Source organism: Tinamus guttatus, unplaced genomic scaffold (assembly GCF_059628265.1).
Source record: "Tinamus guttatus ecotype Peru unplaced genomic scaffold, ASM5962826v1 Tinamus_guttatus_pri_ptg000489l, whole genome shotgun sequence".
NCBI lineage: Eukaryota > Metazoa > Chordata > Aves > Tinamiformes > Tinamidae > Tinamus > Tinamus guttatus.
Window position 1 is genome coordinate 4169343 of NW_028289023.1, and position 143650 is coordinate 4312992.

The following is a 143650-nucleotide window of genomic DNA, read 5'->3' on the forward strand; positions in this document are numbered from 1 at the left end:
TTTCATCTTGGGGTTTCTGGATGCTATGCCTTATAGACCTATCACAGTCCAAGCAAAGGTGTTTCCAGTGGCAATGACAGCTGAACAGAAATGCTAAATGTTTGTGAAAGGTATTTCCAGCTCACAGTGCATCAGTTTGTGCAGATTACAAGTGTTGGCACTTTGGGATTAAGCAATAGCTGCCAGATGGACTGCACTGCAATTAGGAATTTGGGTAAGGACAAGTTGCCAGCTACACTCGTAATCATGCAGCAGTATGGGCACCCTCCGCACAATCCTCCGTGGTGAGGCGAGGAGAGCCACGTCTAGTCCAACTTCTGTCATGGGCAGAGGTCCCACTGCCTCTTGAGTGCCTGAACATTGACACCAGCAGCTCTTGCATCCACTTTATCCTAACGCTTTGGTTTCTCCCATAGAGCAGGCAGGGCAGATTATGCATGTGCAGAACCGCGTGGGGTATCTCACTTTGGGAGACAAAGCTGCTTCGCTGCCCTCCACCTCCTTCTCCTCCTCCTCCTTCTTCTCCTCCTGCTCGCCCCCAGGAAGCTGAATCAGAAGCTGAGCGCGAGCAGAGGCTCTGGCTCGGGCTCCGCCGTGGGGAAGCTCCGTGGGAGTGCTTGAAAAGGCACCCGCGGCTCTGTGCCGATCCCCGCGGTGATGACGCCCCTCACGGTGACTCACAGCCACGGGCTGAGCCTGTGGGCAGAGCTGGCCCTGCTCCGAGCGCAGGGAGGGGAGGGAAAACAGGAAGGGATGCGGGGATGTGGCGGGCACTGCTGTGCCAGGGCAGCAGCAGGGGGGCACCCAGGGGAAGGAGCCCTCACAGCTCCCTGCCAAGGCTGCTGCGACCCCGAGGACTGGAGGAAGCAACTGGGGGAAAAAGAAATACGGGGCTTGGAGGGCTCGTTGACACCACAGAAACAGCGACATCTGCAGAGTTTGGTACCACCTGACTCTTTGAACAGGCCGCATTTACATTTTATTTATACATTTAACAGAAAACAGGTAATTTAACTGTCAGATATGTCGTAAAACAATGGTAATATAGCATAGATCATACGTTATGTAACACTTATGGTCAGAAAAACTCCATGTACATAAGCCTGCCAAATACCATGCATGGAAAGTAAGTGTGAGACATTGCTCCCCAGCTGCTGGTCCTGGGGAACTCCCAAAATTCTAGCAGCAAGTGATTTTTCTATGGGTTCCTTCACCTTCTTCCCTTCCTGTAAACAACTTGCTCTCAGTGTAAACCCCGAGGACGCGCTATGGTGCTCACAGATGCCCAAGGCTGTGCCAAGTCCATGCCAAGCTCCAGTGCTGCAGTGGGGCTCCTGGGGCTGCCTCTGTGCTGCTGCCTGCAGAGGGGCAGAGGGACATGGGCTACCCCGGGAAGGGCTGTCCTGGCTGCCAGGTGCCGCTTCCTTGGACCACGGTGCTGCCCAGGACAGGCACAATGTGGTACTCGCCATGTACTTGCTGCTACTACTCTTTTTTCCTAGTGCTTGACTACGGATCTCTCCATCCTGATGAGCAAACCTCCACACTGTGCCTGCGCAGCAACCCTCATGGGGTAGAGTAAGGTCTGTACTATTCTTCTGCAGCTTCCCTTGGCCAACTTTCAGTCTGCATTTGTTTTTTTACTGGCGAAGCACAGAACTATCTCAGAGTTGCTTCTGGGATGGCTGTAGGAGTAAGGAAGGGAAGAGAGGGGCTTTGTGTGTTATCTGCATTTTTAAAGTATTTAATCAACCCCAAGAACTGGAAATACACCTTGTAAACAGCAGGTTTTCCAGAAATTCCCATTGCGAGGGACTTTTGCAACATGCCGCAATTCCGTTCGCTAAAGGGGCAATTAATACTTTGATCCTTGAACTTTCAGATCATTTTCTATTATCTCAGCTTTTACGCCTCAGTGCAAAGCCTGTCACTGTCACAATAATTCCAGTTAAAGTGACGTGGCCACAAGCCAGTGCAAGCAGGTAACTGCGGGCGAGGGGAGGCCGTCTCGCCTGCTGACCCGCTGCTGAGCAAACGCCTCTCGTCGCCTCACCTGGAGCAGCAGCCGGGTCCCGCTGCCAATCTGCTCTCCTGCCCTGCTGCAACACTGCACATCCAGCGTGATCCGAAAAGATCAGACGTGTCTGCTCTCCCGTGCCAGGATTGTTACAGAAACTGTTAATGGAACACAGCAAGGCCTGTATCCAGAGCGGCGTATTTAAAAGTAATGTCTTTTCAGGCAATAGAGCTAGTTCAAGACACACACACATATATATCTTTTTCATTTGTCTTTTCACACGAGGGCCATGATTTCACAAGTGCTGTTAACTATCTTCCGGGGCAGTCCTAATTCATGCTGATTAGTGGGACTAGTTTCTGTCACTGATGTCGGCATGATGGTGACCAACCAGATCAAGGACCAGATCTAGCTTAAAATGAAGCTTGCAAGGAGAAAATATGGATGGTCTTAAGGTTCAGTTTAATGGATCAATTCTTCAGTCCTGCTCCCTGTGTTGTCAGGGCAAACCAAAGAATTTGAGAGGGGAGCGAAGAGCAAAATATGCGCCAAACTACAGCCTAAAATATAAAGGGATGGAGATGTTCAGTTGCAGTGACTTTCCTTTAGACGATATAAAAATCCTCCCCCAGGCTTGAAATATTTTTAAGCCCTCCTTAAATTGTCTCTTTTCTTCTCCAGAACAACCCCCCAAGATAGACATGACAACAGTGTCCCAGAGCAGAAAGCAAGCCTGGCGCCCGCAGGGCTGCTGTGTGAGGGGCCAGCGCTCCTCGTGCGCACGCCCGGCCCGGCTGCCCCTGCCGCCGTAGCTGGCAGGAGCCTCGGCAGTGGGAAGGTCTAATTTCATTTTCTGGATGTCTTGCTCAGGCAGTTGCACTGCCCACGGAGGCTGAAGTGGAGCTCGGGGTTGCTGCAAAATGATGAGGATTTTGAAGCAGTAAAGCTGGGGGAGGCCCAGCAGCAGCCTGCCCTGCACACAGATCCTTGAACTTAACAGTCCTGTTTGCCTCTCTATTCCTGTACGACAAGGAAATCCTGATGGGAGGAATTCTGACTCATTGGATAGGAGGAAAAAGTTTCAGTGCTGCCAACCAGCTCCTCGCTTTATATTCATTCCCCTTCTGTGCCATTCATTTTTAATTGAAGGAGAGTCAATGACAGTGGTTTTAGGCCCCTCCAGGTATATTTTCATGTCTGGTTTCTGCCTTTGGCTGTTTGATTGGAAAACAGAAGGAAGCGCTAGGCTGGCACTTCCACAGAGTCATGGCCAAATGGTCCCAGAGATGGACTTGGCCACCAAACACTGACACCAGCACTGGGAACTCAGGCAGAATTCTGCAGTTCCAAATGTAGCAGTAGTTTTTCTAGGGTCCTCATCACTCTCAGAGTGTACAAAAAAAAAGCATTCAGATAAATGTAGAGGAAAGTGAGAGGTGTAGCGCAAGGTTGTTATTTTGGGGTATGAATTTACATTTTCATTAAAAAGCAAATCTGGGAGTTTGGGGTGATGCTGATCTGATGAATTTTCTGGTTTTGCTGCTCTTTCCTTCACAGAATAAACTGCAGCAATGAGTTGCTGTTTTAAAGACATGAACATTTTTGATCCGAGGTACTACAGCCTACCAGAGATTTAGACTTTTTTTCATGTTGGTTGTGCTGTGTTTTGAACAGGAAGCTTTGGCTTCACACCAGTTCTATCCAGGGCCTTAGCATGCTGCCTAGCACCTCTGCCAAGACATACTTTGAATGGAGGGGTTCCTCCACCCATCTCTATGGCTTTTATCAAGACTTTATTATTGCTCACCTTTCTATGAACTTTGAGAAGGCATGGGGAATATCTGAAGTTGTTTAAAATGATGTGAAGAGTCACTGGGAGGCCAGCAAGCACCAGCAGCATCATGGCAGAGGAGTTCTCGGACAGCGCTGGAAACAGCAGCACCTTGCGGAGCACAGCAGGATTCTGAAGCAGGCAAAGCAGCAGCCAGAGAGGGGAAGCCACCCAACATCCCCGCTTCCCTTTCCCAGGTCTCGGCACAGGCACCTCAAACGTCCAGGCTGACCTGGGGCGAGCAGGGACCATGCGCCCCGCACCCCGTGGCCTGCTCGGAGGGACACTAGCACTGAGATGTCCCCTGGTGCTGGCCCACTCGCTGGGCTTCCTCTTTAAAAGAGGCCTCCCGCAGCCTGGGCCAGCACAGGCCTCCTTTGAGTCGCTACGGGTGCGCTGCAGTGGGCACCACTGCGGGCAAAGCGGCTGGGCGAGGGCAATGAGAGGCGCCGGCTCCGGGGACACTTCGGAGCTGCCGTCCCTGCGCTGCCCGTGTGCCCTGGGAGCGCCGGGCACGCGTGTGCTCGGAGGAGAGCGCGGCCTCCTCCGGGTGAGATGGGAAAACAGGGGCCTCCTCTGTGCACTGCGCGATGCACAAAACCTGCAGGTGTCCTGACAGGAAAACAAGCCGATGGCCAGTTCACTGTCCCCTCATTCAAGAGACAGCTCTGAATGTCCATGCCCACCCGCAACCCGTGTCGGTAGTAGCGGCGGTGACGCTCCTCCCTGCAGCAGCTGCCCCCGGTGCCCCCTCCGCCTACGAGTCCCGATGTTGACCAGCGCCAGCTACTTGGAGCTGGTGTACTTGGTGACGGCCTTGGTGCCCTCGGACACGGCGTGCTTGGCCAGCTCGCCGGGCAGCAGCAGCCGCACCGCGGTCTGGATCTCCCGCGAGGTGATGGTGGAGCGCTTGTTGTAGTGCGCCAGGCGCGACGCCTCGCCCGCGATGCGCTCGAAGATGTCGTTCACGAAGGAGTTCATGATGCCCATGGCCTTGGAGGAGATGCCGGTGTCCGGGTGGACCTGCTTCAGCACCTTGTACACGTAGATCGAGTAGCTCTCCTTCCTGCTCTTGTGGCGCTTCTTATCCCCCTTCTTCTGGGTCTTTGTCACCGCTTTCTTGGAGCCCTTCTTGGGGGCAGAGGTGGATTTGGCTGGCTCTGGCATCTTGGAAGCTTTCTCTGGTGCTTAAAGCTGCATGGAAAGAAGAGCAAAAGATCAGATGGCCTTGTAAGTATTGCTGAACCCAAGCCTGCTTAGCATCTACTTGGTAAACATGGGCATGGGATGAGCATGTTTCTGACAATATGACAGGAACTAGTCCTTGACAATTGTTACAATATGGATTAAATCATTTTGGAGTGCTCTGGAGACAGTTATGAAAGATCACTGCAGCCACCCTTATATTAGATTGTCTAAAATTATTTTATAAGTTATTACAAACTCTAATAAACTTTATTTGTTGCATGTGGGCTGAGGTTTATCTTGTGCGTGTTTGCATTTCTGCGGCTATTGTCTTACAACATATGTTATAGCAGAACAGAAAACAAATTAAACTTCAAGCTGGCGAACAGAAGTAATGGAAACTCCCAATACTCCAGTTAGCTAGCAGAAATACCAAAGCGTAGAAAAGCTGAAAGGAGGTGGCAAGAAGCGCCTGGCGCAGAACCAGGAAGACAGACAGGAAGAAAGAAAAAAAAAAAAGGTGCTTTGGGGCTTCAAGTTGATTGAGGGAAACTAGAGGGACTGAAACTGTCTCTGCCATTTGTTTCTTTCTGCTTTCAGGAAAGCAGGTCTCCTTTGGCCAGTTTACATCAAAAATGCCTCAATTTGTCCCTGATTTTTTTCTTCATTAGGCTGTAACTTGCAGAGCCCTGACCTCTCCCTGACTGCTGTAATCCAGAAGAGCAGTATTAAAAGACAATATATAAATGGTCATAAAACGGAATGTCTGCTCTACACTACGGATTTACATGAGCTTTACAACATGGGTCCAAGGCATAACTATGCTGTCACCTGGGCTTTTGATATGAAGGGTTTGGTGTTTTGGAGGACACTTTCAGTGTGCCACGGAAAGGGAAATCTCCAGCCTTTTGCTTGCAATCAGCTTCCAGCCTCCTCTCAGGACATCACCTTTGAAGAAGGCCTATGAATGGCACTCGGTTGGCTACAAGACACAGGAGAAGAAAAGGGCAGCTTGATGGTACATGTGAAAACGGACAGAGTAAACAGGAGAGAGGAATCTGTAACGTAGCATAGGGGCCATACGCACAGACCCCACCGGGCACCTGTCCCAGCCTGCTGTGCCAACTGCTGGCTGCTCAGCTCTGCTCTCTCCTTTGGGGAGGAACAAGATGGTTGTCTTAATTCTGGCCTGGTTTCAATCATTATTGCCCACGCTGGAATCAGTGAGACCAGCAGTATCTGGAAATAAAATGTAATCTCACGCAAACTTAAGTATATAAAAAGGTCCCCTTGCTCCCTGAAGGAGCAGACGTCTTAAAGGCCAAGGCTGGATTTATGTGCTCATGTCTCCATTGACATCAGCCTCCTGGGTCCAAATAGCGTGAGGAGCCTTGCTGGCTACAAATCTTCTGCATGTGAGATGCTGGCCAGGGCAAGCAGCAGGGCACGGAGCAGTGCAACGGCCCTGGGGATCTGGATGGGTGCAACAACCCTGGGGATATGGCAATGGTCTGGAGCCCTTCTGTGTCGTGTGTAAAAACTGCCCTGTCTGCTCTTCGCTCCTGTGAAAATCCTCCAAAATGCCTGCTTGTCTAAAAGCTAAAATGTGGCACTGACCTGCTCAATATTCAGGTTTTGCTCAAGCAAAGCACTTTCTTCCTTACTGTTAATGGTAGCTTTGCCTGTTGAGATATGAGGCATATTTGAGTTTCCTTTGCTTCATCATGCAGAAAATGAGTATTTTGTCAATCTAAAATGGGACATTTTGCACCTAGGCAGAAAAGGACAGGATATAGGAAAACTTCCTGCAACAGGTCACAAGGATACCACAAACTCCTCACTGTATTGGAATGTCAAAATGCTTCTGACAAAACCTGCGATACTAAAACTAGCAAACAAACATTCCAAAGAGGGTAAACACATATAAACCATCCTCAATCCATGGAACATTCACCATCTTAACTTAATGCATGAAGGATGGGAAAGAAAACAGTCTGAAAGCTGTTGTTGCTTTCTTTTAATTGGTTTTTCTTTATGAACTTTATTGCTATTATTTCTAGGAATAATTTTTTCAGGAAGTCTGTATTTTATACAGGTATTGTCTGTATCTGTTTTATCTCTATGTGGTTATGCAAGCTGGTGACCATAAGTGAATACATTTTACTGAGTCTCAAGTTCAAAGCAAAGCAATTTGATAGACAGATAAAGGAGATGGGCACACTGGGAGAGCAGCTTTCCTTCAGGGAGCTCACAATGAGGCAAAGAAACCAGATGGAAAAATATGGACATGCTCAAGTCTCCCACAGTGGATTTTTAGAGGAAAAAATGGATTCTAAAGCTTAAAACAGCAAAGCTTCTTTTGGAAAATAGGAATATAGTAATAAATAATGTTAAAGAAATCACAAAGATGTGCCCAAGGAAGGAGCCTCAGGAGCTCCACAGTCCAGAGGTCCACTCCACTCTGCATTTTTGAGGACATAGACATGCCCTGGTAGACTAATTTCTTCCCTCTTCTTGAAGATCTCCAAAGATATGGTTTTCACAAGCTCCTAAAATCTGGAACTGAACCAAACTATTCCTTCACCTCTGCCACCTCACCTCCTTTCTTATTTATTTTCTGGCACTCTTCACAGTGGAGGGATTTGGCATGTTAAATTCTGAGCTGACCTGAAAGCGCTGAATATACTTTGAAACGCTGCAACCTGCCTACCCAAACAGTTCATTTTCTTCTCTCTGGGAAAACAACGTGGGTAAAAAAGAAATCCCTTACTGGTTTCATTTGCAATCTTGAAAATATCCTTTTCAATGGAAAGGCATTTTTCCAAGACAAGAAATAGCTGTGCATGTCTTTTCCTCTTGAGATAAGATTCTTGACAGAAAAATACTGCAACTGCAAAATGTAAATGACAGTTTCTTAGGCGCTTTAAAATATGCATCAACTGTTAATCCCCATGTACTGTGGCTTTCCAAATGAAAACAGCACATAAGAGGCACCAGAGCGGTTTCATCTGCCTTCAGAAAAGGTTAGAGGACACTTCTGTCCATTCAAGTCGCGAATGCCCTTGGGCAGCACAGTGCGGGCCTCACTCTTTTCCCACCTAAGGCTGCGGTGAGGGAAATGGTAACACTGCAGCCCAAGGGTTGCTACGAAGGCCTGAGTGTCATGGCCTTCCCTCCACCTATTTCTCCAGACCTTTCTGTTTGAAGGGCCTGAGAATGCCTTCCTCGGGAGCAGGCTGTTTTCCTTGCCGCTCGTTTGGGCAGCCCCTGGTACGAAGGGCCCTCGCTGAGGTTGCTACGTGCTAAATAAACCATGTCGGCTGCGGCCTGCAGGGGCTCCACGGCTCCTCCTGCGCCGGGAGGCATCTACAGGCAGGCCCTGCTCTGGTTTAAAAACAAGATGAGCAGGATCATTCCCAAACTGTACATCGGGTGACTTTACTGAAGGAAAACTAGGTTACCTTAAAAATAAAATTTTTGATGAAAACACTCCCTCCCTCCCTTCTTTCCTTCCCCTTCCTTCCTTCCTTCCCCTTCCTTCCTTCTCCTTCCTTTTCCTTCCTTCCTTCCTCTTCCTTCCTTCCTTCTTTCTGCTTCCTTCTTCTTCCTTCTCCTTCCTTCCTCTTCCTTCCTTCCTTTTCCTTCCTTCCTTCCTAAATTAAAACCTTCAAAAGTTTCACATTTTTTTTAACATTTTTTTTTTAACAATTAATTATCAGTTACCAACTTCTATGTTAGAAAGTGTTGCCATGATCACTGACTTTGTTACTGTGAGGGCAGATGAACCCTGGACATGGTTGTCCAGAGAGGTTGTGGATGCTCCATCCTTAGAGGAACTCAAACACACCTGGACACAGCCCTGAGCAACCTGCTGCAGCTGCCCCTGCTTGAGCCTCAGCTCTGCTGATTCTGTGACTCCTGGAAGCTGGAGCAGGGTCACTTACGCCTTGAAATGCTTTATCATAGAATCATAGAATGCTTAGGGTTGGAAGGGACCTCTAGAGATCATCTAGTCCAACCCCCCTGCATACGCAGGGACACCTAAAGCACGTGGCGCAGGACTGCATCCAAGCGGGTTTTGAAGATCTCCAGAGAAGGAGACTCCACAACCTCTCTGGGCAGCCTGTTCCAGTGCTCTGTCACCCTCACTGTTAAGAAATTTTTCCTTAAGTTCCTATGGAATTTTTATGATTTTTCTTTTTATGATTTTTTTTATGATGATTTTTCTCCCAAAGGGACCTTTTCCACGGCATCCTCAGCCAGAGACTCTCCCAAAGATCCTTACTGAGGAGACCGCACTGCACTAGGGAAGATGTGGGTCAGCCAGACATCCAGGTCCCTGGGGAGCAGGGACAGCCCACGCAAGAAGAGGCGGTTTGAAGCATCAAGGTGATATTTGGAAGGCTTCAGGGTTTTGAGGAAAATGTTTGGCCATGATCTGCTTTACAACTACTTTTTATGCTGCGAGTCAATCCAATTATCCATGTTGGCATTTTTTTTCCTCATGAGCATCCTCAGAAAAACCTCAACCAAAGGAACAACAATACTTTTCTTGCCAGCTCTAAGCCCTAACCAGCAGCCTGTCTGCTGCTATCTTCCCATCTAAGAGAGCTAGAGTGAGTGTCAGATATATCTTGCTTGGTGTTGACTCCCTTTTCTTCAGCATCATTAAAAGCAAAATGAACTGAAAACATATTTATAGATACAAATCACTGCAGGCTCTCAGATCTGAAATGGGAGAGCACTCCTGCTGAGAAAGCTCATGTGAGGGCTGCTTCTATCTCTGCTTTCTCTGGGCCTTATATATTGACAGGCAGACAGAGAAGCTTCTTCAGCATTTTTTCCCCATTATTGGCCTTGCTGCTAAGTCTATATGACCAGTGCCAAGTTGGTGGCAATGGTGCGTACAGAGGACAACGGCAGGACTACAATGTGTCCTTTCGGACTGCTTGTCAGGCAGGGATTGGAATGACATTCTTTTTTTTTTCTTTCTTTTTTTTTTTTTTCTATTAAAAGCTGCCCTTGCAGTGCTGAGCTCTGTGGTCGCCCCTCTAGGCCTCATTATTTGTCCTTAAATAAGAATGTCCTATTAGTTCTGTCTGATTACTGTCCCTTTCTTTAATTTTTCTTGCTGTATGAAATAATGAAAAACTGGATTTAATTCTGCATGTCAAGAAAATTAAATTTGCTGCTATTCTTTGTTATACTATTTCTCAAACACAAAGGGCAACAAACGACAGAATGTTTCCATGGAGAAGAAAGGCCTTTCTAATGGGTTCTTTCATCTGCTCAAAATTCAGAGACAGAAGATCTACTAAATACAGTTTACAAATAGCCAGATGCCAGCAAGCGATGCTTGTTGGAAGAGCCTATTTCTGCAAATCCTCTCCTTTATACAATGTGTGGCAACCTACCTTAAAGTTATTAACTGAGAATTCTTTCAGCCAACCCATATCATTAAATAATTCTAACTGAGAACACAAGCAGGTATTTTATGGTTAAGCTGAGCCTACGTAGTAAAACAGCTGAAATGTGATGATTCACAGTGAGACACTGGTGATGCTTCCTCATGTGAAAAACCTGACACTCATATTTTGGGCTGGAAGGAGTTTTTTCCAGGGTTTGTTGTGTAGCATGTGCTGATGAGGTAATATTTGTTTTATTCCGAAGTAACGAGAAGCATCTACTGGACTGAGGTAAACGAACCTGAAACGTCTGCTTTCTTCCAGTGACGGCAGGTACATGGATCAATCTCAGAATTCCAGGTTTCTTTCCAGCTAATCAAACTTTAATAATAACCCTGCCAGCCTCAATCCCATGTATTCTGCTCTTTTTACATGACTGATCTTGTAAAGTTGTCATTTAGTTTGTAACTTTGGATGCATCCATGCAATTCTTATCGTGAAGAGATTTATGACTATGGACTGGACCACAGGAAGGTAGAAATGAAGGTGCCTCCTTTCCTTTAAATAATAAAGAAATGCTACAGCCTTGGTTCCTGCATGTATGTTACATTGCATTTGATGTACAGTTTCAGAAGAGGAGGCAGAGCAGAGCACTGTCACAGACTGGTGTCCTAACTCCCGGACTGCTCCTTAGTATCACTGCTTGAATTAACACATGACCTGGGAGCTCAGCACTTACAGCAATCTCTTCTTTGCTTTTTCTTTTGGGGTATTTGCATTTATGATTTTAGAAACACATTTGTCAAACACCAGCCCCAGCTGCAATTCCTTGCGCTACTTCTGCTAAAGCTGCAAACACTTGTCAGGACTATGGGGCTCTCAATCAGAAATGCTTACACACAAAGCAAGAAGCAGCACTGTAGATCAGTAGCTGTCTGCAGGCAATATACACTGATTTTTTAAAGAAAATAAAATCTTATTCATCACCCAAGCCAAAGCAGCAGAGAGGCACGGTACTGCAAGGAGGAATGATTGCCAGGAGACTAAATACTGCTGTGCCTATTCTGAATAGCCAATGAGGGGGTTTAACCTGGGCCTGTAACCACAATTATGATCTTCAGAGATCAACACCCTTTAAGTTTTTAAGGAGTACATCCAGTACTGTCATCTGCTAAAGTTACACCCCAGTCTGCTTTCCCACAAAGACTGCTAGGCTTTAAGGGAAATGTATATTACCATGACTATACCCTGAAAACCCTCTGTACTAATCAGTCCTATTGCAGGCATTGGAAATGAATTTATATTTATGCGAATACAGATAGGCTAAATGTGTAACTCAGCCTCAACAGCAAACACAACCAGGCTCTTCGTGGGGTTTCACCAGCAAGTCAAACCCTAACACAACACAAACTTCAATGCAAACTTTAGCCTTTCACAGCTATCAGGATTTGCTGCTTCTGCCACAAATTCTTTCCTTAAACAACAGGCTTCTTTCCCGTTACATCCCACTTGGAGCTGTCTGGAGCCCCCAGACAACCTGTCAGCAGTAACTTTCGCTCTCGTCCTTGGAGTAATTCAGTAAAGTTGCCCTAGACACACAGCAAGGTCAGAGCCTACCAGCCACTTAGAGGGGGGTGATCTCAAACGGGGCTAGCGCAGTCCTGCTCGCAGGACGTGGCATCGCACCAACCCGGCTACGTGGCAGCAATTTGTCATTTTCAAAAGTACAGATGACTGGAAACGGGTGCCAGAACAAAAATCAGAGGCGACCACCTTCTGGAATACTAACTACATCGTATGTATTAAAAAGGTGCATTACTTATTTCATGGTACCCAATGCAACTGAAAGAGTGCAGCTTCAAAAGAAAAATGCTCTGTGCCTTGACAAATATGCAAATCGCTTCATCTTCGACCTCATCTTTACAGTTTCTCTGGGATAACAGCAGAGCATATACTCACTGAGTCTGCTATATCTAAACACTCCTTTTTAGAGTGGAGCCATGGTTTCTAAATTAAGAAATAATAAAAAGCTTGAAGAACTGCTATGACATTTAAACGAGTTATTGTTACGAGTTTTAAGGAGAAATGGAGAATTACTCAAATCTTACAGATTATTTTCATTGATGCTGAAAAGAACATCCAATTAAAAAAGTGCTATTTCAGCCGTGGCCAAAAATATGAAGAGCTACAGATCAACACCTGCAGGTCAGAAGGGGAGCATGGGTGTAAGGGAGATGATAGGCCCCAAGAAACGAGATTTGCTTCTGAGTTGAGAAAGGATTTACGTGAGAACCAACACAGATATGAGGCACCTTGTCCTCCTATAGGATGCCATTCCCATGTTTTGATGGGTGTCTGTGACCTTCTAGACTACTACAGACCTGGACAGACTGGACAACTGGGTGGTGAGAAACCTCATGCAATTCAACAAGGCCAAGTGCAAGGTTCTGCACCTGGGGAGGAATAACCCCAGACACCAGTACAGGCTGGGGACCGACCTTGTGGAGAGCAGCTCTGCAGAGAAAGACCTGGCTGTCATGGTGGATGATAAGTTGACCATGAGGCAGCAGTGTGCCCTTGTGGCCAAGAAGGCCAATGGGATCCTGGGGTGCATTAAGAAGAGCGTCTCCAGCAGGTCGAGGGAGGTGATCCTGCCCCTCTACTCAGCCCTGGTGAGGCCGCATCTGGAGTACTGTGTCCAGTTCTGGGCTCCACAGTACAAGAGGGATGTGGAGCTGCTGGAGAGAGTCCAGCGCAGGGCTAGGAGGGTGATCAGGGGCCTGGAACATCTGCCCTATGAGGAGAGGCTGAGGGAGCTGGGCCTGTTCAGCCTGGAGAAGAGAAGGCTGAGAGGGGATCTGATCAGTGTCTAGAAGTACCTCAAGGGAGGGAGTGCAGAGGATGGTGCTGGTCTCTTTTCACTGGTGGCCACTGATAGGACTAGAGGTAATGGCCACAAACTGAAGTACCAAAAGTTCCACATGAACTTAAGGAAAAATTTCTTAACAGTGAGGGTGACAGAGCACTGGAACAGGCTGCCCAGAGAGGTTGTGGAGTCTCCTTCTCTGGAGATCTTCAAAACCCGCTTGGATGCAGTCCTGTGCCATGTGCTCTAGGTGACCCTGCGTGTGCAGGGGGGTTGGACTAGATGACCTCTAGAGGTCCCTTCCAACCCTAAGCATTCTACAATTCTATGATTCTATTCTACACGTCATTTGTGTAGCAAAACGGGGCCTAGATCAATGATCATACCCCAAAACTGGGGGTAGGTCACTGGGGTGGCTGGGTATATCATGTAATGGATGCAAAACATGAAGTTGGGAGTATGCTGCCAGGCTAGACTGAAGATCATACCAAAGTCATTAATCTTTTCAGAGCTGCTGTAATGGGCACATCCCAACACAAGTACTGCCACAGGTTGAAAAGCATGGCTTTCCAACAGCCTTCATGCCATGTGTGCAGGTCTAACACGAGCATCCTCAGCAGGACGAGCAGTGGGTGTCACAAACTCCCCCTCTATGCTCAGGACTAGGGAAGAAGAGCCAAGGAAGGGCGCCACCTGTGCGCTTCTAATCCATCGCAACTGACATCCCCTCGAAACGAGAGTCTCCAAATTTGGATAGAGCCTTCCAGTAGCATTACTCAGGTCTCCTCCCCTCTCAGAAATCACTAAAAATATATATTTTATTCTTTTTGAAAAAAAAAGCTTCGGAAAACATGCAATTAATGAAAAAGTCAGAAGTATCTGAAAGCTGATTTCTCACTGTTGCATGGGTGCTTGGGAATGTAAAATATAGATGCCGGTTTCATGGGTTGATTCCGTAAACCAGACAGGTATATCCAAAAGTATTGCAGGCCATGCCACAAGCTAAAAAGAAGTGAACAGCAGTGTCCAATTTCATTGCCACAGGATACTGAAAATATTAGACCGTGTATATCAATAATAAATTTGGCATATTCGTACCAATTTTACTGTAAGCATCCTGAAGTAATGAAGATGCCTGACTATTATTGCAGTCTGTGTGGAAATAAAGAAGCCCTTTCCCACACATCCACACCATCCGATAACAGAATCAGGAATACAACCCAGGACTACCGACCACTGGATCACGTTACCATAGCGGGAGAGTCACCGGAGCGCCAGAGGTCAGCTCGGAGGCACAGCGATCTGATAGGGAAAGGCAGGGAATATTGTAGGGAAGGAGCTGAGGAAAGCAAAGCTTGCACAGCCAACAGAACAGCTAAAAGGGGAGTTAGCTACTCCCTACAAATAGCTCTGGGGTGAACACTAGGGAGACAAGGGTTGCTTAAGGTAAAAGTAAATGCTGGCACAAGAGCTCACAATAATTTAAAATTGGTAAAATGTTTATGGTAAACTTACGCTAGAACTGAGAAGTAGGAACCTCACTTATGTCCTTCACGCATTGCTGGGAAGGGGGAAGAGGGCAGGAGGGGAAAGATGAAGAAATTCAGATCTTCCATAGCGTAAAGATAACATCTGACAACCTTTTGAAAACATTTCCACTCGTGCAATAGCAAGTAACTGGTCTACATGCACCAGACAATCCCTTTCTGTTGCATTTTGCTATGCTACCAAAGAACCCCTGCCAAAATGCACAGAGGTCCTACACTTTGCATTTCTCTCTTCTTTATTCTTTCTATTGCTGTTGTTCATTCCTCCTTCTTCTCATGCCCAGTGCAAGTGCCAGGAAGTTCTAAGCCCCAGGAGCTTTGCTGCTACTGGGGCTCATTGAACATGTGATACTTGTGCAGAGAGGAATAAATGACTGATTGAACAGCCACAGGGCTGAAAAGCTTGCAGTTCCCACAAACTCTGAAAAAAAACGCCTGGGTTTCAGTCCAGTTTAGCCCATGCCCAAATTCCAAGCCATACAAACTGTTTGTGAACGCTCTTTTAATTTAGCTCTAATTATCATTTGTATTGTGATAGCACAGCAGTTAGTGTCATTATCAAGAGCAGCTAGTGTGCTGGTTGCTATACTGATACGGGCTAAAAATGGCAATCTCCCTTCCAAAGAAATCACAGCGTAATTAGGGATACATCAATATTTACACCAGGCAAGGGTGCAAAGAGCTCTCTGCTGAAGACTTGCTTGCAACCAGTCCTTAAGTGGACAAAGTGATAGCCCAAAGACACTAGTCCTTGCTAGGAAGTAGCAATTAGACAACTAAATATAGGCTCAGATTTTGAAATATGAAAGGGTTTTCAGAGCAGTAGGTTTAAAACATTGGTTGAGTGCCAGATTATTGGTACCACAGTGTTATCTCGACCCTCAGTGGCTCCATCCTCCTACACTCACTTTCCTCTTGAGGCTGCAACATCTTTAGTTTTCGCACTGTTATGGTTCCCCAGACTGTTCCTTCCTCACACGTTTCTCCCCTTTTCCTCTCTGTTAGTGCCTCCGATTCAAGACATCCATTTGCTGGTGGTCTTTACTAGTGACTCCTAACTCTCTCTTCTTTAGATTTCTGCCCCAATTATCAGCCAAGCACAGGGGACAGCAAGTGATCAGAGCTGGACTGAAGATCCACAATGCATGAGAAGAGTGACTATGGGAATAAAACCTGGCATAGGAGAGAAAGAGATGTGACAGGAAGGCAGAGACTGCTGCAGCATCTGCTTCCGCATCTTCAATGCCTTTTAAGGCTTATATACATAAAGAAATAACCAATATTTGGGTGTGCTCAGCTGACTCATTCCAGACTGGGTGCTCCTGTGCTTCCAAAGCCATGGAGCTTGCAGCTGCATGTCTTGATGCTCCATCATTTTTCAAGTCCCTCAGAGAGACGGTGCATCTCTGCCAACACTGTAGCAATTTTCTTTCTCTTCTTCATCCATATTTGTACACTGTTAACTTTAGTTCTTTTGCTTTTCCTCCTTCTTCCCCATTCCTGGAGTCTGACTAACCTTGTAACGGAGAAATAAGGAGACTCTTACTGAACGTATTCGTTGTCTTCACACTACATTAAAGATCCTGCTTTAGGCACAGAATTCCAGAGCGGTCTCAGCTGTTCTTCCCCTCTGCCCTCTCTATGCCTCATTTCAGCAATTTCCTTTGTAAAAATGTCACCCTCTTTGCTTTCCAAGCTTTCTCTCACTTTCTAGGGTAATATGAATCCTCCATTTCGTGTCTCTAAACAATTTGCTGAAGATGCATTTTCAGTTCTTCCTGCTCTTTCTTTCATTGCCTCCTGCAGACTCTATTTATTGTGTTGTCATCTTTGTATTTTGCTCTCACTCCTACCTTCACGGGCTTCTTCCTGCAGGATTTTTTGCTTGATAAATGTCAATCAACTACATAAAGTCTCCTTCCTCGTGAGATCCAGAGTTTACAAACAGAGATTTTATGTGCCTAAAGCTTGTTCATTTTTTTTTCCATTTCCATTTGTTGGCCTAATGTAAGTATTATCTCTCCTGACAAAACTCTTCCCTCCTAAATCCTTGACCATCCTGGCTACAGCCCCTCCTTCCTTTCCCAGTGCACACTTCTTGCACGGATTTCCTTGGGGAAGGTTCAGCTGATTCATCTTTTCTGTCCGAGAGGTAGGTCTCATGTCAGCAATGAGTCCTCTACAAAGAACACTCTCTCTTCCCTGATCCTGGAGTAAGCCAAGGGTAACTGCCATTTTTTAAGCAGAACAAAACCATAAATTTTTAATGCAATGGATCACCTGTGTGTTTTCATTGAATTCAGAAAAACAAAACAAAAACAACAAAAAAACCCCACCTTATTCTACAAGGATTTTAAAGGATGGTTTGAAAGATAAATAATCACCCTGACAATCCATATCTTCAAGAGGGTCTGTGAAATGATATGACAAGAGTGGTGATTAACTCTCACCACAAAGGAAAAAGTTGAGTTGCTGTAGGTGGCCTGTAACCCCCCCACTCTCTTTATGAGTCAGGTAAGAAAGTGGAGGTGGACTCTGTGGGATGGACCTGTTTTCATTCCTTTCACAAGGAAAAAGATGGTTTCATTATTAAAACTATTTTTTTTACATCAGGTCTTACTTAAACAGCAAAATCTAAAATTCGTCTTTGATCCACAAAGATACCCTTTGTAGTTATTCAGTCATGGAGAAACTTTAGTCCATTTCAAGGAGAAATGTTATTAAACAACTCTGTCACCCCCAAGGTTAAAATAGCATTTGGGGGGTAATACCTTATTACCTTAATACATTCTTCTGTCTCCCACCCAATGCATATGATTCTACAGTCACATATCTGTCTCCACAAAAAGGGGCAGCTGACTAGCCAGGATCCCAGTCTTGTCCCACACAGAGCCCTTTTCAGAGCCAGAGCTCGGCTGTCTGGGAAGGAGAAAAGCATTTCTTTCACAACAGCTGCACAAAAGTGGCTTAACAAACATATAAAACAAGACCACTGAGGAAAAGAAAAGCACTTTCTCTGCTCTTTCCTTGGATCAGTCCAGGACACAAAGGACAATTAAAAAGGAAAGAAAAAGGAAAAAAAAAAAAAAAAAAAAAAGGCCGTCTCTTATCTAAAATTATAGACATTCCATTGCCAAAAATAAAAAAAAATAGAAATGTGAAGAAAACACCATTATCTCCACAAATTCATGCATTTAGGGGTTTTGCAATCATTTCCAGGAATGAATTTTCAATGGGAATATAATAACCACTACAGAGTGGTTATCATACTGCAGTGTAGCCTGAACAGGCTGCTTCCTTGAGTCTACTTTTCAATTTAGGGCCGTTTTCCATATAGCAGCTATGTGTGGTGGAGGAAGGGCAGACAGCAGCATATTTTAGGTGCTGAGAAAGATGCAATAGGATCAGACTACCAGCATGAGTCATTTCATTGTTACAGCTAGAGAACAGAAGATCTGGAATAGAAAATATATGTATTTGTATGTGCACAGGCATGTACATGTAAAGGCAGGCCTTTATGTATACATAAAGGTACATATATATATATATATATGTTATATAAGGGTAAGGAGAATATATATATATGTTATATAAGGGTAAGGAGAAAAGATGGATCAGGGCTAAGACCTGGATCAGGACAAAGACCAGAAGAGTAAAGGAACAGTGTGGGAAAAAAAAAGCCAAGAAGGTGAAGTGAGGCAGTGATTGAAAAGAGAATTCAGGAAGAAGCAAGCAAGACAGGATATAAAAGAAAAAGCTGGAAGTGAAAGAAAACAGATGGAAAAAAAATAAAAGAGAGGACATATAAAGAGGACAAATGAGAGAAGAGGCATGAGTAGACAGAAAGTGGCAAGAAGGGGGAAGGTAAAGCAAATGAGCACAATGTTTCACAAGGCAGAAATGCTGAGTTGTAAATAAGACACAGAAGAGAGAGATGTGGAGGGCCATGAGAAGACCCAGTTTGCAGAGCAAGGAAGACAGTGAAAAAAGGTGCTGGCAGAAAAGCCACCTGCCAGAAGAGGACTCTGAGAGTGGCAGGTGAAGGTGCTGCTGCCGCAGGATGGGGAAGCAGGAGGGTCCTGAGGGTGGGAATAAAGGATAAGGCCAAGGAGAAGATAAGGGATTCCACTCTGCTGGCTTCAGAACGTTTCCATGCTGCCTCTTCTTGTCTAAAATAAAAACCAAGGTGCTCATGGAAATCACTTATATATTTGAGACTTTAAGAAACTAATTACTTCCAATATAATTATTCTTCCTCCTCCTTCTTTCCCAATGCTGGATTAAATTAATTACCGCACACTCCACAGCTATTCCCCCCTGTGGGGGAGTAAAACCCCAGACACCATCAAGCAAAGGCAGACCTTGCTCTCTGGCCCTCTGTGCACATAGAGAGAGGTTGTTACAGAAATACGTCAGCAGACGGATCTGGATTCCCTGCAGCTCCCAAATTACCAGGATTGTGTTTGGCATCACTAGTGGGATGAGGACAGACACAGGAAGCAATCAGGGGTGCATGCTTAAGGAAAAGGCGTCTCTTCTGTTTTTATAATTATCAAATCTTACCAGTATGGGAGAGGAAAATGCTGCTGGATAAATAACCTGTCCCTCCTTTGCACACCAAGCAGGGGAACAAAGCGTGTGCGCTCCTACGAGGAGGCTCTTGCCGTGACTAGCATGTGCTCAGCGCAACAAAAAATGATGAGGAAAGGACATGCTGTAACAAAAATAACATGGAGGCTCTAAGGCAAAACCCCAGGAATATCGAACCGGGTCCCAGGGAGGCTCCAGCCTGACGGAGCGTCATTCGCGGGAGCGCAAGGCAGATGCGGGTGGAACGGGCGCGTTTCGGCAAACGCGCCGAGCGGGGGCTCTCGCCCGCCTCTCGCCTCCCCGGCGCGACTCGGCCCCGCACGGCCCCGCTCCCACCTCATTGGGGAACCTCCATCTCACCCCAGGGAGACGCTGCGGCCGGAGGGGAAACGCGGGGCTCCCCGTCACCAGAAGCCGCGGGGCCGCCCGCGCCTCCCGCCCGCTCCCGCGCGCCGCGGGCGGCCTCTTGCCTGGAGGGTCCTGGCCCGGCGCCGGCCACGCCGCAGCCCCGCGCGCGGCGACACCCGCCTCCCCGGCGGCCGCAGCGGCCGCGCCGGGCCCGGGCCCGCCCCCGCCGCTGCGGGCGGCCCCGCGGGGCGGAGCCGGCGGCTGCGCAGGGCGCGGCGCGGCCTGGCGGGGAGGCGGCGGCGGAGGCGGCGCGCGCGGCTCCTGCTGCCGCCCTCGCCGGCAGCCCCGCGCCTCGCTGGGCGCTGAGCGCTGAGCGCAGCGGCGGCGGCTCCGGCTCCCGCTCCCGGCTCGCTGGCGGCAGCAGCGGCGGCGGCAGCAGCGGCGGCAGCAGCAGAAGCAGCGTGGATGAGAGTTTGCTCCGATTTCCGCGCAGGGTGAGTGCGGCCCCCGGGCCGGCGCCCCCCGCTCTTTGTGTGCGCGCGGCCTCGGGCCGCCCGGGCGGGATGCGGGGGCTGCGGGGCGCGCAGGGACCTCGCCGCCTCAGGCCGCGCTCCCCGCCGTGCTGCCGCCTCCCGGGCGCCCTGGAGCCGCTTCCCTCCCTCCTGCCACCCCTGTGCCGCCCCTTCGCGTGCGGCGTCCTGCTCTGCGGCCCGGGGGGAGCCGCGTAGGCGGGGGCTGCCCCGCGCTCGGCGGGGCGTCCTGGGGAGCCCTTGGGCGCTGGCGAAGCGGGCGGCGTCGGGCGCGTCTCGGTGCGGAGCCGCGAGGCGCGGGGCCGCGGGGCGGGAGGGGAGCCGGGGCTCCCGGGGCGGGAGGGGAGCCGGGGCTCCCGGGGCGGCCGCTGTGCCGCGCCGCCCGCCGCTCCCTGGGCGAGGGGCCTGCGGCCTGTGCCCGCGCTGCGGCCTCCTGCGTGTCGCTGGGGCGGAGCGCAGGTGCCGCAGGTGGAAGTAGCGGCTTTTTGCCCCGTGTTCACGCCGTGTTTCCTCACTGCGACTGCCAAGTTTGAAACTGAGTGGATGTGAGCTCATGTGGGTGCGGAGCGGGGGACGGATCTGCTCTGGGGTTTCGCGTTTCCAGTCGTGGTTTGGATGTGGGCGGAGAGGGGAAGCACTGAGCGCGGTGGGGATCCCGGCTGGCTGCGCGCCGTGCTCCCTGCGCGCTCTGCCCTGGGTTTAACGCGAGCTGCACAGTGGCTTCGTTGCCCAGAACGAGAGGGGTGCCTGATCCTAAACCCGCCGTGTGCCCCGTCTGCAGCTGATCCCGGCATTCACGGCAGGAGAGCTTTCTAAAACCCTGCTCTGCATTCCTGCAGTGCTGGCGTCGCCACCTCGCATTTTACTAGCTTCACAGTTAGTAGTTTGAATTTATTTGGTGATGCAGTTGTGGTATCAAGTTGCGCAGGAATCTCCAGCAGCCTGACTTGCGTCTTCCCCATGTTTCATATAGTGGGTTCGTATGTGTCAGCAGGTCACTCCATGCTAGTAAAAGCAGCTTTGGGCTGAGGTGCCGACTATGCCGAAGAGCAGCCATTGCCCCTTTGCAGCCCCACGAGAAACCGCGGGCAGAGAGCTGCTCTCGGTGGCACGCTGTTTTTTGTGCCTTTTGTTTTTGTGTGCGTGTTCAAGTGCACAAGTGCTGGGAACTCCTGCCGGCTGCGCGTACCGGAGCAGGGAGTGCGTGTCGAAAGGCACGGGAGAGACGCTGGCGTTTGCAGCGCTCCGCGCGGTACAGATTTGGCCCTGGGTGTGGGCAGAGTGCAGGTTTAACCTATATCCTAGCCCACGTCAGCTGGCCTGGGTGGAAAGCATCGCTGTGCTCTGCTGACGTAAGGGCCTGTGGGGGAGGGAGGAATTAAGGGCAGCAGCTGGGAAAAGCCGCTCCCGGCTCTTCTGTGGTTTAGGAGAGAGCACCGGGAAACCCCCCTTCACCTTGTGGAGGAGAAAGCAGGGGCTGGCGCTTGGCCCGGCGGCTAAAACGGGCTCCCCGTGGCCTGGGGCGGCCAAGCCGAGGCCTCGCGTCTCTGGCCCGACCCCGGTGCCGCCTCCCAGCGCGAGACGGTCAGAGCTCGGAGGAGCCGACTCGTGTTCGGATGAGAATGAGCGGCCGTGGCCGTATCGGGTGTCCGAGAGGCTCCCTGTTATTTGCGAATAGCAGAGCTGGGGGAGGAAGAAGAGCTGTGGAGTTTTGTTTTGGTAAGGGAGGTTGTGCGGTGCCTGAAAAGTGATCAGTGGTGCTGCTCAGGAGCAGGTACAGCTCTGGAGTGGGAGGCGTTGTCTGGGGACAAAACATATGTTGCATCCTCTGTATCATTCTGACAGTTATTCACTCTTTAATGGCTTCAAGCCTAAGGAGAAATGTTAACTGTTTAGCCTCTGAAGTGATTACAATGTGTTGGAAAACAAACACACCGGTTCTCATCACTTTGCTGAAAAGTCATTGTTTGGGTTTGACTTTGGTCAAGGTACATCGTTCAGTTGGTTCCAAAAACAGTTTTATGTCTGTGTGTGTGTGTATATATAATATATATATATATATAAAATACATATATTTATTCCACAAAATCACAGACCACATTTCTTGTTGGTTGTGTTTCGTACAGGTTGAGGATATTGGTGCTACATAGGTAAGCTTGAGTCGAGCGCTGTGCCAGTCCTGGGCTTCCCGTTACTGGAGAGATGTCAGCAAAGGACCACAGAGGTGGCAGAGGGACTGGAGCCTCCCCCGTGTGAGGAGAGTCTGAGGGAGCTGGCACTGCACAGCAGGGGAAGGGGGGGAGGCTGTGGGGATCACACCAGCGTGCAGAAATATCTGGTGGGAGGCTGTAAGGAAGGTGGATCCAGCAGCGTCCAGGGACAGGAGAAGGGGCAATGGGCACAAACTGGAGCACAGAAAATTCCCCCTGGGCATCAGAAAACATTTCTTCCATTTCTTCAACATGAGGTGGTTGAGCACTGAAACAGGCTGCCCAGAGAGGCTGTGGGGTCTCCCTCTTTGGAGATGGTCAGAATTCAACTGGGCAAGGCCCCGAACAGCTCTAGCCAACTTGTCTTGAGCAGATGATCTCCAAAGGTCCCAGCCAAGCTCAACTGTTCTGTGATTTTGGGCGCTGTGAACCTTGCTGATCTGTTTCTGTTAAAGCTCTGCCACTGAATGAGCCATTCAGTGGCTCATCCAGGTCTTTCTCTCTCCTTGCTCCATTATTTATTAAGCTCAGTAGCCTTCCTGGCAGTGACGCTTCCCAACACTCTCCTTGTAACCTGAAGACTCCAGTACTGCGGGCAAAAAATCTGCCAGCCTAAATTTAGTCTCTGTTGTCCAAACCTGACTATGCCAGGCCCAAACAGAAGTACACAATTTTCTAGCCTTACTCTGTGACACTATTTCATTTTCTTTCCCACATAGGCTTTTCTCAGTTAAATAATGTATACGTGACAGGGTACGTGCTGCAGAAATGATGATGATTTTCTCTGATGTGTTACTCATTACACAGCCTGAACTAAGTCTAGAATTTGGTTGGAGGTAAAGCTTTTGACAGCATCACTTAATTGGGGTCTTTCAAAAGAAATTCGCTGCCTGCCCCCCACTCCAGCATTGCAGGATGACACGTTAGTCTGTGAAATAAACTGTGCACAAAAACATGGCTCTTAGAAGTAGCTTTTGGATCATCACATTGCATTCCTGCTGCCAGGAGTTATGAGTTCGGATATTTCTCTGAACAAATGCAAATTTGTCTTTTAATCTGACATTGTCGTTGATTTGAGAAGACAAAAAGAAAGTTAGGCCATAACCGAGGTGGTCAAATTTATTAAAACGGTTGTACTTCAGCATAGTGAGCCCACCTCTAAATGTAATGAGTTACTGCTGCTTTGTATTATGGCATGGCAAGAAATGTTTGAAGCACTTCATAAATATTGACGATCCCTTTGTCTTCACAGAAAGTAGAGTGTTCTTTTTTTTTTTTTTTAAATTCATATTAATACTGCAGTTTCTTTTCTGCAGGAAACCTTCCTGCCTTGATTAAACTGATAGACTAATTATCAGATGCAAGCTGAAAATATCATCCTGGGGGTTGGTAGCTGTCTCGTTTCAGTTCTGCTGTGCTCCTTAGCACCCATCCTTTCCAGCACTGCGCATCTTGGCCATAGTAGATCTTGTTCTCTGCTACTGAGACCAGCTCTTCACAGGTCCTTAAATGATTTGCTGCTTAGAATAACGGGCATAAAAATAGGGTGGGTAAAAATGCCTCGCTTGGATTTGAAAAATCCTTTGTATTTGCGTCTTTGGTTACAATATAGCCTTTCACACCTGCCTATGTTATTGTGGAAAAAAACAGCTGAGCGTGTTGGATATGGTGTCTTCTAAGCATGCGTGCTCAATACTTGAAATTGTCTTTCTTGCTTTTGGTTTAAATGCTGTCTCTGCATCTTAATGGAAACTGAAAATCAATTTAGATGGAGCCTCTCACAAATCCTGTGTTGAAACAGGCAGACTTTCTCTTTGGTCCTGTTTAAGAACACAGGACCTATTCTAGATATATTTATCAACAAGAATACATAAAGTTTAGTGTAGAACTTATTGTAGTTATCTAATAAGCAACTGATGCAAAATAGCCCTTTTTGTGTCAACCCCCCCCACACACTTTTAAAGTAAACTTTGAATCTTCATATTCTGTTTTCTGAATGCAGCTCTTGTATGTCTCTCCTGCTGCACTAAGTCACTCACGATGCAGCTTTGTTGAGCGCTCTTGCTCTTCCACAGGACCTAATATTCCTAATTGAAGATACCCCAAGCATCTCAGCCCTCTCGTCAGTGAAGATTTTGACAAATGTTTTGGCCTATGACTAAGGAATCTGTGACTAACTTTGCTGGATGCACATGCCTAATAAGTGCAATCATTCGATGTTGAGAAACGTGTTTCCTGGTGTGTGTGTTTGTATGTGTATTATATATATATTTATAAGCCGGTAGCTGTCCAGCAACCATCCCGCTCTGCTCTGTGCTCCGTCAGGACCGACCTGTCTGGTCGGTGGCTACTTAGGAGGCTACTGAGTTTCTCTTGCGCTGCACCTGAAGGTGAGCATGTGTCTCCTGGAGGCAAAGGACAAGTGAAGTTCCAGTGTTTCTTTATTCTGCCACTTTTCTATGTTTACGTGGATAATTCAAAGCCAGTGTTGAATATCGAACTTGTAAATGGGGATTATGTTCCTAAGTGAGGACTTCAAGCACAAGTAAACCTCCCTGAACAGTGTTAAATCTCCATTGGCATTTCTGTAGCAGGAGGGAGAGGGGAAAGCAAGGAGAAAGGCCGAAGGGATATCACCTTATCCTTGGGATTCTCATGTGACTTCTGTGGAAGGGGGCACTTAGTCATCAACCAGGGATTATCCTGCCCTGTATTTCTAGGTGTAGGTAGTTGGTTAAGATGGCTTTTTTAGGGGCTGTAGAGCAAATGGCAGAATTACATTGAAAAAACAATTATCAGTTGCTTGCCCTCTGCACATCCAAGCAGTTATAGATGCATTGTAAAATTCTTCAATACTCCCTGAAAATAACTGCATAATGTGAGAGGTCTATACTTATCTTAATTAAAGAGAACAAAGCCCCGCGCTCCGTGGTGGCCTGAAGTGTGCAATTAGTGACTGAGTGCAATTAGTTTCCAACCACTAAAACCATCTTATCGCAGCTCTCGACAGGGCTGCAGTAGCTGGTATTAGAATCCTGCATTGCTAAAGCTTGGCATTTTTGCTGTGTTGCACAAGCCAGTCGTTCCTTCGCTGCTCGTTTCAGATGTAAAGTTACTTAGAGAGCACTTTAAATTCAGTGATTGGAAAGGAACTGGTTCTGGGAGGCTGAAAATGAGCACTTGAATTCTCAGTGGAGGAGACACAAGTGTCTTTATATGCTCAAAGCAGCTTATTTTGTAACTTAAAGCTCCTCATTAGCTTGGAAAAGGAAACTTTTCAAAATTTAAGTTAGAAATACAGCTGTAAAAGAACTTAAAAGGCAGCATGAACAAGAATTTTAGCTCTAGAACCGTCTCCAGGAAAAAAGAAGTCCTGCTGCCTTGTACCAAGGATTCTTATGGCCTGAAGTTCCATATCTCTTGCACATTCAAGAAGTGTTTTTTGTGCTGTTCTTTCCTGTTCCCGGGTGGGCGTGTAGTGACTGTGTTTTAAAATGACTTGCTGCACTCCTCAAGGTTAAGAGCAGTTTGTAATTCCTGGGAAGATGGAACTGTGCCGCACAAAGGCATGCAGGTTTATATCTGTCCGCAGTATTTGGGCAGTATCACAGCCATGGGGATGGGGAAGCGTGGAGCCTGTAGAGAAGGAGCCCTTAAAATGCAGTCTGAAGGCCACGCGCAGTCCGTGATCCTGCTCTATGGGCAGCTCCATGTGTCTTTTCTTGCATTTGCCTTGGTAGAGCCAGCTGATCTCTGCAGCTCCAGGGACCTCCTAATTATGCTAGGACTGATGTGGATGTCTGAGCCTCGCAATTTATTGGCACCTCCAGAGCTTGTGCTTCAAATATGGGCTGTTTCCCCAGCTGTTCCTGTAGGCAAAGGACCCCAAAACATGCAGTTCCTGCAGGATGAAGGTGATCTGCAGGACCCGAGAGTGGCAGCGCATCCAAAACAGCCTCGCATGGCAAACATGAAGGTGACTTTGGACTGTGTTATCAGATGATGTCTAAAATCAGCTCCTTAGTGGGCCGAGTCTTGCTTCGGCTTGCGAAGATAATGCAAGGAAGGGGTGAAAATAAGTGGAGTCTGTGCAGCTACTTCATGTAGTCCGACTTTTCACAGCATTAAACTGCTCCTGGGCTTTACTGCTGTTTGGTTAACTGTACCTTTATAATTCTTAGCCCTCTGTAGTGTCTTTTATCCAATATCTTCAAACCACTCTTAGAAGTGACTCTACAAAGCAGCCCAGAAGCTGTTGAAGGATGTCTGGGCCTTTTGCACAGGTGCAAAACGTGGCACGGCCTCAGCAGCTCTGTGCAGAGGCCGGGATCGTGCGATGAAGAGCGTCCTTCCCAACGAGGAGCAGAGTGACCTGCCGAGCAGAGCAAGTCGGGCTGTGAAAGGAACTGCCGGCTGCTCCGCGGAGCTGTTCTTGGAAGCGTGGCTTGCACTGTAACAGCTTCCTAGGAGGGCAGTGATTAAACTACGAATATTTCCTAGTTAGAAATATCAAAAGATTTATATTCAGAACATTTAGCTACTTATACAGAGGTCTGTGCCTGTTTTGTAATTTTTTTGACGTTCCCTCCCACCTCAGAGATGCTGCTTATGGCGCTGATAAATCAATGCATTTCAACAGCTCATATTTTCCTCCAGTTATGGGAAGTATCCTGAGTGAGATTGTTATGTTTTCCCCAGAAAGCGCTGTATTTTCTAGCGGTCGCTTCATTTAATATTGGATCACTTATTCCTCTACGCGCAGTGAGGTACCAATGCCATTTCCTGGAATATTTTACTGGATAATAAGGAATTTGCATTGCCTAGCGGTTCGAAGCCGAGCGGCGAAGCTGTCTGGCACTTGGCAGCCCTCTTGTAAAGTGGTGCTGAGGCAGCGCGTATTTTCTGAATGAGAAACAGTGACCTGTGTTTTTAGTTCAGTTTTCTTGGTGAAGTGCAAGCCTAAATGTATGCAAATGTATGCTCTGGATTTCACTTAGCTGAATCCTCTATCCAGGGTAGAGTAGATGGAGTATATTCATAAACCATTTTCTGTTCTGTTGTTCATGCATTGTGATTGCATAAATGTATTTTTTCAGGATAGATAAGCCTTAAGTATTAAACTATTGTATGTCACTCATTGCCATAGAAAGTATGTAGTGTTAAATTTATTGTCTTTGTTAAATCAGGGAAAAGCTTTTCACACAGTTTATATCTGAAACAAATTATGCCAGTTGGGCTTACCCTCAGGGCGGTTTTTATCTCAAATGGCCATAATGCCTGAGAAGGAGTGTGAAAGTAAAGCAGACTGTACTTTTTGCACAAAAATTTCCTGTGTGTGCTTAGGTGTTGGACAGTGGCATTGGGTGAAATTTTGAAGCCCATCATAGACTGTTTAATGTCTGTTTACTTCGAAGGCAGCAATTGCTTTTTCCCTTCTCCCTCTTCAAAAGCTTCTACTGAACCCTCTTCAAAAGCTTTTACTGAACAGTGTTGCTAATTATGTGGGCTGGTGTTTCTTAGCTCTTTTTTTATTCAGTGATTTATTGATATATATCAATGTCAGAGTTGGTAGGAAGCTAATACTGAATTCTTGGAAATTCTTGTCATAAGAAAAACAGGTAAAAACTGATGTACTGAAAACACTAGGAGGGACTGGACCCTTACGCTGACTGCCTGACCACATCCTGCTGCTTATCTTGAAGCAGAAATCGTGTTTAGGAAGCAAACACGTTGCTTGTGTTTTTGAATGATGGAGGAAATGCCACACACCAACTCCTGAAGCAGAGTGTTTGCAAGAACACAGATTTTATTTATTTATTTTTTTAATTCTTAAAGCTTGATAGTGTGATCTGATCGAAGGAAGTGGCATGTCTACAGAAATTTTCCTTGTGAGTCCATGACCTTCGAAATGGGCATAGCTATAACGATTTTACTGCGGCTCCTGAAGTGTGTGTGTTTTTAAGGAATGCAACTTCCAGCCTCTTCCCTTTGCCCACCCATCCTCCCCTCCCAGCCTTGGCTGGTCAGGAAAATAAATGGTGCCTATGTGGCTTGTCTTCCTAAGCTGGTTTGCCCTTTGGACCCGTGTCATTACCAGCCGAAGTGTCAGCATAACATAAATACACCCTCCGCTCAAGTAGTGTAATTTTGGCCCGCATCCCAGTCTTAGAGGCAGACATATAAAAGCCATCCTTTGGCTGGCTTTTAAGTCGGTCAGTTTGATAGAAATTATAACTGAATTAATCTAATTCCTTCCACTTTCGTTTCTTGACTTCATTAGAAAACTATCAGTCCTGCTTTCTTTACGTTAATTTGATCATCTTCTGCTCTGAAGTGGTCTCAGTGATGTACCAGGTTACTATTTAATTTCATTGGATTTATATAATTTTAGCAACTTCCCAGTCTTCACAGTGTATTTGTGATCTTTTGAGAAAATATTATTTTTTTAAATAAAAAGCAGACCTTGAGACAAGCCGGGGCGATCAGAGTGTACGTACAGGCTTGCTCGATACACTGAACTGCTGCCCTATCAAATACAAACGCCATTAGATTCATAGGTAACTTAATGTTCAGGATATCCTGGCAAAGCTTTTTTCTGTCCCTGTGATGCTGCAGCTTTTGGTGCTTCCACAGGATATTTCCCTCTTCGTGCAGGAGTGGAGCTGAATATGCTGCTGTGGCCTGGTTTACTTAAAGAATTATTCTGTAGTATCTTACTTTAGCTGTTTCAATCAGATTCAAAAGTGTTAATTGTATGTTTTTTTTTTAACATTCTTCTATTAGAAACATCTGCAGTTATCAGCCATTAGAATACATCAGGCTCAATTAAAATCCTAATTTTATACAAATCCAGCCAAATTAGTAAGAACTGGAGTATTTTATAGTAATAGTTTCAGCTGGCTAATTTACTTGTTAGGAGGGTTGGAAGCTCTCTTGGAGACTTAAGTAACACATTCTTGCTGTGTGGGTTTTTTTTTTTTTCAAATTCTGTAGGTTTTTGTTCAGTGTTCCTCAACTATATGCATGCTTGAAGGAAGCCTCAAAATAAAGGCATCCATTCATGCTTGTTTCTTATATGGTCACATAAAATGCATTGGTCACGAGTACTGTGAAATCCTGGGGGAAAAAACGCTGAAGGCTGCCATGCTTGTGGCAGTGGAATCTAACGCAGTTTTAGTTGTTTTGGTGGAGAAGTTGTATATGCAGTTGCTTGTAATAAGAACCTGGTGGTTGAGTGTGTGATTTGGGTGAGGTTTTAGGGCTGTTGTTTCCTAGAGTTGGTGGAAACCAACCCGGATCTGACTGAGTCGCAAAAGTGTAGAAAATAATCGGCAGTTGCATGAATCCTGTTTCGAAGTCGTCTCAGGATTCTAGCACTGCTTCAGGCCTGACTGTAGAACTATTGTTAATAATTTGGGCCTGCGTGTAGTTGCTGGCGGGTGAGAGGGAACCGGGGGAGTGTGGGTGTGTGGCAGCCTTTTCCTGAGATGGACGGCTGTCTGTCTTCTGTCCTCCCCTCGGAGCACTAGAGGTGTCCTGAAAATCGGTTCTTTTTAGTAGCAGCTGGTACCGTGCCCAATGGCTATTGGGAGAGGGTGTTGAGAGATGCTGCCAAAGCAAAACTGCATGCAACTCTTGTGAAAATCGAGCTTAGCAGCAAACATTTCCACTTACTTTTGCTGTGCAGAGTTTTTTAAAATTAACATATGTTATGAAAGGTTTATAGTTATGACAGAAGATCCAGTCACTTCCCTAAATTAAAGAGTTAACTTGCTAAGCAGCTCTTCGTGGCCTCTCTGGCTTCCCATTGGGCTGGATTCTCTATGACCTGGTGTGGCTTAGAGCAGCTTGCAACATCCTAACCTTAAACATCTTTTTTTTTTTAAAAAAAATGTAGGATAACTCTTTAAGTGTGGGTACCGAGCAACTGATTCAGGGTCTGTTTAAAATTTGGGGGAACAGAGGATTTTCTCACACAGCTTTAACTTGCAGAGCAGGGTCTTTTTAACCTGAATCTTCTGTTCAGCTATTTTAAGAGAAGTCAGTTAAATAGCCAAATTATTTAAACAACTAACTGCAGTCCAGAAATAAAAAAACTGTCTTTTGGGTGCTGTGATTCAGTTCCGTTAATAGCAAATGTGCCAGCAGCACAAACAGACTTATGTAAGAAAAAAATGTACTCTGGAGAAATGGAGAAGGAACCCGTGATACCTAGAGGACAAGTGGGAGGATTCTCTGTGTAATACAATTTCCTCTCTTATTTCCAAACTATTACATGGAGTAAATAGTCATTTAATATTCAGATAAGTTGTATGAGTGAGGAAGGAGGAGAGTCTTTTTCCATAAAGTTTAAATTCTGTCCAAAAGAACTGCTACTCAGATTTCCATCTATTTTTGGTGAACGCGACCTTGAATTCTTTGCTCTGTGACAAGATTTCCAGGGAGAACTTACATGATGCTCTTAAGAGCTATTGTGTAGTAAAGACTATACCAGAGATTAAACTGATGCCTGAAGCCAGACTCACTGTATGCAACTTAGTGTTTCTCTGATATCCCTTCATTCTAAGCTACCTGGATAAATCAGGAAATAGGAAAGAGGGAGGAGGAAGAGGATGAACCGCAGCCCTAGTGCAGGAATGTGTAGGGTTTGGATGCGAGCTCAAGGCCTGAGGATAGGGGGAATTTTCTTTGTTATAGTGGCAGCTGTATTTTACACGGGCTAAGCAAATTTTATATACCAGAACTGTTTTTTCTTTTTTATTTTATTTTAAATTAATGATGAGAAAAATAAAATTTCTGATTTGTTGCAAATATTTCTATCAATCTGTCAGCTATGGCAAAGCTACAGGTTTTTGTTAGCAAACTCAGCTCCTTGCCTCAGCTCTGTCCATAGTTGAATTTTGTAGGCACCACGTTAGTCTTTTATATGTATTGCTTTTATTTTTGCAACAGTGCTAATTTCAGATGCTTAACAGATTCTCAAAACAGCAATCGAATGGCAAAAGTTTGCAAAAACAAGCTAATGCTGTATGTCAAACCACCACAACCTTCACATTTTCCTGTGAAAACTGACATTTAGATGGTTTCATGGTGATTTTTGTTACTCATATGTCAGGCTGTTGTTTCCACTGTCTTCAAAAACTGGGGAAAGCCCCTAATCCCTGAATCCTGGGGGGATATGAGTGGGACCTGTGGCTGCTTGGTGAGCAAGGAGGAAGGGGCAGCTGGTTTTTCCCTTGCAAGAATCAGCGTTTTGGGTCTCCAGGCGGGTGCTCCAGGCGGGCGCTACCTGCTGCTTCCATGGGACCCCTTATTCCTGATCCTTCCCCACATCCCTCCCTCGCTAAGCCTGGATCCCTTCCACAGGGTCTGCTTCCCAATATAGCTGTATTCTTCATTCGAAGATGATTAAGATGGTTCAAATTACAAAACATACAGTTGAGACTCAGCAGATAGAACTGCATCGGGCCTCAGTAATTTGCCCTTTTCTTACCTGGGAGGGATAGAATTATCTTTTTTTTTTTTTTTTCCTTCCAGAGCTAGCAAGACTTATGTTTTTCTTGTTTGTTTTTTAAACAAATTAATGATCACCTTTCATTAAAACTTATTTCTCTGTTAGACGTCCATGTGTCTGCGGATGTGCCTGTGGAGGTCTGTGACTGATCTTAAGTGCTTATTTAAAGCTGATTGCAAGTGTTTGACTTTACTCTGAGCCTTGTGCCTATGCGGGCTCCTCATGCTGCCATTTCCACAGCAGAAAAGGAGATGCATGCAGTGATAGCCTCATCTTTTCCTGTGTTTTTTTTTTTTTTTTTTCTTCTCAATTAGCTGACTAAACCACCTGGAAAGGGAAAGCAGCAGAAAAGACTTTGCCCTCGTGTAGGCCGTGACGGGCCTGTCCCTCTCCTTGTGAGGTGGCGCTGGAGCTCAGTGCCTGGCCTGGCCTTGGAGCGCTTGGCAGCTTCACATACACCTGGTTCCGAGGGAGGCTTTGAAGCTGTTTAACTCGCTTTCACCATGGGCAGCCACTGTAAATGCTGTTTTCTCCCTCTGCTTTTGCCCAGAAACACCCTTTCTGTCAGAGCGGCGCTAATAACTCCGCACCCGTGAGCTGACTAGCTGTCTGCTCGGATTAAAGTGACCTTCCCACCCCCAAAAAGAGAGAAGAAACAGGCTGCATCAGCAGTGAGCGATTAGCCTGCATGGCTGGTCAGTGGCAAAGGGAATGGCAGAAGGGAGCAGGGCTGCTCCCGTTGGTATCCGCCTGGGATGGTGCTCGCTTTCCCGTGGTGGTTCGGTGTGAGGAGCCGGTGGGAGCGCGGCGCTGAGGAGAGGCAGGGCCGCGTGGGGTGCGGAGGGACGCCAGGCACGCTCGGAGCTGCTGGGAATTCCCGTTTTTAACGATCGAAGCCATAGCATAAGCCATGTGGAGGCTGCCACAGTGAGCTAGGAAGCAGCAGCTGCCCGGGCAGTTTTAACTCGCTCTTAGGTGAGCGTTTTGTGACACCTTGAATTCCTTCAGTCCCCAGTGCCCACTGTCACGGGAAGTAGTGGCTAAGCAGCGACCGGATACCGACTGGCTGCTCTCTTGTGGTTGAGATGTGCGGGCTCTGCGGTATGCATGTGTTGCTCGAGCCTTCCTCTGTGGGCAAAGTCATTCTGGTTTTTCTTTCTTTCTTTCTATGATACTCTTTAAATAACATTGCAAATATTTCACTTTTTTTTTCATACAGCTTTTTTGGAAGCTGTATCTTGCTATTTGGAAAGCTGAAATTCCCTTTTTAACTGCTTGCCAGAAGGATTAATCCAGTCACGTTTGCTAATTTCAGGCTTCCTGAGGAGGAAGGGAAGGGCAGTGTGTGGGGTGGGAATGTGCTTGTGGAAAGGGTGTGTTTTGGAGGTGTGTTTTTCCAGGTGTGATAGCATGGGAGAGATTATATGCAAAGTGCAGCTCCTACAGCTGTTCCCTGAAACTGCCGGCGCTCTCATCCTCTCTGCTGAGCCCCTGGTGTGTGGCCTGTGTAGGTCTGTGTGTAGTGTGGGGTGTTTTCCTGTGTGTCCCTCCTCCCCAGCACTCCCATTTCTCCTCAAAATTTCAGGCCGTGCAATGACTGTGCATTTAGAGAACCTCTGCAGTAAAATATCTGCTTAATATCACTGAAGGGGGATAGATTGAATCCTAAGGCAGTGTTCAGCCACCTTAAAATGAAGCCATATTCATCGATTGTCACCTTGCCTCCACCTTAGCCTGCAACAGCAAAGGTGAGGAGTGTGAAGATGAGCTGCTTCGGCTGGGCAACCCCGCTTCACCCCTGTGCGGCTTCCTCTTGTAGGCTGAGTGACACATCAGTCTTTGGGGGAAGAAAATAGATCTTAGTGTAATGCATATTCATGGCGCTGTATTATGGTTGCTGTGGCAACCTTATTTCTGGCAGTCAAGATTAAGATCACCAGAACTTGGAAATTCTGCGGCCACAGTGGATATTATGCATCTTTCCACATTTTTACCCTTTAAGTGAGTTTTCACCTTTCTCTCAGATGCAAATTGTTTCAGATTCAATTCTTGATTGCTAGCTGCCACTAATGAGACTTACAATGCTTTTGAGCACAACTTTCTTCTTGTTTCCAATTTGTGTTGACCGAGAGTGTCCTGGAAGGGGATTCTGGAAGTGGATTGCTTTATTGCTTTCTTCCTGCAAGCAGCCCGTAATACAGACATGTATTCTGGATTGATTTGTTTTGTTATCCTTTCTTTTAATTCAAGGAGAAAAGAAATGTGAATTAGTAAGCACCAAGTTTCTCTATAGCTTTATTTAACTTGAATTTATAACTTAATCTCTCAAGCAAAAGAACCTAAAAACCCCAACAAAATCTATCCCTTTAGAAATCTGGATTTGTAAAGGATGTCTCACCCCAGCAGAGTTGACAGTGTTTGGTAGCTGTCACTCAGAAGCAGAAAAATAGTTTGTTCTGTATGTTCATTACATCATATTATGACCCTAAGGCCAAAGTTAACGTAATTTGAGTAGGGCTTGAGTAAACGGTGACACTTTGGCAGTGACTAATTTCAGGATGGGTCTGTGACAGCCTGAGCGCAGGGAGAGCTCGGCTCTGAAGGTCAAGTCCTGCGTGTCTATTAGTGGCAGAAACAGAGGGCAGTTGTGCAACGCTTGCAACTTCTGGGGAAATGTGCGTGAGCTGCCCTAGGCCTGTCCAGTCCAACTGGCTGCAAGATATCAACTTAATTTGCACAAAAGCCACTTCCTGTTGTTTGAGGAGAGAAGGTGCAAACGAGATTTGTGTGTGGTGTATATGTTTTTATTTATTTATTTTTATATCTGTAACCCTTCAAGAAAATGGGAGCACTGAGTGCCTGGCAGAAAAAAAGTGAGCAGACCAGGAGCTGTGAGGAGCAGTCAATTGATCTTTATCTGGTTAAAGGTTTTACAATATTAATAAGTACAAAATGTTCCGACAGTGACTCCAGATGATTCTGTCTATAAAAAGAGAAAGTGGGGAAAAAATTAGAGTAGCAGGAGGAAACCTTTTGTGCATATCACTTGTATAGAGCTGGCCTTGAATCTCTCGTAGGCTTAGATGTACTCATCAGAGGACCCAGTTTTATTTAGACATATCCCTCCCTCGCCAGAAAAAAAAAAAAAAACACCATCAAACTTTATTTTCAGAACATAAATATCAGCCAATATGTTGATGAACTGAATATCTTGTATTCTGCCTGTCACATCAGTCCTTTCAAAGTAATAGGCAGGAGCATTTCACTGAAGGAGTAATAAATACTTAATGTAACCCCCATGCTTTCCATGGCCTTGTCACTTTGTGTGTCACTCCCTCGTGACAAGAGACTGAAGTGCTGCTGGTGTTGACAGCGGCTGGATATGTTCATATGGCCACAATCTTGCTATTTTTGAATATCAGAACTCTTACTGTAGAGTTCTGCAGAAAGATGTTTTAAGATTAAGAGGAAAATGTGAAGGAAAATGGGACGTAAAGATGAGAAGTAAGGGTGCGCTAGATTTTCGTCATCTCTAAAGTCATCTTCACCTTCCTAAAATACTGCTAGTAAAAGAAACTTGTGTGCTTTGAAGGCAGTTTTGTGCAGGCCTTGTGTGGAATTTTTGACCTATGATGAAATTAATCCCTGATGTGTAGTGGAGGGAATAAATCCGATGGGCTAGGCGGTCTCCACAGTGACAGCCCCGTAGTGGATCCTCTCCCAGGCTGTGTCTGGCAGGTGGCTCTTGTCATTCCCAACAGCTGGCTGTCCCCTTGCAAGAAGTTTCCCTGTAAACACAACCAGGAAAAGCTGTTTGAAATCTGCTTACGATATATTTTTTTTTTAAGCAGAAGTTAGGGAAATTCCGAATTTCTGTCATTGTGAGACGTTTGGAATTTGTGCACGCAGTTGTCTTCAGGTTTGAGTCTTGCTATGCGACCTTAAACTGTGTTTCTGATGGTTACTTTGGAGTTGAGGGTTTTTATGAGGTCCAAAAAAAGTCATCTCTTCTCTGGCCCTTTGTAAGAGCATAGAACTTCTCTGTAAAAGGCATAAAACTTCAGCCTCAAAGATTTTTTCTTTAACAACTAAATACTAAGGGCAATTAGAATGAAGGTCTTTAGAGATGACTGTACCTTTGACAGGGAGCTGTTGAACCTTGCTGATCTGGTCTCAGCTACTGCCTTGGTAGCAATACAAACCGCCTCTTAAAACCTGGGTGCCTGAATAGTCTTGTCCGTAAGCATGTTAATATAAGATCATCCCTATTATATGATAGGATCTTCTAGCGTTAGGAGATAAGGCTGAGGTGTATTTGGGTTGACTTAGATGAGGCTTGTAGAGTTGGTTGCTGTCCCAGCGTTGTGTTCTACCTCACTTGGTATTAGTGAAGATGGCAAAAAACATCTCCAGATTCTTTCATTAATAGCACAGTGTTTGTATGGATAATACAATTGTTCACAGTAATTAATTACAAGTATGATACCACCTTGAATTATTGGAATGCGTCTGACCAAGTCAGGAAGGGAGAGGGTATGTTTGGAACATACAGCTAAAACAGTTATATTTATGATCAGTTTTAGAGAGGGAGAAGCAGGTCTGAGTTTCACTTCGAGTTTGACATACACAAAAGTGGCCACATGTCACTTCTGCTTTTGCTGGTAGTTACTAGGAGCAGCACGAAAGCAGTAGCTGAGGTGGGGGAATGGGGATGGCTTTGCTGGGAGAGGGGCGGGATGAAGTAGCTGTGAGTAAGGGATTTGTTTTTTAGTTACTGTATCTTTCAATAAATCTTTATTTTTTATTCATTTATTTTTTTAACTTGTTTGCTTTCTCAAGCTTATTAATTTTGACTGAAATGGTTTGGAATACAAAATGTCTTGAAGTTTTATTCACAGCAATGGTGAAACTGTTGCAAGAGCTTCTATATTTGTTGCCTTAACTAAACAGTAGTTGGGCGGCGGAATGAGACGCTAACGTGAAAACAGCCAATTTTAGAAAACTCATTCAACTTGAGGCCAAATGAGCTCCTATAGGAGCTTGTTGGCAAGCGTGTTTTTTTGCTTAGATAATATATCTCATGTAATTGTAAGTAATCTTGCAGAACTGGAAGCCTGGTACATGCAGTTTTTAGACAAAATGTGTTTAGAGGTTTTAAATTGCAAATAAGCAAATACTGCTCATCGCAGTACTGTACTGCTACTGAGGAACGTGGTTCCTTGCTGCCTCTTTCAGTGTTCAGCCCAATCAGTGATGTTTTAAAAGAAGAATGATGGCTAGGATTATAATGATGGCTACGATGGTATTTCTTTTGCTAGCCTCTACCTGACAGCATTACTCTTAATATTTTAAAGCCAGGCTTGCAACTCAGGACTACATCTGTTGGCCAGATTATTCCGTGATTAGGTCTAAAATACGTGAACTGTCCCGGGGAAGGCTAGAGCCAGGACATCCTGTCCCCCTAGGCTGTCCCAACACTAGTTCATCCTTATTATTTTTCATATAACTGTATCATTAAGCCATGCTACAAATGCTAAAGCACAAAAGCCAAGTGGGCCTTGTTCATAACTGCTTTGTTGTAGATCTGAGTGGCCTGGTATGTAAAAGTGGTTGAACACAGATAGAGATCCGTGATACTGGAGGCAGCACAAGATAACTGTGCCAGTGCTTATCAGAAGCTTAAACTTCCCTGATAGCATTTGTTCTGTAGCTGCTATTAATAGCAGGGCCTGGAGATATTCCTGGATGTGATAGCTGACAAGTTTCTTCATCCAATAGTCAATGAATGAGCAAGAAGTGTTTCCATTTTAAACCCAGCTTTGACAAGTAATAGAACTTTGACAAGAAGCAGTTCATAGAAAATAACCTTGATGTGAGTTATCACAAGTGACTCTCTAAGTGAAAGGATAAATGCAGGACTACAGCTTTAAGGATCCCTGATAAACAAGAGAGAGCTCTTTCCCACCTCTACCCTCCTCTTTTGTTTTCTATATATATTCTTTTCTTTTTGCTTTCTGCACTGTAGGGTGTTCATATTAGTTTCAGTCTTCCATGTTTAAGCGAAGGGTGCTAATAAATCTTGGCCGAGGTGCAAACTAAGGCAGAATTTCAAGGAACTTGGTGTGAATAGTCACTGCAGAAGCATTAGGGAGAACCGACAAGGAAAGAAGAAAAATTCTCCTGGGGTGAGGTTTATGCTGGGAAGTGAGAATTGCCTGAAGTGCTGTTCCCTTCAGTCTTGCAAAGGCTATTGGAGCCAAAGGCAAAAATCTTCTTCCTTGCTTTTATGTGCCTGGCGTGACTTGTGTCTAGATCTGTTTTGGCTTTTTTCCTTTTTCTTTTTCCACCTCACGTCAGTTCCTGGGATGGTGTGTAATGAAACAAAACATCGCTTTTAACCAAGAGGAGGGAGCATGTGGACCATGAGGAAAAGAGGATGGGAACAAGTATCTCAAAATACAATTTTACGGCAGCAAAAGTCCATTTGGGCAAGTGGACTCTCGAAATGGTTATGTCTGTATGTGGCTTGAATAACTTTTCCTTTAAAATTATTGATATGTGAGACTTAGAATTTAATGTCCCAGTTCTTTGAAATCTAAATTATCAAGCAGTACCATGTGACCTAAAGATAGCAAATGTTGTATACCCGTATTTAAGAAAGAAGTAATAGTCATCTGAGCCTCTGAAAGCCTTGATTCTCAGTACTGTCGTAAGACTTCAGTGTTTTCCTTTTTGAGTTCTGTTCTAAATGTGGTCTGGACTTATCAAAGGTGATGCCCTGCTGATTTAACGTGATAGCTTTAATAGCTGATCCATGGAGCATATTAAATGCCTTATAGAAGATACAGATTAGTGGAGAAATTCCAGGGCCTGTAGAAGCTCAGTAAAGGTGTGGGTACAACAGACACTTTTGAAGGTCCCCTTTGCACTGTAAAGGATACAGAGCAATGTGGTGACAAGCTGCCCCTATATACAGTGAACTTGCTTCTCTGTATATTCAAGATTGTTAGCAGTGATATTTTTAAGGATTTTTGACTGTACATTTGAATATAAGTTATGGTGAATGTCAGCAGCTTTTTAAATTTTTGATGGATTCTTCTGTTTAAATCTGTGTGATGGCTTTCTTCAGTAATTCTTGCTGCTTTCAATGTGTGAAGTCTTAAGGAGCATGGTGGTAATACAGCCTCGTGGTTCTTTTGCTCTGATTTTTTTAATGGATTTGATGATCAGTTGTGATATTAATGGATTTTCATATCCAACTAGAAGTATCAGCAAGCTGAAGAGTGTGGATTTATGAGCAGGACTTTTTTGTGTTTGTTTCAAGTGACCTGTTACACACTGACTTTTTATTCTTTCTGAAGGGCATGGGCTTGTTAGCTTGTGCTTGTTCTGACTTAAAAATCACCATGAGATGTGAGAGAGAAGCAATACTTATTATGGGGAGTGGGGGAGTGGCACAAAGGGTCTTGAAAAAAGGTTAAAAGCAGATTTGAGATTAGGATGTGTGTGGTTTGGGTTATTGCAAGCTTTTTAAAGTATGTTAATGTCTTGCTTCTTGCAGAGACTCCAACCGTCATGTTAAGGTAAAGCAGAAAAGCTCAGTGCTGAACATGCTAAAGAGGCTGGACAAAATAAGGTTCAGAGGTCACAAGAGAGATGAGTTCCTTGATTTAGCAGAGTCTCCAAATGCTTCAGACACTGAATGTGGAGATGAAATCCCAGTGAAAATACCTCGAACATTACCCCGAGAGAATGAAGAGCTAAGAGACCCTGTAAGTACTTGGTTTGCTTTGACTTTTGTTGCATTATATTACATAGGGGGGAAAAGTAGCAAAAATTATAAGTCTTTGAGGGTCCTTACATTTGGATTTGGCACAGGTTTATGGATTAGTGCTAAAGTTAGTAAATAGGCTTCCATTTTGTGGAAAGATCAAAATTATCCCTTAATGTTACGATTCCCTGTGCCTGCTATTGCTTTTAGACATTGTAGGTTGATGGGTCAGTTGACCCGAGTTTGGGATTCTGATTCCTATCTGCTTTTATTTGTTTTGTTCAGCTACTGACAAGCACTCGCTCGTTAGCTCGTTAGCTGAATGAGGGGCTTCTGGATGCTTTTTAGTTGGAGGAACTCAGAAGTGCTCAGATGCCACAGGCCAGAACTGTAGCAGATAGCAGCATTTGGGGAGCAGGATTTGTTCATACCATCATTAGAGCCTCGAGGGTCACACTGCCTTGTTCTTTACTGCACCATGTGCCCAGGAGTGCTCCTCTGTTACAGAGCTGCTCTGAGCCCATGCAGCGGCTGAACAAGACTCTGCAGTTACTAAAACTGTAGTTTTAGTAAAACCAGCAGCTATTAGTGCTTGTTAGCAGAAGCACCTGAGTGGAACTGCCCCTTTTTAAAGGGGAGTCTTCCAGGAAATGGTAAATATTGGTATGGTTCTGCTTTACTGTTCAGGAATGTCTGTGGATCTTTAAATGTTGGCTATTGGGTACTCACTAGTTACAACAGGACAGTTTAACTGTGTTTAGAAAGTGGCCTGGAAACCAGAATTTGCTCTTTAGACTTTCAACTTAGATTTTCAATCACTCTTTAGAACCACACCGTACTGTTTTTGACCCCAGATATGGTCATGCGGTTATCTGAAGATAGTGTTTCTAGCAGGGCAGGACTTGCCCATTCCTTGGTGGTGTTAGTGTAAAAGATTAACTGTGCAACTCTTAGGCATCTTCTCTGGGAATTCTGGCAACTTGTATCCCTTTTTCATAGCTCTAAGGCTTTTTTTTGTTGTTTTTTTACCTCAAGCTGACTTGTATGGCATCACATATGATCTAACTTAAATGCACCTTTTTGCCAGATTTTTTTTGATCATAATAAGCCAGTGGTAATGAGAGATTTTTTTTTTTCTGTTGCAAAAGGTCTCTTTTTTGAGTGTATCTGAAATCTCCTGTTAGCCAAAGCTCTGTTGTATCCCTTTCCTTTGATCTTATAATTCCACCGAAGATATGTATCCCTAGATTTATGGAGATGGATCTCTCCAGTATCTAGCCTGTGGTTCATCCATTGCCTTGCAGTATTCTCTGAGGTTTGTCTAGATAAATAGTGGCTTCTGTTCATTAAACTTGTGGCATTATATTAATGTGAGGAGAGTGAGGAATGCCCTGCATATCTAGTCGGAACAGCGTGGGTGGCCGAGCTAGAGGCTATAGAGAGATTAAAAAGCCTAGATGTTGTTTTCTACAGGAGGGTAGTAGTTATGAGATAGCGTAGCTGAACATATTGCCTGGTAAACTTAAGGTTTTTGGCTCATTATAAAGCTGCATATTCCTGTGCGGTTGTGCTGTGCTCACTTCCCTTAAGCCGCTGGGTCTGTGTGGTCAGAAAGCAATAGGAAGAGAAGCACTGTTTCTGGCTGTTGCATAATGTAAAGTAGGCTGTCCTGATGGAACTCTTTGGAATCTAATTTAGTTTATATTTCTCCGAAATCTGAGAGAAGGAAAAAAAGAGTAATGACATTGAACTTGTTATTTTGCCCTGCTTGTGCTATTGGGGAATTCCAAAGCCAGTGGGTTGTTGGAACAGGGTGAAATAGCCGCTGTGTTACAGATGTTAGAACACACTTGTTTGAGGAAGGAGGCCTGAAGTATGAAATTCGGGGCTTAGCACTTAGCTCTGCCAGACATCTGGCCCCCTAAGCTCTGCTGCCCATCCGCAGAATGAAGGGAAAAGAAACAAATCCCCTACTTTGCAAGGGTGCCAGGAGTAAGAAAGTAATGCTCGTGTATTTGAGTAAAGACAGTATTTGTGCATACAGATGTACTTATATCTGTATTTGAGTAAATATTGATATAGTGGCAGAGTTCCTATGAATAGAGAGGTTCAGAATAATGTGTTCAGAATAATATGTGTTGAGATCACATTTTTGAGCTATGCCTGAATTGGTTTTAACTTGGTGACTAAAACTCAAATCTAAATTGTTTATATGGAGTGGCTTTCTTTTATAGGATCTCTAAACCACATAAATGGTTGCATAGTCAAGGATCAGGAGGAAAATTTAGTCTTGTTGGTTTCTTTCCATTTAATCCCTTTTGGGAATTGTTTAAAGCCTGCAAAATGAATGCATGGTCCAGTCTTGTGCATTCATCCCAGTTAGATTGCACATCTTTCACCAACAGGTGAAAATGTGTGTACCAGGTTCCTGACCTGCATCTTTACTCATAGATCTCTTTGATGCTATCAGCCATTCTCTTGTCTACATATAAATAAATAAATAAATACTTAATTTCTAGTCTGGTGTATTACCCATTGACCCCTTAAATCTTGCCCTGTTAAAACTGCACAGAATAGTCATATGAATGAAAAACACATAGGGAGACACTTGGTATTCCTCAAGGCACACAGTGTTCGTTGATTAAAAATCCTTTGCTGCTTGGCATTGGGTATATTGGTTCTTGGGTAGATTCTGGATAGGTAACACTTTCTTAGATTTCTGTAGGTACTTGTCTACAGTACCTATATCATTGCCTGAAGAAATTGGTTAGCAAATGACAGCTTCTCTAAGCATCTCTTTCAATTCCTGAATGGCTTCACAAATTTATTTATTTTTTCCCCTTCCTTCCCAGTTTGTCATACGTTTTTAATGTATGGACATTCAGCACTGCATGCACTACTGATATTTCTGTATTATTTTGGCAAACCAACATAATAGAGTAGCGGGGGAGAGGGGTAGCCACTTCATTTCCAACCTCTGGAAAGCGGGTGCCGCTGTCCGTCGCGTTGCGACATTGGCAGTGGGTGTTCGTGGAGATCAGGTCCCCGCTGTTCAGTGTTCCTGATTTCCTTTGCAGTTGGTGCAGTGCAGATTGCGTCCTGTTAAATCACAGTTCTCCTGTGTGGCTATATTTTAAAATGCTTTAAAACGTTGCTTCTGCAGCTTGGTTTGCGAAGATGCCACGTGTTGGAGGAGGAGGTTTCCCTGAAAATCAGTCTTGCTGGTGCTGGCTTGCCTTGCCTCCTCATAAATTGTCTTGTCATTTTGTTTTATGAAGTTATTTGTGCCTAGTTTGCGAAATGATTTGTTTTTAGAACAGTGAGAAACTGTTCAGTACTGTGTACGAGCAGCGTGAATGAAGTCTGTACAAAGAAGGCTCAAAGTCCCTTTGGGGAAAGGGAAAAAGAACAAATCTGTGTTTAAACCCGTGAAGATCCTGTATTAAGTTGTCAATGCAAACGGCAAACTGAAGCTCTCTTGTACCTGGCATGTTGTACTGCAAGCAGCCTGATCTATTTATGTAAGTTCCCTGCCCGTATGCTAGGATTAAATCGGAGTTACTGTGATACCTAAATTAATTGATGTTCCCGCACAGCCTGGCTCTTCCCGAAACTTGTCATTTTAAGCCTTTAACAGTACTGTATCAGTGACCTCATTTACAGTCATTTGAAGGTATAAAGCATTATACTAAGATTGCAGTTAAGCTATTTAAGTATCTAAACATGCCTAGCACTTAATTTTATGTACGTTTTTTGATGTGGACCTAATTTCTTAGGATGTAGATTTCTGAAGAAGATAATCTAAAAGGTAGGATGTGCTATCGGCATTCCCAGTGTGTGCTGGAGGGGAGGGCCCTGTCTGAAGGAGACTCTCATTTAGTTTGCCAAAGCACTGGGCTAGGCAAATAGCAACTAAAATAACCATTATTACTTTTTTTTTATTAGAGCCCTACTGGTAAAAAAATATTTGCTGCATTTGAGAACTGATGCTCTTTAATAGGTTAATTACCAAACTGAAAATGAAATCTTTACTAGGACCATACAGTGACAGCGTGTTCGATATTCAGTGTTCAAAGAACAAAATTCCAGCCCTTACAGGATCCTGCAGGAAGTGAGGGGAAAGCCTGTTCGCTTGAGAGAAGCTCATGCGAAAAGCCCCAGCTGTAGAAGGGTTTAGAAACACATTTGCATGTGGATATGTGGTTTTTTTTTCCCCAGCTCTGGAGCTGGATATGACTTGAAGCAGGAACTCTGAACTTCGATACTGGTTTACAGCAATCTGTCATCATCAAAAATCCTTCTTTCACCCCTCTGTGTCTGCCTCTTCATGTGCAACTCTCATTGGCATTTTGCTACCTTCCTGGGCCTCGCCAAGTCCTGTGCGTGTTCTTCGCTAAGTAATAGTGATTGTCAACATTTTAAGAGGGCTCCTGAGTCAAATATTATCAAAGCTGCAGAAGGGAGTAAAGAAGCAGGATTCGATAGAAGCCTTTAAGGCTTTTCCTGTGAGTCACACAGAAGCCAGAAACCATAGTACAGGTTAGTTAATCTAATGTGAGTGCCAGCAATATCCTTCCAGAACAGCAGAGGCAACTCGCTTAATGCTGGAGTTTTCTGCAAAACATTTTTTTTCGTAGCATGCAAGTTGAGCCACTTAGGACTTTACTTCGAAAGTGCTTTTTTTTCATTCAGAAGCAGAAAGTTGACCTTCAGCAAAGCGGTTGCTTTATTCCTTATCTTTCTAACCATTTTACTATTAAACAATCTTGCATTATTTTAACCCTAGTTATAAATGGAAAGTATTCTAAGAAGCAGCCTAATGTTTAACTTAGTGGATTTTTTTTTCTTTTGCCTAACATAGAAGGTCACTGTAACCTCTCTAGCTTAGTGCAGTTATGGACACAGGCTGTTTGTAGCTGCACACAGCTAATGTCAGACTGCTTGAGTGTAATGCTCTAGCAGGTATGCACATTTGGAAACTTTCAAAATGAGTCACATTGGTATGTCTTCAGTTTTATGTATCTCTTTGCCTTTTTCACTTCATAAAATGAGCAATTCTGGTATCCTGGGCTTTACTCCACTGATGGTTTAATGTCAAGGAAGAAGCGAAAGCCAAGTTGATTTGTCTCGATGCATTTCTGAAATGTAACCTCTCTTACAGTCAAATACCTTGAAGTAACTTCAATGAGAATGAAAACTTAAATGTTCTTATATGTTTACTGGCCCTTCCTTCATGTCCTCCCTCTTGGGCGTCCCTGTCCTCACTACTGTGCACAGCACCATGTGGAAAGGAGCATTGGCTCTGGGAAGCCAATGGACACTGGAGTATCTGGGCAGATGGCCTCTAGCCTGGCAGCAGGGCAGGACACAGCATAAGCCCAGACTTGTGGGCTTAGCTATTTATCATGTGAATCTCACTCAGATGATGGCCCGTTGTGCTTCACGTCTGCTTTTATAGCCCTTGGCCCGTGGGCAGCGTGTGCTGCCGCGGGGCGTCTGCAGCACCGGCCTCTCACGGCTTCTCCGAGCATCTGCCAAGCAACAACAGCAAATCTTGCAGCGGGGTAAAACATGATCCAGCTTTATAGACAAGAACCAAGTCTGAGGTTAACTGCCATCCCCTGCTCATCTGAAAACACACAGGCAGATCCTGCAAGGACTGGCGGGGCCCCTCTCCCCACTGCACTAAGCAAGCCCGGGCGGGGAGAGGTGCCAGGTAAGTGTCAGGCTGTAAGTCAGGACATAAGGATTATTGGGGGCTGATTTGCCTGGAGGGGCAATCTTGAAAGCTTAAACTGAGCAGCTATTCAGCTTTAATAAGAAAACAGATGTTTAATAGATACTTCCACGTGGCTTTGTTTTTAAAAGTGTGGAGTTTTTTCCATCAGTGGATGTGCTTTGCTGTCAGTGAGTTTTCTGTGCATCCTTCCTAGAATGTCAAAATGCCTTTTAATTAACTCTCATGTAAATTAGTGCAGTTTATGTGTGTATGTAATTTAAACTGTCATGTTTAAATATATGTAAGGTGCCTTCTGAAAGCAATGCAGGTCCTGTTTGCTTTCAGAGATCAAGCAAGGGGAGGGGAGGAAGCAGCAGGAGCGAGGGCAAAAAACCCTTTTTGCCATGAGATTGTTTCCTCAAAGTAAGGTTTTGTAAGCTAGCACTTATGTTTTGAGTAAAAGCTCCAGGATTTCTCATTGTCCGGCTGTTCTTTCCTACCTGGTTGGGACCACATGCAGCACCTAAATGGCCACTTCCCAAGAGCTGCCCTTGTCATGTTTTGCCCAGCCGTGCCGGTCGTCATTTCTTGGGATTTGCCATGTTTCCAGTGCCGAGCTCGTTCGGGGGTGCTCTTGGTGGCAATAATAAGTCAGTCAAGACCTGCACGTTCCCGTCTCCCCCCTGCAACCTTGGCCTTCCAGGATGATTTTTGGGGCACCAACTTGAGCAGTGACTGGTGTGTGAGCTGGCTTGCTTCCTCTAAGCCTGCAATCTTCCGAGTTACACACTCTATAAACTGGTATTAAAACACACAGTATGTGTTTCTTCATAAGTCAGTGAAATACGGAAATGACTTTCTTTGACTAGATTCATTCTGTGTGAAATGTTGCATTGCCTGTTGAAGGGGGGACAAAAGGGTCTGTAGATATTTGCCTTTAAATCAGCAGGCGAAAGGGAAAATGATGATGCAGTGGGATGGTAAGCAGATTTTTTTTTTTTTTAAACTCTGAGGTCTCCTCAAGTGCATTTGTAAACCTGTAGGGCGGCTCCCGTGGATTTGATTAGCTCTCGTTGCTTCATTTTGGTACTTGAATGCTGAATGAGAGGCATGGTGAGTTGCCAGTGCTTGCACATTTTTCAAATGGCTCCGTGTTTGCAGCCACAGAGGTAAATCAATGTACTTAAATGATAAAACTCAAAAATAAAAAATGCCTCTGAGCTGTCAGTGTGTTCTGACTTTTTTGTAGGCTGGTCCAGGGACCATCATCATGGCTTCAGGAGTCCAGGATTTTAACAGAACGGAGTCTGACAGACTGAATGAGATCAAAGGGCACCTGGAAATAGCCTTGTTGGAGAAACACTTTTTACGTAAGTATAAAATAGTGCTCTGTGGACCGGAATGGCTTGAGCCATTGAAATAAGGCTGAGAGTCTGTTCTCTAAACCTGCATAGTTGACGCTTGAATTCTGAGGTGTTCGATGCATCCATAAAACACACGGGCTGCCTTTTCTCTAGAAGTAGCATTTCCAAGGAAACTGGGTGATTTAGTCGTATATATTTCTGCACTGCAGTTCCTCGGTATGCACTTCACTACATGACAGAAGCTGCTTATTTGAAATCTTAATGTTGACATCTCTGTGTTATCATGGAATTAATTTAATTCTTCATGGTGTCTGAAGTGGGTGTGTTTGGTAGTAATTGAAAGAAGTAAGGAACTACTAAGGGGGCAACCAGTTCATTTCCTTGGCAGCTCTTCTAACAAGTAGTGCATCTTAAAATATCTTTCTAACAGAATGGAAAATGCAGAGAATCAAAGAGTATTTGTAGATACCGAGAGTTACTTGATTATTATGTAGGTGTGTGTGTGTTCATGTGTATGAAAGTATTGCTCATAGCTGGAGGCATTCATAAGGTTTTTGAAATTGTATTTTGGCAGATCTGAGGTACTGACTTGCAAAACAGGATAGTTGAAATCACACCCAGTGAAAATGGAGGACAAACATTCCTTTACTTCCTTTAAAGAAGAAAATCTCTGTAATAAATAAACTACAGTTCTTGCTCAATTACTTCCCTAAATGGTCATTGTAAGGGTTTGTTTTTGGATTTAAGAATATGAAGATTGTTTTTCTGGGATCAAAACTTGTCAAGTGTTTTCTTAGGGTAGTATAATATAGTTATTGACTAGAATCTGTAATCTAATACTAATAATGTAAGACTTGTGTTATCTTCAGCATATTCTCAAGTATTTGGAATTAATTTTCTGTGACACATCTATCCCTTTGCAATATTTCTTTGATGTTTTTTTCTCTCTGTGTGAGGAAGGTGCTCAGCTAGATTTGATAGTGAATGTATCTGCTGATCCCTGGAAGAAGCGTCATGACTGGAGTATAGAGTAAAAGCAGATGCTCTGTTTGACTTGCCTCGTTGCTTTAAGTGATTTACTTGACTTCTTTATTTAACTGTGCAGTGCAAACTTACCATATACTCCTTACATCCCTGAGGATGCTATTGTTAATATTTTTATTTTTTAAGACTAGATGGGACTTCTGGGATCTCCTAATGTAATCTGATGTGGAGCAGAAATAGTAGTACATCCCAGAATTGATTTCTAGCTTGAACTTTTTTTTACGTATGTGGTTCTCAAACATTTCTCTTGCTGTTGAATTCAGTTCTCAAACATTTCTATTGCTGTCGAATTTGCTTCCAGTCCTTTGTATGGGGTTAAAATGACTACTTGTGGCATACTTTTTTTTTTTTTGTGAATGATTTCCTTCTTTAGTTTCATGCTGTAGTTTGAAAACCATCTAATCAATCATTTTGCCACCTTTAGCTAAATCTTTTTCTTTTCCATTGGCCTTTATTACAAACTGTAAGATAAGTGGTAATGAAAGGTCCTTGTTCCATGTTCCACATATTTGCTTTTTAACTTAGCAGTTTTCTAATTATCCTGATCCTCTAACTTTCTGCCTTTTCTATACCTCTTATTTATAGGTACATTTTATAATATAGCTAGTAGGTTGAAGGAGCAGAGAATTTTCTCCAAGCTACATAGTATGTATAGCAAACATACACTGCAATGCAACCACGTAATTGGTGTCCGTTTACAGCTGTGTCTGGCTAAGGGAATGGCAAACTGTTAGTCTTCTCTAAACTCCGTTCAGTTTTGGGGCTCGGTGGTTTGGCTCCATAGTGTTTTCAGTAAAACACATCCACTGTTGAAGCAAAGAGGAGGTCTAGGGCGAATAGTCACTGGAGACAAGCAGGTTGTCTAAGACGCCAGGTGAATTTCATCTACAGTGAAGAGCTGGTCTAAAAACCTGGATTGGAACAGCTCGATAGATATGTGAAGGTTAATAGCTTTATTTTTTTTATTTAAAAAAAAACATAGCCTATGCATAGTCCATTTTTCTTGTTCTCCTGGGTTGTGTGTCACTGGTTGGAGTTGCACGAGCAAGTGCGGAGCTGTTATCCTGTACACCAGGCTGTGTGACAGCTACCTTCCAGTGCTGGCATTCAGATATCTGTTTGTATCTAAACAGCCCGCAAACTTGCTACTCTTGCATTTAAAAGACAAAACAATAGGTGGTGCCTTTCTGTTTTCTGCCTCCTTGCCTGAAATGTTCTTCTTGTGTTACAGTTTATGACTGGTTATGCAGGCCAGTTTTGCAGCTGGCCTGATAACAGCTGGTATCAGCGCTCTGGTGCTGCAGGAGTGTCTGTGGGCACGCGTGCATCCTACAGCTTACGTGGAGTCATCCCTGTTTCTTGTTCAAGGCTGCTTAAGGCTTTTGCAGTGCTAATTTTAGCAGCTCTGGGAAGAGGAGGTGGCGGTAGCAGCAGCTAAAAGTAAACAAACCAGGTAACTGTTAGAGCAGAGGGTTAGTCGTGAACTGCCAAACTGCAAGAAGTCTCTGCAGGAGGATGAGGAGCGTCGGGAGGCAGAGACGTCCTCTCCCACAAGGGTGTTGCATTCCAGCCCTGCACAGCAGAGACGCCGGGGACTTGCAAAAATCCCAAGTGAAAATGGCAGTTCTGCAATAGCTTTAAAAAAGAATTGCGCGTTATGCTTTCCCATTAAATTTTGTCTGAGCTTCTCTCTCTTATGAAATCTCTTTATTCTCATATTCCTTTTCTCTGGCTTCTGGTGGGTTTTTTTTTTTTGTTGTTGTTGTTGTTGCGAGGGGAGAAGGAGGGATGTGTAAGTGCCCTGATGATCCTTTACGATGGGAGCTGACGTAATGCAGACCTTAGGAAAGTAGAGCTCTGGAAGTCACGTGTGGTCTTCAGACAGATCCAGGTTTAGCCTGGAGGCCAAGTGGTGGCAGTGACCAGCAGGGACCTTGGCTGTAAGGGCCTGCTCCGAACACGCATCCTCACAACACCTGGAGCAGCCCAGCCAGGTGTGTGCAATGGATGGACTCTAAAACTGAGCTACCAACTGCGTCCAACTACCAGCTGTGTCCCAAAACCCTTTCTGTAAATATCTTCTAGTAGGAGGGCCAGGTACCAGATTTCACCTGCTTTGAGCTGCTGACAGTGCTGCACCATCCCAGAGCAGCAATAAGGGGATGTCAGAAAAGGGCTTTCTGCAAAGTATCTGGCTGGCCAAGCGCCTCTTCCCGTTCTCAGGCCTGCATTAAGGCACAGTCAGCTCTGCCCAGGGACGTGTTGCCGCAGCGTGGGCTCCTCAACCCTGCGGGCGCTGCTGAGTGCCAGGCTGACAGCATCCCTGTGGCAGCAGACCTTAATCACGGCCTTATCTCCTTCTTGTTTCTTTCTCCTTAAAATTCATGAGTCCCCCATGGCGCCACAAGGATTCCAAGGGAATCTGCAGGTGTCCTTGGCACCAGCCGAGTTCCTCTGGCACGGACTGTGTATGTGGGGTGGCTTTGGGAGAATCTTCCTGAACAGAGAAGCCATCGGAAAAAGAAAAAGTTCAGGCTCTGCTGCAGAGCCAGTTGCTCTCCAGAATCATTCTCTCTCTCTCTCTTCTTTTTTTAAACTGTGTTTGAAGACTCAGAAAATTTTTCTGAGCTTTTCTGACTGAGATTTCTCACAAAACTTTCTTAGTTTTCCCTTAAACTTCCCTAAATTTCTTGAAGTTTAGGAATGGCTCTGCTTATGCCTGGCCTTGCTTGTAAAGTGCTAACAGTGTATGCAGACTTTTGCTCAAGCTTTTGAGGACACTTTTGACCTTTTGAGAATGAGAGTGGGATATACTGATGTAAAACAACTATAGCTACTCAAGAGTTGTGTGAGTCGGGTATGTGGAGATGAATCTGAAAGGACACTCATTTCCTCTATGTGGTCTTCCTGCAAGAAGATTAGCTACCAAAACCCATTCAAAGTGCACTTGAGCCCAAAGCCTTCTCTGGTAAAGGTCCCGCAGCCTCTGCAGCTTAACTCTTCTGCCTTCTCAACGGTGAACGTAGCAGCAGGCTTGTGCAGAAGGCTCCTTCCTGAGATCTGATGCACGCTGTGTATTGAGTTCATGTCCAGCCTTTTGGGGAGGACGAATCCTACGGCATCTTTTGCCTGGAAACATAGTTGGAAGAGGAAATCATGAGCATGTTAGAGCGCTTGTCTGGGATTTAAGATCTTAAGTGACCTCAGTTCAGAGCGAGGAGGATGCAGACCTGCGTTTCCCGTCTCTGAGGTAATGGATGGAGAGCGAGTTGCACTCCTGTTTTTCCCAGCTTTGCCTTCCTCTCCAGGAGCCCCGAGACCACGGAGAGGGTCAGTGCCACTGCAGCCAAGTGACAGCAGCAGGACAGAGCCCTGGGCTGCTCCTTGTTCCAGGAGCAGCTTGGAAAACCTGCGCTAGTCGCTGGGCAGCAGATACAGATGGTAGCGGTGTGAAGATGGCCGAACCCTGCAGGCCCAGCACGGGGAGCCGTGGGCACACACGTCTCCTCATGGGGCCGATGAATCCAAGTGCAGCTCGGCGCTGACAAACATGTATTATTTCTGGTTCTCAAACTGTCACAAGGCAAGCTCGTGTGACTGAGTAGGTTTTGTGACAAATGGTACTTAAAAGAGGTTCTAAATTTTCTGTCCTCCAAAGATCTGTGTATAGATCCAGTGCTTCAGCTTGTGTGTAAACACTTTTAGCACCCCTGTCTTATATAAGAAAGCTTTTTTGGTGCTCTGAGTTTAGAAAAAGGTAAAACAAAAATATCTTTTTAGAGATAAAAACCTTTCATGCAACTCTGAAAGTCACCCAGGAGAGTAGGAACCCAATGGGTAAGTAATTTTTTGTAGCTTTGCAGGTGCATACATAGTATATTTTACACAAAGGGAATGTGTGCACGTGTTTGTTAGGTTGCAGTGGAAAAAGGTGCATTGGGGAAGGGGAAAGGGAAAAGGCCCTTTGTTCAGCAACAGTTCAGATAATCCAAGAGGAAGAATCCAAGAACAATATACCTATGAATGAGAGAATCTGGATGTTTCTGTGTGCTAAAAAAAGACAAAGAAACAAAAACTCCATGAACGTATAGGTTTCCTTGGCAGGGAAGATAATATGGTATAAATACTTGGCCATTGTTAGATTTATAACCTCTCTCTTAGGTCAGAGTGGGCTTGCTTTCATTTTAACTGGATCAGTTTTGATCTCTATAGGAAGACCGATGGAATTTTACCTACGTTGGGAATGATGTAGTTTTACTGTCTCTGTATGTAGCCAGGCCCGTTGGGGAGCTCCAGGTATAATGTTTGTGAGAGGAGAAGGACTCTCTGAATGGAAACCTAGAGTCATGGGAAGGGTCAGGGGTAAGATCTCCCATATACAAACAAGTGCACATAAATTGGTCCTGATATAAAGTTTAAAATCATATTTTCAAGCCATATATTAGCTAAATCCATAAGCAGAGATGAGTCTCAGCCTGAAACATGAAGAAGGTAAGAAAGTGTTTCTGCAGCTTTGGTCAGACAGACTTTTGAGCACAGAAAAAGCTTTTTCATGCGGATAATCCCATTGAGTTAAATATCTCTGGCTGAGAATATGTATGCATCCACAAAACAGCAGCATTTTGGACGGGCATGGAGAAAGGCAGGATTAGGGCTGACGTTCAATACAAAATAGTTTAACTTCTTGGGAAGAAAATATAAGTTTGCTTTGTGAGTTTTCAATTTTCATTGATTCCTGTCATAACAAAAGCCATCAAAGCAGCCTGGAGATTGCGGTGTTCTGACAGTGACAGGTAAGTGTGACCACTGGCATCTCAGACAGAAGCATTTTGCTGGTACATTAGTATTTTAATAGGCATTTTTTCCTGTTTGCTTTGTGGCAAAATTCACTGTATTGTGGTGGTTAACAGAAGCCCAGAACAATGAAAGCTAAATATGTGAGCTAAATGCATAGCATTGAGCATAATACTGGAAATCTAATTCTTCCCTTACCTGAGAAACCAAATTTTACAGTAACATATTAAAGGATGACTGCAAATATTATAAATGCTAAGTAACTCATCAGTTGTTAGTGTGTCTGCTTTGCACATGCCATGGTAGTACCATCCCAGTTCTAACCTCACCTACTTGGACATGCTGAAGGAGCAGGAATAGTGGTGGGAGAGAAGCCTTAGACCGGTTTACACAAAGGCGTAGATCTTGTCAAGTAAGATTAGCTTTTACATTGAGTCTATGTTGTCATGTGAAGTAGAAGGAGGTTTTACATGAAGCTGTCTGATACAGAGGTGAGGAAAACAGTCCTGCTAAGCAGCAGGATGGTGGTTCAGGCTCAGGCTTCCCTGCAGGCAGGTGTAACCACATTGCTCCTAATCAGAGTTGGGCTCTTTCTGTTTGGTTTAGAGCTCTCTCCGCTCCCTCTAAAGTCCCTGTGGGCATGCGAGGAGACTGAACAAGTAGTCTCCAGACGCTAGGTTTATTGTAAGCAAAGTAGCAGGACCTCAGCTTTTGAAAAAGATGGAAGTTGGCTTGACAAAAAGGTAACTGCAAACTTGTGCTAGGGAGACGGACATGACCTGTCACGTTCAGAGAGTCACCTCCTCTTTTTGATGTGTGCAGATGAACCAGAGTGAGCTGGAGAAAGGTTAGGGAGACCTTTCTCTTCAGATGCCAGCGGTGGAGTTTCTTTTCCATGTTTAACCTTTCCATTTCTCTCTGTAAAATGCCAACCTAAAATTGAGTAGGAGGAAGGAAAGCTATGCAGTAGGTAAACAAATTTAGTTGATTTTTAATGTCTCCTGTATTCTTTTTTGGCATTCTTGACACCTACATCCCGTAAGGGCAAAAAGGGTTTTCTATGCAAAAGACTCAAACGGGAAGCATGACAACAGGGGAAACCATTCAGTTGAGCAAGCAAGGGTCTTTCAGTGGTGAAAAGTAAACAAAATGAATAGTTTTTGCTCCAGTCTTGCAGTTTTGCTGACTTTTTTCTTTCTTATCTCACTAGCTTTTGAATGTCACTTTTTGTCCTCCTTCCCTCCCACCCCCTAACCCTGTTGTAGACACTTCAGGGTAATGAATATCCTCAAAGTTTTTACCATTTTCTTTCTTTTTTTTTCCTACAATTCATCCATACTTAAGTTGAACCTTGGGTGAGGTAAAAATTAAAGCATATCAATGTCACATTAGCCTTAAATATAGTCTGGTATCCTGGGATTTTCACCCCTAGCCCAGCCATCTCTGACAAAATTTAACTCTTGCTATGGCAAATTTCATTACTGCCTTTACTACTAAGGTTGCAAGGACAAGTCTGGTCCCTTAGATGACTGTGCTTTTGATGTGATTAACACTTTCACTGGAACCTTGAGCTTTGCTCTTAAATTGAGGAAGTTGTGGGAAATAGTTTTATATAAAAGTCTTGGTGAGGTGTTGTGTGGTTCCTTAGCTGGCAGAGAAGGTCGCTGAACTGCAAATAGGTGGTGGCTGGCAGAGTGCTGTGACAAGGCTCCCTCCTTGTGCCTGCTGAAGGGTATCTGTTCCTGACTGTCAGACAGGGCTCAGTGGCTATTTAATTTGTCTCGGTGTAGCTTCTGCGTGTTCTTATGCGATATGTAGCCTTCTGAATGCTGCTTCACAAAACATTACTGGCAAGATAAGTAGGAAAAAAAATTCTTCTCGTTACGTCCATGTGGCCATGAAGAACACCCTCTCGGTCACAATCTGGAAGCTTCTACCTTGAGTTTAAGAGGGCATAATCCCCTCAACTTTTTATCAACAGCTAAATGACATGATATGGGATCTGCAGACATAAAACACACTTCACCAAATAAAATTCTGAGGAAGCTCTTGGCAAAAGAAAGATTGGTGATTATGAAACCCATCATTCTGCCTTGCCAGCTTAAGTCACGGCTTTCGTGATTTAAAGAAAATAAAAAATCTAGAGGAGCAGGTTGGTTTCTGCTTCTGTGGGAGATACAGCATTGAAAATATAAATAGATGCTAGACTTTAAACAGCAAAGGCACATGTATTCCCTTTGCAGCAAAGGTAGTGAGGGCAGCATTTAGAAGCATGAAGAACTCTCCTTTCGAATTGGGTCATTTTACAGTATTTTACTGAGTCATTTTGCTAATAGTATCTGGTATTGTAATAGTAGACAGGACTTTGTGACCAGAGAATGTCACAATTGTGCAGCAGTTCCTGTCCTCATTGTCACTGCAGAATTGCTATGAAAGGTAAAAAGGTACTTTCTAGCCCACCTTGGAACAACAGTCCTTTTAACCACATCAGCTTCCTTCTTCCTATACAAAGTGTAAAAGTCCAGGCATGAAGGAGGATGTGAACTTGGGAGGTGACTTAAAGGAGAAAGGAGAGCTAGCAAAGTGGAGCTGCTAGAGCGTCTGGCATGTGAAGAAGAAAAATCTCTTGCAGTGTCTGGGACTAGAAGTTATTTTTTAATTTGATGTCTTTTGGATAGATCTGTGGCAGTTTTTTGGTGGTCTCTGTGCTTTGCAGGTCATTGCTGGTAAAGGCAGAACCCTGGGAGAGGGGAGGCAGGGCTGTGAAGGACAGGTCATGGTGCACAATTAATCTATAGGCAGTGATAGCTAGGAATTGCAAACTTGCCTGTGTCCAGCAGAGAACATCAGTTACAAGGTAACCATAAGCAGAAAAAGATTTTTAGGATTAGGATAGGTTAGGATTTTTTTTTTTGTATCTCTTACCTCTATCACTTCTTGGTGGTCAAAGTTCCCTGTCCATGTGCTTGCTTCATGGCAAATGGTAGAGCAGTTTGTGCCATTTGCAGCACTGCCATTTGCTCCTGGTGTTTAGAAGAAAGAATAAAAGTTCTTCAGTATCTGTGATGACAAAATACATGTATTGACACTTTGTCAGTAATGTTGAGTAGCTGGTGTGCTTGGACCAAACTTAACAGGAGTCTGGCAAGGGTCAAATCATCTGCTTGTTGCTGGAGAAAACCTCCAATATTTGGCTCCATCAGGGCTGTGGACAGGATCCAGTTTGACAGTTTGTGGTTGGGCTTTAATGTGTTTAGTGCCAATTAGGGAGTGTGCTTGAGCTGCAGTCTTGTTCAGAGGGCTATAGGGAGATTTGCCATAATTAGCACGGGAGAGCTATTTCTGTCGTGTTAAGTAGTGGTGTTTCCCCAGGAAAATATGAGAGGATGTATGTACACTTTTGGTATGGTTAGTTTTTAACTTGGTCTCCTTAGATTTAACACTGAACTGCTCTGGTAACTACAAATAGTAGTTTGCAGTCTCTATTCTAGCTGTGTTCCAAAAAAATCTTTTTTTTTTTTTTTTTTGGTTATTCTGCCCTGGTAGGGGATTTGGCAGCATACTTGTAGACCTACCAAGGAAAGCTGTTCTGTAAATGAGCTAGTAGGAGGCTCCATAATCCACCTCCCATCCCTGTATTAAGAGGAACATCTGCTTTACCACACATGCAGAAATTCAGCTTGCTGTCATACCTTCCCAGCCTCTCGTACCTTCTTTTCTCTGGTGCTTGTCAGTCTCACTTGAATCAAGACCATCTAGGATCAAATCCCAGGAGCTCCCCTCTTGCCGTCCAGCAGGATACATGTCACTAAAACTCAATAGATAGATACTGCACTAAGACCTTCATGGTGAAATGTCCCCATCAACTCTTCCTGAGGCTTTGTGACCTCTGCTGTTTGTTGCCAATTTTGAACACTTTGCAAGGGGAATCCTTAGGTCTGGACCAATGTCGTTTTCATGAAGGACTTGTTCATTTTAGCCAAATTATAGATTATATGAGAGGACGGAGCAAGGAAATTCATCTGTAGTTTCTGTTGCTGAGCATACTTTGTGCAAATACCAACTAAACATGAAGGTTTTACCGTGCCAGACCCACACTGCTGTCAAAATAGCAACAAGCACTGCTCTAAAAGGAGTAGGAGGTGCCAGAGCTGTTGTACAGGGGTAGATTTAAATTCCAAAATCATATATTTGAAAGTTAGGGAATGCTGCAGTGTGAAGCTCTTGACAGTCTTTGACATGATCAGATGCTGGGGAATTTTTGTTTTGTTTAAGCAGGAGGTCTGCTTCATTTGTTGTGCACTCTAAATTTCCATGAAGAAATTCTGTATCTCTGGCACTTAACTGTCTTTGAAGGTTGAATTTTTGTGGTTTTGTTTTGTTTTTAATAGAATGTGATGTGCTGCAATCAGAGCAACTGGAATTAAGGAAGCCTGGCAGGTCTAAGTAGACTCCCAAGGGCACCGAGGTTGATTTACAGTGCATTTGGTTTCCTTATGTATACATAACGCATAGTCACTTCCTCTTAAAAAAGAAAAAAAAAAGTTAATGAGGATTGTTTTCCCTTTTAATGGTCCCAAGAAGATAACATTCCTATCTAACTTTGGTAGGGTAGGATTTTTTTTTTTGTGATATTTTCATGATGTTTCGCAAGTTCCAGTGTATTTGAAGTGCAACAGATGTTTCCTCTCAACTGTGTACATGTTCTTGTAGTGGAACAAGATGAGCCCTTGAAAGTAGGGTAAACTAGTCATGAGCACAATTTTTGTGTTGATGCAAAAATTCCTTGTGGAGATATAATTAGGAGCAGCTCCATGTATAGATAAGATGTTGCCTCTGTGTCATTGTCTTATTTATTTGCAGGAGAAAAAAACCTCCTGCAACAGAGTAAGTTTCCTTTCCTACCATATCATAACATATCATAGCCTTCAAAATAAATTACCATTTTAGGTGTTCTAACAAGAATAACTTGTATTCTGTGATCCAAGTCTTACTTCAGGGATTGTTAACAAAGCATCGGCGATGAGTTAGGAACACTGACTTGTTGGTTTGGTGGAATTCAGCCTGTGGCCTCACCATCAGGTGGTAATGTTCTCTAGTTCATGTGTTTATTCGCTGCGTTTTAAATCTTTTAGTGTTCAAGGAAAATGGGTAATCTACCACAATGTAATTTACACGGAGTATAAAATGAACGGGGATACTACCCAGGAATGTCCTGCAAAGGGGGAAGAGAGAGTGTCCCAGTTATTCTAAATGATTGCTTTACCGCTTCTGACTTTCTGAAGATGCATACTGGGTGAAGTGAGAAAGATCCTAGTATCAAAATTATTTGGTTACCATAGCTTTACACGATGAAGAGAAACCGAAGAACTTGCTAGAGGATAGAACGTCATATGGGAATGTTACGAAACACAAAGCCTGGGCCTCTTTATCTGTGGAATAGTAGAATTAGCAAGTGTTTTCTGTTCTGATTTGCTCTATGCTCTATTGCTGTTCTACTACTTTTTATGAAGACCAACAGAAGGCCCACAGAACACATAGTAGAAAAACTTTTGTGTTTATAAAAATAATCAAAAAAAATGAAGACAGGGAAAATCTCTCTAATTTCTGTAACTCTACAGTGAAGGAAGTTGTGATGAAGGACATTGGCAATCTCAATAAAATCAAAGTTAGTTTAGCCACGAATAAATATATGCATCATTTATACCACTTCTCATTAATGAGTTATGAGGGGGGAATGTGCGTGTGTGGGCATATACATATATATCACTTCCAGGAAATAATTACCTTTATAACACAGATAGTTATTTCATGGAAGTCAGCAGAGCAGACTAACCTTAAGAAAGGGTAGAAATCTGAGCTTAATTCCTTGTCTCATGATTTCCTAAAGCTCTACAATACCCAGGTCTACAACTTTGTACTGGACTTGGCTGATTTATGTAAAAATTACAGGGCTAGAGGTTAACGGATATAGAGTTATATGGTGGTAGAGAATGTTGTGCAGTTATTTGTATGGATTTTTTTTTCTACTCATATAGTTAAGGTGAAGAGAACTGGTGTGTGTTTGTATTTTTGCAGTGTGTGTGTGTTGTATTTTAACAACTACTGGATTTAGTGATAGAGGCAACGTTTACTGCTGATTAGAGGTATATCTTCTGGAAAGAAAGGTATATCAAATTGTATTTGAATAAAAATAGCTTATACCAAGGTTTTATTCTTGGTGTGGTGCACCTGTAAAGAATCTTAAAGGTGGTGGGTTTTTTATTGTTTTAATAATTTTAAAGCTTTTAAAAAATTGTTTTAATAAGTTTCAAGTATTTTGTACCTGGTTCACCTGTGTGTGTTTCATAAAGTCTTTTTCCAGTCTTTGATTATTTGTTTTTCTGATTGTACCACAGACTAAAAAAAAAAAAAAAAAGCCTAATCTGTCATAATTAGATTTTAATTTTCTTACTTCAGGGTAACTAAATCTTTCTTCATTAATTAACAGAGGAAGAGCTCAGGAAGCTGAGAGAAGAAACAAATGCTGAAACATTAAGGCAAGAGCTAGAAAAAGAACGGCAGAGAAGATTAGAACTAGAACAAAAAGTTAATGAAGTACTCAAAGCAAGGTAAGAGAAATATCTTTGCTGTACAGCTGAAATCTTAATAGCTCTTTCTCTTTGACTGATGAGTTATGGTAAAAATATCTGTTTCTAGCTTGGTCTCCCTTAAAAGAAAAAAGTTAGTAGCTCATAGAGTGAAAAGCTGTCGGTGCTTTCTTATAAAAGCACATCTTGCTTCTACACCCAAATTACTTGACCTTCCTTACCACATGGTTGTCCTGAGAACTGTCTAATTAGTACGTTCCTCACCTCACCTTCTCTGATGACCTCCCTCTGGGAGCACATCTACGTGGAGCTATCAGCATGTGCTACGTGTGGCTGAAAGCCAGAGTCCTTGCCATGCTACTGCATGTATGTGCCTTATCTCTTCAAAAAACTACATCAGCACCAGCCTACTCAGCCCTTGTTGTTGTCCCATCCTGTACTAGCAGCAAGGACATCTCCCAGCATCACAGCACAATCCTGAGTGTGTAAAAGTAACTGAAATTTCCTTGCCCCTGCAATGGCAAGTAGATAGATACGTCCCCAAATGCCCCTTCAGCTTTGAGGACTCTTTCCTACCTTGTCTGTCTCGAGCAGTGGGAATAGAAGCTATTTTCTGTTTATAGCATTGCTGTCCAGGAATTTGTTTAATGCTCTTTTGAGCGTGCTGGTGCTGTTAACCACTGGAAGCTACAAAGGCATCATATTACCCAAGTCCAGTGTTGCCTTTCCTTAAGAGACCTTATCCCACTCATTACTTAAGTTGCCCTTCTCTGCCTGTTGTGCCTGAAGATGAAGAGACAGTTTGCAGGATATTCATAGTGTGAGTCCACCTAGGTTTTATGTAGCAGATGTGGATTAGTTGTGCCCTCTTACTCTCAGTTCCAAGCTCTGTGAGACTTTCTGGCTGATGCTTTCTGCCAGTTTTTCTCCAAAATCATTAATTCCGTGCAGGCCCTCCAAGACATTCATTGTGGGGAGGAAGCTGTCTCATGGAATTTCCTCCAGGATAGTGGCCTGTGTACCTAAGTTGACTTGAAAAGATGAGATTTCTTCTTTGGTGCTGAGAGCCAAAACTCACTGGCACAAGCTTGCTTATGTGATGCCACCTGCTTTTCATGAATTATCAACAGGAATCTTCAGAGTGCTTTAAAGCAGACCAGGAAGCCTCTTTCCTGTTAAGTGCTCAAGTCCTATGACTTTGACAGCTACAGTGTCATGGTCATCGTTTTTGGAAGCTCACTATGGGGATCTCTACTCTGGCAGGGTCTTCTCCTCTGAGTGAGGAGAGTAAAGGTGTTGTCTAGTATGAAGCCATGGGTCTTGTTTTCCACTGTTGCTGGAGATAACCGATACTGCAGGATGCCTTCTTGTCGCTGACTTGCTGCCTTAAGGTGTAAATTCCACATACTTGTATTTGAACACAATAAAGGTTGTGTCCTGTGGCCTGTGCTGCTTGCCATCGTGCTGGTAACTTGGGTTGAGGCTTTTAGGCTTTCTGCTAAGAAAGAGCGTGCCCAGGTTCCAGGTTATCTGCAAGAAGGGGAGAATGATCCCATCATTGTGGAAAGTCCAGGGAAGAGATGGGAAATAATCTTCCTCCAGAAGCAAGTTCCATTCTCCTGTCCTGTTTGGGTTGTTCTTTACACGGAGCCATGAAGATGGCCCAGGGTCTCATATGACCTGTTGCTACTTGTCAATACTTGTGTTGTATTGAGAAAAGAGTTTGAAGTTCTTTGTTCAATCTGCAGTTGTTCTTCTAGCTCTCCTTTAATCTTTTCCTTTCCAAGTGTCAACAGCTGAGTCTGGCTAGATTGTGAGCAACCATAACCAGCTTTTAGAAGGCATGCCACTGCTAAATTAAGGTAGCATGACCTGTCCAGCTCACTGCCGTATTCCCATTTGGATCTTAAGAATTACAGTAGCTGGAATTCTGCACTATATTATCTCCTTTATGCAAGTCTCTTTCTGCCTAAATTATATTCTATATATATGCTTATATTCCAGACTTTTGGGGAAAGGCAAGTATAGGTAAGCAACAGGCTTTCAACTGTTCTGTTTTTACTCAAAAGAAGCATAAAAATGCCAAAAGACTTTAGGCTTCTTTTTAACTTGCGCTCCGTTATGTGAAACTCTTTTCACGGCTTTTTAACTGTTTGTGCTTTGCTGTAGATGTTTTAATTCTTCTGTTAGCACTGCAGGCACAATCTTATACTTAATAGGTAAAATTTAATATAAAAAATATGCCTTGCTTCTGAGCTAATGATGATCTTTAAGAAGCTGTGCATGTAAACATGCTTGTAAACTACTAATGAGAGGCAGTTTCTATTGTGGGGTAAGAAGGGAGACGTTATTTCTGTTACAACAATTGCAGTGTTGAAACACAGTTGTGAAGCAGATCAGTATGCCACTGTAGAGATATATGCTGCAAACTGTTCAGCAAGAAGAAAACAAAGATTCTTTTTGTTGTTGCTTTGCATTTAAGTGAAGAACATGGCAGTGAAGAACTTTGCATTTAAGTGAAGAACATTTTTATTTTTATTTTTTATTTTTTATTTTTTTTACAAGGAGGAGGGAAGAGTGGAAGAAGGCTGTTCTGTTTATGGTGCTCATTCCTGAAGTCTGTCTAAATGTCTGAGTATTTGAAAACTAGTGGCTTTAGCTAAAGATTTTCCATGGAGGCACTTTGGGACAACTTGGCGTCCGGTGCAGCAGCTGAAGCTTATGATGTCGTTGTGGTGGAACAACGAACACATGATTCCGAATAATCTGTGTGAGCAGGGATTGTTTAGTGTAAATTGTGGGCTGTTGCTGCCTTATTTTACAAATTGTAAGCTAGCTCCATCACACAGTAAGAAAAAAAGAAAGAAGTAACGATTGCAATGACACCTACTAACAACTTGTGCCTTGTACAAATGCTCTTAGAACATTTCTTTAAGATAGATGATGTTTCTGCAAAAGTCACTGTTCCTTCTTTAGGAACTTCTTTCCTTCTTTCAGTCTTCCCTGACTCGTCCTGGCCTTTGGGTGTTGGGTGGCAGTCTCCCACGTGAGCAACGTTTTGGATGTGGCCAAGAGATTCCTTAACTGGAAGTGTTCCTGCCTGGCAGGATCCCTGTCAGCCTGGACTCTCTGCACAGGTTGTAGGAAGCTGGGAGCCGGATCCCAGACCCTCGGCTGCCTCCCGTGCTGCTCAGGGGCTGCTGCCGTACCCGACCGCTCACATACCCAGCGCGTTCACCTTTATCCATCTCTTCATTGCTAACTTAGTGGCTTTGGTGATAGGCTGCTTGTAAGGCAGCTGCTGTCAAGAGTTTCTTTTTAATATTTTTTTAACACATTAATGTGTAGGTCTAACAACGCTAGGTTCTTGACACTTCTTCTGAGTCCTTTTGTTTTGGAAGCTACAAGTTGTATAAAGCATCAGCATGTATAAAGCCTCTGTCCAGGCAACGACAGGGACTTCTGAAGCTGTGGTATATTTTAATGAGAGGGACATTGAAAACATGAAAACATTTTAACTGCTTTGTGACTGCTCCTGTGTGTACCAGAGTGAGTTGCCTTTAAGCTAGGCTGCAAAAGCAATTCCTTTATGCTTAGTTTCACATTTGGGAGGTTGGAAGGTGCTTCCCCTGGAAGTGCATATGTGTACATGGGTCTGTGAGCAGCAACAAGTAATAGAAGAGCTATGCCCAGCTTCCCCAAAAGCTGTCAGAAATGATGGGTTGCTTGTGAGCTCTGCACTCTGAGTAAGTCTGAAGAAATAACTGTTAATGTGGCTAAGAGGAGGCTAAGAACTACGGGAATTGTTTGCAGTGATTCAGGTCTTTGACCTGAATTCTTAGACACTGTTTTGATTCATGTGCTGTTCTGCTCTCGCAATGGTATGCAAGGCCAAAGCTGCACCAAACCCAAACAGTTGGTGAAGACAAGATTAATAGCCCACGGTTCAGTGTCAAGACTTCGTTAACTTTTGTGTCGTAGTTGCAGCTATAAAAACAACTCTTCAGGATATTTCCACTGGTCGGCATGGAATGGAAGCTTTTTCAATGTGTGCTCATCATTTTTGAATGTTACGCATCAACTGCTCATGAGTAGCTCCAACATTCATGCTTCCCTGGCTTAAGTGTGGGCTTGTATATATGTGTAGATATAGATATACATACAAATATAAACAATGGCAGTGATTTATGCCAATAAACAATGCCATTTTTGTTTATATGCATGCATATACTCACACATAAAAATGCACATATATGTATGAGCACTGACATTGCTCAACTTGCTCTTGTGCATGAGGGGCTGCCCCTGAAGGGCTTCAGGGCCAGAGCAGAGTGGGATCTGAACACTGTCAGGACCTGGAGACTGGATCTCGTGTTGAACCACTGTCATATTCTCAGAAGCATATTCTCATTTATTTGTCTTCTCTGCTTGCTCTAGCTGCCTCTTGCTTGTTTTCATCAGCATGTGCTTTTGGTTGTCGATATTATAAACATGACCTAATCTAAGCCTATTGATATATCAGGTGCCCCCTTTTTCTGGGGGGAAAGTGTGATCCCAGTGGAATGAACACAGCTTGCTAGCTTTAGCAGGGCTGTTAGGAGGCTTAAATGGAAGGGATGCCCTCTTGGGGTGGTCGTGGAGGCACTTACTGCTGGTTGTTTTTATTTCTCCTGGCTTTCTAGCTGGTCTCTGCCTTGAAGAATAGCTCAGGAACTGGTGAAGAAAGTGATTCCTACTCTCTTGTTGTGCTGGCTGGTTCAACATGATCTACTTTTAGGCTCAGGCTTCGCAGGGGGTGCGCAAGCCTGCCCAGTGACACTGAGCTTCCTGGACCAAGTCTGGCTGAAGCGGTTAATTATAACCTACTTCACAGGTGCAGTAATGAGCTGTCATTAACCTGATGATTCAGAAAGGTCAGGCTCTCCCCTGGGGAAGAGTAACAGGCAGATGGTAAGAAAGGCAGTGCCAAAAACGGAGACGGAAAAAGTGGAAGCCAAACTGCCCTGCACTACTGATGCATTTTGGTCAGGCTGAAATTCAGAGCTGTTTCAAGAGAAGACTTTCGTTATCCAAAAAAGAAACCAAAGTTAAAGTTGAGCTAAACAAGACAAAAAAAAAAAAAAAGTGTTGGAATTTCAGGTGGCTTTTTGGTGGAATTGGTTACAAATACAGAAGTGGTGCAGAGAAGTCTTGAAGAGGTGTGAAAGCAGCAGCTTTTGAAAGCAAAACTTGTGGAATTCAGCTGTTCCACACTGGCAGAGGCCAGTCAGAATTTAGAAATCACTAAGTTATTTCTAAATATTCCTCTTAGAAAGGGCCAAGAATGTGGAAAGTTCATGAGATACAGTGAGTGCCTAAAAGGAAAGAGAGGGAATTAGATCTGCTGTTTTCCAGCCTAGAACTGAGTGTATTCAAGGACCAAGAATGTGATAAAATCTGTGAACTCTTACCCGCTGCTCTACTTAATAGTCCAGCTAAGTGGGTTTTGGGCAAGGGAGGTTTGTGAAGTAGCCCTCAACTTTGCAGCATTCGTTTTGGTGTTGATTTGTAGATGTTGAACTGAAACTGTTCCGTGTCTCTCGGCTCCCTGATCTTTCCAGGCTCCCGTTCCACGAGGGTCTGTGTTCCCTTTGGCTGTTTGTAGGGCTGTGTTTTAGATCAGTCTGGAGGCTACTGTACTTGCATTTCTGATTGGCTTTAGATCTATTCCGTATACAGACAACTCGGCAAGATGTTTCCTTTGTGTGCGTTTGGATGAGCAGCAGCAGAAGAGGAATTTGTAGCTGTTCTACTGCTATAATCCATCCTGTGCTTATGGCATCCCTCTTCTCGCTCTCCTTTTGCTGGCCTGTGTACCTCTTGGTTCCCTTCGGGAGGAGTGAAAGATGAAGGGACGTTTAAAAGGACCCGTGTTGTCTGATAAGTGAGTGGTAATGAAGCTGTATGTGCCTGATGCAGTTTTTGCTTCAAGCATTCTTGCTTCCTTTCAATCATATTGCTCCATGTCAAACAGGGCTTGTTGCAGATGGTGCTATCAAAGCTGCTTTTCCAATAGATTTTTTTTTTCTGTAGGATGGATGGCTATAGACTTTTGAATTAAAGCCTAACGTGTGCTCAGAACACTTCAGCTATTGGAGGCTATGGGTAGTCAAGTATAATTTTAGAAACTGCACGTTGCAGGATGGCAAAAAGTTGCATATGTTTTCCAAAATCCATTCACTTTTAATGAATGAGAATATTGTTCTTGACTTGCAGTGAAAGATGAGACCATTAGTGCTTGCTCCTTGCCCTATAGTTATAAAGTGTGTTGTCTCAGTTTTTCAGGCTCTTACTTAAATTTAGAAAAAAAAAAAACTCCTTTCAGGTCGAGTTGATATCTATGCATTTCAAGACATTACAGTGTATTATTTTAAATAATTCTTGACCTTTGCTCTTCCACTAGTGAAGCTTTGACTGGTGCTTCAATGTAGTAACAGTGGTAGCACTGTGGGTTGATGCATTAAATTGCTTTTGCTCTAGAATAGTGACTGTCAGGTTGCAGTATGGGATCCCTGCTCATTTATTCCTGTGGGGAAAGTCGAGGCTCGGGAGAGCCATCCTGGAGGGCATTGCAGTGAATACACAATACGAAGACATTAATAATGCAGCAAGTAACGTATTAAAATATTCAATAGTTGTAAGATGAAAATGAATTATTGGTGACTGGAATTGACTAGAATGTTCCTCTCCTTTCAGCATATTGCATTTCCCTAGTTTCTAAGTACAATGAATATTTTGATTCTTGCCATAAAGCACAAGCTTCATTTTCTGTTGTCATGCGTGTGTTAGCTCAGCCATGGAAGCCAAGTTCTTCCCTTTCTTTACATCAGGCGCATATGGATTTTTATCAGCAGCATTTCACATTGTTTCCCTCCTCTTTCTAGAGCAGAAGAGGTGCCTGCAACTCAGCAACCTGCAAAGCCACAGCCACAAGCCAATGGAACAGGTAATCTTGGTCAAAAGAAAAAAGGACCAGTTGTGCAGTCTGTCCGTATATGATTGTGCATTTATGTTTTGTAGATGACTGTGCACACCTGATTAAGGAATTTACATTGCTCTATAAGACCCTCAGAAATGTAATGAAAGCTGTTACGTAACTTTAATTCTAGTATGCATAGCTGATCCTTGACTGCCTAGAAAACAGCTCTGATATATAAGGAAGATACTTGATCTTGTTCCCAGCTGCAAAAGCTCTTTGCTGTCATTAATTGTAACACTTGCTTTTTCTAAAGGAAAAGATAAATTATTTCAGAAGAAATAAATGTGTTCCCTTTTTTGCACATCTACCCTGCCTCCCTCATTTCTCAAGCTGCTGCTTAGGATTAATTGAATAAAATAATGATATTGGAAAGAGCTAAGAGAGCAGGCAGATTCTCAATCTTTTGGTGCACTTAAGCATTTCCTCCCCAACTATTGATTGAGGGTAACCAGTCAGACTTTTAAAACTGAAGATTAGTTGAAATAGAAGAGTTGTTCCTCCTGTACTGCCATAATGTCAGTAGTTTCTATTATGTGAACTATGGTTTACTCGTGTGTGTGTATGTGATGTGTGTTCAAAATGTTATCCTTTGTATTAGCTCCAGTATTGTCATATGGGAAACTTTGACTTCCTGTCTCTTATTTTCAAATGCAAGCTTTGCCTTACCTGCTTAGAAGGCTGGTTAGAGCAGGTGTAGCTGGCAGATCAGTCTTTCATAGCCCTCCTTAAACATGTCTTAATCTCACCTAGTTCTGTACTAAACTGAGGCCTGGTGTAGTTGTGTTTCCTCTTTGTAGCACTGTCTTGTTGACATAACTCTTCCCTGTTTCTGCTTATCAAAGACAGCTGCTTATTGCTTCTAAGAAGTCATTTTTTGAGTCAGAAATAAAGGAAGAGGTATTTTCTTAGCTTTCAGCTGCACTGCCTGAAACTTAAGGGCCTCATCGTATACTACATTTTCCACTGAGATTTATCTTGAAGTGGATATAGAGAACTCACAGAAAGCATTTATACTTTGCCATATAAGACGTTCCAGGCAGTATATGAATATATATTCCCTATATGGAAGGTAGCATAGAGAGTCTAATTTGTCTTGCCCCACTTTAAGAAAACAGAACACACGTGCACTCGCTTCCTCGCCCTGCTAATACTTCACTGTGCACCGCCAGTTGTAAAAATGTGTCATGCAGAATCGTGCTCAAGCTGCAGCCTCCCATTCTTGTCACTCTGGCTCTAAGGTGTTTTCTGGCTTTCTCTGCAGGAATGTCTTGGTTTATGTTTTCTTTTCTTCTAAATTACCCTTCAGCACAATAAAAGTGCTGAGATTTAGGTCAGTCTGATGTTTACAGGAACCTCTTGACCAGAAAATATTTTTACCATGTTGCTAGAAATTCTCATTTGTTAAAATATGTTTAAGTAATTTGTGTATTAAGATGCTTCCAGGTATTGTACTTACAGCAAAGCTTCTCCTGGAAGCAGAAATCAAGTTGAAGCAAGCAGAAATAGATTTTGCAAGTTTGACTTGTTCTCCTTCTATAAGTGACCGAAAAATTCCTCTATCTTACAAAATAGATATTCAAAAATTCGGACTTTCTGAATTAGGTGTCGCAATTCCTAAGACATTAAGACTGATCAGCAGAGATGTACAAGTTTGGGTCTCTGGTGGTCTCTGTGCAATAGCTGAGAGATCGAGCTGCCCAAGAGACTCTACCTGGCAGGGAATCACTGCTGAATGAGGGGGCTGATTTGAATGGTCAGGAAACTTGCCTGATTTCCAGTGAAATAAAATTCCCCCTATCTTTACTGAACTGTCTTGATAGATACATATATTATTTTTTTGACCATATATCCATTGATGTTGCCACAAAATGGTAAGAAAACTAAACAGGGTAGTGGATTCCCATGAAAAGTGTTGGTGAATGACAAGAAATCCTGTACAAAGAATGCTACACTACAAAAAACCATCATATGGGAGCAGATGCAGGCCTTGTATGAAGATGTCTTCTGATATTGCCCTAATATATAGTGTTTTGTTTTTTATAGATAAGCGTAGTCACACAGTGTGTTCAAGAGTCCAGAAGTGGTTTTATGACAAATTTGGGGAGTATGTTGAGGACTTCAGATTTCAGCCAGAGGAAAATACAGTGGAAACAGAAGAACCACTTAGTGCTAGAAGGTAAAGCTCTACTGCAGCTGTAAACAATTGTTGGCTTCTTTACAAAGTTCTTTACAACCTTTGCATAGTTCGAGCAAGTATTTACATAAAATGTAATGAAACAAAGTTTTGGTACCATTTTTCAACTGCAAATGCCTTGGCTGAGACACGAAATTTGAAATTTATCTGCTGTATGGGGTAGAATAATATTTTGGGAGTTAAGTCATGTACCCCTTGAAGACGGAAAACAAAGTCTTGGTTGGACAGGAGAGCTCTTATTTTTCCATTTTTGTTCTGATGCAAGTCGACTGTAGCAGTTACCAGACACACATTTCGCAATAAAGCTTTGTGTGCAAAAGTTTAATTTACAGTTGTATCTCTGATACCAATGTGCACAGCTGTATTTTAATACAACTCACTGCTTATCTGTTTAACAAGTTGCTTCCATCCATATCTTCATTTCTTTTTCTATTTACAGATTGACTGAAAATATGAGAAGATTAAGTAAGTATTTAGCAATGTTTTATATTCTGGAAATAAAAATAGTTCTTAGTGACCCCGTGGGGATGATTGCTGCATGTGAAAATACAGTGTTTTGAAATACTTCTGCAATTTCATAAACAAAAGTGCTTCTGAAATCCTGAATTAACATTTGGGATGCAAAACAACTTACAGGCAGGAGCAGTGGTAGAGGCTTGCTACCGGCTTTGGCTGCTGCTTCAGTTGTGCTGGTGCCACTCCAGGAAATCTGGTCCTGACTGTTCATGTCCTGTTGGGAATGCGTCAAGGAGAGCTGAACTGCAAGCTGAACCTGCCAGGGCGGCGTGCTGACCTCCAGAGCTCTCAACTGTGCTGTCAAGCAGGGGGTTACTTTTTGGCCTCCATGCAAGACGAGCCTTCTCAGCTGAGAAGGCAAAAAAATCAGTGTTTTCCAGCAAAGAAGGCAAAGGTCTCCTTGCAGCAGCCTTTTCCTGTTCCTTGTGTTCCCAAAATTGTTTGCGTAACTGGTAAAAGAACATTCAGGAATAGGAAGGGTAAAGGACAAGCCTTGAGAGGGCTGAAAAAGAGCAGTCCTCTTGCTGTTGCTGGCCCTGTGCGTGTCGGAGGGTGACAGTCCCCCCTGCATGGGGACGGGAAGAGCAAAGGGCTGCAGAGGCTGCAGGGACTTCTGCAGGTGCTGAGGTCCCCCGTCTCCTGCTCGGGGAGGGGAGGGCAGCAGACACGTGCTGGCAGTGCATGGGCTGCTGCAGAAACGTGGCCAGGAGGTGCCCAGCCTGGGTTGCAGCCAGCCCATTCAAGCAGTGGTAGCTTGTCCCTTGGTGGCTTGGAGCTGCCTCAGGCTCATCTGCCACCTCCTATACTAGGATGAAGTTGAAACATAGGAAGTTTAATCTCCATATGAGGAAGAACTTCTTTCCTGTGAGGGTGACAGAGCATTGGAACAGGCTGCCCAGGGAGGTTGTGGAGTCTCCTTCTCTGGAGATCTTCCAAACCCGCCTGGATGCCACCCTGTGCCACGTGCTCTAGGTGACCCTGCGTGTGCAGAGGGGTTGGACTAGATGACCCCTAGAGGTCCCTTCCAACCTCAACCATTCTGTGAGTCTGACGTACGCTGAGTTTTGGGGGTAATGTGAGTTGCTGGTATAGAGCTCAGAGCAGATTTCTGACAGAATCTACACTCTCCTGGTAAAGATAGTACTATTCTTGATTTCCTGCTGCTCACACCCATGTGAGATAACCTTTGTCTTGAATAATGCTTAGTATTTGGAAACATATTGCTTTCCTGGTTGCTTAGTTGCATTGATTTGTCTTTTGAAGTTTTGTTTGTTTCTTAAATTGGGTAATCTTTTTTTGTATTTACATGTTTTGAATATTCCTGTTAAATTCTAATTTGGTTGTTTGTCATTTAACTATAGTTTATTAATCCTAACAATTGTGTTTTGTTTGTTTGTTTTTTCTTTTTCTCCACTTCATTTAGAGAGAGGTGCCAAACCTGTTACTAATTTTGTGAAGAATCTTTCTGCCTTATCAGACTGGTACTCTATCTACACTTCTGCTATTGCCTTTATTGTAAGTGACCTTCTTCCTTGAGGAGTAGTAAGATATGGTAATTTCAATGAATTTCACTAAATACATTAAAAAGTTCTGAGTATAGGTTAAGTTACAATTTAGGTCAAATAGTGTAATTTCATATAACTCAAAATACTGGACAGTTGACACATCATTCATATTTCACAACTATTTCAATTGTGTAATTCTGGGTTTATTTTGTGTTATAGTTTTGCATCAGTAATACAGTTTGTAAGAATCTGGGCACTGTCCCCATGTTTCTTGCTTCCTGTCTCCCAGAGTTGTAATTTAATGGTTACTTCAGCCTCTGCAAAATCTTATTGTCTAGGGCTGAAATCCTAAGAGAGGCTGCATGTGATAGGAAGCTATCTTTTACTATTGGTATTTGTTTCATTATTAGGATCACTTTCATTGATAAGAGACTAAACGCCTCAATTTGAGTGAAATATAACGGGTATAATGGGTAAAAATCATGTCTTTGAGATAAATTAAAATAGTGCTGTGGGGTTGTGGGGGAAAGTTTCCATGCTGCAAAGTGATGGAAGTATTTAGCTGGGCTTTGCTTTGTTTTCCTTTGAATTATTAAATGATCTAAATTATTTTTTTCATGGTATATATGAAATATTTTCATGTCAAAGTTATTAATTATTAAACAGTAGCTATGCCTAACTTTGTCAACGTGCCCCGTTGTGTGGAGATGACACGACACGTGGGATCATGTTCATTTCGTGATCCCAGCGCAGCCTTCCTGAATGCTGCTTTGCACTGCTCCGTTTAGGGAGTGGGAAGGAGGAGCCTTCCCCTAGCAATTCCTTTGGTGCTTCTCTTGTGTCTGTTCCTAGTCCAGTTATTTTCCTCTCACCTTTCAACAAAAGCATTTTCCAGATAAAAGCTGAAAGAGCATCTTGAGGTGTTTGTTCAATAACTTTGGAAATCTTGGAGCCGGAGCCCTGTTTCATTTTATGGTTATGACTAAAACACCTCATGTCTTGGAACAGAACAGCTCTAGGCTCTACGTTTGCACAAGTTCAGGAAGGGACAAGTACCTTCTGAATCACTTTGTGTCTACTAGTTGCTGAGCAAAGTAAATCTGTTTTCCTGCAGCCTTCTCAATCTTGTTAAGCTTGGTAAAGAATTAGGGATTTAATTGACCTGAAGTAATACAGGGAGAGTTAATCCTGTTGCTCCTGTAAGTGACTGAGTGCTGGAACTCTTATTCGTCTCCTACACGATTGCTTTGGTAGCCCTAAGTCAAGCTGGGCTGCATTATGGTCGTAGAGCAGATTCAGCCTTTAATGTTTAATTTTTGTTTCTACATCACGTCAGTTGCAGTGCTGGAAAAATTCAGTCTCTCATACATCTGAAGGTTATTTAAGTGTCATTTCTTTGAGATTTGGTTCAGTCTTATAATTTTGACTTTCCATGATGAATGCAGGGACTTTGTTGTGAATCAGTTGTGAGTTGCTCACATTCATCAGCATTTGTGGTCAGAGTCGTGTTCTGAGCTGCACAGGCAGGAAGCTGCTGTGCTTTATACAGTTTTATACAGTGCTTAATCTTCCTTTTCTTTTTTTTTTCTTCTTAATCTGCAGATTTACATGAATGCTGTATGGCATGGCTGGGCCATTCCTATGTTCTTATTTTTAGCAATTTTGAGGTTGTCCCTAAATTACCTCATAGCCAGGTATTTACCTAAATACTAGATTATTTTTTTGTAATGCTGTGTTTGAAAGCTCTTTAGTGATTTTTGGTGTTGAATCGTAAACCAGTACCTTCTCTAACGTTGTGAGTTAAAATAAAAGGTTTAATGAGACAAACTTCAAACTCCAGTAACCTTTGTTATACTTCTTGATCTCTGTAATTTTTGCCTGCTCTAAGGAGGTACTGCTAACCCCGCTGACTGCTGCCCCTCATTTCTACAGACTTGGGTCATCATAAATAGTACTGCAAGTTCTCAGACAAATTTAAAAATTCTAAAATAAATAAAAGCATTTTTCCTGCAGTACTTGAACTAGTTGAAATATGGCACTTTACATATTAAGACTTACTGCTTTTTCCTAGAGAAAATTTTCACCTAGGCCTGAAATTGCAGTTTAGTTCTTGGGACTCTTAGCACATCTGTATCTGAAATATCTCATCTGTGTATGCAGTCCTCATGAAGATACCTTTTTAAGAGATATTTTTCTTGTACTGAAAGGATATTTTAAATGCTGTTGTAGGCTTACAGCATTTTGCCTTAAATTAAGGGGGGGGAAAAAAAGCACACTAGTGTGTATTATGTTCCGATTTATTAATTGACACTCACTGACTGATACTTCATTCTTTATCAGTATCTTTATAACTAACGTCACTTTTAAATAACTTAAAATATTTAAGTTGCTTGCTTTGTTCTTAAGTAATGTAGTTCTTAAGTTGTTTGTTGCTCTATTTTTTAAGTAGAAAACTACTTCTGTTAAAAATAATCAGTGTTGGCAAGCGGAATAAAAATAGCATCTCTTTAACTGTTTCCCTAACTTTTAGGGGCTGGAGAATACAGTGGAGCATTGTGCCTGAAGTTTCTGAACCCATGGTAGGTCTTCCATGAGCTTGACCTGTATGCTTGCATTAGAAGTTGCACTTTCTCATTCACAATTCAAATTTAAATCCTTTCATGCTGATTTAGGAAAAGTGAGATCCTGTGGAATCACTTTCAAAAAGCCTGATCTGTTTCTTTATAACTTTTTGAAATTATTCAGTTGTCTTTGTAACATTTGGAAATTATTACTTATATGCTCTGCTTTTAGGAAAAGTTGGACTAAATGACCTCTGAAGGTTCCTTCCTAATTGAATTGCCATATTATCCTAACTTTGATGTTCTCTTGCCTGGTTTTTTTTTTTTTTTCCTTCTAATAATTAATATGGATAGAATTCTTTGAATTTCAAACCTTTTCCTAAGGCTTAATGAGATTTTTTTTCCTGGTTAATTTTGTTACTCCTAAAAGACCAATAATATTTGAAAAAGTTCCTGATGTAAAAACATTAACTGAAGGACAGTTCTGTGTTAAACCAGAAATAGGTCGGTTTAAGTGTGCTGTCTTAGACTGAACACCATTAGCTGTGTTGCTCGAAAGACTTTTTGAAGTCTTTCACAGTTTCATATTATCATGCATGCATAAGCCATGGAGGAAAAGCATTAATAACATAACCAAGAATGAAAGACACACACCGTAGATCTAAAACAGGGCAAGAACTTGGTAAGTACAGAGACTGCTTAAAGGGAGACTGTTATTGCCAAGAATGTTGAAGGTTCGAGTTGACAGTAGGAATTTTATAAAATATCCATTTCATCTGAACTGCAGACTAATTAGTTGTCCTTTTTTTTTTTTCCTTTTCCTTTTTCTTTTTCTTTTTTTTTTTTTTGTTTTTGTTTCAAGGAACCTCCAAAAGAGGACCTGACAGTGTCAGAAAAGTTTCAGCTTGTTCTAGATGTGGCTCAGAAAGCACAGGTACTGTACTGCTTTCTCTTACTGCTTCCTGAAAACCAGGGAGATTAATTCTGAGAGTATCTTGTTGTGCAACAGTACAAACAGTAGTTTTCATACGTTCTTATCTTCACTTAAAAGTCTCAATAAAATACCCAAAGGTTTTCAGCACCTGATTGGTAGCGCCAGGATCCATTTGCTAGTTCCTTTCTCAGCAGCAGGAAGTGTCATTACTTCTTATAAGCATCTTCTGAGTCTTCTTGGGGAAAGAAAACTTACAGGTGTTGGGATAGCAAGAAAGATACTGGATAACCTTGTTAATGTTAAGCAATGCCTACTACATAAACGATTGGGAGAATTATGTACTTCAAGGGCATTTTTAAAAAATCTGTCAATGATGTGTTTCAAAAGATGCTGATAGTCCCACATTTGGACTCAGTAATCATGAAAACTTCCTGAAATTTTAGTGTTCAAAATGTTTGAACAAACTTCCCATTTTGCTACCTACTGTCAGAAGCTCTTATAAGCTCTGATAATGTAATACAAAATTTTCTCAATAACAACAACAAAACTTTCCTATTCTAACAGTGCTGTCGGGTAAATTCTTCCTTTACTTCTAATAAACAATGATAAGTTACAGAACAAAATGTAAAGCTGGATGGAAGTCATTTGAATATTGCTATTCAATTCTGTATTTATTCAGTTGTGGAATGCATGAGATAATGGAGTTACCATATAGAAGTGTTTTTGTCTTCTATCATGTGGACAAAAAAAAAAAAAAATCGCCAGAACTTGGATTTAATTCTCTCACTTCTTATGCAGAACCTTTTTGGCAAGATGGCAGACATACTGGAAAAAATTAAAAAGTAAGTTATCTGACTTGAGTCATTTTTCCTCAAAATTTGAAAAACTTGAAAAATCCTGGCAAGCTGGTAATAAAACTCTGTTTTTTTTGTTTTCAGCTTGTTCATGTGGGTCCAGCCAGAAATAACACAGAAGCTCTACATTACTTTATGGGCAGCTTTTATTGCATCCTGCTTTTTGCCCTACAGGATTATTGGTCTTGCAATGGGTAAACACAATAAATAATTGACAGTCTACATTTAATGCTTTACAGTGTGGCATGCTCTTTGGAGTGGAAATTTTGGAGTTTAAGAAAGAAAACTGCATTAATAAATAATGCAGCGTTTTAAAGTATCATCATTGTTCTTGGCATTGTCTGTCACATGGAGTTTAAATCATCTCTGAATATGTACTGCAATAGAAAAGGACAGGATAATGCATTTGCTCCTTGAGGTGGGTTAGCTTTTGATGAGCCATTAGCCTTCAGACTGTCAGTTACAAGGCTGCCAAAAAGTCTCCTCTTTTGAGGATTTTGGGTCACACTTCCTTCCAAATGAAATCTGTGGGACAGCATAGAAGATGTGAATATGATAGGGAAAGTGGAGGGACTAATGTGATTACTCTTAGAGGATAGGATGAATACAGTGCTAGGGGTAACTTGGCAGATATTTGAGTTTTTGCCTGAGAATTGGTATAGATACCAATTGGTAGAGATACCAGTTCTCTAAGATACGAGACCATCTTCTCTAAAGTATGAGGCTGTGTCCTGTGAGCCAAGAGCTCTCATTTCTTTTCACTGAAGATACAAGGAGGTCGCATGAGTATTAATTTTAGTGCTGTTGAACTTCAAATTTCTGTGTTAACTTAAACATATATGTAGGTTTACTTGGTGTAGTGGTTAATTATGTGTGTGAGGAAAATATTCTTCTAATTCTTAGAATGAAATCTCAATTATATTCCTTACAGTCTTGAGAGAGTATTTTGGCCCCTTATTTTCTAACATAGCTGAGAAATGAAAATATATGAGATAAGAGGACATGCTCAGCTGGAAGAGGGAGTTTAATATAACGCGTGAGAGCCCTCTGTGGTCATTTAAATTTATGCAGGGAACTGCAAAATTGAATCCTCTGGAATATATTTTTATTTCAGAAGTATATTGTGATTCGGAAAGCTGCTGATAGTTACGAACTTATATTTGAGTTATTTTAATTTTCTTTTGTCTAGTAAACTACAGAATTAATGAAAAGTCCTGTGAGGGGAGGAAGAGTACCTGAGTAGGGGAAGGAAAGGAAAATAATTTCCTGCCTTCCTTGTAAGAAAAATCAAAATATTAAAGCAAAAAGAATGGGTTGGCACTGTGATACTTACAGAATTTGGTTTGTTCGTGAGCTTGTTAAAAAGTGATAAAAACCATCCGGTTCTTAACACCAGTCAGAACATCCTTTGCTAAACTGACCTTTTTTTCAGGTCTCTATGCTGGAATCAAGTTTTTCCTTATCGACTTTATCTTCAAAAGATGTCCCAGACTTAGAGCTAAGTATGATACTCCTTACATCATCTGGACAAGTCTACCCACAGATCCTCAACTGAAAGAAAGATCTAACGCTACAGTGTCGAGACGGGTAACAATAATACTTTATTTTTTCTTGTTCTTCTCTTTTTCTCTCCCCTCTCCCTAGCATATGAAAATCAGATCCCTTTCTCCCTTCCCCTTCTCCCCAGTGACTAGAGCACATTAAAGTAAGGTTAGTTAAGTCTTAATATTTGGTGTTTATAATTTTTTCCCCTTCAAGATCCACAGCTTTCATATTGATTCTATTTCTTGTTTAAAAAAAAAAAAAGCCTGGGAATACTGGGAATTATATACAAAATGTTCAGAAATGACTATGAAAATAAAATCATCCATATTAACATTAGTGTCTTACTAACATACATTTTATGTAATTTTCATATCAAAATTTTAGTCTTTTTGTATTCACCTTTGTTCTCAAACATTCTATTTAATGGAGATTCAGCTGCTTATGTGGATTTAAGAGCAGTTATTAAAAAAGATTTAGTACAGTAGGTATCTTACTAATGGGATGAGCATTAGTAGATGTAGAGTAGTAGACTTGCAGCTTTGGGTATTATGTCTCATGGTTATCAGTAATAGATGACCTTTTAGCATGGTGATGAGTAATGGCCTTTTGCTATGTCAGTATTCCTAAAAGTAATTTTTCCTTTTGTTAAAACAGAGTGGTTAAACTGCTTTGAGGATTGAAATGGTAACTTAAAAACAAGTCTTGCTTTCACATACCCATGAGATTGTCAGTGTTTACAGTAGTAAAACTTTAGTCTAATTCCCCCCCCTTCTTTTTTTTTTTTTTTTTTAATTTGCTTAATGCTGCTTTTCACAGTATCTAATTGCTCTCCTAGGGTATTTGAATACTGTCAAAATTCCCTGACTAAAGTGTGATGCACTTTACCAGTAACTCAGTCTTCCTAGCTGGACAGCAAAAGGCCTAAACACACGAGCTCTTGGCTAACCTGCCAAGAAGAAGAAATAAAGGGTTTGGGGGGAGGTTGAGCAGGGGTGGGAAGTTGCTGAGAACCACAGCACAATTTGATATTTCAGAAGGAGGCAGAAAATATTTGAAAGTGCTCATATTTTCTAAAGGGTGAGAGAAAGCAGTGAGCTGTTGGACAGAGCTGTAGGGTCTGTTGCCTGCAGCCTACATTGCTGCTGCTGGCAGAAGACTGGGTTAAACCTTTCTGGCACCTCAAGAGCTTCCAGGTTGGCACCCGTGTTCTGTGATCGTTGTGGCTGCTTCATCACTCAGGAAGATTGTTCCTGGTTGTGTCAGTGATCTGCCTTGGGGTTGGAGAAGCTCTGAATTGTTGAGCTTGAATCCATGAACTAGAGAGTAATTGTCCCTTCTGGCTCTTCCTTATGGCCGATGTTTTGACAAGTAGGCCAGATTTTTGAGGCTGCTGTACCTGACGTGTCAGTGTTGGCTTTTCTCCCTGAAAAGGATGTGCAGGAATGCAGGATCCAATTCAAAATGTCTTTGAAAGCATCAGCTTGGTCTCAGTTTTTAGACAAGCATTCTTACCCACTGAGAGATTTCTGGGAACCTAGTAGGATAAAAACATCTCAAATGGGTTTTTATGTTTTTTCATACAAAAGACAGAGTCCCAAAATGTGCAATGTCAGCATATGTGCACTGGCTTCAGCTTCCTTTCTTTAAACAGTCTGCAAGATACTGTAGAGACACTTAGTCCCCATGCAGTATTTATGGCCTATGCCACCCTGGCCTCACATTCTCCAGGAGCAATCCTGGCACCCGTACCAGGTAAAGGTCATATGTCAAAAGCTCAAGATCAACAGATCAACAAAACTAGCAAGGAACCTCTTTGTCAATCTCCAGATTACTGGTGATTATTGCTGAAACGACTGGTTTAGATCTAAATTAGCTGCTTGTGCTAAGGGTAGAGGAAATTCTTTCCTGTTTTCGGAAGGATTAGTAAGGGCAAACCTCCTCTTCCCATCCCCAGCCACAGGAATAGGGTTTGGTGCTGAAGCTTAACTGTCCTTTCAGTCTCTTTATATTATGGGTGCAAAGGAATCAGAGCAGCCAAAGGAAGAATACAGTTTGTTCCAGAGCAAAAAGCATTAAATGCCTTGCCTGACCTGCTGTGTGGTGTGGGCTATGGAACTTCACCTGGTTACTGCCACATAGAGCCAAATTACTCCCTTGTCTGAGAAAGCCTTCCAACAAACTCAGCAGACAAAAAAAACGGAGAAACTTTCTTTCCTTGGTTCCAGGGACTTAATCATTGCTAAGGGCAAAGCAAAAGGCAGTAGCTGAGGCAATAGCACAGCCACCATCAAACATTTGCTGTCAACACCAACGTTCTTCATCTTTTTTTTTTTTTTTTTTTTTTTTTTTTTCCCCTGCAGCATCATTGTACTACAGTACCCCGAAAAGCCAGCTAGTAAATCCCCTTTGTCTGGCCTGGTTTGTCAGCCTGATTTATAGCCAGTGATGGCAGCCCGTATTTTTCATTTGCTTTGGGCTTCTTTTGTTAGAGCTAAATCCTGTGAAGCGTTCGGTGCCGCCAGCTGAGGCTGGAAAAACACCCAGCTGAGCTAGCCGGCCTGCAGCAGGCCTAGGCCTTTCCACGGGAGGGCTGGGCCCTGAGCTCCCCTTGTCAGCGCGCCAGTTGTTTAACTGGGAATGCGTGTGTGAATGCATTCAGGAGAGCCTTTAACATTTCCATGACAAAAAACAGCCTTTACAGTCATGTGGTGCCACTATGAAGAGTAGAGGAGCAAATGCAAGCGAGCCTGGTGAAAGAAGCTGCCCGCTCCCCTCCCATCGCCGCGGTCAGGAGCTCCATTTACGAGGAGATTTTTACACTGGTAGTTCATGTCTGAGAGCTCCATGTTACTTTTTTAAGGATTCTGACAACCATTCCAGCTTTTATTTCATATGCCAAACACTCTTAAAAGTCAACTTTAAAAGATCAATGCCTCTAGCATAACCTGAATCAATTGCACTGGTGTGCTCTAACCACTGATCATTTTTTTTGATTACATTCATTGTGTGTAGTCACTTGGTATGTGAGTAGTAAGAACTTGAAGCTTCACTCAGTTCATGTTTTATTCTATGTATTATACTGTTAAATAGATTTCACTTTTTTCTTTTGTCACTGTCACATTTGTGTTGTTTGTTTCTTTTCCTGCTAGCTGTCAGGGCATGAAAAGGTATGGATCGCAGCGTGGAAAACTTCCTTTTCAGTTTCAGCATTTGTATTCATGAGTTTATGCAATTTGGTGTGACTTTTTTCTTTGTTTGCTCTTTTTTTTTTTCCTTTGTTTCTTAATTTACTTTATGCACTATGGGTTTGGTCTGTCTCTTGAAGACAAGATGCAGTACTGATAATACATTAACCATTGGTAGTACCACTAGTATATTAATGTGAGTTGTGTGCAGTGACTTAGCTATATCTAATCAGATATATTTTGTAGTATCACAAAAAGGTATTTTAATATAGATGCTTCTAATGCCATGTGCCCTCACCCTGCAAAGGCCATCAAAGGGTAATTTTCTTCAGATGCCATACTAGAGCATTGTGGTATAGCAGCCGATGAAAATTGTGAATTTACCTTCTTTTAGGAAGAACAGCTAGCCAAGCTATTTTCAAAAGTTCAATCTAAACATTGCTGTTCAAATTTTGGAATCATATTTATTTCTTTACAGCTTCAAACAGCAGCATCAAGAAGTTATGTAGGCTCAAGCGCTCCAGCTGGAATAAACAAGGATGAAGACAGTAGTCGTTTTCATACCACTAAGAGAGGCAATTTCCATGAAGTTTTTAACCTGTCAGAAAATGAGCGCCCGTTAGCAGGTATTTATACGATAGAAGGCCACACTAGTAGAATATTTTTTTCTGAAAAACCTAGAGCACTTTAAAGATTACTTCCCTTTTTGCATTAAGTATAGAAATAAAGTTTTTTTAAAAAATACTTGGTTTAAATTTGGATGGTTGGAGAAGGTTTTCTTCATTCCACTTCTATAGAGTTCTTTGGAAGAAGGCACAGCCTGGCATGCCTTTTGTGGTAGTACAACTGGGTCAGTTATGTGATCGTTAAAGGAAATATATATATATAAAGTAGTGTTAAAATAGATATGTTTCTATTTAGAAATACTTTCTTTAGGTTTGCTTTGTAGACAATTCTTGTTGCAAGTAGCTAAAGTTTCATTTTCAGTGCTTTCTGCTGTTTCATAATATAACTACTGGCAGTAGTAACTTTCTTTCCTGATTGCTTTTTTATTTGTTTTTTAGTGTGTGAAAATGGCTGGCGTTGTTGTTTGATTAACAGAGATAGGAAGATGCCTACAGACTACATTAGAAATGGGATTCTTTATGTCACAGAAAAGTGAGTCACTGCATTCAACACCTTCCTTAGGAAGGAAAAGCAACGTACTTATTCAAAAAGTAAATCTAAAAGTAATCCTTTAATGATATTTTGAAACTACACTCCTCCGAACCTCTGATAAGATGGTATAAAATGTCTTTCCATGGTGCTCAGAAGCTCAGATAGCACCATATGAGGGGGAGGACTAAATCTAGAGAATGCTAAAGCTAAACAAATGTGTTAGTGCCTTGGAAATGCACGCCCAGGAATGAAGAATAGCTTTATATAGTCAGCTGTGAGTAGCTGCCATTCTTGCCATAGAGAGCGTACTAAATCTGTGTGTGTGCAAACACATATATTCATATCCATATTTTAAACTGAAAGAACTATATGTATTTTTGAGATCTGTACTTAAGAGTATTTGCTAAATAACCATTAGTTTCTTTGTTTTCCTTGAAACAATGTGCAACAAAAGAAAACAGAAATTTATGTCTTAGTTTCAAAACCTATTCTTGATTTTTGTTTTATAATCTTTCCTCTCTGTTTCCTGTTATGCTGAATAAGCATTATCAATACTGTTTGGGCTCTTTGCACTGAAATTCCTTTGGTGTATAATGAATGAAAGTAAAGCTAATCTGTATGCAATGCCATCTAGTGATGGAGAACACTTTCCAGCAGTTAGAAATCTGTGTTTTTGTTCCCATCACTATAACATGAAACTAATGCAGTGTTTTCCATTCATGTACTTTAAGGAGAGTAAAAGATTTATAAGATTTTATAAGATTTGGGTGATTTGTTATCTCAGCTGTTTCAAAATACAGTTACCTTCTGTATCTTTAAAATATTTGCCAGGTTTCAAGGCGTAAACATTCAGTACAGTAATATAAAAATAAGAATTTTGTGTGCATACCATATGTTACTAGAATTTTAAATTAGCCAGTTATTAGAACATTCATAAATTCTATCTTAGAATCTATAAGTGAATTGAAATTTCAATTGAAATTGATTTTTTTTTTTTGAAACTTAATTTTTAACCTGTGAGGCTTCAAACTCCAGAAGTGAAAGGAAGGATAACAACAGCTTTGTTTTAGAATATTGTATTAAGATGAGCATTTTATTTCCTTTTCTGCAGTTACTTGTGCTTTGAAAGCTCCAAATCTGGATCATCTAAAAGAAATAAAGTTATAAAGCTAACGGATATTACAGATATTCAGAAGGTAAGTCTAGTTTGTTGGTGGTGGTTTTGCAAGTAGAGGCGAAACTTATTTTGTTCAAGTTTTGCTTTTGTGTTTATGTCATTTCAAAAAGAAGTATGATATTGGTAACTTTTATAACCAGGCGTGTAATTTTTCAGCCAAGGTTTTGCAGAATGGCCTGCTTAGTTACTAGGACTCACCACATGCACACTCCTGCGAGTATAAAATTTCATGATCCCATGAGTATGGAATAAGGTTTACTGAACTCTTCTACTCCTGATTTATTTTAAACTTAAAGCTGCTTTGCACCTTAGCTCTTGTGTTGACTAGAGGACTGTATGCTTTAATAAGATGTACTGGTTAAACAGACATTGTGTATCTGTAGGTGCTTCATCTTAAAGTAAATGTCTCAGAATTACTGTCAATGGAGAAGGGTAAAACACTTAAGTAGCCTTATGGAATCTGACAGGAATTTTGTCTAGTTTAGATCCCATATCTAACGGAGGCAGTAGTGAATGTTTAGAAGCATGGCAAGTACAGAGCAAGTTTTATCAACCTCACAGTCATCAGGATTTATTCTGAGATATGTTATGCTGCTGCAATCCATGGCAGTCTTGGCTGGGCCACTCCTGGCAATAGCCTTTTAGCAGAGAGTCAGTTTGAGACCAAGGGCCATTCCATTGCATGGGCTCCTGTGCACAGGAGGAGGAAAACTCGTAAGATTTTTGCCGAATGTGCATGAGTGATGCTGTGCCCATTGGCTCAAGGCGCAAAGGACAGTATCTTGGTTGTTCTTGATCCTTACAAAGGCACATTAGCTGAGGGTAGGAAGGTCTGCTGTTGATGAACTGCGTAACCTTCTCAGCACCTCTTGAAGTTGTTTACTACCTAAGATAACTTTGGTCTGTGGGTTCTTTTTTTTCTTTTCTTTTTTCTTTTTTTTTTAGTATAAAGTACTCTCCGTTCTCCCAGGATCAGGGATGGGAATTGCTGTTTCAACACCATCTACACAAAAAGTAAGTGGGCAGCTGTATGGTATTGCTGGGTTTGGCTTCCAGCCTTTTTTGTCTTTGTGCTTAGCTTCAACATAAATACCTTTTATTTTTCTCTAATTGCAGTGTTTGACTTTTTAAACTCACCTGGGTGGTATTCAATATATTTAGTTTCAGAATTTGAATGAATTAAACATTAGCCTGTGCAACTGCCTGTGTGTGGACTATTTAACTGTGCTTTGCTTCTCCTTTCTGCTCCGTTATATCACCCCTGCGCTGGCTGTTCCCGCACGTGCTTTGTGAAGAGCGTGGGGCCTGGTTTGCAGTGCAATCTGAAATTAAACCCTGGTGGCCCAACACTATTTCAGAGTGAGGAGTGGTCTCCTTCATAAGTGACAGGCTTTGGGAGAGAGGGCCTAATCCTCTGAGTTTTCCTGTTTCAGACTTGGTCTGCTAAAGATTTAAGCTTCCTTAAGCCCTGAATACCTTTTTGAGCAACAAGCTTTTACTAGTGTGACTGAATCTTATCTTAAACCAATTGCTTATAAAACCTTTTTTTTTTTGTTTTCAATTCATATGACAGTTGTACCAGCCTTTCTACTCAGTTTGATACTGAAAAATACTTCTTAATTAAAAGAGATAAAAATTTTAATATGCTTAAATAAATATTCTGTGTATTGAAAGTAAGGGATTCTTAAGTTTTTATCAATGCACCTGGAGCACAACTCATCTCCTATGACCAAAAACATTCTTAAAGACTTTTCTTTTACAGACTGACGTGATTTTTCTTTTTCCCTGTCATTTAGCCTTTGGTGTTTGGTGCCATGGTACACAGAGATGAAGCTTTTGAGACTATTTTCAACCAATATATGAAAATAACCTCTGCATCGTCAACCTGTGAGAGCTAGTATCTTACCTTAGAAGATCGAAAGAAACTTTCTCAATTTACGACTTGGCAGTGGGAAAAAAGAACATCCTCATCTATTTTGCAATAATTTTTCTTGTCTTGTGGTTTTTATTCTATCTGTTACATAAATCAAGTGTATTTTTTATATGCCTTCATGTTTGTTTTTAAGGTTTTTGTAAAAAAAAGAAAAAAATGAAACAAAACAGTGAAAGTGCTATCATCACTATTAGCCTTGCACATTAAGCACTTTTAATGTTTATTTACTGACATTAAAAGCTGGGAAGATACTCAGAGATCTGGCTGAATAATGGACTGAAACAGATTCATCCTCTTAACTACACTGAGATCACTAGGGATGTATTTGTCCCATAATCTCTTTTTTTTTTTCCTTTTTGTTTTTTGTTTTTTCTTTTTTTCCTGAGACCTGGGAGTTACAGCTGCAGTAGCCTGCAGTCTGTTTTCAGCTCTGAGTTCTCAATTGGGTTCTTCGTTAAACTGAAAGCAACACGAAATAGCATCTTAGTATTTCCATATTGATATGTGCACTGAAAATAACTCCTTCTTGCTAGTTCTGGCATTGCAGAAGGGTGTTTTAACAGTCCGATTTGGTCCACCTTTCCCGCATAGAGAGGTTCAAATTGTTTGTACAGTGAATTGGAGGAAAATATTTGTGACTATATCTTCCTTTCCTAATTAACCAAAGTAAGAGAAAGGAAGGCAGGCAAATACTTTTTATAAAAGAGGGCACCAAAATGTTGTTCCTAAAATGTTAGGCATCATATATTTGTATTTCTGTAGATACTTGTCCTAGAAGGGCTCAACTATTGTACATGTATGTACAAGGCGTTTGTATGTTAGCGCATAAAAGACTTGCAGGCTTATTGTGTTGGGGGAGGTAGGAATAATTTATACTCAAACTAAACTTCGAGACATGGCTTTTAATTAGGCTTTTTTCCTTGAGTTTCCTTGCAATAAAATAGCTCTATAATGTAGCAAGCGAAAGCACTATTTCCATTTCAAAGCATTTGAGAGGCACTGGTATTTTGCTGTGCTTCCCCTTGCAAAATATTAGCAACAACTGAACAAACTGCCAGATACAACAGGAAGCCCATTCTCCTTTTCTAAGCTCTCTCAGGCCTTTCTAGCAACAAAGCACATACTGACCTTTTGTCTTCAATATTAGAAAGCTTTTATATTCCATATGATAGCACCTGCCTGAGAGGTTTAGAATTTTATTTGCATTTTCCCTAAAAGCACAGTAGGAGTTATGGTAAGCCTTCCAGTAGGTTTTTTCCTCGCTGTGTCTTTTGAGTCCAGTAGTATGAATGTCCCCAGACCTTGTAAGAACAGCCTCAAAAAACAATGGAGATGTAACCTCTTATTTGAAAATGTGACCTATTTGCATGAATTTCTTTTCTTTATTTTTTTTTCAACGAGGGATTTTCTTCCTTTATATGAAGGAGGGAGAGCAGAGTCAAACAGCAAAGAGTCTTTAGCTCTTAGCAGGGTTTTTAAGCTCTCTCCATAAATGTATCCGTCATGAAGAAGGTCATGGTCAAACTGTGATAACTTCCAGTTTGGCAATGAAGAGCATTAACCTGATATCAAGAAATACTGTCAAATACTGTGACTTGTTCTAAAGTGAAACATTGCTCCTGGTAAAGCTCTGTGCCCTAGATGGAGTTGTGAGTAAGTATGGGGGACAATCTGTCTTAATGAACAGAATGTCAAATTTTTGAGCTCTCCATTTAGAGTAGCACTTGAACATACTTTTACAAGCCCTGGAAAGAAGTAGTGAATTTCCAACACCTTCTTTAGGCACAGTGGCCCTCAGGGCCTGAAGAGTTAGGATGCAAGTGAAGCTGGTAGAAGGTCCCTTTTACCATTGTCTAATATGGATGTAGTTCAACAATTTATGGTTTCTTCACTTTGCATGTGCAGGTTTTATGTTTGAGTATAATTCTTGGGTTTTTGAACTTTTCATCAAATCTGCTTCAAAAGAATTCTTTTTGCAAATTATGTATTAGCATTAGATTTTTTCCTTTCTAGAAGTTTCCTTGAGTAGTAAGTACAGCTCCCAAATAGGCATTAAAATCGCTTAATGTCATTATAAAACTTAAATAGATTTTCATGGTTCATTCAGTTTGTCTTAAGAAAAATTGGATGTGTTTGCAGTTGTTTTTTTTTTTCCTGAAGAAACAGAAAACTATATTTTTTACAGAGAGCATGCCCTTTTCTTATTTTTGTATCATTTTTCAAGTGTAATTTATACCTTCACTCTGATCAGAACAGTGGTTTTGGTAGGAAATCAGCCGACTTGTACTTATTGCCTCCACTCCCTCCCACCCTTCACTAGTTGACTCTAATATGCAGATTGTCCCAGGTTTTGGTTCATGAGATTCTGGAAGTGCTGTGCTGAGGGTGCCAGGGTTTCCCACACCTGAGCGTCAGAGGAGGAGAAAAGAAACCATTATTATCTTTTTTGACAACTGAAATGCCTCATGCATACAATCCCCTTTTTTTCTTTTTGGTGGTTTTTTTGGACAAGTAAGTTGGAGTCTTATGAAATCTTAATTCGTTGGCATTCAAAATTAATCCACGCTTTAACAGGCTGAACTTAAAAACCAGTAACTCTTAAAGCAGTAAGCTTGCTGCAAACTGCAATGCAACGTTCCATTCTGATATATAGAAAACAGACTGGATTTTTTTAATACAGAGTTGTAATATAACTGACAAACAACTGTGTACATATTTTGCAAAGTTCACTTTACATTAGGTTGCCTGAATTACTGCAAAGTTACTACTCTTGTGTTATGTAGTTTAAAGACACTAGAAAATAACTTCAGTGTGTTTACTTGTGAGCACTCGGGTGCTTTTCCATCTCCTGCAGCCTTGCACACTTCAAGGGTGGGAGAGGAAGGGCAGTGGGTAAATATATGCTTTACTTGTGTAATTACACTGAAGTTAACCTGAAGTTCAATTCTCCCTGTGTAGTTTTGCAGTATAGCCGGATTCACTTGGATTACAGTTTGGGTAGTACCACTTAATGTAAAGTGTTACTTTTTTGATAGAAAAAAGAAAAGAGTGATATTCTTGTCATTCTGTATGTCTGTTTGCTGTTTATATTTGCAGTCCTGTTGATGTTTGTGGTTCATTGCTGGATCATTCATGCTTAATTGGATTTAACTTCTTTAGTAGAAGTGCACTGGTTAGTTTGAGACCCTTTTAAAAATTAAAGGGAGATGAAAACTGACCCCTCTAATTACTTATTGGTGACCACTTAAATTCAAAAGGCAGAAAAAGCTGAAATATGAAATCATGCCTTTCTGTACACGGTAGCTTTTGTGAGGCAAGATTGAATAAAACAAGTGATTTATGAGTAGCAACCATCACAGAGAAAGCCAGCAGCAAACTCCTACTATTGTCCCTGTAGACAAAGAGGAAAGAGATGAAAGGATGTACTTTTTTGGCTACTTAAACTTATATTGAAAGACACCTGTAGTTTTTACTGAAATCTGTGCGTTTTGGCAGATGTTTAATTTCTACTACTAATCATTGGAATATAATGGATGTTAAAATTTTTATGTCTGAAGTTTGAGTCTATATTTTGAAGTTGTAAATAATTCATTATCAGTGTAACTTTTGTTTGACAAAAGACTTATACTGTATGAAGAATTGAAATAATGAAATTATTTGCCCTGTACATTTTTAAGAAAATCTTGTTTGTTTAAAAAGTCTTGTATAAATTATAATTTTTATTTAAATAAACATAATGCTTTGTGCTACTGTTTCTTACAAACTTGAGCTTGTATAGAAAAACACCCACGATTGCTTGGAGCAAGGTGAGTTACTGCTTTTTGTCACATTCATAGCCACATCACAACCATCACCCTGGGGGAGGTCAGGTCTTGTTGTTTGTTACTTTTGAAGTGAAAGGGACCTGCCTTTATATTATGCATAAAGTCCTGCTGATTTGTTGGAGAGCCCATTCATTTTAGGTTTCTGTGTTGCTGAATGGGAAAAGCAACCAATGAAATCTGAGCTGCCCCTGGAGACGGGCCTGGATGACATATGATGACTGTTAATAGAAATATTAGCTCGTATTTGCCAAAGCTCCTGCACGAAGCAACGTGATTGTTGCAGACTCTGATGCAGGTGGGCACTGGAGGTAAGATTGAGACCTCTTCCACCACACAGATACATGGGAGATGAGTTCAGAGAGAGCATTTCACATCTAACTGTTCTCTATCCCACCGAATTTGTGTCTCTTCAGTTCATCATTCCCAGAAATACGTACCTAATTGCTGATCCTCCGCCACGCTGCCAGGCTAGGCCTACTTTGTCCAGGTTGTGCCTCACCAAGGCTCTTCAGCCAGCGCTGGCTTTTGCTAGAGGTGCAAGCCTTCGTCTCCAGGTGGAAATGCAGGGCCAGGCGTGGGTCACCTAATCCAGACCTACTCGTTTGCTTCAGCGATCCTCCTTGCTGTGTGGTTTGTCCAGTTGAATTAGATCAGTCCCTGACAGATACTCCAATTATGTCTACATACAACCCCATTTATTTCAATATTCAATTGCTTATGATGGCAGTGAAGAATCTGGCAATACAATTATGATTTTAAGCTGATATTTTGAACATTTGTGTTTTGACAGTGTCTGATTTCCATCTTGCACTTAAGTGCATTTTTAATAAATATTTGTGCAAAATTATCTGCACCTGCAGCAGTGACTAAAGATTGGTGGATTCAACCTTGCCTTTCTGAAGCCTACTTTAAAAAGAAAGAAAAAAAAAAAAAAAAAAAAAGAAGAAGAATTTGAAGCCCCAAACCCTGATTTTTGGCTGTTGACTGTGTGGGACTTTGGAGAAGGGGACAGCCTTTCTGAAAACTGCACTTGCTTTCTGAAGCTCATTTTAACAGCCCATGAAAAGAGTAGAATTTAACGGAGTGAACTATTTCCCCACTCCATGCAACCCTAGCTGGTATGAAAGAAGAGCAGGCAAGCCAGCTGCAGTCTGCAGTGTCACACACACGTGCTCCCTTACAGCAGGTGAGCAAATAAAGAGCTGTGCAATAAAAGGCTTGGGATTTTTTTTCCTCTTACTTTTAAATAATCTTTATATCTAGCAGTTCCAGAGTCTCTGGATTTGGTGATCTCTGCTTAGACAAATCTAGGTTAAGCTGTTTTGTCTGCAAGGTATTGCCGCCCTCCAGAGTTGCAAATCTTGTTCTATATCATAAGTAAAATCTACTAACAGTATGAGGGATGACTCTGCTGCAGAAGTTGGGGTGTTTTAAGGGAATATCCCTTGGTGGCCTTGCTGAGTTTTGACACTCCTAAAACCGTAAATGCCTTAGCATGGTGCCTCAAGGACATGGCAGTTTGGAATAATTGTCTTTGCAGTATTTAGCCTGAGTTGATGCTCTATTTGCCTGGCTTAGCTTTGGTGAAGAGACAGAGAAGGAAGATGAGAGGAAGACAAGTAACTATTTCTGTGTTTAAATGCTGATTCTTTTCTGTATCCGTGAGCTTCACTGCCTATTTGGGATGTGAAATATGTAAAATCTCTGCTTTTGCATCCCCTTTAAAGCTCCATCTTTAACCACTTCAAATGGAAACTGATTATATATGGAGAATGGTTTCAGTCTTTTATTGTGTTTTTCTTTCTATTGGCTGTGGATTTTGTTTATTGTCTGTTGTCCTCATTCCTTTTGCTTCACCGTCTCCTGACTATGATATAATTTACTTCCTTCTGCTCCTCGTGCACAGACCTTCCTCCAAAACCACTTGGCCTGTTCAACCTCTTGCAGCCTGTCTTTTTTAGTCCCCATCTGGAGGATAACATAAATTCATTTGGGTTGCTCAGCGGCTCCCATTTTCTCAAGCAGATATTTCATGTCTTTGATCCTAATGAGCTACATGACTGCAAAGAGGAAATGTTTCTTGAAACTGAAGGTCCTTTTCAAAGTGAATGATCTCTCCTTGACAAAGCTTTTTCCTTGCAGGTGCAAGCCAAGAGTGAGCAAAATATGTCTATGAACTTGGAACAGGCCACCTGCTGCAATATAGTACTTGGGAAGCACCGTTTGAAGCTAACCTAGTTATTTGCTCAGTCATCTCTGTGCCGTTCTTTTGCTGTGTTTGCGAGCAGAGGGTGTGAGGTTTTAATCTCTCCCAGCTAAGTCAATAAGAACACCAGAAAATCCCCTCCCAAGCTTTGTAGGTCAGATGAGTGATCACGAAGGGCGGCTCTCGCTACGAAGTCTGTAAGCCAACAATTACATATGCATTCAGCGTTACCTCTGCTTTTTGAAAAATCTTCCCCAGCCAGCAATGCAATTAGCCAATGACAGGCGTTAGCCAAGCACACAATGTAAATAAGGAAAACGAGTCAAAATGAACTCTTTGTAAAACCATCGATCCCTAAAAACATCATGCAAGTCTATAAAATTTGCAGAACCTGGAATCAATCTGAGAAGTATTTGGGAGCAAAAGAGGGCCTTTGCAGAAAAGGAAAGGGAAAATGATCAAATCTTGGATGCCATTTGGGAAAAGCTGGGGGAGTTAGAATGGGTGGCAGTGAGAAGCAGAAACAAAATTCTGTGTTTTTTTGTGGAATATATATTTTATAATGGCATGATTTACTTTGCTGTCATGGCAGTGAAGTTTGTTATATTAATGCAGGGCTTTTATTTTTTCTTTCTGTGTGTGTGTGCGTGTGTGTGTGTGTGTTTTGCAATACCTCGATGTTTCTCTTGCTTGCAGAAAATGTGTAAGGATAGTACACAGGCTTGGTGGACTTGTTTTGGGACAGCTTCTGTAGTTGTATAGGACACGACTGCTGATTGCTGCATCCACGTGGTGGGAGAGCCTTGGAAAGCTGCCTTCCTGACCACACACCGAGCTTCTTGTTGCCTCTCACAGCGGCCTGGCCCTTGCAGCTCCTCAGACAATGTCTCAGCAGACAACTTTGGCTTAGTATCTACTAACTCTTGCTTAGAAGCTATTCCTACTATTCAGAGTAGCTTTTAAATGTGAGCTGCTTAGTGAAGACTTATTGTGCATCTTTCTCTTGGAGATGGCAGAAGCCTTGTAGTGCTTTCCTCTAAAAGAAGAGACAAGCTCCAAGTCCTGCTGTGCAAGCACCTTCTTGGAAAGCCAGCTCTCTGGCCAGTGCTCAAGCAAATGTCTCAAGCTGACTGTGATTTTGAGTCAAGGTAACAGGTCCCACTGCTTGGTCTCAGTTGGGAGCAGCAGGGAAGGAAGGGTGTCCTCATGGGAATTTCCAGAGCTGGACACCCAAGTGCCACTTGAAAATTCATTAAACGCACATTCCTCCATGAACCTTTATGTTATGCTGTGACTGATGCGCTTAATAACTTTGCACTATCACCCTCAGGTACTGGCAGCACTTTTGCCACAGAATATCAAAACAGAAATGTCTGCTTTTGGCTGCTTTTTAGTCTCCCCTGCCCCTATTTTGGGAATTAAGATTTTCTTCTTTTATGTCAAGAAAGTAGCCCTAAAGAGACAGATATATTTTTTCCCAGGCTTTCAGTGGTGTTATTTCAGTAATCTCATTATATTGCTGATAAGTAGATCCGCTGATGAAAGAGAACATAAGCACCTGACATGACCAGAGGGTATCTAACAAGCTGGGTAATTGGATACTGATAGCGGGGACATGGTGTGAGAAACTAAGATTTCTGGTCTCTTACAAGGTTTGCAAAAACCTGAATCTCCAAGAGGGATTAAATCCTAAGTGTAGATTTTTTAAAAAAAACTCTTTCAGTAGGTATCTGACAGTTGTCCAAATGGACAGAAGTGACTTTAACGTTTTGGTGATGCAAGTGAAAGGGACTTTGACTTTAGCCTAAGTTTATTTTGTCCACACCCGAGCAATGGTGAAATCCTATGTACAGGTATCGTTCTAGGAAAGTTTGTTTTGGTATGGGAGAGAGGGATCTTTCTCCTCCTGAGCTTGCTGGGAGAATAAGGCCATCTCCCTTAGGGATTTTGTACTGTAAAGAGCTGTAGCACAAGCTGTGATGAAAGAACCTATGTGGAGATCACCCTGAAGCTCCCTGCACCATCCGCAGCCCCTACAGGGTTTGCCAAGAGGGAGCGAGGTGGTGGTGTCCTGCAGTGCTTGGGGGCTTCAAGATGAGGGAAAGGGGCAATGGGAGCACTCATGGCAGCACCATGGGCCAAGGGCCTGGGCCCCAATTCTTGCTGTTCTGCAGACCTTGTACCAAGCCGAGAGAGCGTGTCCCAGACGCGGATCCAGGGCTGTCGCTGGCCCCAGCTCCCCGTGAGTAATGGTTATGGTTTGAAAGGTTTCATTTAGATTCCTATAGTGGAAAAGGCAGATTTATTAAATAAGCCAGCTTTTCTCTTAGCTAAACCAAATTCCTTTTTAGGCTGTTTTCCTGGTCCCTGCCCTGTTCTTCTGTGTTTTATTGTGTCCGTTGAGTTTTCAGAGGGTCAGCCGTCGTGGGAGGCGCGCGCTGCTTGCGCTGCGCCTTCACCACAGGACGAGGAGAGGGGCAGCGCCACAGCGGAGGGCTGCTCAACAGCACCGCAGCACCTGTCCTCTTTTATTAGGTTAAGCGTTTCTGTCTGTTCTTATACTGCTCTGTGTTGCTGAACTGCAGAAACGAGTTGATCCCTCTTTTCTAGAGGCTGAGACTGAAAAAGCCGGGGGTTTTCTGCTGCCTCAGGTTGCTGTGGATTCAGGGAGACATGTGGTCCCTGTGGGTTCCCCCACCACTCGTGTGCCTTTGATGTGGACAAGGCAACCTGAGAACCCTTCCCACCTCTTACGCTGTTGCTGAAACACGGCCAAGCTAAAAACTTGTATCCTCCTTGAAAGCCCAGGGGCAAACACCTGAGCTGAGCTCTGCCTGTTGCTGTTGTATAAGGAGGAAAGGAAACTTGGAGAGAGCGTGTAGCTTTGGCTATGTGATCTGCAGCTTACACATGCTAGTCAGCAGTGGTAGAAGTAGCATCTGACTACAGACCAGATCTTTGAAAAGGTCTCTCTACGTACTGCATATAACAATTTATTCTGCATGCACTGCTGTGGTCAGGGGCTTTGCAAGGCAATGGTGGGGAAGGCGGGTCTCGTACCACATGGAAACTGGACCTGGGGTCTTTCCTCCTGATTTTTAGCTCTGAACTTGGAGCATCCAGTCATGGAGCTGTGGTCACTGGTGAAGGGCTGGTTGGAGATGAACATTGCAACAGCCCAAACCTCAGGCCGGCTTGCTTGGTTCTTGCAGGAGTTCTTGTCTGGAGAGTTTGTCACACATATGGGCTGATCATGGTTCAAATCTCTGATTTGTTATGTCTCTTTGAGTGAGATTGTTGCTTTCTGTGACTTAACTCTAGTCCTCCAGAAAACACTTTGGGAGGATGGAAAGGAGACAACAGTTAAATTTAGTTCAGACTTCCTCTTTTATTGAAAACAAATCCTAACTTAATAAGACTTGCAGTAGTAATGAAACTTTTTCGCATGCCTTTTCTTTTCTTTTCTTTTTTTTTTCTTTTTTTTTTTTCTCATTTCTAGCTTGTCTGTAATATAGAATCATAGAATCATAGAATGCTTAGGGTTGGAAGGGACCTCTAGAGATCATCTAGTCCAACCCCCCTGCATACGCAGGGTCACCTAGAGCACGTGGCACAGGACTGCATCCAAGCGGGTTTTGAAGATTTCCAGAGAAGGAGACTCTACAACCTCTCTGGGCAGCCTGTTCCAGTGCTCTGTCACCCTCACTGTTAAGAAATTTTTCCTTAAGTTCCTATGGAATTTTTGATGTTTCAGTTTCCGGCCATTTCCTCTAGTCCTATCAGTGGCCACCACTGAAAAGAGACCATCCCCGTCCTCTGCACTCCCTCCCTTGAGGTATTTATATACACTGATTAGATCCCCTCTCAGCCTTCTCTTCTCCAGGCTGAACAGGCCCAGCTCCCTCAGCCTCTCCTCATAGGGCAGATGTTCCAGGCCCCTGATCATCCTTGTAGCCCTGCGCTGGACTCTCTCCAGCAGCTCCACATCCCTCTTGTACTGTGAAGCCCAGAACTTTGGTTACCCGCGTCTAAGGAGTGAATGCAGTAATGATGTTAGACTGTGAGATATGCCCTGCCAGGTCACTTTAAGGGTCCTTTGATATTTGATTATGGAAGAAGGAAGCAGAAGCAAGAAAAGCAACCATCAAAGCTCTGTACAGGAGGTAGATTCTGAGGTAACACAAAAAGCTGCAGTCCTTCTTCCAGACTTTTTGTTTGTTTGTTTGTTTTTTTTGCTTTCCCAGGCAATATGTTGTCTTTCTGTCACTGGAGTGGGTGACTTACCCCAACGCGTACTTAGATCCTTACTAATGTTCTAATTCTTGCTTGCTTCTTACTTATGCCCCCTGAAAATGTGCTTCAAATGCAAGATAATGTGTATTTGGCAATACTCAGTGCTTTGACGGAAAAGCTCTTTTTTTCACATTTCTCCCTGGCCTGATACGATTCAAAATCAAAGAGCTCCAGGTTTCATTAAAATATGTGTTGGGAGAACCCTTTTAAGACTTCAGATTCTCTTAATAGTAGTTCTCCTGACTGCTGCTTTGTTGCTATGGTGATTGCTAGCCCATTTAAGCCACTTTAAAATGGTAATGATGAATAAGAAAACTGGATTCATAATAATGTCATTAGAATAGCTATTTCTGTGTGCTTCACAAGATGAGGAAATGGTCAAATTCCCAGGAATAATAGGCTGATTTATTTTCAATTTTTATGAACCCCTAATGACTTAGCCGGTATCGGATCTGTTTTCCACTACTACCAAACACCTCAATTTGAAATCAGTGGTGATGAAGCTACTGGAGTTCTATGATGATCTCTTACTGTTAGAATAAAACACCTTGAACTAACTAAAACGCCTCTAGGAACATACAGCATCAAACATTTCCTCTTTGAAAAACCTGGACATACTGCTGTGGCATCAGGGAGGCGTCAAGAGGCGTCAATTTAAACTGTTTCCCAAACTTTTTGGCCTAATCAATGTCCCCCAGCCAACAACTTTGTTACCGGAGCTCCCTGTACCTTCACTACCCCCATTTTAGCCAAAGCTCTGCAGGACGATACAACGCCTGTGAACCAGTGACTTTGAAATAGGAAACTAAGCAAAGGATTTGAGGGGATGCAGGAGAGCTAAGTTACAGGGCAAAATCACCGAGCAGTTACCGTAGGAGACATCTCCACCTGTCAAGATGTGCCTCTGTGCCAGGAGACACTGAAAGGTCCATAACGTCAGAGTGAGAAGCAGCTGATTAATTTTACTGAGCCAATGACTATGGAGGATGCCAGAGCTATCGGTCTGACCCAGGCTGAGCCTTCATGCCGCAGGGAGGAAAACCTCTGTGGACATGTGTTTCTCTTAATAAAATAAAGGTACTACAAGCGTATACTGAGGTGTCCAAAATGTAAAAGCCTGTCGTGAGGAGAGAAAAATGTTTGAACTTAAATACAAGAACATCACCCACTCTTCAAGGCCAAATCCTTATTTACTTCTGAAGTAGACAAAATTGAGGTCTTGTATTCCTGGTCTCCCAGCAGGTAGGAAGCTCTAACCACAGAGGCAGGAGGCTGTTGCTTGTCACTACTACAGTGGCCTTCACACTGCAGGACTCAGGCTTGGAAATGGTTTTCATCCGGCACCTCTCTAGGTGCTGGACTCACATTCGTTACTGGTTCTCTCTTAAGTAAATAATGTGACATGGGAGAGAAGAGGAAGGAGAAGAGAAGAGAATAGATCGACCTTATGGTATTTTTTCCTGACCTTCCTTCAATTGCTTACAAGTGACCATCAGCTGTTCATAAATATGCTGTGCCAACAGCCCCTCCAGCACTGCTCCTGACCCAGCCAGGCCTTGTGGAGGCAAGATGGTTGCTTGAATGTAGGGTTGAAACTGCCACTTCTGCCTTAGTTTGCCTCTGAATAGTAACTGCTGTGTATGAATCAATGGATCTTGTCCAAAAGTCTCCTCCAGATGTCAAATTCACTTTTTGTAGCCCTAGAGCACAGGTGTCCCTATCCCCCCTGTCACTGAAAGAAGTCAGTATCTCTGCAGTCCTTGGGAACTTCCCTTCAGAGGAGGGGAATCAGGATATCCTAAAGATGTAGGGCAAATGGTGGCAGGTTCGTGGGAATGAGGAATTTTTGGATGAGTGATACACTTCATCTTTAGAACAGGTAGTAACCCAAAGTCATTGCTGTTTTCACTGGCCAAGATAAAATTACCTGGTGAGTCCACTCAGAAAAGTGGAAGAAAAGCAGTGATCTGTAATGTCTGTTCCTGCATGGCAGAACTGGGATGGAGAAAGATTTCATTTAAATTCAGAGCCTGCATCGCATGATATTTTCCATTATCTTTTCCATCCATGTGCAGCTTCTGTGTGAATGGCAAAATAGGAGCACTACCACTGAAATTAAAAAGAAAGCAAAAGGTATTTTTGACTACTGAAATTTCATCAGGTCCTTCACCATAGATGTGACTGAGCTGAAGATAGACACAGCAGCTCTTTTAGATGCAGGGAAAGCAAAAGTAAATGAAAAGACTAAGAATGAAGGTGTGGGGTCACTATCTGTAATAGCACATCTAAATCCATCTCCAGGTTGGTCTGGCAAATTTGTTGAACTGTGAATTTCTGTACACATATAAAGCTGATGCCTCAGTGCACACTGCTGATTGCTCATCAGAGGCTTACAAACCAGCTCAGCTACTGCAGAAACTCAGTCCTCCTCACATAATGAGCTTGTCTAAAAGAAATAATAATAAAAAAAGCTAGTAAGCCCAGTAATAAATTGTATGTATTTTACTTTCTATTACAATCTTTCTTTGCAAACATCTTAGGTTTCCCCCTTAAGTACAGTACAGTACAGGTAACTATATATTTTTTCTCCGTTAAGAATAAAACCAGATAATTTTTTTTTTTTTTTTTTTTTTTTTTTACACACATGGAATTATCGGGGGAATGAGCCCAAACTCACTGCATGGTTATTTATTACCTGTGATGTTTCAATGAGGAAAGTATTCCTGTTACCAAATTACCAGCTTTGTCCTCGGTGTATTTGAGTAACAGATGAACAAGTCAAAGTGCAAGGATTTCCTACAGTTTTTTTTTTTTTCCTTAGTGTGTCAGGACACTTAGGGTGGAAATGAGCTTGTAGGGGATCTGCTAGCAGCAGCACTACTGATAATGTAAAATATGGCCCAATTTTTCATTGGGAAATTCAGCATAGCAAAAGCAGACTCTTAAATGGGCCGTTTTGAAACCATTGGCACAAATGGGAGTTTCAGAGCAGCGGCACCACTAAGGGTTTGACTGGAGCCATCCTCAGTTCCTTGGAGAGATGAAGGATGCTGAAATCATCATATTAATGATTTCTTCTCTTTCTAGCATACGCGTTAAGGAGAGCTGAAACTTGTTCAGCTCTGGAAATGCCAGATTTCTCTTTTATTGTGAATCAGCCTTTCAAACAAGTGATGGTCTTCTGTAGAAAGTTCATAATAAACAATGCTTTAAAATAGGATTAAACTCTATGGGTTTTATAGAGCGTTTTCTTTAAAACCTTGTCCATATAACCTTTGTGAAAATCTACTGTGTTTTCCACAGAGTGACCAGCTTCATTGCTCGGAGCTATTTCTTTTCTGTAAAGCAAGTGTGGACAAACCAACATAGACCCTATTTTCTGTTCATCTAGTGATGGTAACAAACTTCATTTCCACCATCTCAAAAGTAGTCCCATTTTGATTAATCACTAGGTCTTAACTGAGGACTGATAAATTCATGCAGGTCTATAAAATATACCTTGTCGAGATAGGATTTTCCATGCTGTGCATCACATAATGCTTGCTTTGGACTTGTTTTTCTCCAAAGGTGCCTTCAGGAAAGGATGGGGCCCCAAAGCCCTGATGCTAGTCAGAATGATTTTTCTCTTTATATTGTTAAGTTAAATAGCTTTTTCTTTCTTTCTTTTTGACTACTTACAGAAGCCATTAAACGGTCAATGTTTGCCAGTTCTTACCGCAGGTATAGTCTCCTTTTAACCAAGTCTCTAAGCTACTGCAGATTGTTTATTTTCTACAGCCAAGTAGAAATTACATTTTTGTCGTGGGGGAAAATGAGTTCCTCAGGATTTGCTGTTTTGTCCTAATGCAGCCTGGAATATTCACGTGAGTGCCCATAAAAATCAGAATGAGAAGTTCAAAAAAAAACACCATCTAATTTGAAAAGCCGTAGATATTTTTGCTTCCAGCTGTGATCTGTCATGTGCATCTGTCTCTGGTGCTGCAGTCAGTGTGCGTATGAATTTACATCCTCTTTGCTCCTGTTTTCCCCTGTGGCATTAGACTCCAGGCTTGTCTGCCTTGCGGGTAGAAATCCCGAGGTGGGAATGCCAATTAAGCAGCAACTTCCTTTGCTTCCTCTCATTTACCTCTCTGGGACTGACCTAATCTCCAAAGAACACGTGCAGCATCTGAAGGGCTGAGACTTGGAGGATTTGCTCTTTGTTGGGATTATATCTCCCATGATTTACCCACAGCTGAGCTAAATCAAAAAATCATCTTTTCCAATAGAAAGCTCCTGGTGAGCTGCCCTTTCCCTTGCTTTTGCCCTTGCCATTTTTTTCCTGTATGTTTACCTGCCAAAAATCATTGCATGTCCAGGAAAAATAAAAAAATAACAGCAGAGAGAGAAAGGTTGACCTCCTGCACAGATATGCTAATACTGCAGGCAAAATGCAAAGGCAAGAACTCCCAATCTTGACTGATAACCTGAAGAAGTCAAATGCCGTTCAGCACAGAGGGGAAGGCTGGGGGATAATGTCACAGCTGTGAATACTCCCCAGTCCGTTGATATATAAGAGCATTCTTCAAAGACCATAGGAGAATAAACTAAGCATGAAAGCAGCCAAACTGGGTACAGTAACAGATCGAATGGTGCAAATACCTGGTGAAACAGTGTGATGAAACACCAGCAGTGCAGGCACCCAGGGCGGATGAGATGAGGCCGTGGAAGAAATGAGGCACTGAACAGTCTGCAAAGTTCTGGTCACCATAAAAGGGTAAATGGTCTCTTCCTGCCCAGTTTTGCAGATATTTGTGGAAGAAAAGCTCATTCTTTTAGCACTTCAAAAGCAGACTTATTTTCTGTTGTTAAAGTGCAGTTTCAGCATTCAGAGTACTATATATTCTTTGCAGTATTTTAAAATTGCAAATGCTTTAAAAATGCTTAAATAGCCGGTTTCTATTTAGACCAGTGGACAGAATGATATCAAAGCAAATTCACACCTCAACACTTCCTTTGTGGTCAAGCTAGGCCAGGCTGGAAAGACTAGTGTAAGTGGAGCAGATCTGGGGGAAGGGTTGCTGGGGATCAAGCCATAAGATCAGCTCTCCATGTTTATTTTTTTTTAAAAAAAACAAGCAACTGACTGCTTTACTCATCCCCAGACTGCAAGCCATTTCTTGTATGTGTCTGAGACATTTTTAAGCTGTGTGTAGAGCTCATTTAAAACACAAGCAAAGAAACAACAAAAAAGGTAAAATTGGATTTTTCTGTTCAAGGTTTTAAAACTACAGTCTGAGTAGAACTGGTTGGCAGTTTGTTGTTAGAAAATGACTTTTCCCCTCAATTATATTTATATTCCCCTCAAATATGTATATATATATATCCCCTCAAATATATGTATATTTCTATATTTTTTACCACTGGAAAGCTTAATGCTATTAGAGGGCCTTTTATTCTTAGGAAAATCAAGACAATATCTCCCTAGCTCCTTGCCTGTATGATCAAGCCAGAAGAAAATGAACCTGATGAAAAGTTTATGAGAAAGCACCCAGGGAGATGGGTCTCACATGCAGATTTTCCGGAAAGCACCTTCCTGAGATCTTTGTGTTTTAGGTCGTTTGTTTTAAATCAGAGTGGAAATCTTCAGGACTGGGGTATTTTTATTATTTTGGGGAAAATGGCTTTGCATTTCCCTGCCATCCTTGCTTAAGGCCTTCTAAGGATGTAAAACCATCTGGAATTAGAATCAGTTGAAAAACAAAGTGAATCAGATTAAACCTCTTTTAGTCACCGCTCTGAAAGAAATGCAAAATTAGAAACACCAGTAAAGGAGGGATATTTTTCTTCTTCTTTTTCTTTCTAATGATTCAGTTGACATTCTCTGTGTCATGGGGATTAATCAAGGTAAAGATTTTTAATTAACCTGATTTTCTTTAAGTAAAATATAATACTGTAGAACAAATTTTAATGCTGAAACATTGTGTTAAACTTTTCTTCAGAGTGTCCTGCTTCTGTGTGGTGGTAGCTAAGTGAATGGCAAGCGCTGGCAGTGCAGCACTGCCACTCGGCTGTGTACAGCCAAGTGGCCATGCAGATTTTTGGAAGTGACAACTGCTATAAAAGCTTTTTTTTCCTCCCACTCCTCAAGGATAGAGACCAGGGAGAAGAGGAAAGCTGGGGGAAGGGTACCTTTGTGGTAAGGGAAAGAGGGAGAGAGGTTTATGTGGTACAGCCCACATCTTTAAATCACCAAATTATTTTAAACTAGATACCACTGCAGCTAGGTTAAGCCATTTAGACTTAGTAAACTGGGTAGAAGAAAGAAATACCTTTTTTTTCTTTTCCTTTTTTTTTTTTTTCCATGACATGGAGTTTATTGTGAACCCCATCCAATATTTCACAAAGGCATGAAAAAAATCAGAACTTTAACAGTTTCAATAATGTAAACTATCCACCAGTTTAGCATTCTTAGGCAGATCTCAGGAGGTGCAATTTTGCCCAAGAAAAAAGAATAATGCAGGTAAGATGGATGCTTTGCAAGTACCAAGTTTTATCTTTCAGCAACACAGAAGTAGCATGTTCTCTGAGACCTGTGTGAATATTTGTAGATTAGGAGGTATGAAAGAAAACCTGAATAGGAAAGTGTAAAAACAAGCAAATAAAAAACCAAAAACCCCACAAAATAAAAAAAAAAAATAAGAACAAAAGCATTAATAACATACCAACAAAGTAAACCACTGTTTAACATTCTCGTTACATTGGAGTCACCATGCAGTGATGCTGGACACATGGACAGCCCAGAAATTGGGGTGCCAGCAATATGATGCTGCTATCGCCGGGCAATGTGCAGACTTATTCCTGCAGCAGCTCTGCTAACGAGCTCAGGGGAGCTATAAAGCACCAAATATTCTGGCATTGGGTGAGCCCTTAGCAGGGATGCTAGAGAGATACCTGCCAGCAAGCACTGGATGGCAGTAAATGCACAGCAAAAGCAAGGCACACAAAGGCAATTAAATAAAGTAAGGCATGGGGAAACTGAAAACTTCAACTGCTTCAGTGATCAGTTCTTTACAAATGGCTATTATATAATATAATAAGTAACTGTAGTTTTACTTATTCATTAGAGAGTTTTGAGCCTGACTACAATCCATCTGCTTTAAATGGCTCGAGAGTGAAATCAGCTGTCTCAGATGTTATGGGAGTTGCCAAATCTCAGGCACAAGCAAAAACCTTTCTGTTTTCAGGAAAATTGCGAAGAGGGTGTTTCTTTGAAATTTTAACTAACTGAATACATTTCCTTGTTTGCTGAGGCTCTGCAGACCGGGTGCTTTCTTTGTGGCATGCACGCGCTGGTGCGTGCGGAGCCACAGCGCCGTCAGACCCGATGCCGCCTCCTCTTTGAGGTTCAGCTCGGCTGATAAGGGGATGAGTGCTGTCGAACTCTGCACTGCCAGGCGCCTTGTTTGATAACCTGGCATGTTGTGTTAAAAAAAGTAATGATTTCTGCACGCTCGCAGTGTAACCTGCACTGAAAGGCACCAAAAACGGCTAGAGCTGCAGTGTGGTTGCGCCTGTGGGCCCAGCGTGGCCATGGGGGAGCTTGTGCAGGGTGAATAAAGCAGTTGTTAACATCGCGCTGACCTGCTGGAGACAGCGCTGCATATGCCAGGGCACGACTGCAGGCACCGGTGGCAGCGTTTGGGGCTATTTCAGCCAGCCCTGGGCACAAAATGCCTTCACTGCGGGTGGCCTAGGGGTATAATCACATGGCTAAAGCAATCCTGGATGTACAGGAAGGCAAAAACGAGTGGTAGGAAAGGAAAGGAAAGAAGTTATCACCCCATGAGGCCTTTGCAAGAGCCTTACTGGAACAAAGTGGCCACTTTTTTGATCTTTGTTTTAGAGCATCTGCTGATAAATTGGAAAGGGCTCAGAAAAGAACTGTGGGAGTGATTGGAGGTCTGGAAAAGCTTAGAGAGTGCCAGGAATTGAATATAAGTCATCCAGAAGCAGTGTAAGTGCCTTCCCTATTGCCTGTAAGCCCCTATGCAGGGAGAGGTTTTCCGAGTTTCTGGTCTCCCTATTGCTAGAGCTGGATTTGGGATAAGGTGGAAGATCCCAGCGGAAGGACAATGACTTTTCCAAGTTTGTACATTATCCGTCAGCCCCTGGGCTTTTCTCCAGCTGTGCAGGAGAGCAGTAATCTGGCAAAATGAGCATCTGTGGATCAGTTCCTGCGCTGTTACGGCAGTTGGTATCTAGATGAGCAACTTCGGTCAGCAGTTGTTTTAGATTTATTCATGCATACATAGAAGCAGATTTTTAGCCTGCCTTTCACCACACGAACTGTAATGTTTATAATTTTTCATAGCATTATTAAAGCATAAAGGACTATGTTGCCACGAAATAAATTGTATAGTGCTGAAAAACAACATACCATAAACAACAGGGTCCTTGGGATACACACGTATTTTTGTTGCAAATACAGCTCTGCAGTGACTCTTTTTTATCTAAAGAAAAACAGAGTATATCAGATAAGAGCCTCAGTACATAGCTAGATAACAGGCCATATTCAATATGTTTTCTAAACATCTTGTCCTGTCTGTCGGATCTAATGATGACTGGTGACTAGACACTTCAGCGAAATGCTGCTTTGCTATTTATTTCTCATTTGTTCTCCTGAGAAATCTCAAAACATTTTCGATTTGATTTAAGGAAGTTTCCCGAAGTCAATTGAACATGCTACAGAGAGCAGTTCACTTTTGTGGTCAATATGCAGCCTATAAAAAACAATGAAGATAAAGTAATTCCATTTTGATGATACTAACCTTGTATATTTATGCTCTGCTTCGGTTTTAATCCCCCTGTCACTTCCTCTGAGACTTGTTTTATGCTGAGTCCTTTTGTCACATCCTGGTCTCCACTGTGATGGAGCAGAACGATGCTCCTCAGCTTTGCTCAAGCGAAGGTGCCCCAGTCAGTGCCGAGGCAGGAAAGGAGGCAGCCGCAGCGACGGCCTCGCCAGCTCCATGCCACGCTCCCAAAGGTGGTGGCCTGTTCAAGAATTCCCTGGGCTGCATGTGAAAATATCAACCAGGGATTTGACTGTTTTTGACAAGAGGATTAAGACAGTAAATTGTGTTCTACCACAAGCATCAAAGTCGCTAAAGCCAACATGGCTGCTTTTACATCATCAACAGGGACCTTTTAGATCATCTTCAGGTCCCTACAAGTTGTTTGACCTGCAGGTGTGTAGTTCTGATCCCAAAATCCCGACTGCAAGCCCCGGCATTGTTATGGCTGCCCTGTAGAAAAGAGAAACTGTCATTCAAGAGTACAATGTTCAGGGTTGTTCAGGGAATGCTCCTCAGGGATATTTGGTCTGGAGGAGGACACTGGCATGGGATATAAACTGGTCTTGAGTAAACATAGTCTGCAAATTGTTCAGAAGGTTCCTAATCTATTGGAGGGATAAGATACAGGTCTGTCCCAGCTCAGGAAACCCAATTATCTAAATAACTTTAAGGTGGACCTGGATCAGCTTTTGAGGGTTGTATTATGTGCTAGCCACGGTGGCAGCAGCTGAGCTCTAGGACGAGAGAGGCCTCTGTAGGCTCTTGTTTCTCACTGGCTTATTTGGATTTATTCCTAGACTTCCAGAAGCCTCCTGCCATGCAGTGGCTGCGATGTTTTCAGACCTGCTTCTTCCTTGCCCTGTATGTTCACAGAGGGGATAAGAAATCTGCAGTCTGGATTTCAAACACTTTGTGGGTACCATTAGAAAAAAAAACACCAAGCAATAGTTTTATAATGAAGTTCAGGCCTGCAGAACTTGTCTGATGGCTTGTCGACAGATTAACCCCTTTTTTGTTGTTGTTTTTAACATCATTAAATGTTATGATTTTATGATTTAATAGTGGGAAATTTGTATGTGCGGACAAGCCGGCTCTGCGTTTTAATGATACTTATGTATATGGCATTTTAATGAAGAGTGGAATTTTAATGAAGATTGCCTTTGGTGGGCCATTTGTCTAATCTAGAATATGTAAAATAATACTTCATTTTCCAAGGATTCTGAATAGCAGTAAGAAGATGAACATTGTCCTGACACGGTGCAGTTAATGATGTGACATTTTGCTTGTGAAACATGCAAGGGGAAATGAGCTGCACAGGCCTGTGCGGTGGAAAGGACAGTGTCCTTTTCCTCAGGAAAGGCTATGATTGCCTAAAGCACGTGGATATGAGAGGCCCAGACTGCACTGAGCCCCGGAGATCTGTGTGCTGGAGTTTCTTTATGTGCCATATAGAGGAATGGAGCCCACAGAGGCACGTACTAATCACCTCCCACCTCCACTTCTGTTCCTAAATAAAAAGAAAGTAATTTCATAACGATGTTCATGGAGGCCCTCACATTCATATGAACACTGCTGCAATGGTGAGAAGTGAGACACCCAGGGATTTTTCCCCAGAGGCATAATATACATTGTGCTTAATGTTTATGATGTTTCCCTATCCTGAGAGACTTTCAGAGACATCACTGGGGAGGGAGCTCTTGCAGACAGCGATTGAAACCCCCCTGTGAAGGTGACAGGTGGTTGTGTATCTCTGTGCTACCTGTTTGGTTGAAATTCAGTCTAAGTATTAAGGGTTGCAGGTGGGGGATGTAAATGGAGACAGCATTGGTAGTACACACTTATTTGGTTGGAATTATATGTACATATATATAATCCTCTTCTTTCTGAATTACATATACATACATATAGTCTTCCTTCCTTCCTTCCTTCCTTCCTTCCTTCCTTCCTTCCTTCCTTCCTTCCTTCCTTCCTTCCTTCCTTCCTTCCTTCCTTCCTTCCTTCCTTCCTTCCTTCCTTCCTTCCTTCCTTCCTTCCTTCCTTCCTTCCTTCCTTTTTTCCTTCCTTCCTTCCTTCCTTCCTCCTTCCTTCCTTCCTTCCTTCCTTCCTTCCTTCCTTCCTTCCTTCCTTCCTTCCTTCCTTCCTTCCTTCCTTCCTTCCTTCCTTCCTTCCTTCCTTCCTTCCTTCCTTCCTTCCTTCCTTCCTTCCTTCCTTCCTTCCTTCCTTCCTTCCTTCCTTCCTTCCTTCCTTCCTTCCTTCCTTCCTTCCTTCCCTCCTTCCTTCCTTCCCTCCTTCCTTCCTTCCCTCCTTCCTTCCTTCCTTCCTTCCTTCCTTCCCTCCTTCCTTCCCTCCTTCCTTCCTTCCCTCCTTCCTTCCTTCCTTCCTTCCTTCCTTCCTTCCTTCCTTCCTTCCTTCCTTCCTTCCTTCCTTCCTTCCTTCCTTCCTTCCTTCCTTCCTTCCTTCCTTCCTTCCTTCCTTCCTTCCTTCCTTCCTTCCTTCCTTCCTTCCTTCCTTCCTTCCTTCCTTCCTTCCTTCATTCCTTCCCTCCTTCCTTCCTTCCCTCCTTCCTTCCCTCCTTCCTTCCTTCCCTCCTTCCTTCCTTTCTTGTCATTTGGCTGGCAGTTAATGAAGAGCAAACAGGTACATCCAGCAGAGTTTTCATTTTTTAAAAATATTTTTTATTATTTTTATTCAATTAGTAATAAAATCTCACTCCTGTTAAATTCACCTGTGAATCCAAAGTCTCAAGGGCTGGTCCTTCAAGATGCTGAGCCTCTCTTTGATGTCACTGAGAGTCCCCACTCCTCCCTGCCAGGGGAGGTGACGCTTCCCAGCCCCTGGCAGGGTGAGCACGTATTGCCACGCCGAGGCAGAAACAGATTTATTGTGGAAAAGCCAGCACTGAGTCATCAGGGGCCTGGCTCCTGCCAAATCATTTTAATGCTATTCCAAGCTAGCCATTCTCCAGATATCAGGTTTGGCAGCTGAGGAGTTAACAGTGGCAAACCCGAGCAGTGTGACCAAGGGCTGCAAAACATACTTTTTAGCATAACAGTGCCTTGCCCTCTGAGCAGCATTTGGAGATCAATCATATTTCTATTTTAAATTCACATCCTTGCCTCAACAATATGCAATGCTTCTATCTCCATGGAAATCCTCATGTTGTACAGAGTTTGCAACACACAAGGAAGAAACACAGCAAAAGTGTTTTTCCCATGTCAAGAACAAGGCCAAAATCTCAAGTAGCTGTGGAGAGGCTCCCCACTGCTTTTTATTCGTTTGGTAGAGCCACTTGTCCTAAAATGTTTTTAAACGCCAGCAACAGTTGGGCTTTCCAGCCTTTTACTGCCTTGAAATACAAGGATCTTCAAGGTGCTGTATTTCAGGTTTGATTTTTAATCTGGGGGAAGGCTCTGCAGACTCAGGCCCTGCGCTGGAGTGTTCACATGTCTGCAAATCGATGCTAAAACATCTAGTAAAGGAGGACTCTGAGCTGCATGAGAGTTCCTGTTGTCCCTAATGTAGAAGAGAGCAAACGGGTTACTTTTTCCCCTACAAGTCTTTTTTAAGCAGGTGCATCACAAATTTAGATAAAATAAACCCCTTTTTATACACATCAGGCTATTTTGCTGTTCCCTCCAGCCTGAGCTCTGGGTCCCGTCGGAGCACGTCTGTGTCCAGACACAGCTCCTGCCTATTTGGAGCTAATCCTCATCCCAAGAGCAACCAGATGGGCACTAGCTCAGGAAAGGGAGGCGGTGACGGGATACCAGGTGTGTGGAGGCCGGTGTGTGGCCGGTGGCAGGGGAAGGTGGGAGGCTGGGCATCGCTCCCTGGCCCTGGCAGGACGTGCTGGGCAAGCCTCTGTGTGTCACTTCTTCTTTCTGGAGAATGTGGAGCTTGGCAGTGAAGTCCTTTTGTGGAAATGCTTTGAAATCTGCAGATAAAAAGCCACTGCATAAAGTCTAAGTATCATTATTGCTGCTTCTATTCATACAGTGTATGCTTGAAGCACTCTCCTACTTCTGCTCTCATTTTTAATATAAATAGAAAAAAAAATAGATCTAAGAGGCTGGCCAGCCTACAGTGAGCTATCCTATATGGCTTTAAGGTTGTTTGAACAAGGCAATGTTTTGCTAGGGCCTACTCATGCTCCCACTGAAGTTGGCCATAGTTTAGTCACTGTCTTTCATGTCTGTCTGATAAATTCTCATGCTTGGAAGGAAAGGGCAAGGACCATGGGCTGTGGGCAATAACCGCCTGCCTGGCTTCTCCTGAAGCAGGCAGGAGAGCAGATAGCCCTTTTCTCTTTCATTAAGATACTAGTTTGATATGAGGTTTCTTTTAAAGTGCTGTCTGTGACCAAAGACTGAGTAAGACATCGGACCAGCTGTAGGTCTTAGCTACAGCAGCGTGGAGCCAAAGAAATGGCTCAGAGCTTAATGGGTTTATTATGTGTGTAACTGAGGCATAAAGCAAGCAAGAAAACATGTTGCAGGGTTTTGCTGCAGCACTCGTCTCAGGTCATATCAACAAAGATTTGGGTTTTGATGTAAATTCGTGTGTTTCTGATAAGGAGCCTGGACTGCATTTGTGGCCAACCCCAGGGCTGCTGCTTTTTGCTGCTGGAGTAATATAACGTACTGTAAGCATTAACCATGTACCAATCCTTTTGCCTCCTGAAAGGAAGTGTTTTTAAATAGCTGCACTGTCAGATCCTATAGAGTGGTGCGGGGAGATACAGTTCACAGCAAGTCTCTAAGCTGTGCTGTCATGAGGAATGATGGCATTTCCTAGAAAAGGCCAGGCCCGCAGAACAAGCTGGGGATAAAAAGCAGGCCCAGCTTGTTCTGCGGGCCTGGCCTTTTCTAGGAAATGCCATCACTTCCTCACGACAGCACAGCTTAGAGACTTGCTGTGAACTGTATCTACCCGCACACTCTATAGGATCTGACAGAGCAGCTATTTAAAAAGTGATAGGCAAATACAAGCTAATGCTTACCAAGAAAAGCTGATTATTTGAATATGAATATGGTATCAGTTATAACAAGGAATTCTTAGTTTTATTTTAAGCTGATTTATTTCAAAATAATTTTTGAGCTCCTGAGGAGCTATATAACCATTTTTAATACTATTTTACAGCCATAGTGAAATATCTAGGTTTTTTAATAGAGCTTAAAAGTTGTCTCCAGACACCACTGATTCCATAGTTCTGCTGGCAATCCAGCACACTTTGTCAATCCCAACCCAAATTACAGCAGCTAATAACAGAAGTTACTTGTAAGCAAATGAGTGTCTACTGTGGAATATTTTCTGACCATTTTCATTTTGATTCACCTTGTAACAATAGTAGACATGATTCTCCCACTAGGGAAGAGAAAAGAGCATTTCTTGGGCCCAGAGACAAGAACAGGGTTCATCTCACCTGGCTGCAGATGTCCTTGAAGTCAAATGTTTGCATCTGAGCTATCTCTACTGATTCCTAGAGAGTCAGAAGAGAAAAAACAGACAACTGACCCAGCATGCATAAGACTTCTAGGGTAGTTCAGATATCCAGCATGCCTGAAGTGTCACCTACAGGTGACATTGGCACGGTCCCATGTCTAGAGAAGAGAGCAAGGAAGGGACCCTGTTTAAACAAAATTCCTCTGCAGACTACATGTATCAAGATCACAGATACCTCTTTAAAAAAGGGGAATTGTCCCTGTTCTCCCTGTAAAGAACAATTCCAAGAGATAATGAGGTCCCTTTGAAACTTTTCATCCTGTTAGGAGGGACCGATACCACCAGGAGATTGCAATTTGGGCACATCCCTTCACAGAGAAGGTCTGGGCCAAGCCTCATGGCAGGAAGGGAGCTTGTGGAGATGCCTGGAGGTGGCCAAGGGCATCCCTAGGTCCCTTGAGCTGCTTCCCTGCTTGTGAAGCAGGAGATGCAAGACAGACACTGCCGCAATATCTGCAGCCTTGCTGCAGATTTTGAAAAGTTTGTGGCTGGTAAATCTCAAAGAGAAGATGCTCTGGTGACTTTTACCAATGGAGCTTCCGAGGTTATTACAGATGCAGGAATTAACACCTTTGCTGTTACAGCTCGTGAAAAATCTGATGGAGTTATTTTTATAAATGAGTTGCATATTTTTATGGGTTTAACCTTTTATCCTGAAACTTTTCATAACTGTTTTATTAATGCTTGAGAGATGTGAAGTACAGATTACTCAGCTTAAACAGTGTAGGAAGTTTAAATTATAGCTAAGCGTTGGCAGGAAAATTAACCTCAGGTCCAGCTGCGGCTTGGAACAAGTGGCCCGTGGGTTAGGTAATCTGCCACTGACTATTTGGCTGGAATACTGTACTTTTCATACATTGTTCATGCTTTCAAATGAAGGTGATTTTGTAGCTAGATGATAACCATAGTTTTAAGCATTCACTGAGAGGTGTTGTTTTTAATTCCATTAACCATCTTCTATCATTTTGAAAGTTTATAACACTCCCAGTAAACTGGCCATTTGATATGAAATTGATCTTTTTTTTGGGGGGGGGTGCATAGTTGCATGAGTGCTGCTCTGTGAACTCCAATAGGGATAAAAGATGAATCCACAGAGGGCAAATGAATTACCCTGCTGTGACAGAGACCCATTCCAGGTCCAGTGATTCCCATGCACTGCTTTTAAATGGGAAATGCTCCCTGCTGCAGTGGGAACTGATGGCAAGCTCCTGTGGGATGAGCGTCAGCAGCAGCAAGTGCCAAGAGGAAGAGCTCCGTCAGCATGAGAAAAGCTGAGGTGGTGGGAATGTGGAGCCCTTTCTTGCATTTTTTCCATACACAAAGAACAAGTGGATAACATTTCAGTCAGAGTGATCTCGAGTTCATATGAAAAGAGCAGTGAAGCAGGGGAGGACCTCAGTGGGCCTCCACGGCGGAGAAGAGGACATCCCATCAGCACTGCAGGCTCCGCTGATAGCGGAACTGGGAAGAGGAGGAGGGCCACAGGACATGGATGTTACAGCTGTGTCTTCAGCAAGGGTGGTTTGCAATCCTAGTTCTCCTATGGCTCAGGAAGCCTCAGTGTGCTGGCTCTGTGGCAGGCTGAATTTCGGCTGAAGCAGAAGCCGACATTTCACAGAGAGGAAACTCTTCCTCCATTACAGCGTGCAGCACCAAGAACTCAAGCTAAATCAGAGACATCCCAGTCTCCCTTGATAACTGTATTAGAGGTGCCCTCTAACTTCCAAGTTTTTCACTTAGTTCTTCAAATGTCATTTTAATGGCTTAATTGCTGTCTGTGTTTCGGAAGTCACAATGGACGACCTTACTTCTATTTTCAGCAAAAGAAGATGAGGACTTTGGGAAAAAATAAAAAGTATACAGTCAAAAAGACATAAGTGTAAAGCTAACAGTGCCTGCCAGATGCTGTATTTTGGGGAAGGGAGAAGAGGCAGAGAAGAAGAGTTTGAGGCATGGCATGGCACATGGAGTAGAAGAGAACAGAGAGCTGTCATGCCCAGAGCAGGGCAGAGGAGAAGCAGCTCCTCTTCCTCTGTAAACATACTGGGTAGATTGAGCCTGGGTGGAAAGGTGGAAGAAAATCAAAGGAACCAAATGATATCGAAGGCACACCCATGAGGCTTTCAGAAAACTCTAGAAAATATAACTGAGAGAGTCAGGACATGAAAGCAAAGATGGTTTTTCTTTCCTTCTGCGGGTGGGTATACAAATTTACAGATGCATCTTTCAAAGCCCACAGGACTCAAATGTCAGCATGGGCAAATAATACGAGTTTATACACAGGTCTGGACCAGACTGCACTCACTAATGCAAGCAGTGGCATTACGGTCGAGGAAAGAAAGGACTGCAGAAATAGGTTTCTTGACTGATATTGCAAAGCTCATGTGAGAGGCTTGTGTCAGCTGAGTTTGGAGACCCAGAGACTTTAGGTTGGTGGGGACCTATGGAGGGCATCAAAGCAATCAAAGCAGGGCCAGCTTTGAAATTAGGTTCAACTTCAAAACTAGATCATATTGTTCAAGGCCATACCCTCAGCTATATATCATACATCATAGCTATGTGACTCAGTGAGGTGTTGAAAACTCACAGGTTTCTTGTGTCATCAGAATTCCCAGTGAGGGCTGGTGCCAGCAAATTGAGTGATTTATCATTAATTGGTCTATAGATATCTGGATCATATTTTGGTTTGATTAAGACTTGTGCAATCTACAGCTGAAAAAAGGTATGGTACCGAATCTTGCCAAATATGCTACTCTTGGATGAATTTGATGCCATTAGCATCAAATTCAGGTATATTACAGTTAGCCAGTTAGTTAACAAATGTAGGACTCCTGTGACTAAAATGCTTGTGTGGTTGTTGTGTCCTGCAAAGCCCGTTGTGGTGAGATTAGGCACAGGGCTCCTGAGTCATCATTTGCTCTAGGGTTGGTCATGTTTGCTCATTTGTTAGGAAGTCAGATAGATAGATAAATACAAGGGATGTTTTAGAAATCAAGCTCTGAAAAATAAGATTTTTTTTTATCAACACCAAACAATGTGTTGTTCAGCTATCATGCTTAGAAATAACTCTGATCTATTGGCCTCATTTCATTTCAGCCTTCATTCTTGCCTGCAGCCACTGCAGAATCCCAGTCAAGCTAAGAGAACCAGTTCTTACTTATACTTAAACACTGTTTATCTGTCCCACTGGCATTAGCCCTCACATTAACCTGACATTTATTGTTGTTTCCTCCTGCTTGCTCTTCACTCTATTCCCTTTAAATCCAAAGTTTAACCATTCAGGGTAGTTAGTTTACCTGTAAGTAAACACAAACTAGGAATCATCAACCAGCACCTTTTGCAGCCCAACTATTTTCCTCTGCAGGGGGGAAATGCCTAAACGCGCCAGTCGATGAGTATCCCACTCACTGCTCAAACTACAAGGCTAGTCCTACTCTCTGTTCATCAGCTAGTAACTAATCATAGCCCACCAACACATAACCACACAATCATGAATTTTAATTGTAACTTGTGCTATAGTACAAGAAGCGAAGTCATTTTCTCAAAAAACTTGTCAGTATATGTTAATTCCAGTAAACACCCCAGTCTTTACCTTAGCCCTGATGTCCTCAGTGAGACGGTCATCAGTGAGACTAGCGGGCCATCTCTGAGGCCCTTCAACCATGCCGTGTATTAGCCCTTGCTGTGAACATGAGTCTGAAAGAAATCTGAGAGGCCAGCAAACAGCCCCCATATGAGGGTTGCAGAATGTGCAGTGTACCTGGGTCCCAGGAAGTCCTTTGGCCTTTTCGGCCGTTGAAGGTGAGTGTAAAACATACCTGCACTGTCGTGACTCAAGGGGCCGTTCAAGCTCAAGTTGGCATTCCTCAGCAGTTCAGTACAGAAGCAGATACAGATATGGGTGACAGCAGACTAGGAAAAGCAGTTCATAACTGTAAGGAAGGGCTGTCGTTCAAAGCCCTGAACAACCTACCCTGCTTTGAAACTCAGCTTCCTTTGAGAAGAAGGTAGGATCAGAGACCTCTGGACAGATGTCATTTCTAACTTAAATCGTTCAACATTTCTCCAGTTCTATCCTTTCAGCCCTTAGAACTCCATTCCCAGAAATAGTCTTTACAATTGGGACTTGTCAGACATTAGAAAAAATAATAATTATTTATTGCTTATCTGCATCGTATTCTGTATTGTGTCCTCCAAATTTGCTGTACTGTAATGAGGACTGGGACCTGCAGAGTTTAATGACTTGTATTTTATCCCACAGAGATATTGCTTATGGCAAGACTGTTAAGACAAAGAGGGAGTGAGAACACGTTTTCTGATTTGGGGGGCCTGAGGGCCATGTTTACCACTGTGCCTCTGGTTATATCTATTCTAGCAAACTAACCAAAGCGAGGATATGTGACTGGCCATATTGTTGGATTATTAACACTCCTCTTGGCACGGGACTGGCCTAAGTTCACTGCCTCAGGCATTGCCTGGACACAGCTTGAAGCACAGCACAGGCGAGAGACTGCTCTTTGTAGGAAAAAAACCTTGACATCTCCAGGGATAGAGCGAAGGCTGTGCCAATGGGGCAGTATTTTATGATCTCTTCTGGTCTGGGACAGGTCACAGGGCTGTGATTCAGAGAGGGTTAGGATTAGGGTTATCTGAGTGGGAAACTGCATGTCAAAGAGGTAGGGTGAAGATCTAGAAGACCTGAAAGATGAGAGTGAGGGCTGGTTCCCATTGGGAGTTGGCTTTTTGCTGGTTGTCTGCCTGGCTTAAACATAAGGTCAGCTTAAAGTCAGTAAATAAGGCACTGTTGTATCCTGTGAGGTCCCAAGTAACACGCTGAGGCTGGTATCAGCATGGGCGAATGAATGTCTTGTGCCTCTTCCCGGGACGGGAAGGGGCTTGGGCTTGGTGTGGCAGGATCAGAAATATCAGAGCATTTCTGCATCCTGCAAGAACTGCCACTGTAGGATAAATATGAATAAAAATGAAAATAAATAAAAAGGCAAAGTGAGGAGTTGCACAGCATGACTGCAGAATGGAAAACAGGGTGGTTGGGACAGCAAAGCAGAGCATCAAGGGAATCCCAGGGACCCTCTTCTTTAGCTCCATGTGCTGCCAGAGCACAAAATCCGACTCGGAAAGCAATGTCCTTTCCTAGCTGAAACTTCCTATTCAAAAAGAAACGGTGTGCTTTTGAAAAGAGACGAGCTTTAAAAGGACTGACCTTTCATTTCTAAACACTTGGCAGTATATTCCTGTTGGGCGTAACTGTCCATATACAACCTTGATAAAAGGATGAAACAGAAGCCTTCGTATGGGCCCCACTATAATTTTCCTGACCATGGAGGGCAATGTTTAATATTCGTGCTTTGGATGTATTAAAAGATAAAATATGAATCAAATAGCATGACTGGGAGCTTATTTCTTTCAGAAGAAAGTGGAAGTTAAAACTTTTATGCATCTGCACATCAAAGTGTTATTACTAGCTAAGGTTTCTCTTTATAATTTAAGCCCATATCTGAATTGAATTTCAAGGGGTTGGCTGTGCAGTGTATTCCAATCTCCATATCAGTAAAATTTGATGAACACCCCAAAGCTCGCTGCCTGAGAAAGGGAGAAGAAAAAGCACGCTTAGGAACATCAAATGGGAATGCAGGCCTGATATCTTTTGTCAGTAGAAAGATTGTTTTAATACCCTGTCGGTCACAGTAATAACCTTAAACAAATAGATCACTTGTATTTACTTTGTAATATCAGTGCTTTTACAAGATTGACTACCTAGTGGGATTGTCTGTACAAATTTCACAGTTGTCCCCAGGCAGCTCTGTGAAGAGGACACTTTAACTCCATATGCCATAGAAAGATGCCTTCAGTGACGCTCCATGAATTAATCATATCCCCAGGGGCTGTGGGAAGATAATCATAGGAAAACCCTGCTGGAGCAACGTGGAGAGCTCCGGTGAGCTGTCACAGCACCTGGCCACTTTGTACAGTGGGGAGCAGGTATATCAAACAAGCTGCTGCCTGGGTGAGGAGATAGCGCTGGACCTCTTGGAGATACCTGGAGAGCAAGGGAGGAATTGAACTGAGATTGCACGATTTACTTTACAGGTCTGGATGGGCTCCCTGCTGCCCGAGGCCAAAGGGGTTAGACAAGAGAAAAGGCAGTAAACATTTATCTATTGGATTCCTCGTTTTCTTCTAATCCCCAACACTGCTCTTGTGTTACAGAGGTGCTTTAAGGACAAGCTCTACATATTTCTTTTGTTTTTAGAAACTGATAGGCAGCAAGCTGAAGGTTTTGATGAACCAGCAATATTTCTCTTCATCATCTCTTGGTTGCCTATTATCAGCTTCTGGGCATTGTAGCCTCAAATCCGTGACTATGTCCAGCCTTTTCAGAAACACAGCACTTATGCAGTATGTACATTCCAGGAAGGAGAGTTTGCCTGTTTGCAATTAAAAAGGTGAAATTATCACTGAGACAACCTTATGTTTCCTGTTCTTTTGATTTCAAGCAGGATCTATCAGATCTAGTTTAATTTTCTGTGCAATGGAAAATTTCTTTGTACACAAGCATAAATAAAAACTATTTAGAATAATGATGTTTGCATGGAAACATGTTAACCTACAGATGTATGAAACTGATTTACTGTCTGAGAACATGTGTATCAGGATTATCTTCCCCCATCGCCATGCAAGGCTTTTTCCTCTTTTGTTTCCATCCGAGTGTGGTTCCAGGTCATTACTCTCCGATATTTAAAAAGCATCAAGTGCAAGCAAACTTCAGATTATTTTTCTAAATGTTTTTTTCAGTTGGTCTGTTTCTACTGTGTTTTAAGTCTATTTTTCTGCCAAGGCAAATCCTGCCTATATGAGTATAAGCCTATGATAAATAGTTGTTTTTTTTTTTCCTTGCACATTGTTAAAGATTTAGTGAAATTGTGGTTACAGGGTCTGATTAACCTCTCCAGCCCTGCAGAGGGTTTGTCAGGACACTAATGGAACCACTCCCCATTTACAGTCAAAGGAGAATATAGAAGATCAGATCATTGCTTAAAGTTTAAGGTGCGTGACCCACAGACTTTTGTATGGACAGAAATGTAAAGCAGGTCTAAAAATGTCCAAACACCACTATGCCATAAACAGGCCTTTCTCCCAGCCAACATAAAGGGACCCTTGGTGTGACTAGCTTAGATGTAACCATCTACTCTGGAGACATCTCAAGTTAGAAGAAATGAATTTCCTGTCTTCTCTTCTGCTCAGATTGTCACTGTTGCAATTCATCTCCATGCAGCAAATTGTCTTTTAAATAACTCTGTGGGAAAAACAAACATGTCCAAGGTGTAGCACTATCACCTTAGAAAGAAGTTCATGAAATTCTGTTGGCAAACTCCAGACATCAGGTATAAGCTTGAATGGACAAAGAAAATCTCATTATTTCCCCATGTCAGACTCCCCACATCAGGGGTTAGATATCAGGTCTCCTGGGAAGGAGAAATACCTGTTCAGAGTTTTAAAACAAGATTTCAGGCCCATGATTGCCAAGGAAGCTCATCTCACGCATTTTTTTTTTTCATACGGCTATAGAACAGCATGGTCATCTGCAAAGCACAACTGATGGCAGGTCTTAACTCCTCTAACTGATATTATTCTTTGCTATCCAGATACTCTAACAGAAGCAAAGAAATCTATTCTCTCATTTGCAATGTGGAAATCTACTTTCTAATTGATTTCATAGGAGTCTGGGTGCCCTAACCTCAGTGGGGAGGATCTTTTGTCTCTCATTATCTCTACAAGATTTCTGGCTCCTTTCCTTTTAGCAGAAGGTATTGGGCTTGTATTTTTGTTGAAGAGGAGCATGCTTTGGAATGGGCAGGTATGCATGATCAATTTTACTTCCACTGTGAATAAGAAATTTGAATTGTTTAGTCAACACATGCCTTTTCCAGAGAAATGCCTCATTGCCTGGCTGTTTCATTTCGAAGCCCTGTAGCCATGAAATCTGTTGGGAGAACACAAACAGTTGTGGTTACTTGACAGTTCTAGGAAATGGCATAGAGACAAGATATATCTTACATATAAAAATGGTGATTGCGGGAGGAAGCTGGAAGCAAATCTTAGAAATCGCTCCATGGCCCTTAGGTTCTCAGTAGCACCAAAGAAGGCACCTTGCCAGTTTACCTCAAGGAGCAACACCACTTACTCTTTTGCCCAATTATGAAAGCTACTGTTATTGTTAAAAAGATTATGGGTATTTACATGTGATGATACTTTTATTTTTGTGCTGTGTGAGTGAGATGCCGTTATTCTTGCTTAATGTAACTACACAGGTGCTCCTATTGAGATGAAGCTCCCTTGAGGACCCCCTGCTGTACATTCCCCATCTGAAGAACAGGTCCTAGTCCATGTTCTTGTGGTCTAATAATGTAGAAAGGGAAAATCACCAGCTTTTACTGTGCACATAGAAAAATTTTATACGGAGAAATCAAATAGTTTGTACCATGCCAAATTGAAAGTTGGTCTGAAAGAGCTAGATTTTCGGGTGCTAAGTCACAGATTTGTTCTTGTAATTATGACTGGGGAATGCTATATATGTGCCTCATTATTTTGCTGAGCAGTTCAGTGGGACTCCAGTGGGCACTTTTGGATGCCATTTTAATAGGGAGAGCTCTAGGAAATGTCTTGGTTTCATCAAAATCTCAGTAGTTTTGGAAGCCCTAGTTTATGAAATCCACCATTCCTTTTCTTCTCTCTCATCCCTGACAGTCTTGCCTGTCCACCTTCTGAGAACTTCCAGAGGCACTGAGCAGGACATGAATTGTGAATTTCCTTGCCACAGAGAACTAATCTTTGGGTCTATTCACCCTTCTTCACTCCTGAATACTGCCCCTTATGCTCCCTTGTGCTTACTTACAAGTCTGTCCTCCTCTTCCAATCCTTTTCTCTGCCACTGATTTTTTTCAGTCATGGTGTCCAAGTTATCCAGCTGCCTCCTGGCTAGAAAGGACCTTAGCACCCTTCTTTTCCCTTTCCCTTTCCACCTCTTTATTTTCCCTCGAAAATAACTTTCAACGTTAGAATTGATGTGTGCCATTGGCTACACACTCTGCAATAAATCTTTGTGCATGTGACTGCCTAAGCATCCTTTGAGCCATAGACACATGGGGGAAGAGGATTAACATGTGCTGGAAACTCCCTCCCTGCAAATTCTGTAGGAGCATGCGCAAAACTCTGAGTTACAGACATATAATGCTGGCACTTCTAATGGTCATATATTTTAATATCTGGTTGTTATGTAATATCAGAGAGTTACCTAGTTGTTGATTTTGCTTTTAAAAGAAGTAATATTCTAACTTCTGTAAGACTCAGGCAGAAAGCCAAGGCCAGAAGTGTGTATCAGTCACATGAAGCCTGCTCAGCACAGTTATGGCTTACAGGCTGTGTTTGCACTCCTGTCTGCTGCAGAACTGTGTGGAGCCAACATGCTGCCTTTTTACCAATTGCATACAACCAGAAGGAGACTGTGGAGCTGTGAAAATCAGGATCAAGTAGAGGAAGGCGGCTGCTGAGCTGCTGCTACACCATGGCATGCCGCTGGAGAGCCGAGGCTCCGCTGCGCTGGGTCTGTGGTCAGCGAGATCTCATTTGTATCCAGATTCTCCTGGCAGCCCAGCACCCAGCAGAGATGCTCAGTCAGGGAGAACTGCTCTCTCTCAATAGCTCACAGTGTGATTAAAAAAGAGCAAAACAAAAAATATCTCTCTCTGTGAAAGCTAACACAGGTAGCACTCAGGCTTCAGTTCAGCTGTCCTGATGAGAATTCTTTTCAAGATATTTCAAATGGGAAAATCAGAGATGTTACAAAATGGATTGCTCACTTGAGATTTTTATCATTTCTGGGCAAAAATCCCCTGAGAATGGTTGTTTTGTGTATTTGTGAGACTTCATCTGCATCTGAACAAAGAAGAAAATGTATTCTTGAAGTGTTAAATCTCTCCATCAGATCCACAGCAGAGAGATGTATCTGGAAATTCAATTCTGACACTTCCCTAAGACTGAAAAGTGAAGCGGGTTGAGCTGTGACAGTCTTTCTTTGCCCCTTGTCACATCCACAATATCACCTATGTGTGTCCACTTGGAGAAAGGCAACATGCAGGGACCAGCATGGGGAGGCAGCCCAGTCCATAAACAGAGTGAAGGACTATGGTGGATGGTATCGTGAATCACCACTCCTGGCTATGGAATGGATGTGACAAACCCTGTGGAGCAGGTGGAGCAAAGTGGTCTGGTTTTGTGGAAAGGGAAATAAGTGTGCTTTAGTATCTGCTGTGCAGGAAGCATTAAGATATCTCAGATCTTGAGGCCGACAGGCTTTTAGGTACCACCAGCAGCTTCCTTCAGCCAAGAGCAGCATGAACAGGGCTCCTTCATGAGGCACCTCAGAGAATCCTGGCACTGGCCATGTCCTCATCACTGTCACCGTCCCGCAGCACTCAAGCAGGACAAGCAGGGCTGAATGGTGGCAGCAGCAGGTCCCATCCACAGCCAGCAACCACCAGCAAGGCCACAGTAGCCCTGGGGATGTCGCCAAGGTGGTGTCAGTGTGCAGCACACTTCATTGCAGTGCGGGGTGGCTTAGGGTACAGCTGTGGGAGTTCACTCTCTCTTGAGGACGAGTTGGAGGATGGGAAAGATCCCTAACCCTAGCCCTGCTGCCCTCCTCTGGATGCTCCTCACTGCAGCTGTGGCCTTGCAGATGTTTCCTGCATTCTTGTTCGCCCTGGGCAGTCCCTTAAAGCCACATCTGCCGCTGGAATGCCTTTCACCACCCCTAGGTTGGGTGGAGGCTGCTCCATTGCTCCCCTCCATCCTAGATGAGTCAGCAGGATGGTAGGCAAAAAGCCCCCGTTACATTTGCTCTGGGGACCAAAGAATCAGACTTAGGTCATGGTGCTGTAACCCTCATCCCCTAACGTCTACAGCTTTGGGGACACCATTATAACCAGTGTAGCACATCTGCATTACGGTGCTGCTTGTAATCTAAGCATAACACTTGGTTACACATGTTGTTCCCCAAGGGCAAATCCCCAAATTTCTCATTCGCTTTTCATGGGGTGGGTGGGTGGGTGAGAGCTCCTTCTCATGGATCAGTAGTCAGGCTGGGGCAAGGATTGAAAGGACTGGCTGTTTACAGTCAGTTTAGATATCAGACATTTCAGACTACTGCTATGTGAAGAAACCAAGGAGCGTAGTTTGCATTTGCTTTTCATAAGGAGGCTGGATATGCCCTGAGATATGCAAATGTCTTCTGATGCAGAGAAAAAGATTTCACGACTGTGGAGGTGTAAGAGTTGGCAAATTGCATAGCATTATGGAGTAAAACTCCATTTTTGTGCAAATTGAGTAACAACAGCTGTTACAGCATGTCAGGATTTGGGGAGGTTAATTCTGAGAGCAGAAGAATAAAAAGCAGTGCTGTCATATACACAGAAAGGAAAGGAAGTGGATGCAACAACAAACAGGTGAGAGAGTCTCATGGTGTTATCCATAGGAGGATAAAAGCAATAAATCCTTATTTAATCCTAGCAGAGCTGTTTAAAATATTAAAAGTAGTGGGTCTCAGAGAGGATTTAGAATGGCTATAGAGGGTTAGTTAAATTAGAAAGTGAGCAGTTGAGTTTTTCAGACACATTTGCAAGAATAAAGAAAGAACGTTTTTTCATCATCCCTTTTTTGACAAAAAAATGAGAAGGGGAGGAGGAGGAGTGCACACCACATAGTCTTCTACCAGTACATGTATTATTTAAACACTGAGCATAGTACATTTACCCTACCACCTGCCTGACATGCCAGCACTGACACCTGCAGATGCTCCCAGCCTTTTTACCTGAGCCTCAGCCCAGCCTCTGCCCAGCCCTCACTCATTTTGCAGATTTTCTCAGCCTTAATCTCTTGCCCTGCTTGTCTTTTTCCTCTCAAAGTGTAAGCAATGATCTAAATTTCCATCTCTGTAAAGACTGCACTTGTCTCCCCTGCTCATTGATCCCACCTTCCATTACCTGATTCTCTCAAGCTGCTGCTTCTCCTCTAACTGCCTCCCTTGCTCCCTCCCAGGCTGGGAGGGGACCCCCCCTGCCTCCTGAGGCTGCTGCTGCTGAGGTTGCTAATGAGCCCTGGAAGACACTGCTTGTCTGCTTTCATTAAGCCGCTTCCACGCTGACAAATCTCAGATCTACTTATGCATGACAATCCAACACAAATTCCGTATTTCGGTCTGTGGATGCCATTTGCGAAAGCCCATTGAACTGACAGAAAGGCAAGCATTGCTGTAATTCTTGGTCTCCCACACTTTTTTACTCTTTTGGTCAGGGCTGACGTGGCCTGTGTTTGGACTGCCCGTTATAGAATCTTTATCAGCACCTGGGGCAATAATCGAATGTCCCCATTCACTTCTCACCAGCAGCTTGCTGAAGATAGTAATGCACTGGCTGTTTAAGAACCAAACACACACATGCCTGGCTAGCAAGTGATTTTGGTCATGCATCAGACATCTGAGCAGGACACACTTGTAGCTGGGATGTTTCTGAACCAGGTTTTGGTCAGTGGCACTGCGCAAGTATCTAGTACCATCTGAGATAGTCTCTGCTATTCTGGAAGGATGGGGTCTGCCTTACAACTCGAATTTGATCTAGATGCTCCAAGATGCTTGAGATATTTGCTTGAGCTGGGGGGATACGGCAGCACGCCATAGGCAGGCACACTGCTGGGATGACAGCAGGGTACCTAGAGCAGCTTGAACATTTGATGTCTGTGCTTGGGCAGCCAAATCACCAGTGACAAAGCGAGCTGAATTTCTCCCTACGCTCCATCAGCTCTATTGACTAGACTTCCCTTCAGTATAATGCAACCTTAAACATGTAGCTTAAATGTTGATGTCTACAAGTAGATGCTCTGATTTAGTCAAGCTGAATTTTTCTGACAATCTGAATGTAGTCTTGTGGTTTTCTGCAGTGCATCTAGCATACTTTACAAGTTAAAAATCTTAATGATGGCAAAGTAGTAATATGAGTGCAATAATGTCATTATGCTTACTATAATTTTCTTATAATGAAGTTGCATTGGTTCTTCTATTTGTATGATACTGTAGTGAAAAAAGAAATGTGAATTTCATAATCGCATTATGAGATAAAAAATAACCAGTATTAGAGGCAAGAAACTAGAAAAATAAGACCTACAGCCCCAGTGGAACAGTAAATGCACAGAGCCCTTTTTGGAACAAGATCAGTTTGTTTTCTGTCCTTCATGCGGTTCCTTCGGAGCCACAGAGGGACTCTGCTTAATGCTGCATCACCCTGGTTTGGCTTTCTCGCCTTCCTGCTCTCAGGTGCTCTGTGCCTTGCTTGCTGGCTTTGCTTTTGCTAAGACTTGGCCAACAGCACTTGTTGGTCAGGATCTATTAGAAGAACAACCTCTGAAAGCCGGGGAGGCTGGAAAGCCTGGCTATGTCCATGCTCTTGGTTAGTCTGACAAAAGTCGTTCCTCTAGCAGCCCAACTGAAATATTGTTTCTCCAATTTAGTCTCTGCCAGCTCTTATTTCTCATGTTCCATCTGCGATATAACTTAGTTGATGCAGCAGGTGCTTTTTAAATAAAGGGGAGAGATATTGCTTTCCTGCTTATTTAGTGTCTGATAACTTCTGGTGGATACACTCTGCCTATGCCATCCTTAATAGAAACAGGGCTGAGAAACCCACTGTAATATTGGAGAAGCAGGTGTTGAATGAAAGCCTAGTCCTTCAGGCAGTCTTAACCCTTCACTCATTAGACAAGACTGATCTTTATGTATATGGGCACACAAGGGGTCTCAGAGACCACTTTAAGCCCCAAGCAACTGGTCATATAGTAGGAAAGGAGTACTTCCTTCTGATATCTTATTTATTTATTTATGCTTCTGAAAGAAATGCTGGCCTGGTAGAAAACATGAAGAACTTACACCTGGCCAAGTTACAGCCAGTGCAATGATGTGTCCACGCACTGCTCACGGTTTTGTTTGTTTGTGGTGTGCAGCAGCAGACGGGGATGCGGGTTATTTTTCTGTGGTTCTGCAATGGCAGAGATCTATGCTATGCAAAGCAGCAGTGTCGCCCAGAGCATGGGAGTGGAAAAAAACATAAAGTCACATGTGACTGTTTCAAAACAGTCACACAACACCTTAACACAAGCTAAAGGTCTCTCTCCAGCAGTGGTTAGCAGTGAAGAGGTACGTACATAGCAGGCTAGCTCTGCATCCAGTCCTTCAGCTCAGCCAGAGAATTCAGGCAATGATATTTCATTCTGCTAGTCAGAGCCAGACTTGGGCACAGTTTGATTTTTAGCGAGCTTTGGTGCTCTGGTTGCAGGGCTGATGGGGAGGAGGTTCCGCACTGCAGCCGGTACCAGGTACTGGAGCATCTGCTTGAGAATGTGATGGGCAGCAGGGCTGGTGGCTGGGCCAGACGTTCACCCCTGCTCCAGGGGGGACCCCCAGAAGACAGGGCTCAGCCACGTCCCTGCCGGCCTGAGGCCTCCCTGGTACAGGCTGAGCTGCGAGATGGTAGGGAGGAGCTGGGATCAGACTGAGCTGAGACTCCAGGAAATGCACAGATTGTATAGAATGGTATGGATTGTAGAGAATTGCGTAGATTGGAAGAGGGAGTGTCGATCCATTCCAAACCATACTGCAGTCTTATGGGTCTCCCTGTATGGTCGCACATATGCACTATATGTCAAGCATGGATCCAGTCCAAAGTGTTTGATTTACTAAAAAGGCCTAACAGCTTTCAAAGCCTTGGAGAGAAGCAGTACAGAGGTCTGTTAGCTTTCTCCGGGACTGGTAAGCTGCAAATCGTTTTCATCTTTCCCTCATAGACTGGGAAGGTGGTGTTTCCTTTTCCTCAAAACCACATTTCCATGTTCAGTTTCAAGGGCTCTATTTTAAACTAAAGAGGAACACCGGTACAGTTTTCATTAATAAAATATCACTGTGCATGGTATATGGAATGCTACTGGCAAGGAGAGAAATGACTAAGCAGGAGATATGCTTTTATTTTTTTCCATACTTATTCTAAAATTGACCTGACAGTTTTCAGCTATTCCTTGGTGATGGATTTCAAACTATTCAAATAGATAATTTTCAGCTCTTGCATTTCTCTTTGAAAGTTTTTGCACAGATTCTTCCACGATATTTAGCATGTCAAAGGCTCAGAGCTAACAGCTTAGAGCCTTGCTTGTAAAACATCATGCACACACAAAAATGTAACAAGATCGTGTTTTGGCAATAAGCTTAAATCTCATAGAAATGTTCCAGTACCTTGATTAATTAAAGACAACCCAGGCTACCTCCTGCCTGCAGTTTTCTAAGTTGGTACATCGTTAAGCAGCCTAATTAATACTAGGACATACTGAAACAAGAAAGGGATTTTGGATTTTCAGTTACTAAGGGAAACCTAAGTGCTGTCTATTAAATGCTTTGGCCTCCTTTTCTTGTAGAAAATGTGCTTTGTAACTTCCCCATATGCTCCTGCTGTTCTGTTCTTGATGGATGTTGCTATGGAAGCAAACTGGGGAAAAAATCCAACAGCTACTAATGTTTCTGCAAATGATTGCACAGGTGGAGCTGAAAAGTACAGATGACACAAGTTAGTTAAGCAGTGGATTTGAGATGCAGCAACAATTTGAGGTCAGACATCAAACCATTGCCATTTCCCTCTCTCTCGTCTTTACATCTCTTTATTGAAATTATGGATCTCGGCAGTCTGTTGAGATTTATTTTGCTCTTTATTGACTAAATGCATTCAGAAAGGTTCAGAGATGCCCTAAACCATGGATAAAATACATGGGGGTTTAGAACGAGGACAGAAGGAGGACTGGGTGCATTGCTCACACGGGAAGGATGGTCTGAGAAAATATGGGTCCTTTGAGACTTGGGGATAGTGAACTCAAAACACAAGTGATCCTCCCATTCCACATTGTGTTTAGCTAGGATTATAGCGACGAGGACAGATGCACACGCTGGAAGCTGGGGAGACAAACACATAACGTGAGTTTTCCCTTCAGAGCACTGATTTTGATGTAAAACATACCCAAGAGCATATGTGGGTGGAAAAATACACTGCTGTGTCCAGATAAGGCATCTAGTTAAGCACTGAAAATGATCACTCAAGGAGCCAAGAAGTGAGATACAGCTCCTTGACAGGGATTTCTGCCGGCCCTTGCCCAAGGGTAGTGAGTTTCAAGTGTGTCTCCAGGGTACCAAATAGGTAGCTACAGTATTTATTGTTTTCTTAATTTTCAGTCATGTTGGCTGCCACTTTCCCTTTTTCTGCAAGGCTGAATTTTTCTTGAACTTTTATGAGTCTTAGATAATTCAAACATATGGATCTGCTTTAAGCTGGTTCATGCTACCTAGGCCTGTGTGCAGGCATCCATTCCTCTTTGCTAACAGCCAGCAGCCTGTTATTTCTTTCCCAATCCCCCTCAGTCTTATTTTAAAGTGTAGCTGGACCAGCCAAATAGTCCAGAATGGTCTGATGGTAGCAAAATTGTAGGTCCTGAGCAGGATGTGACCATAGTCCCTCTCTGTCTTTGTGAGTGCATTCTGCAATATGAGGAAGAGCAGAAAGTTGATCATCAGGGCACAGTTAGCCAGAAAGCACCAGTCCATTCCTCCCGTCTTTTAAGGTTTGTTGGTTTTGTTGCACACGGTAACATATGCTGTATTAATGTATGGGTATGTGTTTTGGATGCTGGGACCATGGACCTGGGGAGGTCTGTGCTGAGCACCCTGCTCCACATGTAGCTTTTTCTCCGCAGATCACTGCAAAACCTGGTAATCTTCATGTCTAACATATCAAAACAGAGACCCAAGCTTGCCTAACTTTAAGAATACCTTCCTCCTGTCAAATCTCTTAGCAAAAAATTCAGGAAAAATGACAAATATTCAAATATTTGAGCATTTGTAATCAGGAGAAGGAGTTCAAGCAGCAGAAAGGTCAGCTCAGCTACTCAGTCCCTGTCTAACTCAATGGGGGCAAAGTGCCCAGCTGACTCCTCCACACCCAGACTGCTACTGCACAGCACAGGGATGAAGCAACACAGAGATGGAAAGAACTGGGAATGCTCTAAAGCCACCTGTGGCCTGTATATGTCTAGAAGGCCCAGGAGGAGAAGCATAGGTGAGGGTGCAGAAGTGCGAGCTGTAACCCTAATCACACTTGTCTTGGCACAAAATTCATCCATTTTTGGGGTGGGTCATTAATTAACTGAGCCAGGGTTAGTTGCCCATCAAGTAATGAAGCTATGGAAACAGGCTGGATCCAGACTGGGCTGTTTCATGCATCTGGTGTGCCATCGCTGTGCTCTTGCTCAGTAAAGGCACTCATGCCCAGATCCATGTGTAAGTATTTTTTCCAGCATATCTCTATTTGAATATAATATATATGTACACAGGCATATATGTATAACTTTCTGCTTGTATGCATATCTGTTGTAAGTACACATAGACAAATACATGGGTTGAGAATACGAACCTACACACACACGTACCCGAACACATAGAGACGCATTGACCGAAGTAGTTCAATATATGCTGAAGTTCCTTATTTGTGTTTCAGTATGTTTGCACTTCTAGTGCTTCCCACAGGAGCTGAGTGGTACAAACAGCATCATACTGAACCACCCGAGTTATCAGGACCTTTAAGTTCCCCTTTCAGTCAGCCTGCTCGGATGCACATGCTTGGTCGAACCACGTGTGATGCCACAGTCACCTCAACACAATTTTTCTTTAGAAAACAGGGCAACCCACTCTGAACAGGCAGGCTGGAGAAGGATCTGCAATGAGGTCTGTACTTCCAGCTTTGGAATAAAACCTTGTCAAGCCTCCGGGGCTGGAAACCAGGCTGTCCTGGTCCCTGGTGGCCTGCCCTGGCTGGAGAGCTGCCTGACCCTGACCACGCGGCCCCTCTCACACTGCTTTTCTGGAGGAATTGCTTATCCCTCTTTTTATCTCAGGAAGGAAAGATTTCCTGACTGCTTCCTTGGATTGCTTCCTGTTTTCCTCCTGCATGTGTGTTCTTGAGAGGGCCGATACCCTGTGTGCAGTCATAGTCACTTGGTATTCAGGGGAAGCTCAGAGTCAGCGAGGCGCCTCTCCCACAGCTGCACAGGGCCCAATATAAATAGGAAGAGCTGCCGAGATTCATGATTGCACCTGGCTGTCCTGCTGCTTTACAGCCACTGCAAATTAATTCTTTCCGCATGCGAGGAACTAAGTCAAGTCACTTAAACTAGTGGCCTCTTGCTGTCCTCTTAGGAAAAGATATAGATACTTTGTACTGCAGAGACCTCATCCTGCGCCAAGGGAGTCACCAGCTACTCAGCTGTTACCCCTAACGGGTGCCGAGCAAGCCAGAGAGGAAATTTCAGTTCAACTCCTTTATAACCCTTGATAAGATATGGTTACTGTTCTCTGGCTCAGTATTCACAGATCAAAAGAAATAAATTGTGGACCTGTTCCTGCTTCCTTGCTCCTGGTGGAGCTCCAGGCCTGGGAGAGCAGAATTACTTTATTTTTTCCATTTGCCTTACAGGAGCATGCTGTATTGCATGGGTGCTGCATGCTCCCACAGGCAGCTCTCATCAGCAGATGACAGCTGCAAAAATGCATTAAAAACTGCATAGAGATATGTGATGCTGACAACTGCAGTCTATCTGAGACAGGCTAGAGATTGTATACAGCCATATAGCTGAGCACTGAAAATTATATGCCTTGCTAGATGGTGTTGATGGAGGGATCAACCTCTTTTGCTGCCTGAAACATCTGATTTATAGACATATATATCCAAACCACTGCCGAGGCCTTGTGCAGCATGACAGTATTTGTGGGGTAGTATATCTAATTCTTGTAATATATGCAAAGCTCTCAAAATGCTACCTTTTTATTTCGGTTTGAGAAAGAGAGAAATATATTCTGTCTGTACTGAAGGCATCATTTGAAAGTTAATACTCTGAAATCGAAATGCTGTATAGAACATTTCTATAGAAATGTTAATAGCAACGTGCCAGGTGTGTTTCTGTCCCACACTATTCTCCTGGGTATTCCTGCTAGGGGAGAGGATGCTCCACCAGCCTCTATGAGAGGTTTGCTACCCTAGGGCCCTATTGCTTGTGTGAGCACAACTGAAAAGTTAGCACCTCTGCAAAACACTCCAAACGCCTTGTCTTCTATGTCAGACTGCAGCAGCTCAGCAGCTCTGTATATTGCTATTCCTTCAAATGTATCTTTAGAGGAGATTAATAGCAGACAACAAAGAGAAATTATGAAAGCAAAATGCAGTGTTAGACTGTGCCACCATAGTAGTACGAGACAGGACTCAAAATGAGCCTTGATATCTGGAACGTCTCACTGATCTCATATGAAATCTGCAGCAAACTCTACAAAGATCTTTTTTGTATGACCTGAGAGCACCCACGTACTCTCGCTGGTTGCGGAGGAGCATGCCAGCCTGAGCATAACTTTTTGAGTACTCACTGTCTCTCGGCAATGGTAAGAAAAGAGAAGGAGCTGAGAAGGCAGAGCACTAGAGCGACAGAGTCAGACAGTGAGATAATGAGGATAGGTAGTGAGAAGAATTTGGTTCCTGTCCAGAATCTTTTTCAGGACTGCTGAGAGGGAAAATTTCCAGTAATCCTGGATGCGTTGATCAACAGCTATATCTCCATAGGCTACAGAGGGAGTTTAGTTACTCACCTGACATGATTTGTGAGCTGAGTCCAACGCACAGAGATAAGGGCTAGAGCCTAAAGTGACACCTGATGCGAAGGCTCGTTCAAAGACAGTAGTATCTTGTTAGCAGATAGTTGACCAGTTGACCGCAAGGATGTCAGTCTTCTCAGGAGATGGGGGACAGAGCCGAAAAAGGAGGAGGACTGCAGAACACCTCCCCCTGCCCCCTGTGAGGAGTGTCTTGTCAGAAGAAAAGAAACAAAGCCAGGACAACCGTGCAGGTGGCAAGATGCTGATTGGTTGTAAGCTTTGCAACACTTGTGTTAAGAAAGTACAAAAAGAGGTTGGTTTGAAAATAAAGTTGTCTCACTCTGCACCCCAGACTGAGTCCATTTCTTCACAAGGTGCAACAACCTGAGGGTTTACCTGGTCCTGGCCAAGGCAGAGTCACCTCTGCCTGTAGCATTCCTGTCTGATGCTTTCTAAGACGTTTAAATGAGTCTCAATGATTCATTAAACTCATTAAATTCATTAAAATGACTCTGTAGTACCCCTGGATGATCTGCTGGAATGCTCCACTGTTCTTATGGTTAGGAAATATTCCTCATATTTAACACAAAACTTCTTTGCCTCACGCAGAGCCTATTAATTCCTCCCGGACTTGACAAACTTGCCTCCTCCTTGTTTGCAGCCTTTCTTGTATTTGAAGTCTGTCTGCACCATTGACTTTGACATTTCTATATGGGTCTCACTCAGAGAGGAGAAACAAAGTGTATTTTTCTTCAGTCCTTCTTTCCTTCAGGAGAATTTGCTATTTAGGAAATGTTCCTGGGGCATAGCTCTCGATAAGACAGGTCCAAGGAGATAAAGCCTCCCACTTCTGAGGTAAGGAGACTAACAAGGCTAACATGACAAGTATCACCATCACCTGTGCATTAAGTGTCTTGGCAAGAAGAGGTTTGGATGACTACATGAAAGTGCTCACATTGGTTCCCTATCCTCTCAGTAGAGTTAGATAGTCTGCATCTCCCTGGAGTTACTTTGTTCCCCACAGAAGTAAAGGAAAGAAGGAAAAATGTTTGAATTAAACACCTCTGTGTCCCTTTAGGGATGTGCTTACTTCACTGTTGTCTTAAAGGTCCTGCAGAGGAACCTTCACCACCTAGTGCCAGGAGTCCAGGCTGGTGGTGCCCAAACTGTGTTCTTGGATACAGTAGAGTTATCTCACCTGAAGGATTTGAAAATGAAACTGAATTTTGGCTCCAGTCATTGAAACATTATGAACTTCATTGGCCACACAGCCCTATACACACGTGTTCATTTCTTTTAAATGTCTATGGCAACCATCTTCTGCTTGATGTGGGAGATTCCTTTATTTGTGTGAGTAAAAATGCTATTATTAGCCATAAAATTATTCAGCCCTTTTATTCACAACTATAGTAGTTGAAGTGCTTTCAAGGATGTAATCAAGGAGGTTGTGTGAAAACAGTGAATAAATATGTACATTTGCTACTCAGATATAGTTTGTCTGTCAGCAATGTGGCCATCATGTGACCTTCATTTTGGATGACAAATTGACCATGAGGGAGCAGTGTGCCCTCGTAGCCAAGAAGGCCAATGGGATCCTGGGATGCGGTAAGAAGAGCGTCTCCAGCAGGTCGAGGGAGGTGATCCTGCCCCTCTACTCAGCCCTGGTGAGGCCACATCTGGAGCATAGTGTCCAGTTCTGAACTCCTCAGTACAAGAGGAATGTGGATCTACTGGAGAGAGTCCAGCGCAGGGCTACAAGGATGATCAGGGGCCTGGAACATCTGCCCTATGAGGAGAGGCTGAGGGAGCTGGGCCTGTTCAGCCTGGAGAAGAGAAGGCTGAGAGGAGACCTGATCAGTGTATATAAGTACCTCAAGGGAGGAAGTGAAGAGGATGGGGTCAGTCTCTTTTCAGTGGTGGCCACAGATAGGACAAGAGGAAACAGTCACAAACTAAAGCACCAAAAGTTCCACAGGAACTTAAGGAAAATTTTCTTGACAGTGAGGGTGACAGAGCATTGGAACAGGCTGCCCAGAGAGGTTGTGGAGTCTCCTTCTCTGGAGATCTTCAAAACCCACCTGGACACAGTCCTGTGCCACGTGCTCTAGGTGACCCTGCGTGTGCAGAAGGGTTGGGACTAGATGATCTCTAAAGACCCTTTCCAACCTTAATGATTCTTCGATTCTGTGAAATTATTGACATTGCATGTGGCCTCTGAAAAAACTTTTCCAGGACTCTTAGGCAGTAACAAATTCTGCAATCTGCCTTCCATGTCATTATCTCTTAATCTCTTTGATTTGGACTGTATTAAAAACAGGCAGTAGTGAATTTTGCTATAACAGAAAGTAACCTCAAGATCTTTAAAGAAAATTCCCTATAATTTTCTGAGATAAATTATCCTTGTCTTTCAACGACTTCATCAAAATCTGTCCCCTGTCTTGCAGGAATTTTTATGTGATCGTTTAGTAATTGTGCTACAGCAAATACTGAAAACAGCCGGAATAGGTACTACAATCTGTATCATTATATCAAAAGAACATCCCAACTCCAAAGCATCTGCCATCACCTTTGTTTGTCATTATACTGGTTTAACTGTGGAGGAAAATTTAAAGTGGATCCCATGTTCTAGTCAAGGGTGGAACGTTGACTGCACATACAAATGCATGTGACACAGGCCAAAAATGCATTCTGTTACAGCTCCGCAATTATATTCCCACTGCTTTTAGTGTAATCAACCTTTTAAAACAACCTTATAACTTAGGGTTAAGGAACTGGAAATTCCTTGTTGGATTTTTTTTCAGATACGGCCTATCACTCAGGACATGTCTTTTTCTCTCTTGTCTTATTTAGTGTTATTAATAGGAAATTCTTTGGCAGCTATTTCTACATTATGCAGAAAAGCTTTTTTTTTTCTGACTTGTGACTGGGTTGACAACACAACTGCTTCACTTAAATTTGAAATTCATTTTGATGTGACTGCAGAGAAATGAAAAAAAAAGAAATCTCAAGTTAAGGAATGACAAATGGTCAAGTCATAAGGATGAAATCCAAACTGCTAGAACTAATTAATTCATTTTCTTATCCTAACTCCCTTAATGACCATATTAACTTAATCCCAATTGCTAATGACTGGGACAAAGAGGAGATGTATTCTTGGAAGCGCTGAATGCCAAAACTTTTCAACTTTTTGTATTTGGATAGCTGTCCCTAAATACTCCCAAATACTCTTGCTCTTGCTCAGGAGGCAGAGCTCTGCAGTTTAAAAAAAAAAAAAGAGAAAGAAAGAATTCACCATTTTTTCAAGCTGCAGAAATCTGAATTTTACTTGTGGTAGCTGATGACCTTACCTGTTAGCTCCAGCTGCTCTCAGCCCTCAAGGCATTAAAATGAGTTCAACCACACATGGCATTTGTACAAAATTTCCCACTGAATAAATGTGCTGTCAAGCATTTTATTCAAGTTTCCATGTCTCTTTACAAAGCCATTCCCTGCCTGTAAAAAGTAGGATTTATTCATCCAGATGTGTAAGTCATGCCTTGCAAACTTCATTTCCTCCTGCCTGTGCTGCTTCTGGGAGGCTGCAGCCACCCAGGCACTGAGGATGCTATAAGCCTTTGGGTAACCTCCAGGACCACCCCTGTCCCTTCCCCTCCTCCCTACTCCAGAGGAGAAAATTTTGGGACTAAATCTTATTCAATGCCTCTGAAAAGTGAGGAAAAGTCTCAGATTTTTGCTGTAAGGAACTCAGAACATAAAAGATTTGATCATAGTAACTAAACTTTACAGTTAAGCAGCCAGAAGTAGATCAGGCCTTATGCTACTTGCAGAGTATTCTCCCAGAAATGAAAATTAAAGCTAATCACTGACAGCGTTAAGGTTAACATAGAAAGCTACGGTGGGTTCTAGCTCTCTGCTTCCTATATAGAGGTTTGTCTGATTTTTCCCAGTGATGCTTGCAAGCTCTCACATCTTATTCTAACAAAAAGCCATACTAAGCACTTCTCTCCCTGGGCATTTCACTCTGGTGCGGAGTCATGCACTACTTATTTCTTCTCAGTATTATCCAGGGCAGTCCCCTGTAGTCTGTATTTCTCTGTTAGGCAGCAGAAGTCTTGTTTTATATTTTACATGGGTGAACATTCAGGAGCCGTGCAAAAACTCATATTTGGGCTCAAATCTGATTTGATTTAAAACTCAATTTATCTTCATAAAAGAAGGTTTCTGCTCATACTTTCCTACTAGTCATAAAATAAAACGGGAGATATTCAGTCCACATCCTCAACCATGTCCAAAGACACTATTTGCCCCTGATAAATTAAGTATCCAACCTCAGTTCTGAGGCCAGTCTCACAGGTTTATGTGTAGTGTTAGAGGCTTATATATAGTGTGTATTAGTTGGGCCATATGCAAAGTGCCTTCTAGAGGCCTTTTCTAGGGTTCCTATGTTTAGGATTGGAGTGCATTTTAATTCAGGAAAGGGGTCAGTGACCCAGGTAGCTACCCCATCCTGACTCCTGACACACACAGTGGAAGGAAAGGGCAATGCCTGAGATCAGGAGCATTGGTTAGCATTCTCATTTTGGCTCTTCTTTTCAAAGAATGATGGAGAAACCTCATTGCCATGTATTAGGAGTTGCTGAGAATACAACCTGTGCTTTCCACAACACAGCTCACTCTGAACCAGATCACTGCTGTTTTTGCAGGGCAATCTTGCTGGCCTCAGAAGACAGGCCTAAATGAACCTGGCCTAAATGTTGGTGTGAATGTACTCAAAATGGGTGAAATGCAGTTAGGTGTTGGTTTTGGTGTTGCAAGGAGTTGGAGTTTTGCAATGCAGTAGACACAGGGCAAGAAAGCTGTAATTCCCAAGTGCAGCTGGCAGATGGGGCATTATTCTCTACAAATTGCTGCTATTCCACAGTTGATACTAACTTTGTGCTTTGCTTTATTTCGTTATTTCTTTCTCAGGTGTCACTGTCGTGTGCTTAAGTAAGATCCCAGTTTCAGAAAGTTCATTTATATGGTATTCATATGGCAGAGATATCTTTCTCTTTCTTTTGTGAGTCTGTATTCTGGTTTTGATTTAGTATATCAGGTCCCTTTAGTGCCAGGAAAACACTCTGCTTCTCTCTGGCTGATAAATTCTGATGATTGCTCTCGTTCTGTTTTCTTATGTGAGGAGACATTTTAATATTGCCTTCTCATCCATCAAACCTCTTCTTCATCTCAGGGACTCAAACGACTATCTGTTTGGGAAGTGATTTCTTGTAAGTGTCATTTTCTAAAGGTGAACTCCTCCTGGCCACCACTTTTAATCATATTTTAATAGCAAAGGGCTTGCTGAGACATTATGTAATCAAAAAGATGGCTTTGCACATCCTCCCAAGGGATTTGCTACAGTTGGACTCAGCCTGCTTTCCTCCCTTGCCATGCCTAGCAATCACAGCAAGGAAGGAAACAGGGATTTTCAGTTCAAGCTGTATGTTTTTCAAGCTCAGAGCTGGCCACTCACTCAAAATATAAAGCTGGAAAGAATTCCTGTAATTTATTGTGAGTCTCATCTCAGAAAGAGACATTCATTTACATTCATAAGCCCCAAAAGGATTTGATTTCTTCCATTGCATCTGCAGTTTACAGTAAGTAGCTATTTGTCCTCATGTCCAGGGGACAATAAGATTGCTATTGTTTTCTGCTGGCAAGAATCAAAGATCTTGGTTTTGTCAGTAGGTTTGGAAATGCAGGGACCCATGTCTGGACAGCCAAAGCAGCATTATAGGGATTCTTTGCACCTGGACCACATCACAGGCGAACCACCAGCAGGCTCCGGTTTGAGAGCCGCAAGAGACCAGTGACACCAAACACTGCTGTTCTTTATATACAAATGAAGAATAATGAAGCTAGGAAGAATAAAGAAGGTAGGCACAATGGGATATATGCTTCAGTGCAGTTTGCTTCTGTGGAGCGTCTATTTTGCTTTGGTGATACTCCATTATATGTGCCTCAAGCAAAGCATCCTTTGCGAGTCTTTTTATTGTTTTCAAGCAAACAGCATCTTTGGCTCAGAATAGTGAGCTGGGACTGGCCATAGACCAGTATTTATAGGTAATATAGCTGGTGGATAATGGGTCTTTAAAAATTATTGAAGGAAAGCTTTCTATATATATATTTAATCTTAGCACTTTATATGGTCTGGTGTTGGTGTATGGAGGACACTTCACTCTGGCCATTGCTTTCTGGTAGGTGATGATGCAGCTGAGCAGTGCATCCCTTCTTTCTCACCACCTCACAGTTTGCTGGTTAATGTCACAGTTAATTTAACAGAGTTAATGTCACAGATGCATTTGAAATATTCGGCTGCAGCTTTTGCTCTCTGTTGGTGGCTCCTTTCCAGCTCCACTTCAGCCAAGGCTCTAGACTTTATCCTTCTTTCAATCCTAACCCTAACCATGAGATGAGTGTTAGATAAGGCCCCCAACAGCCTGATCGCACTAAAAATTTCTTGCAGCCAGACATCCGCTGCAACCTACTCTTTCCTTTGGTAGCCCTTTTCCAATCCACTCCATCTGGAGCATTAGCTTTCTCTTTCTTTAACCCTAACCTTAACTATAAACTTAAGTGGGAATGGACTCCTGTCAGTATTGCCCCAGATGATAGTGCCCATACAGACTATTTCTCACAGACAATATTTCTGCAGCATGCACTTTTCTTTGGCAGCCTCACCCCTATGTGGTTTGAGGGTTTCATTCTTTCAATTCTAACCTAAAGCATGGGCTGAGAACTAGGCAACTTGCATTAGACTAGAATTTGTCCCTTTCTCTTCCTCTACAGATAGGCCTAGCTTTAGAGTTAGAATTAGGGTAGAATTAGCATCAGAGTTTGGGTTAGAGTTGTCGTAAAGAGAAAGATCTTGCCTTGCCTAGGGAGCTAGAGCTTTTTGAAGGCTCACAGATGGTTTTGTGGCTCCCAAGATCTGCAGGGAAACCCCTTTCTAGTCTGTAGCAAGCAGATGACTACTTCTAACAAAATGAAGCAATACATTCCCGTAAAAAATAACTTATTTCTTGGTTTCACTCCAAATTTAGATGAAGCAGGGACAGATTTATCATGCCTTCTCATAAGACTTCATCTTAATCAAGCAAATGTTGGTTACTTCTTATTAAGCCATTTTTCTTTCTACAGGTTCCCGCTTCTGGCCTCAGATAAGGGAAGCTGTGAAGGACCCAGACTGAGGGCTAGTCCTAAGCCATAGTGAGGCTAGTGAAGCAATGTTTTCCTCTGGGTATGTGGGGCAGGTTTCTATGCTATTTGCTGGAGCAAGTGGTCCAGTATGGTTATTCCTGGCCAAATGCTTACAAGAATGATAGTCCAAATACAGCAGTAACCTGTGAAGTAACATCTTTGGGGAATAAAAATTTCTCTTGTTATAAAACAATTCTCTGAGCATGAGGGCTGAGAAAACAGCAAATGGAAATGTGGAGACTGTACTAATACAGTCACAGCCTTCTCCTTCTCTTCTCCCTGCCTGCTGCAGAAGGGAAATCCAAGTGGAAAGGACTGGATTTTGTTAAATCATTTCCCAGTGGTCTCATGTACCTTCCCATCTTTTACCTTTGGGCCATCATTTTCTCCCTTCTGCACTGACGAATGAGTGCACAGATCTGACTCTGGGATGATGAAGCATTGTAGGCAACGCTGAGAAAGAAGTTATTGCCACGTTACATCTGTTTTGCCTCCTTCTCAGAGGCCAACAGACTTGCACTAGGTTTTACGAGCAGGTCCTTTGTTTTGTTTTTTGTTGTTTTCATAATACCACACGTGAACTCTTTGGTAAATTATCACTGCTTTTTTTCCACTTACATCATAGTTTTTTAATACTTCAGTTCTGAAGTACCATAAACCCTCGAATAATCACATAATGGGAATTTGAAGAGCTGTAACATACGAGCAGTAGGAGTCCCTGAAACACAATTACAATACTGAGCTAATCAGCGCAGCGTTCAGCTGACTACATTCTCACCTTTCAAATGACAGTAAAAAGCTCCACATTAAAAAAAAAAAATGGTGCTAATGCGGGGAAAACTTGAGGCAACTTCAACTCTTCTAGGGGACAATGTGTCCATCCTGCTCTGAGGATGAAAGGTGGGACTATTATTGCACATTATGTTTTCCCGCTTGCGCCGGTTGAAAGGCGCCAGTCACCAGCTCAGAGCTCTTCTATCAGTGGGCTTCCAGAGGGGAGCAACAGGAGTTTAGAAAGGGGGAGATTTCGGATTTCTTTTGGGAAGGCGGAGCTGTGAAGCTGGCAGGGTGGCTGCTGCACCAGGAGAGGAGTTTTAACAGCAGATGGTAGCCAAGCTGAGCACATCGTGTCAGTGTGGTCCCGCTGAGGGTCTCATCACCTCATTCACAGGCAGCCACTTGTGCATTTATTTCTGATCATCTGTAAATAGAGCAACCCTCAATTTTCAAAGATCACCCATGAGTTTTGATCATGAATGCTTTCTACCAGGAAGCGAAGCGGCCCATGCAAAATAGTCCTCAAGAGTATGGCCTCATCCTCCATCGGAGGCAGCTCCTAAAATTCTGTAGCAGAGGACTCTTAAGATATCAGCCAAAAAAGGCTAGATTAACCCTTGCTGAGCACATCAAGAGGAAATGAAAAAAAAAAGAGACCCAGAATTCATGGCTTATTTGCTGTCCTTTGAATTTCCACCTAAAAACTCACTGCGACTACACCAGTAGCTTTCTGATCATCTAGTCCTCTGCTCATACTTTGAGGTTATTTGTGAATTTGAAAGATACGTGGCCATTCAGAACTCAACAAGATCCAAACATTAAGATCTCCTGAACAATTTACTTTTACTGGTCCTTTATGGAAGATGAAAACTGACAAATTCATTGACCCCAGCTGCCAAAAACCTCAGCACCCAGGCAAAGCCACAACCCCGCTGGTGAACCTCCTGGGGCTGTGTGAATCGACTGCTTCATGAGAACCATGTCCAAACCAGCTGTGATCTTCTGAGCACTAATTTCTAATGTGCGAAGTCTTAGATTTATTTGGTTATTTCCTTGTTTCAAAATAAAAAGCCAATGCACATTCACACTGTGACCTCCATTAAAAGCTGACGTGACACCACGTTTCACCAGAAGAATGTTAATGTCATCAGTTTTACAGCTTTCCTCCTTTACTTTCTGCACATCATGTCCCTTCACATCCAGCATGTGCAGAGGGCCTATAGGAATTTAGTTACCACCTGTCACTGTTATTTATGTTGATTTATAGATCATCTATTCTGACAACTCCATCACGAAGCTTTAATAGTCCTTAATAGCTTCATTGTTTATTAATAGTAATGCGACGGTGCACATTCAGGTGCCATGTTGAGTGTGGGATGTTCAGTTTGGTGGCAGAGATGGAGATTGATGCTCCAAATGGTCAGCATAGCCAAACCGAATAATTACTGTTACAGAGAGGGCTGTTACGGAGAACACAGAGGTGGAAAATAATGTGCACCAAAGGTCTTCGTTGTTACGGAGTTTTATAATGAGGGCAGAGTTCGCTGGCAATTATTGCCCAGGAAATCTCCCATGGACGACTATTTTTCTTTCCTTTCTTGCCAGGCAGCTGTTTGAAATATCCATTGGAAAAACTCTTCCCAGAAGCATGTGTCCCCAGGCACCACAGAGCAGCAATATTTCAAGAAAAAGGAATCAGGCTGAGCTAAATTGTGACAGTTGTATTTGGGGAACATAAGCTCTTACAGACCAGTAGTCTGAGGGATGAACAGCAGTGTTTTGGGTACTGTACATCTAAAAATACATAGACCTAACATCCCAAGTGAACCGATAGCTGCTCTTCTGTGTCCTGTTCGCTTTTCCCCTTCCTGCTGTAAGCTGCCCTTAGCAGTTTATTTTAGTCCTTAGTTTATCTTTTAGGGTTTCTTGCCATGGGAGGACAAGGCCAGGATAAGGTCACTTTAGCACCAAGGTACACGTCCAAGCTCCTACGTGAGCTGGGAAAACACCAGGTGCAAATTCATCCTCCAGATGCACCTTTGAGCCGTTGGGGTTCCTTGGCACAGCGAGCCGATGGCAGCAGAGCCCTCCGTGTTTTCACAGCCTTTCCAGAAATGCTCTTCTGTCCTAATATTTCTCTCGGCAGCTCTGAGTCCCTTCAAAGGAATTGAAATTATGTTTTCATTTGTGTCTTGGTCTGCTGCATTTCCCCAGGAGCATTAGTTCATATATTTCTCTTGCCTTGAATAAAATGATGAGAAATGGATAGTGTCTGTACTCTTTCTCTCTACCCTCCCACCATCCCAACATCCACGTATACATTTTTAAAGAGAGAGTTTCAGATTTAAGTTATAGTCCAGGAAAGAACAACTGAAGGTTTTTTTTTTTTTTCTCTCTCTCCAATTCCGTTTTCTAAGTGAATTCAGCAGAGTTACCACTCTCGATGATGAGATGTGACCCATTTTAATCACTGCTGTCCACTGTCAGGTATGTCAGGCAATTTAGCTTCAGGTGCATAATGGCAAATTATTATAGAGATAGAATCATTTTAAGTTTCTAGACAGTGGGAGCATTCCCAGAATCCATTACTGCCTGATTAAATTACCCAGATTTCTGTGTGTGAAGGTTTTGTACAGCAGCATGTAATCCACGAGAGTAACTAATCATATCATATTGATTTAGATGCTGCTAGAATGGGAAATCTAATTGTAATACTGTGAAAGCTTCTCAGGGAATCTGCACTAATGATTGCATTTGTAATCCCATTTGCAGGTGAAAGTTCTAAGCCGTGGCCGTGCGCTGCATAGCAATGATCTCGTTTTGGACGGAGCAGAGCGAATCTAGTTGCAAAGATGAGGCTGGCTGAGGTTATCCCGACTGCTTCGTAAAGAGGCAAGTTTAAATCCTTCCCGTTTTCTCCCTCAGTGTTTTTTGTGACACATACGGAAACACAACATGAGCAAAGATAGCACATAAATGTGAGGAAGGTAACAGGATTCGACCTTCAGTCTTGTTAAACTTGAGCATTCGTCATGGGAACGGTCGCTGTGCTTTGATATCTGTCTTGGCTTAGTCAGTGCTAGCTCCTCAGCTTTCTCCTGTCTTTGCATCTGAGAACAAATATGTCTGAAAAATGCTTTTGATCAGGGAAACAAAATGCTCACCTGCTTTTCATTCAAAGTCTTTGTTGTTATTTTGTTCTCTAAATTCAAATTTCTAGAGTACTTCTTTTGTGTTTGGTGATTGCCAGCAACTAGATGTGCCTTGACCTTTTATGTTTGCTCTTTAGTAATGTTGTCCTTTTATTCTTTTTTTTTTCATTCTGTCTCTTTCTGGAATAGAGGGGTCATTAACATGTGAATTATATGAATCGCTTTTTATCTTTCTTCTTTGTGGTACTGTGGTGAGTAGCTTACACGATTGTGTGTGTGTGTATATTATGTATATATGTGTGTAAAACTGCAACACAATGAATTGTTTAGCTCCCTTACTGTCACACAAGTTTTGTAATTATTATTTTTTTTACCCTTACGAGCTGCTTATAAAGACATATTAAAAAGTCATAGCAAGCTGACCCTTGCTTCTCTCCCAGCAGCCAGAGCTGGTGAGCTAGGGAACTATTTTACAGGAGAAAAGACATGAATGACTGAAAAATCAGCTGTGCAGCCTAGTCTTTGGTGTGGGTCTGGAGTACCGGCAGAGACCACAGCTGCAGCAGGGACGGCTGCAAACCTGGTGCATCCCCGTGGCAGACAGGACCTCCATAGCGTCTCCTGAGATTGCTCCACCACGGTCAATGCCTGACCCAGGGCTGAGGTTTTACCTTTACACGCTCTCCCCAGCCCCGCTAAACTGATCATCGGGATGGCTGTAATTTGTGTTCTCCTCCTTCCATTCTGATTGCCACCGCTCCCAGTCCTTGGTCCACCACGCAGTCTCAGCTGAGCTAACTTCACCCATGAAGGGGTGGGGGGTCCTCTTTGAACATCTACAGAGCACCAAGGTTTCAGGCAATGCCAACGTCCCTCACAACGAAGGCCCCTGTGTTTTGCTGGCTGCTGGCACCAGCGCAGCTCTGTGACTTGCCCCCACGGCTGTGCCGTACAGAGCTACAATACGTTTCGCTTCATAAAATCACAGATTGCTGCAGGCATTCCTAGCCTAGACATGGGAGCTGTGTGACTCGTCCCGTGAGTGGCAGCAAATAACTGGGATTAAGGGTGAACAAAGCATTTACATACGTATGTTTGAATTGTTTGTAAACATAGCAAGCATAGCACTGGAGGCACGCTGAATGCCTGGTCCTGAGCAGGCACCTTTCCCACTGAGCTGCAGCTCCCTGGCTCCCAGGAACATCATCTGCCTCTGCCTGGGGGGCTATCCTGGGTTATACTGGATAAGTCTGCTCTCAGGTTATCCCAGATAAGTCTGGGCTCTTGAAGTGAGATCCTGGGGAGGACTGGAGTTTCTCAAGAAACAATCTCGAAAAAAAACCTCTCTCTAGAAAAAAAAAAATCAAAAGGGGACAAAATCCTATAAACTGCCGAGTTTTGCACTGTTCGGCTTTATCATACCAGACGATGTGACTGGCAGGTGTACCGTGGAGGGGTCCTGTGCGTGGGGTGTCCCAGCCTGCACAGTCACAGCTCAGCAGAGACACCCGCTTCCACCCTTCTCTGGAGTTCCTGCTGGGATATTTTGCATACAAATGGCATTACTCCCATTGTGCTCAGTTTCGTTCTTGTCTTTTTTTGAAAAGGGTGAGGTGGCGGGAGGGGCTTGCACTAGGCACTTCCCTGTAATTAATCTCTACCGCAGTTATATGCTTTCTTGACCTGTATTTCTGTCTCCTAGCATATTCAATTTTTATATCTCCCGCAAAAGAATTATTTCTATAATCAGATTAGAGCTGAATTTATACTGTGACAGAAGTACAGCCATACTCACTTTGATATTCAGTTTGCTATAAATGTTGGGAATAAATTCCAAGAGAGAGACTAAAGCAATTTCTTTTTTACTGCTCTAATATGTATGTCTACTTATTTGCTACGTATCTTTACAACACTGACTGCAGTAGTTCAGAACAGACCAAAAATGATGTTTAGCTAGATCATAGGATCTTTCCAATGCTAAGATAAAATCTTTAAACAATTTTCCCCATACCAGACTCCTTATGTTTCCTGTCAACTTTCTTCCAAGATAAGCTTCTAGAGTTTGGGATTTTTTTTCACACAAGTTGCTTACCTGCCTGGAAGAAAAGTTATGGCAATGAGCAAATTACCTCTTACTTTATCAGTAACAGTGCTGGCTCATCCGCCCGCTTCACACACTAATCCAACATGGTTGACAATATTTTTTTGTATGTACTTCTGAGTAGGTGGAATATGTTGAAAAGCCTCCAGTTTAGGTGGCTGATGTCGTTGGGATCTATAAACAGGTGTTGCTGTGAGTGGTATTGTAAAAATCTGGTGTTTTGGGGCAGTTATAAGGCAGCTCTAAGGATATGAAATATGATATACATCAGTCCAGAAGATACAGAAATGCAATTCTAACAAATCCTAAGAGGCTTCTTGAATTCAGAATTTAGAAGAGGACTGTTTCATGAGTGCTACTGAAATAGTTAATAAAGGTGGAGCTGCAAAGTGCCAAGTAATTTACTTTCCATTCAGAAATGGGTTGCTCTGAATTGAATTACATGGCTGCATAAGTGCTTCCGAATAGCTGATGGCCAACATTTGATGATAGCAATATAGATGAGGATGCGTGCATGACCTCATCATACACATTGCAGAAGGCAAAGGCGCTATGTGGTGCGTCAAGGTTGCCCTTGGGGGGACACACCGTGTTGTTAGTGCAAGTAGGATGCTCTGTCCCAGGGCACAAGGAGAGGCATCCCACGGTGCCCACGTACCCCATGCGCCCATTGGCCAGAGGAGCACTGGCCACAGGAGCAGCAGCTTCCCCAGGCTTGATCCATGTTGCTGCACATCCATAACAGAGCTCAGAACAACATATTGAATGGCAGTGGTTGAGTTATCTTTGGGGACCAACTCCTCACCCACTGCAGTAGGTTATACTCATGGTATTCATTTTTTGTACAATCCAATCTCCTCTGAGAACACCTGGAAGCTGGAATCTGTGCAGTGTTTTTTTCCAGCAGTTCTCATGGTCTAAGTTCATTTACAGCATCTCAAGGGATGAAGTTGCCAGTGCTGCCTTTGGGAGACTGGCAATCAAATCAAATTTCAGTGACAGGAGGTTCTCCTTCAGTGTCTCCAAGTTTCGCTGTCCTTACCGTTCTCATTAATTTCACTCCTAATCATATCCCTGTGCGTAAATAATTCTACTCTCTCCTTTCTTTTTTTTTTTTTTTTGCAGCCATCAGGGATTTACAGAGAGAGAAAGAAGTAAGCCATGCCCTGATATTGTAGCATGGGTAAAAACACACTATTAGAAATACCACCTTATACTGCCATAATCCAGAGCCACCCAGATTGGAGGCTCTTGCTGAGCCAGAACACCCAGCAGCACAGGGGGTAGCACCTCTTGCCACGAGCATGGGACAGGATGCATTAATCTCCAGTGGAGAGATGTTGTTATTAAAGTGCTGGAGCAATTGGAGGCAGTGCAGCATCCTTTGGGGGTAGAGAGGGAGCTTGAATTACTACTAGTAATTAACACTAGCTAAATAGTCTATCCTTGATTCAATAATGTTGATTGATTGAATTGATTCAATAATCCCATTCAATAGTGTCCCAGGAAAAATACAGGCTTTCACATGTCTTTGTACTGAGAGGAATAAGCTGGAGCGATCCAAACCTCCTGGTTGTCTTAGGGAATTCGCAGCTCTTGCTCCTCAAATAATGAAGACTCACATATCAGCCCCATCTGGAAGCAAAATTACCCTGTTAGTAACACCCAGAAAGCCAATAATCTTCATAGTACTTTCCTGGTGTCTGTTTTTTAAGGTCTTTGCAGTGAAATTGAAGTCCTAATAATAATAACATCTTGCTTTTCCCTTCCATCTCAAAACTCTAGCACACACATGGTCATTTAGCATCTTGATGTCCAAAGTATTGTCACCTCTGTTTTAGAAATGGTGAACCAGAAGTCCAAAGTTGATGCTAAAAATCTGCCCTTGGTCACGTAAGGAACAAAGTGCTAAGAACTGGGCTTCCTTTAACTAAGGAGCATCCTTGCCGCAAGCCAAGGGAAAGCTCTGAATTCCCCTGCTTAGTGTCAGCTCTAGAGGAGCTGCTGGCACAGTGTTTTACG

The 143650-nt window shown here is 42.8% G+C and overlaps 2 protein-coding genes across 3 annotated transcripts; one reads left to right on the forward strand and one right to left on the reverse strand.

The window, feature by feature from the left end:
• Positions 1 to 4604: 4604 nt before the first annotated feature.
• LOC104568931 (histone H2B 5) lies at positions 4605 to 17412 on the reverse strand. The gene is made up of 2 exons (XM_088533265.1): positions 17302 to 17412; positions 4605 to 5042 (listed from the first exon to the last, which is right to left on the reverse strand). The coding sequence occupies exon 2, from the start codon at positions 5013 to 5015 to the stop codon at positions 4635 to 4637; it is 381 nt and encodes a 126-aa protein (XP_088389391.1). The 5' UTR covers positions 5016 to 5042; positions 17302 to 17412; the 3' UTR covers positions 4605 to 4634.
• Positions 17413 to 20211: 2799 nt separating this feature from the next.
• Positions 20212 to 84028, forward strand: GRAMD4 (GRAM domain containing 4). Of its 2 annotated transcripts, XM_088533240.1 has the most exons (20): positions 20214 to 20283; positions 39605 to 39626; positions 39718 to 39815; positions 46783 to 46903; positions 59226 to 59346; positions 66249 to 66310; positions 68387 to 68519; positions 68977 to 69002; positions 70477 to 70568; positions 72161 to 72252; positions 73089 to 73137; positions 73982 to 74053; positions 74852 to 74895; positions 74992 to 75101; positions 76340 to 76494; positions 80116 to 80263; positions 80702 to 80795; positions 81907 to 81991; positions 82918 to 82986; positions 83769 to 84028. In XM_088533240.1, the coding sequence occupies exons 4-20, from the start codon at positions 46804 to 46806 to the stop codon at positions 83868 to 83870; spliced, it is 1554 nt and encodes a 517-aa protein (XP_088389366.1). In that variant the 5' UTR covers positions 20214 to 20283; positions 39605 to 39626; positions 39718 to 39815; positions 46783 to 46803; the 3' UTR covers positions 83871 to 84028. The 2 variants fall into 2 exon arrangements, with proteins under 2 accessions (XP_088389365.1, XP_088389366.1); XM_088533239.1 differs by having other exon boundaries at positions 20212 to 20283; positions 39605 to 39815.
• The last annotated feature ends 59622 nt before the right edge of the window (positions 84029 to 143650 follow it).

What these genes read in the sequence shown, in the direction of transcription:
- LOC104568931 (XM_088533265.1), bottom strand. Translation starts at nt 5,015, where the DNA reads ATGCCAGAGCCAGCCAAATCCACCTCTGCCCCCAAGAAGGGCTCCAAG.
- GRAMD4 (XM_088533239.1), top strand. Translation starts at nt 20,255, where the DNA reads ATGAGAGTTTGCTCCGATTTCCGCGCAGG. An exon ending in GCCACAAGCCAATGGAACAG is followed by an intron (nt 66,311 to 68,386) that starts GTAATCTTGGTC and finishes TGTTTTTTATAG; the next exon opens with ATAAGCGTAGTCACACAGTG. An exon ending in GAACCACTTAGTGCTAGAAG is followed by an intron (nt 68,520 to 68,976) that starts GTAAAGCTCTAC and finishes TTCTATTTACAG; the next exon opens with ATTGACTGAAAATATGAGAA.